At 49.9% G+C, this 131,624-nt stretch overlaps 1 protein-coding gene, 3 long non-coding RNA genes and 1 pseudogene across 6 annotated transcripts in view; 4 read left to right on the top strand and 1 right to left on the bottom strand.

Annotated features, from left to right (window-relative positions):
- The window catches only part of AQP6 (aquaporin 6), a 6,193-nt gene extending 782 nt beyond the window's left edge, over window positions 1–5,411 (bottom strand). The window contains exons 1-3 of the mRNA XM_073318656.1: window positions 5,049–5,411; window positions 3,669–3,827; window positions 3,174–3,254 (exon numbers count right to left, since the gene is read on the bottom strand). Of these exons, the coding sequence (XP_073174757.1) occupies window positions 3,174–3,254; window positions 3,669–3,827; window positions 5,049–5,411 (603 nt within the window). The remainder of the gene's footprint in view (window positions 1–3,173; window positions 3,255–3,668; window positions 3,828–5,048) is intronic.
- Window positions 5,412–34,052: 28,641 nt separating this feature from the next.
- Window positions 34,053–42,026, top strand: LOC140901008 (uncharacterized). The gene is made up of 4 exons (XR_012155759.1): window positions 34,053–34,420; window positions 35,335–35,476; window positions 35,776–36,444; window positions 40,172–42,026. It is a non-coding gene; the product is annotated as an uncharacterized lncRNA (long non-coding RNA).
- A 1,927-nt stretch (window positions 42,027–43,953) lies between these two features.
- LOC140901007 (uncharacterized) lies at window positions 43,954–82,135 on the top strand (annotated as a pseudogene).
- Window positions 66,858–78,871, top strand: LOC140901010 (uncharacterized). The gene is made up of 6 exons (XR_012155763.1): window positions 66,858–67,456; window positions 67,659–67,846; window positions 68,396–68,531; window positions 68,817–68,992; window positions 69,293–69,653; window positions 69,943–78,871. It is a non-coding gene; the product is annotated as an uncharacterized lncRNA (long non-coding RNA).
- Window positions 82,136–85,690: 3,555 nt separating the features above from the next.
- On the top strand, window positions 85,691–98,258 carry LOC140901009 (uncharacterized). Of its 3 annotated transcripts, none has more exons than XR_012155761.1 (4): window positions 85,691–86,559; window positions 87,166–88,730; window positions 92,458–96,707; window positions 97,955–98,258. It is a non-coding gene; the product is annotated as an uncharacterized lncRNA (long non-coding RNA). The 3 variants fall into 3 exon arrangements; XR_012155762.1 differs by lacking the exon at window positions 85,691–86,559 and adding an exon at window positions 86,572–86,672; XR_012155760.1 differs by lacking the exon at window positions 85,691–86,559 and having other exon boundaries at window positions 86,700–88,730.
- Window positions 98,259–131,624: the final 33,366 nt, after the last annotated feature.

Below are 131,624 nucleotides of genomic sequence, written 5' to 3'. Positions count from 1 at the left end.
CCATCTCTTCAGTTTTAGTTTGAGCCCCCAACCCAATATTCTAGGCATCTGTAATCACTCTGGGTGTCTTTGCCAGGCAAGTCTGTACTCACAAGCACAAAGGTTTAAACCAATGACCTTTATGTGGGGGAGTGATTGGAGAAAAGGGAAAGGCAGGTTGGGATAAATATTTACACTTTTAACACCTACTCTGACACACAGGGTTGGTGCGAGTTCCTCTGCTCTCAGCCTGGTGCATGCAACTGCTCTCACTTTGCTGTTATTCTGCTACAAACTGTACCCTGTGGGGTGAATCCAAGGGTTGCTTTACTCTGCCTGTTGCTCAGGTAACTAGAGCTGCTGCTCGGCTCTGTTTTCTATTTCCATGTGAAATCACTGTCTAGAATCACACCCCTTACCTCCCCATAGCCTTTTTGGCTAGAATTAAACTTATGATCCCCTCAGCTGCCTTATCACAAAAAAGCCCCACAATAACACAGCAACATATAATAGCTCTGCTTCTGCTCCTCAGTTTTTGTGAGGGCCTCTTACCCCACCTCAGTAAATATGCATTGTCAGAGTGACCCTCCCACACTTTCATTGTCTCTGGTCTGCCCAGGTGGGTTCCCAACAGGCAAATCTCAAAAATATGGACCTCAAGTACAATATTTAGTGACTGTATACCCCACTGTCCTCAAAGTACCTGCATTTAGTACACAACTGAGGTCCTGACAGCAAGAACCCAGCCTGTATATGACAGGTTTCAGAGTAGCAGCTGTGTTAGTCTGTATTCACAAAAAGAAAAAAGGAGTACTTGTGGCACCTTAGAGACTAACCAATTTATTTGAGCATAAGCTTTCGTGAGCTACAGCTCACTTCATCAGATGCATTCAGCTCACGAAAGCTTATGCTCAAATTTGTTAGTCTCTAAGTTGCCACAAGTACTCCTTTTCTTTCAGCTTGTATATAGTATCAGCAGGGTAACCATGTTAGTCTGGATCTGTAAAAGTGGCAGAGTCCTGTGGCACCACCTTACAGACTATACAGCCTGTATATGAAAACCTGGGAGACCCAAGCTGCAAAGCAAAGGCAGTTTGTGCCTTAAGAATCTGACAGCCTGTTTATCACTCACAGTGAGAATTTGCTAATTCATATCCTACTTATCTAGTATGTTAAACAGAACCACAAACTGAGTTTATTTACTAGGTAATCACTTATAAACACTTAAACTTATTTTATGTTTTAATATAAACCAGTGTGCGTTTGACTAAGGAGTCTGGGGAAAAAAAATCTCATCTTGGATACCACAAGCATGCATGGTCCTCTTCACATTGAGGGAGAGGCAGACCAGCTGTTAAACCCATATACTGGACACAGTTTGACCAGGGCAGGATGGTACTGCTCTGGGGTCCTAGGCTGGTGGTTAGAGAGCCTGCATGTAACTGCAGCTGGGTGTGTCCCTACCTGTGTAAATGCTGGTGAAAGTGCAAGCTGGGAGGGCTTTGCAGCTTGTCACAGCAGCACAGTGTGAGAAGAAGCCCAGGCTGGTGGGTCAGAGGGCTCAGTGGTACCCCAGTTCCAGGTGGCACCCCATGGGGAATCAGTCACACTGACCATGTCAACCTCAGTACTGAAAACCTTGTTGCAAAGACTCCTGGCTCCATCCCCTTTTCCTTCCCAGTCAAAATGGAGAAGTGCCCCCCCATACTGAGAACATTCAATAGGAAGCACTCTAGTTGGAGGAAGAAGCCCTTGACACAAACTAAAGATGGTGCCAAGACACTGGCAGCTATAGCTGGGGGTGAGGGAGGCTAGCTAACTGGTGCCAAGAACTGTGGAGGCAGTGGAACTGGAGCCCTTTCCAGTATCACTATTTACCTTTGACTACTGGGGGGATATGATAGAGGCCTATAAAATCATGATGTGTTTACATTTGCCACACAAGAACTAGGCATCAAATGACATTAATAGGCTTCAGGTTTAAAAAAAAACAAACAAAAGTAAGTATTTCTTACTTACAATGCACAGTTAATCTGTGGAACTCTTTGCCAGAGGATATTGTGAAGGCTGAGACTATAACAGCGTTCAAAAAAAGAACTAGATACATTTATGGAGGATAGGTCCATCAATGACTACTACACAGGATGGGCAGGGATGGTGTCCCTAGCCTGTTTGCCCGAAGCTGGGAATGGGCAACAGGGGATGGATTACTGGATGATTACTTGTTCTGTTCATTCCATCTGGAGCACCTGGCATTGGACATTGTCAGATACAGGATACTGGGCTAGATGGACCATAGGTCTGACCCAGTATGGCTGTTCTTATGTTTCTTCCAACTGCTACATAAAAAAACAACTTTGTTTTAAGAGGCCTGTTGGTCAATGTCACTGATCATGGGTTCCTGAAGGGAGGCACAAGCAGGTGATTAAACTGAACTAGCCCTATGTGGCAACAAGCAGTTGGTATACAAGGGACCCTGAGCTAAGAGTAGAAGAATCACAAGCTTTCACCCCAAGAGAAGTGAGAGCAAGAGGCCTAACACCCAACGTGGTGCACTCACAGACCAGATAGTGGGAGGGGGAAAAGGTGTGGCTAGCCCCTTAACAGTGAAATACTGACTGATTACAAGAAGATGAAGACAACTTGGTCCCTGCCTGCAAAGTGGTACACCCAGCTAACTCAGACTTCTGGGGACCTTCCCTTCCAGGTCTTTGGAACATCTAAAGAAGAGAAAGAAAAAAGGAGTACTTGTGGCACCTTAGAGGCCAACAAATTTATTTGAGCATAAGCTTTTGTGAGCTACAGTTCACTTCATCCGATGAAGTGAGCTGTAGCTCACGAAAGCTTATGTCACAAGTACTCCTTTTCATTTTGCGGATACTGACCAACACAGCTGCTACTCTGAAACCTAAAGAGGAGGCTGACTCCTATGTGTCCTTCCCAGACTTTACACTGAGCCCAGTGCCTGATGGGGAAGGAGTTGGGGATTTAGTAAGTGCTGGATTGATCACATTCAGTGCAGACATAATTGATAATGTTCAACCCATGTTACTCAGTGTTGGTCTCAGTACATTGATATAAGGAGCTCCTAGAAACCTGGGGTGCAATAAGGCCAAATTTCAACATCTCACCCAAGGTATTTTGGAGATGGTAGAGACCCCTGGGACAGAAAGGGAAAGGACAAATGATATTACCCAGTGAACAGTAAACTTATTGACTATGACAGCAGGGCCAAAGGATCTTGCAGGATTCATGGAGCAGCCAGTGAAGTAGATCTAGTAAACAGAAATGGGGAAGAAAGTATAAGGAAAATGACATGGTCTAAAGATGAATGAAGTCCAAATGAACCTCATGTTTGATTTGTCATATCTTTCTGGTTGTAGTTTAGGCAGTTAGACATTTACAAATCTCTCTCTACTAATTTATAGTTTAGTCATTATTGCTGTATGATGGGAGAAGCCTGGAATTGGCCTAGTTGGGAGTTCCTCCCACAGCAAGCATCTTGTACTGGGAGATACTGGGCCTGGCATAACAATAAGCTTTCCCCACAGCCAGCACTCCTGCCCTCCTCCTGCCTCCCAAAAGCGCTGCTTGGGTGTTTAGAATTGGTTGATTAGAAACAAATAAAAAGCATGCGCTCCATTAGGTATAAACCTCTCCATGGTTTATGCAGTGCCTAACAAGCTTACCCCAATCAGGTGTCCCAGAGCAACGGATAGGCCAATGAACGTGGCTGGGGAGTTGGCATTTCTGTGTCTGTCGGTGGAAGCAAAATAACAAAGAACCAGCTGAAAGGTGAGAATGAGCTCAACAGCAACTGCTTGTCCAGAAGTGATGTTGCTCCGCACCTGGGGAAAGGGATGGCAAAGGGACTTCTTAGGAGACCACAGCAGCCCATTGACTTCTGCCCACCAGCCACACTAGGTAATGCTGCTGCCTCACACAATCCACCTCAAAAGCAGGCATCTGCAGTAACACAAGCTCCTGGGAGACTTAAGTATAACAGTGGGGGTAAGGGGATCTTTCATGGTTTGTTTCCTTAATTTTGGAGCCATGCAGTACCAACTGACCGAGTGTAGGAATGATAAGCACAGAATGTACAGATCAGGCATCGACAGCAGATTTTGGAACAGTAGTAACCAGTTTTCATAGGCTATTGAGGACAGATTTTCAGAATGGCTCAGCATCTAGCAGCTCTCATTGAGAACAATGGAGAATTCTACACATGCACATCAATTGAGAACCATGGGGGCTCTAGGGTGCAGAGCTCTTTTGAAAATCTGTTCCTTATGGTTTAGGTACTATATTGCTGGGAGCATGAAAAAGCAGAGAGGAAGGCAAGTACTCATGCAACTAAAATCCACTTAGCTGGGAATGCGTGGAAATTATTTGAAACATATGTAAACAGCAGGAATGCTCAGCTGTAGGTCCTATCTGTGGAGTCCATTAAGTTGTTCTGATATCTTGGGTGACTCTTCCTTGTTCTGAGCCTCACTTCTCATCTGTAAAAGTGTGAGAGTCACAGTAATAAATGCTTAGTACATGCACAAGCCTTTACTAAGGGTAAGCACTTCCACTAGCCACTTCTTTGGCTTGACTTAAATAGACATAGATTCATGAGGTATCTAGTATAGTTTTGTTTGACCTGTATCTAAAAACCTGCCTGTACTGAGCATTCATTTCTAGCTGGTCACTTGGCAGGTTTCACTGTAAAGATCAGCCCATTTGTGTTTCCATCTTGAGCAGATGGCAGTGATTTTTATCACAAATCCCCCTCAATTCATACCTACCACAGCACTGGCCTCCTAATTTAGGAATTACAACATAATTCAGCATGGTTGGCTGTTTCTCCTCCTGCAGCGGGGTTCAGGTCAGGATTGAGGGGCATTGACATTGCTATCAGTCACTACATATTAACCCAAGCCTGGACTAGCAGGGGGGCCACATAGGTAAAGAGTGAGGGGACCGGAAGAGGTGTGGTTGGGAAGCTTGCACATGTCTGGCTCATAGCAATGTTAATGGTCATTCACTTTCATCAGCACTACCAAAAAGAGAGGTGAAGAACTCACTGTGTTAATGGCTAAGCTTCCTCGGACCTCTGCAGGTGTCACTCCATACAGCGTGGCTGCTCCAGCGATCCCTCCGGCCAGCTGGGCAACCATATAGCAAGCAGCTCTTGCCAGAGAGATACGAGAGCCAAGCAGGAAGGCCATAGTCACAGCTGGGTTGATATGAGCACCACTGACATGCCAGGCAATCTGGACCACAGTAGCTGCAGCCAAGTTGAAGGTAATAGAGATCTGTAAGATGGTGGGGAGGGCTGAGGGCCAGTGGAGGGCTGAGCCCAGGCCAAAGAAGACGTAGATGGAGGTGGCTAGGAACTCTGAGAAAACAGCCCGATAAAAGGTCACAGACAGCACCTCCTTCCACATCCTCTCATGAGGCCAACAGTGAGAGGGACAGAGGGAGTTTCTAATGCTGGAGCTCCTTTTTACTGGAGAATATTTGAGGAAACACTATGTAAATAAGTAAGTTTGTAAACTTGGGCAGGACCAGGAAATCCAGAACCTGGAAATTCTTCAGTGAAGGAATGTGTTAGACCTACCCAGTTCAGTACACATCAATGCTCCTTCGTCACCCCACTCCCCACTGTCCCAGGGTCTTAGCTCCCAGTACTAGACTTAACCCAGTTTCTGAACCTCAGAAATGTGTGTTTCATTGCTGGGTTGTCATCTTAGTGTAATATAGGCAGGGCAGACAAACTCCTGTGGGGACCCTGGAATTTCACACACAGACCAAGACCAGTGCACACCCTCCCCCAAACCCCACCACAGGGTTTGTGGGGTTTTGGAATGGACAGTCAGAGGAGAAGATAATGGGGACTGGGGTGAGGGAGTGGAGGAGCTGGGGTGGGAGGGACCATATGGATGGGGGAGCCTTGTGGATATTGGGGAGGGCTTGAAATGGGTTGCTTGGGAATGGGGGGCTCAAGTAGGTGGGAGATTTTATAAGTGGAGTTCATGGTGGGGCAGGAGGCTGGATGGGTTTGGTGGTTGGGGGAACCCTGAGGGAAATATGGTGGGGGGGTGCCTGGGTGGGGCATTAAGAAGCAGGCTGACCAGGAAGGTATGGGGCAGTGAGGTGGGATGATGTGGTTGAGGATGGACTCAGGCAAGTTGGAGTGGTGGAGCAGTGAGGGGCATAAGAATAGCTGGAGAGAGGGAGATGGAGGGGCCTGGGGATGTTCAGGATGGGGTGATAGGGAGGGTGGAGTTCCCTTGGGCTGGGTGGGTATTTCTGGGCTGGGGGAGCAAGGAGGACTGGGAGAGGCTGGGCTGGGACTCAGGAGGGGGTGCGCCGTTGGTTGGGAGGCACTGGGAAACCCAGGAGAATTTGGGGGACTGGGGGGTTGTGGGGTGACCAAGGGAATGGGAGGGAGCAGGATGAGGTAGCTGCAGGAGGTTGGGGGAGGGGAAGATTGCAAGCTGGAGATTGCAACTCCCACAATGCTTGGGAACTGGTGGGGAGCAGCATTCTGGAGGTACAGAACACAGATTGCAACTCCCATGATGCCTTTGATGGAATCTGGCGCTAGTGATCAGTAGGGCCCTACCAATTTCACAGCCATGAAAATCATGTCACAGACTGTGAAATCAACCCTGCCCCCTGAAATCTGATCTCCCCTGCTGCTGGGAGTCCAGGAATCCTAACTACTAGTCCAGCCATGCTGGGGAGGGACAGGAATTGTCCTTCTCCTGCATGGCTACTCTTGGTGGGGAGATCAGACCCACCTCCAGAAGCAGCACAGAAATGAAGGTGGTATCCCCTCACTTCTTTGCTGCAGCAGCCCAGGAGCTGGGCTCCGGCCTTCCATTTAACCCCACGACTCCTGCCACAGCTCCAGGTCCAGGTGTGGCTTCCTCCTGCAGCTGGGGCAGCCTGGGCTCTGGCCTTTGCAGCTCCTCCCCCCGCTCTGCCTTTGCGGCTCCTACCACTGCTCCGGCACCAAACCCAGGGCTTCCTCCTGGTGGCTGCACCCGGAGCAGGGGCAGCTTGGGCTTGGGGCTTCTTCCCTTGCAGCTCCTGCCAGGTCTCAGGATGACCCGGTAGGAGCTTCTGCCCTGCGGCTTCTCTGGGGCTGGGGCACCCTTTTTTTCTGGGGGCCCCCCAAATTGGGCAGGGGCCCCTGCCTTAATCTGTCCCTGGCCTGGACTAATAGCTAGAAGCCCCTGGTTGGGACACTCCCTGAAGCATGGGGGAGATCCTACCCACCTCCAGGAAGCTCCTCTAACTGCATGAAGCTGGGAGGGTGCTACCTTCAGAGCCCAGCTCTAAAGGTAGCACAGAAGTGAGGGTGGCAACTTTGCAACCCCCCTCATGATCCCATTTGGGGTCAGGACCTCCACAGTTACAGCAGGGTGAAATTTCAGATATAAACATCAGACATCATGAAATTGACCAACTGAAAAATCCTCTGGCTGTGAAATTGACAAGAATGCATGTGAATTTGGTAGGGCTGTAGTGATCAGGAAAGACAGGATGAGAAACTTTGGAAAAAAACAAAAAAACAAAAAACACAAACAAAAAAACCCTTCTGTTTGGTTTTAAGTAATAACATAATAAAGTTTGTAAGACATTTGCCTTCAACGTCACCTAACCAGACTAATCCATTACATCCTCAAACTTGGCATTTCTATTTTCTGAGTCATATCACCCGCCCTCAAGAATTGGCATGGTTATTTCTCAGAATCACTGGTGTAATAAGGCCCCAAAGTGCACTGATGCAAGAATAGGTTAGGGACCCCATCGCAATTTCAGGTCATAGTCCTCAAAAGCCCCCAGGCACCCCAACATCCCAGCCCCCAGCCTACCCCCTGTCCCAACATCCTCTGTTTTCCCACAACTCATTCATGCCCCCCCCCATAACACCCTCTCCCCCAAACCCTCACTCCCCAAAGCACAGCCAGAACTCATTCCACCAGCTCCGGGATTTTCCTGTCCACTCATCCCCCACTCAGCACTTTGCTCTCATCCTGAACTTGGGCAGTTCCTCCTGCTCCTAGCTATCCTGAGGTTCTGCACATGCCCATGGCCAGCCCCCAGATTTGAGCAATGAATGGCATTGTCACCTAATACATGGGCTTGCAGTGCCACTCAAGTTTGGCCTGGACACTTCATCATAATTAAGGGCAGCTGGGCCAAATTTGAGTGGCACTGTGACTCCATGCCCCAACTTGCAAATCCACTCAGGCAAATTTAGCCCTACTGCCCCCTACCATAGTAGAGGTGGTGGGGCCAAATTTGAGTGAGTAGCATTGTGACACCAGGCAAAGTGCTGCTCCAGTTGGTTGGGTTCCCATAATCTTGTGGGTCCTGGCACTACCGCACCACTGGCATCATTGTGGCTACAATGCTGCAACCTTTTCTGCATATATAAAGCAGAATCAAAACTTAGGATCCAAACCTGCCTGAACTTTGGGAAATATCTATAAGTAGAAGTGGTGGGTGGTAGTGGTAAGGAGAAATGAAACCATTTGAAGGGTGAAAAAATGTAAGCACAACTTTCATCACAAGATAACAAGGAAGTAAACCAAACCCTGAAACTAGTTTGGTCAGTTTTGCTTCCTGGTCCTCCTGTGCTAAACCTAGTGCTGCTGTCTTTGGGTTTCCCCCCTCCAGCATTCCCATTTTTCACTGCTCTATCTACTCAAGTGAGATATTTTTAAGGGGGGAGGGGAGGGAGCTAATCCTTCTGCTAACATCCCAAGAGTAACAAAGGTCAGTCCGTCTTCTACGAGATTCTCTATAATTTTGGCTTGAGCCCCCTACTCACTAATATGGGAACTTGCTCTGGGTGCCTTTGCCAAGCAAGTCTAATCACTCATAGGCAGAGGTTTAAACAAATGACCTTTATGGGTGGGGGAAGAGTTGGAGAAAAGGGAAAGGCAGGTGGAACTGGGATAAATATTTATACTTTTACACCTTATGCTGCCATTTCCCCACAGTCCTAAACAATTTGATACTAAATGGCTGATGCAATTAGTTTTGTCTTCCAGCCTCACACTTGCCGTTCATTGGTTGACAACTTCCCTGTGACATACCCATGTATGCAAATCCTACACCCTAGTCTAATAACCATTGCATAAAATATGCATTCTGAGGTTTCAGGTGCAATTTCAGGTTGAGGGAAAGGGTCAGGATAGGGATTAAGATTGGGGATCTGGTTAGGTTAGGGTTAGGATGAGGTGAGGGGTAGGCAGGGCTGTCTTTAGGCATAGGCAGCTACATAGGGCACCTGAAAATTTGGGGCACCACTGGGTCTTAGTGTCCACCCATCTCACTTTCTATCCTTTCCTGCAGGCTCCCTCAGCTGGCTGCTGCAACCTGGTGAGTCTTCCTCAGGAGGGAATCTAGTAGTTAAAAGTGAAAAGAAAAGAGTACTTGTGGCAGCCTGCCAGACTTATTAGCACAACACTGAAACTGTTAAAGAGCCATTCAAGGGGTAATGAAGCCATTTAACAGGCATTTGCCAAACCCCAGGTATATACTGTCAGTTTCTGAATTTGAGAAAAACAGTTGTGCATTACTTTAATAAAATATTTTTAAAGCAAATTTTAAACTAAAGTCCTGTAGACTGACATGTTCTGAATAAATTATTAGTGTGTTGAAGATTATAAATTCACATCTCTAAAAAAAATCCTTGTATAGATTTTTAGATTCACAATCCTCTTTAGCCTTAAATGCTTGCCTTTTCAGACTTTTTTTTTTTTTTAAACACACACAAATCCTTCAAAAGACCACCCTTATCTAAAAGACACATTCTAATGACTGGTTTCAGAGTAACAGCCCTCTTAGTCTGTATTCACAAAAAGAAAAAGGAGTACTTGTGGCACCTTAGAAACTAACCAATTTATTTGAGCATAAGCTTTCGTGAGCTACAGCTCACTTCATCAGATGCATACTGTGGAAGGTGTAGAAGATCTTTTTATACACATAAAGCATGAAAAAATACCTCCTCCCACCCCACTCTCCTGCTGGTAATAGCTTATCTAAAGTGATCACTCCCCTTACAATGTGTATGATAATCAAGGTGGGCCATTTCCAGCACAAATCCAGGGTTGAACAAGAACATTGGGGGGTGGGGGGAAGGGGTAGGAAAAAACAAGGGGAAATAGATTGCCTTGCATAATGACTTAGCCACTCCCAGTCTCTATTCAAGTTAATTGTATCCAATTTGCAAATGAATTCCAATTCAACAGTCTTTCGCTGGAGTCTGGATTTGAAGTTTTTTGTTGTAATATAGCAACTTTCATGTCTGTAATTGCGTGACCAGAGATTCAAGTGTTCTCCGACTGGTTTATGTTGTTGTCATCATGACTAGGTCGGAATATGAACAAGAGGCTGCTCGGCAGCTCTCCAACACCACTTTCTACAAGCCATTACCCTCTGATCCCACTGAGAGTTACCAAAAGAAGCTACAGCATTTGCTCAAGAAACCCCCTGAAAAAGCACAAGATCAAATCTGCACAGACACACCCCTGGAACCCTGACCTGGGGTAATCTACTCCCCAAGACCCATAAACCTGGAAATCCTGGGCGCCCCATCATCTCAGGCGTTGGCACCCTGACAGCAGGATTGTCTGGCTATGTAGACTCCCTCCTCAGGCCCTACACTACCAGCACTCCCAGCTACCTTCAAGACACCACTGATTTCCTGAGGAAACTACAAGCCATTGGTGATCTTCCTGATAACACCATCCTGGCCACTATGGATGTAGAAGCCCTCTACACCAACATTCCACACAAAAATGGACTACAAGCCGTCAAGAACACTATCCCCGATAATGTCAAGGCTAACCTGGTGGCTGAACTTTGTCCTTACCCATAACTATTTTACATTTGGGGACAATGTATACCTTCAGATCAGCGGCACTGCTATGGGTACCCGCATGGCCCCACAGTATGCCAACATTTTTATGGCTGACTTAGAACAACGCTTCCTCAGCTCTCGTCCCCTAACGCCCCTACTCTACTTGCGCTATATTGATGACATCTTCATCATCTGGACCCATGGAAAAGAAGCCCTTGAGGAATTCCACCATTATTTCAAAAATTTCCATCCCACCATCAACCTCAGCCTGGTCCAGTCCACACAAGAGATCCACTTCCTGGACACTACAGTGCTAATAAACGATGGTCACATAACCACCACCCTATACCAGAAACCTACTGACAGCTATTCTTACCTACATGCCTCCAGCTTTCATCCTGACCATACCACACGATCCATTGTCTACAGCCAAGCTCTGTGATACAACCGCATTTGCTCCAACCCCTCAGACAGAGACAAACACCTACAAGATCTCTATCAAGCATTCTTACAACTACAATACCCACCTGCGGAAGTGAAGAAACCGATTGATAGAGCCAGAAGAGTTCCCAGAAGTCACCTTCTACAGGACAGGCCTAACAAAGAAAATAGCAGAACGCCACTAGCAGTCACCTTCAGCCCCCAACTAAAACCCCTCCAACGCATTATTAAGGATCTACAACCTATCCTGAAGGATGACCCAACACTCACAAATCCTGGGAGACAGGCCAGTCCTTGCCTACAGACAGCCCCCGAACCTGAAGCAAATACTCACCAGCAACCACATACCACACAACAGAACCACTAACCCAGGAACCTATCCTTGCAACAAAGCCCGTTGCCAACTGTGCCCACATATCTATTCAGGGGACACCATCTCAGGGCCTAATAACATCAGCCACACTGTCAGAGGCTCGTTCACCTGCACATCCACCAATGTGATATATGCCATCATGTGCCAGCAATGCCCCTCTGCCATGTACATTGGTCAAACTGGACAGTCTCTGCGTAAAAGAATAAATGGACACAAATCAGATATCAAGAATTATAACATTCATAAACCAGTCAGAGACCACTTCAATCTCTCTGGTCACACGATTACAGACATGAAAGTTGCTATATTACAACAAAAAAAAAAAACTTCAAATCCAGACTCCAGTGAGAAACTGTTGAATTGGAATTCATTTGCAAATTGGATACAATTAACTTTAGGCTTGAATAGAGACTGGGAGTGGCTAAGTCATTATGCAAGGTAACCTATTTCCCCTTGTTTTTTCCTACCCCCCCCCCCCCCAGAGGTTCTTGTTAAACCCTGGATTTGTGCTGGAAATGGCCCACCTTGATCATCACACACATTGTAAGGGGAGTGATCACTTTAGCTAAGCTATTACCAGCAGGAGAGTGGGGTGGGAGGTGGTATTTTTTCATGCTTTATGTGTATAAAAAGATCTTCTACACTTTTCACAGTGTGCATCCGATGAAGTGAGCTGTAGCTCGAATAAATTGGTTAGTCTCTAAGGTGCTACAAGTACTCCTTTTCTTATTCTAATTACTATAGTAAAAAAAAAAAAAAAAAAAACTTGCTTCCAAAGTCTTCCTGTCCACCTCTTTCTCCCTTCACCCCCCCCCCCACCCCATTGAAGAGGTTCCTTTAAGGAACAACCACCCTTTTCTTCCAGATAGCAAGACAAAGAGTTACTTCTGACTATCTGATGAACTAATTTTAAGAGAACCCTCCAGCAAAATCAGTACCTTAGTAGGATATAAAATCCTTTGTTATACCTAAAATCTTTGGAAACATTTTTTAAAGTTGGTGAAATTTCATATAACCCTTCTGCCTGTCAGAGTTGGCAGCAACAAGGGCTGGGTTCTGTATCTAGGGGTTCCATTCCAATAACAGAATGCAAAACTGGCTCGAGCCCCCACCCAGTGACCTGGGACAAATATATACCACCCCTGCTGGGCGCCTCCAAGAGGCAATACTTCCCCTCTCGCAAGCACATATTCTGAGTGTAACAAAAAGCCTTTTAATAACAGAGAGAACAATGTGGCATTATGTTGGGGAAACACCACCAACAGGATTCATAACAACCCATGAGCAAAAACCCACCCCAAGCAAATTGGGGCATGTCCTTTCCCTTTAGTTCTTGAGTCCAGCAACCCAAAAATCACCCAAAGTCCCAAAAGTCCAACAACCCAAAATGGGGCTGCCCTGACCGGGGACAGACGAGTTCAAAAGTTTATCTGCAGAGTTTTACCTCCCGACCTGGGTGGAAATCAGACCTGGGGGGCAGTTAAGGGGCACCTTATATGGTCAAAGCTGATGACCCCACCTCTCCATGGGGCTCTGCCAGCTACCCCATGGGCTGCTCTAGGCATCCCGTAAACTGCTCTGCTCCGTCAGCCACTCCGCTCACCATCCCGCCCTCAACAGCAAAGTAACAGATTCTGATGGGGAGTGTTTTATAACACTACAGTAGTGGGGGGGAGGCTCTTACTATGAGCCAGGTATGATGTTCTAGGGTGTAATCTTGACTTGTGTGGGGCTGTGTCACCTGACCTGCAATGGGGGTGCCTCACCATGCTTCGCTGTTGTAGCCCAACTTGGGTAGCTCATGAACAGCCTGTCAGCGTGCAGCTCCCCCACTCTCCCCCAAGTGTCTGTGTTGGGAACACTGTGTGTATGGCTACGACTCTGATCCCAGCAACTTGTCAGTCATGCTTTGGCTTCCATCAGACGTGGGCTACCACATACAGGGTGACCCTAACACTCCCTGTCCTGACCTTTACCCCCAAACGTGCTGTGCACTGTCCAGCCCTCTCCAGGACAGGACAGATAGATTAGGTCTGTTTTACCTCTAGGAGGTCAATACACACAAATCTGTCACTTTGTGGATTTACAATCCACAACCCTGGATTAATTTTGGTTCAAGAATAAAACAAGTTTACTGAACTACAAAGAGAGGTTTTAAGTGAATAAAAGTAATGAGGCATTAAAATACATGACAAAGTTCCTCCTCTGCTTTGGTGGGTCCTGCGCTTTTTGGCACATTTGCTCACCTCAGAGGTTCACGGCAGCCCTCAGTTTGGCCTCTTCTGCTACAGGCTCAAACCTGCCATTCACTCAGCCAACCTCATCACTGGCCAGCAGGAGGAAACTGAGAACTAGCTCTGCAGTCTCTGTTGTCCCACCTACGGGGGTCAGGGACCACACCAGATCCCTTTCCAAATTAGGCCTTCCCTTCTGGTGTTGCTCACAGATCAGGTCAACGCCTCCTGTGTCCGATCAGGAGTTGGGGGGAACCTAGGCCCACCCTCTACACCGGGTTCCAGCCCAGGACCCTGCAGATAGCAGCTGTCTACAATGTCTCCTGTATCAGCTGTGACAGCTACAAGTCCCCAGGCTACCTCCCCATGGCCTCCCTCCACCACCATCTTTATCCTCACCACAGGATCTTCCTCCTAAAGCCTGATCACACTGGTACTCCTCAGTCCTCCAGCAGTATGCCTTCTCACTCCCTGCTCCTTGCATACCCTCTGCTAACTAATGGGAGGTCCTTTTTAAACCAGGTGTCCTGATTAGTCTGCCTGCCATAACTGATTCTAGTATGTTCTTAATTGGCTCCAGGTGTATTAATTAGCTTGCCTGTCTTAATTGGTTCTAGCAGGTTCCTGATTGCTCTAGTACAGCCTCTTCTCTGGTCACTCAGGGAACAGAAAGCTATTCATCCAGTGGCCAGCATATTTGCTTTCTATCAGACTTCTGTACCCCACTGGTCTGGGTCTGTCACAAATAAGAAATGGTTAGAAGAAAAATAAAGATAAAATCATTTCTAAACTTAGCAAACTAGGCTTGTGAAGTCACTTTCCACAGGTTCCAGTAATATTGCTGCCCAAACTCTCAGGTCAGGATCTGCTTCCAGGGTCCAACAGCTGTTTCTCTGACCATCTTAGGTGAAAGGGAGATCGGTAGGGAGAGACAACTTGTGTGTTTTTGCCATTCACTTTTATAGCTTGGTCACCCTTTGAAAAGTATTTTTCCCGAGTGTTCACCTAAGGTAAAGTTCTTTCTTGCTGAAAGCAAGGAGACATGGAGTTAGGTGGAGGAAGGAGGCTTTGTGCTGTTTCTTTTCACCTGTGTATACTGCTTCAGTCTTCTCCCTCTTGTCCTCTGTGGAATCTGTTTACAGCTGATATGCAAATTGAGGCAAACACAGACCCCTTTCTTTAGGACAGGCCTGCTTGACCAGTTCCACCTAATCAGGCTACTTGGAACTTGTGCCTTTAACACCCGGGGGTGGGGGTGGGGGGGTAGTTCATAACATTACACAGACTGTTGCTACAGCCATTTCACCATGATAGTATTGATCACTGAGTTTCAAATGCTACCTCATAAGGCATATTTTTTTCCAAAGATTGTTACCACAATGTGTAGGGTGCGAATACAGGGGTGCATTTGGTCACAGTGGGCTGGGGTGTTCATGCAGGGCTCACTAACCTTGCCCTTCCCTGGAAATTGCCAGACAATGAACAGGAGGGGGAGAATTCTTGCTCCAATCCTGAATTTCTGGAAATCCCAGGCTCGCTGGAGCTGGTTTGATTTCCCAGTGGAGTACTAGTGTCACCTTAGAGACTAACAAATTTATTTGGGCATAAGCTTTTGTGGGCTAAAACCCACCTCATCATATGCATGGAGTGGAAAATACAGTAGGAAGATATATATACATAGTACATGAAAAGATGGGGGTTGCCTTACTAATTCTAACGAGACAATTCAATTAAAGTGGGCTATTATCAACAGGAGGAAAAAAATCACTTTTGAAGTGGTAATTAGGGTGGCCCATTTCAAACAGTTGACAAGAAGGTGTGAGTAACAGCAGGGAGAAAAATTAGGCATGAGGAAATTAGTTTTTAGTTTGTGTAATGACCCATCCACTCCCAGTCTTTATTCAGGCCTAATTTGATTGTGTCTAGTTTGCAAATTAATTCCAGTTCTGCGGTTTCTCAATGGAGTCTGTTTTTGAAGTTTTTTTGTTGAAGAATTGCCACTTTTAAGTCTGTTATTGAGTGGCCAGGGAGGTTGAAGTGTTCTCCAACTGTTTTTTGAATGTTATAATTCTTGCCATCTGATTTGTGTCCATTTGTTCTTCTGCGTAGCGACTGTCCAGTTTGGCCAATGTACATGGCACAGGGGAATTGCTAGCACATGATGGCATATATCACATTGGTATATATCACTCCAGTGGAGTCAGTTTTTCACCCTGGTGGATTATGATTTTCCCCATTGTAGTTAGTTGCACTTTATCTGCTTCCCTACAGCCCCTCACTACGTTCTTCAGGCAGCATCTCATTGCTTCACATTAAAACTGCTTCCCTTTGGGTCTGTATGTTCTGGGGTGTTTTCTGTCATCAGTGACTGCACCAGCTTGGGCAGATGCTTGGCAAGGCAAGGGTTCTACATTGCTAATGAAAAATGCTCTATGTTAAATAAAATTACTCTGTGACAGTGGCATTTGACTTTTTTTTGAAAGTGTGAAATAGCCACCAGGGATCACTGACCAAATGGGGGAGGGGGCGGGAATGGACGGACACACACACGGCACTGTCTCACCTGACGGCACCACACATGCGCACAAACACACACACACAAACTGCATGGGGTGGTCTAAGTGAAGCTGTGCCCTCCATTTAGTCCCTCACCCACCCATATTGAGGCAGTGACCCCTGCTGGCCAGTTGGGGGACTACCCTGTGTGTTGCTCCACCAATTGGAGTGGTGACGATCATCTCCCGACCCTCACACACCTCTTGGTGTGTGTGTGTTTTGGTAAAGCCCAGTGTGTCTCCTGCCAAAATGGGTAATGCACAGAGCAGGTTTCCTTCGAGCAGCAGTGACACCCAGTGGCCAGTCGGGGTCTTGCACAGAGTGTGCTTCCCTTCCAGCAACAGAGCGTGTTCCCCTTGGAGCAGCAGTGACACCCAGTGGCAAGGCAGGACAATGCACAGAGCATGTTTCCCTTGGAGCAGCAGTGACACCCAGTGGCAAGGCAGGACAATGCACAGAGCATGTTCCCCTTGGAGCAGCAGTGACACCCAGTGGCAAGGCAGGGCAATGCACAGAGCATGTTTCCCTTGGAGCAGCAGTGACACCCAGTGGCAAGGCAGGGCAATGCACAGAGCGTGTTCCCCTTGGAGCAGCAGTGACACCCAGTGGCAAGGCAGGGCAATGCACAGAGCGTGTTCCCCTTGGAGCAGTAGTGACACCTGGTGTCCAGGTTAGGTAATGCACAGCGTGTTCCCCTTGGAGCAGCAGTGACACCCAGTGGCAAGGCAGGGCAATGCACAGAGCGTGTTCCCCTTGGAGCAGCAGTGACACCCAGTGGCAAGGCAGGGCAATGCACAGAGCGTGTTCCCCTTGGAGCAGCAGTGACACCCAGTGGCAAGGCAGGGCAATGCACAGAGCGTGTTCCCCTTGGAGCAGCAGTGACACCCAGTGGCAAGGCAGGACAATGCACAGAGCGTGTTCCCCTTGGAGCAGTACTGACACCTGGTGTCCAGGTTAGGTAATGCACAGAGCGTGTCTCCGGTGGAGCAGCAGTGACACCAGGTAGCCACTTGTGGTAATGCACGGAGCGTATTTTCCATGGAGAAGTAGTGACACCCAGTGGCCAGTCAGGGTATTACACCGCGTGTCTCCTTTTGAGCAGCAGTGGCGTTGAGTGGCCAGTCAGCACCTAAGATGCCACAAGTACATCCACACGCCCCACTATTGCCCTGTGCCCAGCTAAGGCCCACTCGGGATGGGAAGGGGGCGGAGGGAAGGAGTCGTGCCGCAGTGACTTCTGGGAGATGTAGTGTGCACCGGCCTACGCCTCCCATCAGCCACCGCAGGGCCAGCGGAACCGTGGGAGAGGCAGTGTCCGGTGCCCGCTTCCCCCAGCGGCCAGGGCAGGGCCTGGCGCCTTCTCTTCCGGCGGGAGGCGCTTTTGGCGTTACAGCTTCCGTTTGCAAACTGGCGCCGGAAACGGAACTTGTTGGAAGAGGAAGTCACATCAGCGGTCAGGACGCCAACCGCGGTACACCAGGGGATTCGGCTTCGCTCTGCGCGAGTCGTTTCCGCCATGAGCGACGCATCCTGGGAGTTGTAGTTTTGGGGTATGTTTGGCCCTGGCACATCTCAGCCAGTGCCCCCATCCCGCCCCAACCTTCCCCAACCCGAACCCCGGCCCGCCCCAGCCCCTATCCCGCCCCCCAACCTTCCCCAACACGAACCCCGCCCCCTCCAGCCCCCAGCCCGCCCCAACCTTCCCCAACCCCGGACCCCATCCCGCCCCCCCAACCTTCCCCAACACGAACCCCACCCCCTCCAGCCCCCATCCCGCCCCAACCTTCCCCAACCCGAACCCCGCCCCCTCCAGCCCCCATCCCGCCCCAACCTTCCCCAACCCGAACCCCGGCCCGCCCCAGCCCCTATCCCGCCCCCCAACCTTCCCCAACCCGAACCCCGCCCCCTCCAGCCCCCAGCCCGCCCCAACCTTCCCCAACCCGAACCCCACCCCCTCCAGCCCCCATCCCGCCCCAACCTTCCCCAACCCGAACCCCGGCCCGCCCCAGCCCCTATCCCGCCCCCCAACCTTCCCCAACACGAACCCCGCCCCCTCCAGCCCCCAGCCCGCCCCAACCTTCCCCAACCCGAACCCCGCCCCCTCCAGCCCCCAGCCCGCCCCAACCTTCCCCAACCCGAACCCCGCCCCCTCCAGCCCCCAGCCCGCCCCAACCTTCCCCAACCCGAACCCCACCCCCTCCAGCCCCCATCCCGCCCCAACCTTCCCCAACCCGAACCCCGGCCCGCCCCAGCCCCTATCCCGCCCCCCAACCTTCCCCAACACGAACCCCGCCCCCTCCAGCCCCCATCCCGCCCCAACCTTCCCCAACCCGAACCCCGCCCCCTCCAGCCCCCAGCCCGCCCCAACCTTCCCCAACCCGAACCCCGGACCCCATCCCGCCCCAACCTTCCCCAACCCGAACCCCGGCCCGCCCCAGCCCCTATCCCGCCCCCCAACCTTCCCCAACACGAACCCCGCCCCCTCCAGCCCCCAGCCCGCCCCAACCTTCCCCAACCCGAACCCCGGACCCCATCCCGCCCCCCCAACCTTCCCCAACACGAACCCCACCCCCTCCAGCCCCCATCCCGCCCCAATCTTCCCCAACCCGAACCCCGCCCCCTCCAGCCCCCAGCCCGCCCCAATCTTCCCCAACCCGAACCCCGGACCCCATCCCGCCCCAACCTTCCCCAACCCGAACCCCGGACCCCATCCCGCCCCAACCTTCCCCAACCCGAACCCCGGCCCGCCCCAGCCCCTATCCCGCCCCCCAACCTTCCCCAACACGAACCCCGCCCCCTCCAGCCCCCAGCCCGCCCCAACACGAACCCCGCTCCACCACGCCTCCCCCAGCCAGTCCCAACCCGAACCCCGCCCCCAAACCCACCCCCCCAACCTTCCCCAACCCGAACCCCGGCCCGCCCCGGCCCCTATCCCGCCCCCCAACCTTCCCCAACACGAACCCCGCCCCCTCCAGCCCCCAGCCCGCCCCAACCCGAACCCCGGACCCCATCCCGCTTCCCCAACACGAACCCCACCCCCTCCAGTCCCCATCCCGCCCCAACCTTCCCCAACCCGAACCCCGGCCCGCCCCGGCCCCTATCCCGCCCCCCAACCTTCCCCAACACGAACCCCGGCCCGCCCCGGCCCCTATCCCGCCCCCCAACCTTCCCCAACCCGAACCCCGGACCCCATCCCGCCCCCCCAACCTTCCCCAACACGAACCCCACCCCCTCCAGCCCCCATCCCGCCCCAACCTTCCCGAACCCGAACCCCGGACCCCATCCCGCCCCAACCTTCCCGAACCCCGGACCCCATCCCGCCCCAACCTTCCCCAACCCGAACCCCGGACCCCATCCCGCCCCAACCTTCCCCAACCCGAACCCCGGCCCGCCCCAGCCCCTATCCCGCCCCCCAACCTTCCCCAACACGAACCCCGACCCCTCCAGCCCCCAGCCCGCCCCAACACGAACCCCGCTCCACCACGCCTCCCCCAGCCAGTCCCAACCCGAACCCCGCCCCCAAACCCACCCCCCCAACCTTCCCCAACCCGAACCCCGGCCCGCCCCGGCCCCTATCCCGCCCCCCAACCTTCCCCAACACGAACCCCGCCCCCTCCAGCCCCCAGCCCGCCCCAACCTTCCCAACCCGAACCGCGGACCCCATCCCGCCCCCCCAACCTTCCCCAACACGAACCCCACCCCCTCCAGCCCCCATCCCGCCCCAACCTTCCCCAACCCGAACCCCGGCCCGCCCCGGCCCCTATCCCGCCCCCCAACCTTCCCCAACACGAACCCCGCCCCCTCCAGCCCCCAGCCCGCCCCAACACGAACCCCGCTCCACCACGCCTCCCCCAGCCAGTCCCAACCCGAACCCCGCCCCCAAACCCACCCCCCCAACCTTCCCCAACCCGAACCCCGGCCCGCCCCAGCCCCTATCGCGCCCCCCAACCTTCCCCAACACGAACCCCGACCCCTCCAGCCCCCAGCCCGCCCCAACACGAACCCCGCTCCACCACGCCTCCCCCAGCCAGTCCCAACCCGAACCCCGCCCCCAAACCCACCCCCCCAACCTTCCCCAACCCGAACCCCGGCCCGCCCCGGCCCCTATCCCGCCCCCCAACCTTCCCCAACACGAACCCCGCCCCCTCCAGCCCCCAGCCCGCCCCAACCTTCCCCAACCCGAACCCCGGACCCCATCCCGCCCCCCCAACCTTCCCCAACACGAACCCCACCCCCTCCAGCCCCCATCCCGCCCCAACCTTCCCGAACCCCGGACCCCATCCCGCCCCAACCTTCCCCAACCCGAACCCCGGCCCGCCCCAGCCCCTATCCTGCCCCCCAACCTTCCCCAACACGAACCCCACCCCCTCCAGTCCCCATCCCGCCCCAACCTTCCCCAACCCGAACCCCGGCCCGCCCCGGCCCCTATCCCGCCCCCCAACCTTCCCCAACACGAACCCCGCCCCCTCCAGCCCCCAGCCCGCCCCAACACGAACCCCGCTCCACCACGCCTCCCCCAGCCAGTCCCAACCCGAACCCCGCCCCCAAACCCACCCCCCCAACCTTCCCCAACCCGAACCCCGGCCCGCCCCAGCCCCTATCCCGCCCCCAACCTTCCCCAACACGAACCCCGCCCCCTCCAGCCCCCAGCCCACCCCAACACGAACCCCGCTCCACCACGCCTCCCCCAGCCAGTCCCAACCCGAACCCCGCCCCCAAACCCACCCCCCCAACCTTCCCCAACCCGAACCCCGGACCCCATCCCGCCCCCCCAACCTTCCCCAACACGAACCCCACCCCCTCCAGCCCCCATCTCGCCCCAACTTTCCCCAACCGAACCCCGGCCCGCCCCGGCCCCTATCCCGCCCCCCAACCTTCCCCAACACGAACCCCGCCCCCTCCAGCCCCCAGCCCGCCCCAACACGAACCCCGCTCCACCACGCCTCCCCCAGCCAGTCCCAACCCGAACCCCGCCCCCAAACCCACCCCCCCAACCTTCCCCAACCCGAACCCCGGCCCGCCCCAGCCCCTATCGCGCCCCCCAACCTTCCCCAACACGAACCCCGACCCCTCCAGCCCCCAGCCCGCCCCAACACGAACCCCGCTCCACCACGCCTCCCCCAGCCAGTCCCAACCCGAACCCCGCCCCCAAACCCACCCCCCCAACCTTCCCGAACCCGAACCCCGGCCCGCCCCAGCCCCTATCCCGCCCCCCAACCTTCTCCAACACGAACCCCGCCCCCTCCAGCCCCCAGCCCGCCCCAACCTTCCCCAACCCGAACCCCGGACCCCATCCCGCCCCCCCAACCTTCCCCAACACGAACCCCACCCCCTCCAGCCCCCATCCCGCCCCAACCTTCCCGAACCCGAACCCCCGGACCCCATCCCGCCCCAACCTTCCCCAACCCGAACCCCGGCCCGCCCCAGCCCCTATCCCGCCCCCCAACCTTCCCCAACACGAACCCCGACCCCTCCAGCCCCCAGCCCGCCCCAACACGAACCCCGCTCCACCACGCCTCCCCCAGCCAGTCCCAACCCGAACCCCGCCCCCAAACCCACCCCCCCAACCTTCCCCAACCCGAACCCCGGCCCGCCCCGGCCCCTATCCCGCCCCCCAACCTTCCCCAACACGAACCCCGCCCCCTCCAGCCCCCAGCCCACCCCAACCTTCCCCAATACGAACCCCGCCCCCTCCCACGCCTCCCCCAGCCCTCCCCAACCTGAACTCCAGCCCGCCCCCCCAACCTTCCTCAACCCGAACCCCATCCCGCCCCCCAACCTTCCTCAACCCGAACCCCGCCCCCTCCCACGCCTCCCCAGCCCTCCCCAACCTGAACTCCGGCCCCCAGCCCTCCCCCCCAACCTTTCCCAACCCGAACCCCGCTCCACCACGCCTCCCCCAGCCAGCCCCAACCCGAACCCCGCCCCCAAACCCCCCCCCCCAACGTTCCCCAAACCGAACCCCGGCCCCTCCAGCCCCCAGCCCACCCCAATCTTCCCCAACCCGAACCCCGGCCAGCCCCAGGCCCCATCCCGCCACCCCCAACCTTCCTCAACCAGAACCCTGGACCCCATCCCGCCCCCCCAACCTTCCCCAACACGAACCCCACCCCCTCCCGCGCCTCCCCCAGCCCTCCGCAACCTGAACTCCGGCCCCCAGCCCGCCCCCCCCAACCTTTCCCAACCCGAACCCCGCTCCACCACGCCTCCCCAGCCAGCCCCAACCCGAACCCCGCCCCCAAACCCACCCCCCCAACCTTCCCCAACCCGAACCCCGGCCCCTCCAGCCCCCAGCCCCCCCCAATCTTCCCCAACCCGAACCCCGGCCAGCCCCAGGCCCCATCCCACCACCCCCAACCTTCCCCAACACAAACCCCGGCCCGCCCCAGCCCCTATCCCGCCCCCCCAACCTTCCTCAACCCGAACCCCGGACCCCATCCCGCCCCCCAACCTTCCCCAACACGAACCCCGCCCCCTCCCACGCCTCCCCCAGCCCTCCCCAACCTGAACTCCGGCCCCCAGCCCCCCCCCCCCAACCTTTCCCAACCCGAACCCCACTCCACCACGCCTCCCCCAGCCAGCCCCAACCCGAACCCCGCCCCCAAACCCACCCCCCCAACCTTCCCCAACCCGAACCCCGGCCCGCCCCGGCCCCTATCCCGCCCCCCAACCTTCCCCAACACGAACCCCGCCCCCTCCAGCCCCCAGCCCGCCCCAACCTTCCCCAACCCGAACCCCGGACCCCATCCCGCCCCCCCAACCTTCCCCAACACGAACCCCGCCCCCTCCAGCCCCCAGCCCGCCCCAACACGAACCCCGCTCCACCACGCCTCCCCCAGCCAGTCCCAACCCGAACCCCGCCCCCAAACCCACCCCCCCAACCTTCCCCAACCCGAACCCCGGCCCGCCCCAGCCCCTATCGCGCCCCCCAACCTTCCCCAACACGAACCCCGACCCCTCCAGCCCCCAGCCCGCCCCAACACGAACCCCGCTCCACCACGCCTCCCCCAGCCAGTCCCAACCCGAACCCCGCCCCCAAACCCACCCCCCCAACCTTCCCCAACCCGAACCCCGGCCCGCCCCGGCCCCTATCCCGCCCCCCAACCTTCCCCAACACGAACCCCGCCCCCTCCAGCCCCCAGCCCGCCCCAACCTTCCCCAACCCGAACCCCGGACCCCATCCCGCCCCCCCAACCTTCCCCAACACGAACCCCACCCCCTCCAGTCCCCATCCCGCCCCAACCTTCCCCAACCCGAACCCCGGCCCGCCCCGGCCCCTATCCCGCCCCCCAACCTTCCCCAACACGAACCCCGCCCCCTCCAGCCCCAGCCCGCCCCAACACGAACCCCGCTCCACCACGCCTCCCCCAGCCAGTCCCAACCCGAACCCCGCCCCCAAACCCACCCCCCCAACCTTCCCCAACCCGAACCCGGCCCGCCCCAGCCCCTATCCCGCCCCCAACCTTCCCCAACACGAACCCCGCCCCCTCCAGCCCCCAGCCCACCCCAACACGAACCCCGCTCCACCACGCCTCCCCCAGCCAGTCCCAACCCGAACCCCGCCCCCAAACCCACCCCCCCAACCTTCCCCAACCCGAACCCCGGACCCCATCCCGCCCCCCCAACCTTCCCCAACACGAACCCCACCCCCTCCAGCCCCCATCTCGCCCCAACTTTCCCCAACCCGAACCCCGGCCCGCCCCGGCCCCTATCCCGCCCCCCAACCTTCCCCAACACGAACCCCGCCCCCTCCAGCCCCCAGCCCGCCCCAACACGAACCCCGCTCCACCACGCCTCCCCAGCCAGTCCCAACCCGAACCCCGCCCCCAAACCCACCCCCCCAACCTTCCCCAACCCGAACCCCGGCCCGCCCCAGCCCCTATCGCGCCCCCCAACCTTCCCCAACACGAACCCCGACCCCTCCAGCCCCCAGCCCGCCCCAACACGAACCCCGCTCCACCACGCCTCCCCCAGCCAGTCCCAACCCGAACCCCGCCCCCAAACCCACCCCCCCAACCTTCCCGAACCCGAACCCCGGCCCGCCCCAGCCCCTATCCCGCCCCCCAACCTTCTCCAACACGAACCCCGCCCCCTCCAGCCCCCAGCCCGCCCCAACCTTCCCCAACCCGAACCCCGGACCCCATCCCGCCCCCCCAACCTTCCCCAACACGAACCCCACCCCCTCCAGCCCCCATCCCGCCCCAACCTTCCCGAACCCGAACCCCGGACCCCATCCCGCCCCAACCTTCCCCAACCCGAACCCCGGCCCGCCCCAGCCCCTATCCCGCCCCCCAACCTTCCCCAACACGAACCCCGACCCCTCCAGCCCCCAGCCCGCCCCAACACGAACCCCGCTCCACCACGCCTCCCCCAGCCAGTCCCAACCCGAACCCCGCCCCCAAACCCACCCCCCCAACCTTCCCCAACCCGAACCCCGGCCCGCCCCGGCCCCTATCCCGCCCCCCAACCTTCCCCAACACGAACCCCGCCCCCTCCAGCCCCCAGCCCACCCCAACCTTCCCCAATACGAACCCCGCCCCCTCCCACGCCTCCCCCAGCCCTCCCCAACCTGAACTCCAGCCCGCCCCCCCAACCTTCCTCAACCCGAACCCCATCCCGCCCCCCAACCTTCCTCAACCCGAACCCCGCCCCCTCCCACGCCTCCCCAGCCCTCCCCAACCTGAACTCCGGCCCCCAGCCCTCCCCCCCAACCTTTCCCAACCCGAACCCCGCTCCACCACGCCTCCCCCAGCCAGCCCCAACCCGAACCCCGCCCCCAAACCCCCCCCCCCAACGTTCCCCAAACCGAACCCCGGCCCCTCCAGCCCCCAGCCCACCCCAATCTTCCCCAACCCGAACCCCGGCCAGCCCCAGGCCCCATCCCGCCACCCCCAACCTTCCTCAACCAGAACCCTGGACCCCATCCCGCCCCCCCAACCTTCCCCAACACGAACCCCACCCCCTCCCGCGCCTCCCCCAGCCCTCCGCAACCTGAACTCCGGCCCCCAGCCCGCCCCCCCAACCTTTCCCAACCCGAACCCCGCTCCACCACGCCTCCCCCAGCCAGCCCCAACCCGAACCCCGCCCCCAAACCCACCCCCCCAACCTTCCCCAACCCGAACCCCGGCCCCTCCAGCCCCCAGCCCCCCCCAATCTTCCCCAACCCGAACCCCGGCCAGCCCCAGGCCCCATCCCACCACCCCCAACCTTCCCCAACACAAACCCCGGCCCGCCCCAGCCCCTATCCCGCCCCCCCAACCTTCCTCAACCCGAACCCCGGACCCCATCCCGCCCCCCCAACCTTCCCCAACACGAACCCCGCCCCCTCCCACGCCTCCCCCAGCCCTCCCCAACCTGAACTCCGGCCCCCAGCCCCCCCCCCCAACCTTTCCCAACCCGAACCCCACTCCACCACGCCTCCCCCAGCCAGCCCCAACCCGAACCCCGCCCCCAAACCCACCCCCCTAACCTTCCCCAACCCGAACCCCGGCCCCTCCAGCCCCCAGCCCACCCCAATCTTCCCCAACCCGAACCCCGGCCAGCCCCAGGCCCCATCCTGCCACCCCCAACCTTCCTCAACCCGAACCCCATCCCGCCCCCCCAACCTTCCCCAACACGAACCCCGCCCCCTCCCACGCCTCCCCCAGCCCTCCCCAACCTGAACTCCGGCCCCCAGCCCGCCCCCCCAACCTTTCCCAACCCGAACCCCGCTCCACCACGCCTCCCCCAGCCAGCCCCAACCCGAACCCCGGCCCCTCCAGCCCCCAGCCCGCCCCAATCTTCCCCATCCCACCACCCCCAACCTTCCTCAACACGAACCCTGCCCCCTCCCACGCCTCCCCCAGCCCTCCCCAACCTGAACTCCGGCCCCCAGCCCGCCCCCCCAACCTTTCCCAACCCGAACCCCGCTCCACCACGCCTCCCCCAGCCAGCCCCAACCCGAACCCCGGCCCCTCCAGCCCCCAGCCCACCCCAATCTTCCCCAACCCGAACCCCGGCCAGCCCCAGGCCCCATCCCGCCACCCCCAACCTTCCTGAACCAGAACCCCGGACCCCATCCCGCCCCCCCAACCTTCCCCAACACGAACCCCGGCCCCTCCCACCCCTATCCCGCCCCAACCCGAACCCCGGCCTGCCCCAGCCCCTATCCCGTCCCCCCAACCTTCCTCAACACGAACCCTGCCCCCTCCCACGCCTCCCCCAGCCCTCCCCAACCTGAACTCCGGCCCCCAGCCCGCCCCCCCAACCTTTCCCAACCCGAACCCCGCTCCACCACGCCTCCCCCAGCCAGCCCCAACCCGAACCCCGGCCCCTCCAGCCCCCAGCCCACCCCAATCTTCCCCAACCCGAACCCCGGCCAGCCCCAGGCCCCATCCCGCCACCCCCAACCTTCCTGAACCAGAACCCCGGACCCCATCCCGCCCCCCCAACCTTCCCCAACACGAACCCCGGCCCCTCCAACCCCTATCCCGCCCCAACCCGAACCCCGGCCTGCCCCAGCCCCTATCCCGTCCCCCCAACCTTCCTCAACCCGAACCCCGCCTCCTCCCGCGCCTCCCCCAGCCCTCCCCAACCCGAACTCCAGCCCCCAGCCCGCCCCCCCCAACCTTTCCCAACCCGAACCCCGCTCCACCACGCCTCCCCCAGCCAGCCCCAACCCGAACCCTGCCCCCAAACCCACCCCTCCAACCTTCCCCAACCCGAACCCCGGCCCCTCCAGCCCCCAGCCCGCCCCAATCTTCCACAACCGGAACCCCGGCCAGGGCCAGCCCCAGCCCCCCCCCAACCTTCCTCAACCCAAACCCCGGACCCCATTCTGCCCCCCCAACCTTTCCCAACCCGAACCCCGGCCCCTCCCAGCCCCCATCCTGCCCCAACCTTCCCCAACCCGAACCCCGCCCCGTCCCGCACCTCCCCAACCCGAACCCCGGCCTGCCTCCGCCCCATCTCGCCCCAACCTTCCCCAACCAGAACTCTGGCCCCCCCCCCGGCACCCATCCCACCCCCAACCGGGACCCCGGCTCCCCCAACCCCCATCCTGCCCTAACCTTCCCCAACCCGAACCCCGGCCCCCCCAGCTCCCAGCCCGCCCCAACCTTCCCCAACCCGAATCCTGCCCCCTCAGCCCTCTCCAGCCCACTTCCCCAGCCCCGCCGTGCCTCCCCAGCCCTTCCCAACCTGAACCCCAGCCTGCCCCAGCCCCAGCCTGCCCCAACATTCCCCAACCAGAACCCCGGCCCCCCCCGCCCTCAGCCCTCCCAACCCAAACCCCGCCCCCCCCCCGCCCTCAGGCCTCCCCAATCCACTTCCCCGGCCCCCCAGCCCACCCCAACCTTCCCTAACCCACTTCCCCGGCCCCTCCGCACCTCCCCCAGCCTGCCCCAACCTTCCCCAACCCGAACCCCGGCCCCCATCCTGCCCCCCAGCCCTCCCCAACCCGCTTCCCTGGCCCCCCCGCCCTCCCAGCAACCTTCCCTAACCCAGTTCCCCTGCCCCCCCCACCTCCAGCCTGCCCCAACCTTCCCCAACCCACTTCCCCGGCCCCCCCTTGCCTCCCCCAACCCGCTTCCCTGCCCCCATCCTGCCCCAACCCGAGCCCCAGCCCCCTCAGCCCTCCCCAACCCACTTCCCCGCCCCCCCAGCAACCTTCCCCAACCCAGTTCCCTGGCTCCCACCCCGCCTCCAGCCCACCCCAACCTTCCCCGGCCCCCACCCCGCCTCTAGCCTGCCCCAACCTGCTTCCCCAGTGCCCCCAGCCTGCAGCAACCTTCCCCAACCCACTTCTCCAGCCCCCAACCTGCCGTAACCTTCCCCAACCCTCACCCCCCAGCCCATCACAACTTGCACCCCATGCCTAGTCCCCCCATCCCTACTCACCCCACCCTAACCACCCCCATCCATCCCCCCATCTGTTGGGCCTCTCAGTCCTCCTTTCTTCTCCCTCCAACACCCCCTAGGCCACCCCGACCTGCATCCTATCCTTCCCCTTCCCCCATCGATGCCTCCTCCTGTAGGGCCCCTCAGCCCCCTCCCTCCCCAACACCCCCCCAGCCCATCACAACCTTCCCCACCCTGCACCCCAGCTCCCTCAGTTCATCCCTCCACTCATGGCACCCCTCAGCCCCCAACTCTCTCCAACACCTTCCTAGCTCACCCCAACCTGCACCTCCATCCGTGCCTCCACCCGTACGGACTGCTCAGCCCCCCCTTCCTCCCCAACTGTCCCCCCAGTTAGGGTTTAGGGTTAGGTTAGGAAGAGAAGAATGAGGGGGGATTTGATAGCTGCTTTCAACTACCTGAAAGGGGGTTCCAAAGAGGATGGCTCTAGACTGTTCTCAATGGTAGCAGATGACAGAACGAGGAGTAATGGTCTCAAGTTGCAGTGGGGAAGGTTTAGATTGGATATTAGGAAAAACTTTTTCACTAAGAGGGTGGTGAAACACTGGAATGCGTTACCTAGGGAGGTGGTGGAATCTCCTTGCTTAGAGGGTTTTAAGGTCAGGCTTGACAAAGCCCTGGCTGGGATGATTTAACTGGGAATTGGTCCTGCTTTGAGCAGGGGGTTGGACTAGATGACCTTCTGGGGTCCCTTCCAACCCTGATATTCTATGATTCCAGCACGTGGGGCTGCAGGCTTGGAGAAAAAGAGATTCTGCTGTAAACAACTTAGCTTGTACTAATGTGTGGGAATACCCCTGCCATTAATTAATAAGCATAAGGAAAAACTAGCTCACGAAAGCTTATGCTCAAATAAATTGGTTAGTCTCTAAGGTGCCACAAGTACTCCTTTTCTTTATGAGGCAACTGCTGCTACCAGTTTGTTTTTCTGAGATTCCCTGTTTTTCCTCTACTCCTCAACTAACACCGTGGGAGAGCAGGCATTCAGGACACTTCCGTTATGTGTAAGTGTCCCTATTAGGGGACATTATTATCTGGACAAGAGGGATATCTGGTTTCTGAGGGGATACTACTGGCCAGACATGGGGTACTTTTTGTTTGGGGGGAGGGCACTAGAGACAGGTTGCAAAACACCTCCTCTCTGGGGGGGGAGAGTAACAGTGTGTATTGGCCAGTTGCTGGGGAAGGCATTTAAAAAAGTTTAATATTATTTACTCTTTTCATAAAATCAACAACATATCTAAGCTATTTCACATTTCTCTGGACCATACCTTCAGGCCTCAAGGCACATAGGGAGGAGCATATCCTGAGTAAACATCTGGAACCAGGAAGGTGACTACAGGTGCTGTTTGTTCTTCCTTCATTGCTTCTCTCTAGTGTGTTGGCCAACATGCTCTCTCTCCTTGCCTGTTGTTATACAGGCTGCCTTCATAGACATGTTCACCTGCATGTGTCCAGTGGTGATTGAGATATAAATGGCTATGCATATCTACTGTGTTGCGGGGGCGGGAGGGGGGGAAGGAGTACTAAAACCTTCCGCTGCTTCTCACATGCTTCTAGTGCAGTGTGCCTTGATGCAGCAGATGAATTGTAGTCTTCTCTTACCTTTGTTTTCAGAATGTGTTGCCCTATGCGCTACTTTGTGCAGCTGGAGGTATGAGCTGTGATTAAAAGTACATAGAAACATTGTATCAACAAGTTTGTAAGGACCCCCGTGGGCATTGAAAATGTATTCCCCAGAATGCCCCCCTTCCCCTGTTCCTGCTGCTGTCCCATCCCTACTGCAGTACATTGGTCTTCAGTAGGAAAAATTACACGAATAAATAATTGATTTAAACTTAATTCTGTTTATTGGTTAACTGGTGGGAGTGGTTTTGTGGCTGCAAATATGTGTAACAGTACATGAATATCGTTTAAGTGTTTTCAGGATCAGGGCCAACCCCTTTATGGACTCAGTTGCAGAAAGGACCGAGTTTTGCTCCAGAGTCAGACTATATATTGGAGCTTTTTGAAATTTACTTGAATACAATGTCTGCACCCTTGAGAGGGTGGGCAGCACATGCATTACCCCAGTGGGCATCATTATGTTAGCAGAATGAGGTCACATTAGCTGTTCTGAAGGGTTTTTCAGGCTGAGACTTAAAAGAAGATGTAATCCTTAACCTTCTACAGATGGGGAAACCAGCACAGGTGTGCCTGAACAGTCACACCGTGGAACAATATAGAAAGTCAGAAAAATTTAACTACATATAACTGGCAGATTACAGAGTAGCAGCTGTGTTAGTCTGTATTTGCAAAAAGAAAAGGAGTACTTGTCAACTGCTGGAAATGGCTCACCTTGATTATCACTACAAAAGGTCACCTCCTGCTGGTAATAGCTCACCTTAAGTGATCACTCTGGTTACAGTGTGTATGGTAACTCCCATTGTTTCATGTTTTCTATGTATATAAATCTCCCCACTGTATTTTCCACTGAATGCATCCAATGAAGTGAGCTGTAGCTCACGAAAGCTTATGCTCAAATAAATTTGTTAGTCTCTAAGGTGCCACTAGTACTCCTTTTCTTTTTACATGTAACTGAGTTCTTTAATATCTCAGTCATGCTTATCAAACTGGCAGCCTTTCTCTAAGGAGTAAGGATGTATTCTGATGTTTGATTGGTAGTTGTTTTTTGTTTTTGTTTTGTAAATGAAAATAATTTGTGGTGGTGGGCTGTGCATTCTAGCAACTCTAATTCCACCACAACTTTTTATAACAGTGCCATTTAATCTCTATAATAATGTAGTGGGAGCTCTCTTTCTACCTTTGTACCATCACAGCAGTTTTTCTTTTCTTTTCTTTTTTCTTACATCACAACTGACTGAACATGTAGGAAGAGGGGGCAGGTTATTCCCCTTTGCCTTCGCTCTGCACTGCATGTACTCTGCTGGCGGGGAGACATCCCAGGATCTCTGCAGGTGCCCCTTTTGCCCCATCTCTGAATTGAGATGATGTCACAGCAGGGGCAAAGCACTAAGGGCACTAAGCAGGTGGTTGGATTGAGGAGGAAAAGGTGTACAGTGGTGCACTGTGAGAGATGTAGAGTGTCCTGGCCTATGTTATTGGACTTTGGTGGTTGCATGGCAGCATGAGCGATGCAGTGTCGTGCTTTCTCCCACCATGGAGCGAGCAGACAGAAACTTCTACCTGCCAGGGAAGTGGTGGGAAGGACAAGCTGTCACGACAAGTGCCCTAATACGTGCAACACAAGTCACAGATGGAGCATCCCTGAGCTGTGCTGCCACTGGGAGCAGCCAACCTCACACTGAGGGGGATTGGTGACCCATTCCAAGAGTGGGGATAGTAGGTTACAGGGGGGTACCCTTAGCTATCCCCCCATCAACTCTGCTTCTCTTCTTTGGCCTACATGCCTCAGTTTTCTCCTCTCAAACCACTTCATCTCCTGCTTCCCCCACCCCCAGGCACTCACACCCTCCCCCAATCACCTAGATAAAGCCCCCTAATCCCTCTCATTCCTTCCCCCCAGGGCACCTGCTCGTCAACCAAAGTCCCTTAATCTCCCCTATCCCCCACATCCCTCCTGCCCATACCCCCCTTGTGGGTCCCAAAGCAGGCTGCCTCCACTTCAACCCCCATGGGTCTAGCCACAACCCCACTACCCAAAACTGCAGGCAGCTCCAATCCCTCTGCTCACCCCCAATCTCCCACCTGCCCCACCTTTTGCCCCTCAGCCTCACTCCTCTTCAGCCCCCCCGCACCGTAAGTCCCCCTATTGGGGGCGCCCTTCCACACCCATGGCCCCTCCACCACTGCCGTGTTCCCAGCTGAGCCCGCCTGGGCGGGGCGGAGGGAAGGAGTTGTGCCGCAGTGCCTTGCGGGGGATGTAGTATGTCCCGGCCTGCATCTCCCATCAGCCACCGCAGGGCCAGCGGCACCATGGGCGTGGCAGTGTCCGGTGCCTGCGTCTCCCAGCGGCCAGTGCCGGGCCCGGCGTTTCCTGTTTGGGCGAGAGGAAGGCGCTTTCGGTATCACAGCTTCCGTTTGCAGGGCAAGGCGGGAAGAGGAAGTGACTTAATTCGCCCGGACGCCAAAGCTCCTGCCAACCCCAGTACCTCGGGGGATTGTCTTGATTCTCCACGAGTCGCTGCGGTCGTGAGCGATGCATCATGGGAGTTGTAGTTGACAACGTGCTGCCTTCTCGGGAACGTTTGGTACCCCTCAGCCCGCGGGCCCCTAACCTTCCCAACACTACACCCCCCATCCTTCCACCAGTGGGGTCCTCAGCCCGCCCCTCCCCTCCCCTCCCTCCCCAACACCACCAGCCCCACACAACTTTTCCCAAGCGGCACCCCCATTCCCCCGAGTCAATTCCTCCACCTGGGGCCCCTCAGCTCCCCCTTTCGCCCCCCCAGCCCCATTCCCCCCAGATTCCATGCTTCCACCCGGGGCCCCTCAGCCCCCCTCTCTCCTCCCCCCCAAAATCCCCCAGCCCACCCCAACCTACACCCCAGTCCATGCCCCTCATCCGTGGGAACCTCAGCCCCCCATCCTCCCTCCCTCCCCAACACCCCCAAGCTCACCACAACCTGAACCCCCATTCCTACCCTTCCCACCAGTCCATCCCTCCACCCATGGGACCCCTCAGTCCCCCTCTCTCCTCCCTCCGCAACACCACCAGCCCACCACAATCTGCACTCCCATCCATTCCTCTCTCCCTTCCACACAGCACAACAACACACACAGCCCATCTCACACAGACACATTGAACACGACACACAACCCGTCTCACACAGAGACAAACAATACGACACACACAACAGGACACACACATCACAAACACGCTGGACAACACGACACACACACACTCCACACAACACTCGAGATGACACACAACACACACAGAACACGACACACACACAACACTACACATGACCAGTTTCACAAAGACACACACAACACAACATGTCAGACACACACAAGACAACACACACACGACACCGACACACACACACAGAACACGACATATAACACGTCACACACACACACATACAACACAGGACACCGACACACACACAGAGTACACGACACACAACACGTCACACAAAATGACACACAATAAGACACACAAACATCACACACAACACACCACACATACACACATACACAACGACACACAACACACACCATGTCCATGTCACACATACACATCACACACAACTCGTCACACGACACACAACATGTCACATACAACACGACACACAAAACATCACACACAACACCTTTCAGAGTAACAGCCGTGTTAGTCTGTATTCACAAAAAGAAAAGGAGTACTTATGGCACCTTAGAGACTAACCAATTTATTTGAGCATAAGCTTTCGTGAGCTACAGCTCACTTCATTGGATGCATACTGTGGAAAGTGTAGAAGATCTTTTTATATACACACAAAGCATGAAAAAATACCTCCTCCCACCCCACTCTCCTGCTGGTAATAGCTTATCTAAAGTGATCACTCTCCTTACAACGTGTATGATAATCAAGTTGGGCCACTTCCAGCACAAATCCAGGTTTTCTCACCCCCCCCCCCACACACACACACATACACAAACCCACTCTCCTGCTGGTAATAGCTTATCTAAAGTGATCACTCTCCTTACAATGTGTATGATAATCAAGGTGGGCCATTTCCAGCACAAATCCAGGGTTTAACAAGAACGTCTGGGGGGGGGGGGGTAGGAAAAAAACAAGGGGAAATAGGTTACCTTGCATAATGACTTAGCCACTCCCAGTCTCTATTCAAGTCTAAGTTAATTGTATCAAATTTGCAAATGAATTCCAATTCAACAGTTTCTCGCTGGAGTCTGGATTTGAAGTTTTTTTGTTGTAATATAGCAACTTTCATGTCTGTAATCGCGTGACCAGAGAGATTGAATTTATGAATGTTATAATTCTTGACATTTGATTTGTGTCCATTTATTCTTTTACGTAGAGACTGTCCAGTTTGACCAATGTACATGGCAGAGAGGCATTGCGGGCACATGATGGCATATATCACATTGGTGGATGTGCAGGTGAACGAGCCTCTGATAGTGTTGTTGGGAACACTGGGGCATGGCCACTAGGTAACTCGAGGGGATGGAAGACCACGAGTGTCGATGAAGCCCCCTCGCACTAGGCCCCTGTGTCCTTGGCCCCCCCCTCCTGCCTGGAGGCACTCACAGCAGCTCTGTGTGCTAGGCCCAAGTGTCCTTGGCCCCCCCGCCTGGAGGCACACACAGCAGTTATGCTGAGAATCTGCAACAGTATGTTGCAGAGTCAGACTGCCTGAAACTAAGCAAGGCCAAACAGGGAAGATATGAAAAAACAATGCTAAATAAAGCAGCTTTATGTATAGTTTAACAAATGATACAGAGAATCAGGGAACTAGCTGGGAACTGGATTGGCTGGCTATATGGATACTTGGAGCAGCTTGCTATTGGATAAGTATGCTGGAAAAAAGGATGTATAAAAGCCTGTGTAACTTCCTGCTCTGTTGTGCAGGATTTGAGATTTTATTCTCCCTGTACCTTTTTGCAGCTGCAAATAAACTTTTCTGCTTCTCCACCCCGTTGTAATTATTGGGTGTAGCACACCGGGTAACGAACCACTCAAGCTGTTGTTCAGCCTCTCGGCACTGGGTGCCGGCAACAGTGTGGCTGATGTTATTAGGTCCTGTGATGAGGTCCAGCAACCACATACCACACAACAGAACCACTAACCCAGGAACCTATCCTTGCAACAAAGCCCGTTGCCAACTGTGCCCACATATCTATTCAGGGGACACCATCACAGGGCCTAATCAGGGCAGTGCGTGTGAGCGTGGTCCAGTGACTGTCGGTGTTAACTCGATCTCTGTTCATCAAGTGGGGCCAATGCATGGATGAGGGCAAGATTTTCAGCACCAATGGAGCTTTGTATAATGATAGCTCGTGCTTGGCTTTTGCAGCTGCTCTCGCAGAGGAATTGTCCAGGAGCCCGAGCCAGAGGAGAAGTGGCCGAGGTGTACCTAAGCAGCTTGGACATCCTTCTAAGTGGACATGAAGAGTCGTCAGCTTTCTGTCTCCCGCATAACTGGCTCTGAGTAAGCGGTCAGTGCTTTGAATTCCTCATCTGTGCTTGCTGCAGTATTCTTCAGAGGCCGTGTGCTTCCTCTTTGGGTAAAGGGCTCTGTGAAATTATGGCTGATGAGGGGCCAGAGTCTGCTGTGCAGAGTGATTATTTCGGGTGCTGTTGCAAGGGGTGCTTTCTAGTTTTAGTACTAAAGGCCTGATGGTGGGGAGGGTTGGGACAGAATGCCGCCATGCAGGAGAAGAGAAAAGAATAGCCTATGCGATGTTGGCCACTGAGATGGTAACTTATTTGTTTTTCCTCCTCGGTCTGGGTTTAGTACAAACAGTCTACTCCCCTCATTGGATGGAAAGCGAGCGAGAGCAGTGAGCCTGCGAGCACTGTTGATGCAAGCCAGGAGTCGTCCAGTTGGCAGTGGAGCAGTCGCTAATGTCAGTGAGATAAGTGTCTGGTTTGTTTAAGGCTTTGTTCACGGCCCGCCTGGCTCCAGGTAGGGACTCCCCATTAGCTGGGGCTGGGTTTGTAAGAAATGGTTCCTGACCAGCTGTGGTTACGAGAGAGACAAGGTCCCCGTTTTCAGGGGCTGCTCATTTCTCTGGCCAGGAACGGTGTCTCCTTTGCAGGAGAAGGTTGCATCTAGGAGGAGGACTCCAGCTGGTGAGTTGCTTGCCTTCCTCCCATGTTCTTCTCTCTTCTCTTGTGTGTTGGCCAACTTTCTCAGTCTCTCTCTCCTCTGCTCTCCTGGTGCTGTCTCCCTTTGTAGGACAAAGGTAGGTGTGCATTCCCCCAGGTGAGGTCTCGGGAGCCATGGAGAAGTCGGAGCGGACGAAAATCATGCAGGGCAGTAGAAAGGTTGCTGAAAGTACCTGAAGAGACAAAGGAACTGAGAAGGGGGAAGTCCAGACTAAGACAGGAGTCTAGTCTGTAAAGGGAAACAATGGGAAGTCTAAGCTACAGAAACTCTTCAAGTTGCCGAAAGACATTTAGGGTGAGAAATTACTTCTTGAATCCAGTCTCTTCAAGATCTTAGGCTTAGTATGTGTGTGTATTTGTATTTGCTTAGTAATCTGCCATCTTCTGTTTGCTATCCCTTACAATAACTGAAAATCTAACTTTTATAGTGAAACTATTTTTTGTTTATTATTATTTATTATTAAACCCAGTTTGTGCAACTGGTGCGCCGTGAGGAAATGCTTTGTGTATTACTCCAAGGGGCTGCCCGGTGTCACTGTTGGTCCATGAGGGAAATGATTTGAGCACTACCTGAATTGGCCACGAAGTGTCACCATTGCTCCGTGAGGGAAATGCTTTCTGCGTTACTCCAAGTGGCTGCCCAAGTGTCACTCTTGCTCCATGAGGGAAATGGTTTGTGCATTGCCCTGACTGGCCACCCAGTATCACTGTTGTTCTGTGAGGGAAATTATTTCTTCATTACACTGAGTAGCCACCCAGTGTCATTGTTCCTGTATGAGGGAAATGATTTGTGCACGATCTGAATTTGCCACCCACTGTCACTGTTGCTCTGTGAGGAAATGCTTTGTGCAGTACCCTGAGTGGCCACCCGGTGTCACTGTTCGTCCATGAGGGAAATGGTTTGTGCATTATCTGGATTGGCCACCCAGTGTCATTGTTGCTCCGTGAGGGAAATTGTTTGTGCATTCCCCTGACTGGCCACCCAGTGTCACTGTTGCTCCATGAGGGAAATTGTTCATGCATTACCCTGACTGGCCACTGACTGTCACTGTTGCTCCGTGAGGGAAATTCTTGCATTCCCCTAACTGGCCACCCAGTGTCTATGTTTGTCCAGGAGGGAAATGGTTTGTGCATTATGTGGATTGGCCACCCAGTGTCACTTGTGGCACTTTAGACACTAACCAATTTATCTGAGCATAAGCTTTCGTGAGCTACAGCTCACTTCATCGGATGCATAGTGTGGAAAGTGTAGAAGATCTTTTTATATACACACTGTTAAGGAAAAGTTAGCACATGTGACTCCATTTTGGTTTGGGACCCACCATGGTTTAAATGCCAGCACATCATACACCAGGAGGAGTGATCCTTAGATACTGAATCCCTGTGAAAATCCTCCTCCTTGTCTCCAGCCTGCCTTGACTCCCAGTATCTGGTTTTTGTCAGTCTCTAACTCCCTGTCTCTTGGCCTTGATGTGAGGCCTCCCATCCTGATAATAAAGGTTACTGATGCATGGCTTTAGGACCATGCTGTGTAATTAACATACTGGTATAGCACGAGGAATGCACCAAGCAGGGATAGGTGGTAGATAAGACAAGGGTTTGTTTATTGGCTAAGGTTTCCGATGCACGAGGGCAACATGCTTTGCCAAAAAGTATATAACCTTTGTATAATCTGTATTCAGGGTCCCCTCCTGGCTAGCAGGGGGGCACCACGCTCGAGCATAATAAACTTAGTGTCTTTTGGGAACTCTGCAGTTGTGGACTTTGTTTATGTGCCTCAGCCTAGATTCGAACTGTGCGTGACCTATCTGGTGTAATTCGCAGCAGTTGTGTGCGTGTCCTACCAGGTGTAATTTGTAACAGTTTTGGCGACCACAAAGGGACTCTAGGCTCGCCCCAACAAGCGAGACTACACTCCTCCTCTTGGACAGTTCCAGCCGGCACAGGGTGAGTTCACCTTTGAGAATTCTAAGAAGGGGGGGTGTGAGCCGTCACTTAGGCAATAAGGTGGCACATTTGGTGTCCTTTTGGTAGCCCATTATGGGTTCTGGGCAGAGTGTAAGTAAGGGGACCTCTTTGGCTGAAATTCTCGAGAATTGGGGGAATATTTCTTGTACCCATGGGTTAGGTAAAAAAAAAAAAGCTGTAATCTTGTGCAAGGTTGAGTGGCCAGCACTAACAACTCAAACACCTTTTGACTGGCCACCGGATGGTTCCTTTGCTGGGGAAAAATTAACAGCGCTTAGGAAAAGGCTGGAAAACAAAGCTCCAGTCCAGATGGATTATTGGTATGTATGGGACAACTGGCCTTATGTGCATGCGAAAGGACGTCCTCTTTCCTCTTCCTTTTCTTATTCATCTCAGGGGTCTCCAGCCCCGCTCTGTGCTATGCCTGCTTCTGCCCCTCCTCCGGCTTACCCTCGGCTTTCTGACTTATGCCCGTCACCTCCTTGCTTGCCAATTAGCCATGCTTTCTGTCCAGGTGACAAGCCTCATGGGGGTAGAACTCGGGTAGCCCTTGTAAGTGAAAATATTTAAGAAAAGAGACCAGGAGGGCTGCGGGCTAGTTAAGAAGCCTACCCTCCTTGTTAATTTGGTAGTGAAACAAAGCTGGTGCTCATGAAAGGGACAGTTCAGAGAAAAAAAACAGGATCGGGCCCAAGTGGCAGGCAACAGATAGAGAGATTGGAAAACAGATTGGAAACTTGGAGGTCATAGTGAAAAAAGAGGAGTAAATAATTACAGAAATGGAAAACGTAAATCCCGGAATAATACTTGAAATGGTAAAATCTAAGTTAATTGGGTGTCGTTTTGGGAAATAAGCAAGTGATTTAAAAAAGGATAGTAAAAAGTTAACTCTGTAGTTGCTGGAAAGAATTAAGCAGTTGAACTTTGTAAAATACTGGAAAGAAAAAGAATTCTTGGTTTCTTTGCAGCCATTTTGGAAAAAAATGGGCCCTTTTCCAAAAAAAAAAAAAAAATGCAATTATACAGTGTTACTTAATTAATATCTTATTAGGCTCCAAGGGGCTACAATAGGTGGTGTCTTCCTTTTCAGGTCACTGTGTGTTTGACAGCAGGAGTTAAAAGTAAAAGGCAATCAAAAGTCTGGTAAAGTTTATTGTGCCCTTTTTAAAGTAAAAATCTTTAACCTGTGGATCCAAAAGCAAGCCAGAAAGCCTTTGTTTTAATGTAAATTACCTAACTAATAAGGTAGAGGCCACTGAAACCTGGGCTGCCTATAAAACAAATACAAGAAAATATGGGTAATTCCTCTGTTTTGCCTACAATTAACAAGGGCATTTGTATAAAAAAAAAATATTTTAAGCAATGACTGACTGCCCAAAAGGGGTAGATCTGTGGGGTTTTTTTGTCTTTCAAAAAATCAGAGAAAACTAATGCCAGCTGAAAAGCAATTCAACATCTCATAAATTTACTGGCACAATAGGAATTCTGTTCTGTGTTCTATGTCCTGTCTTGTGGTGTTTGTCTTGTGGCCAGAATTGCTGTGTTTAATTTTTCATAGGACAGTTTAGTTTAAAACTAAATAGAAGGGTTAAATCAAAATGCAGATACTCGTTTTATTCAACTTGGAATATATACTAAAGTTTAATATATTTGCTTAAGTAAAAAAAAAAAAATTCATTGGCCAGATCTTTTAATTAAAAAAAAATTGTTGTTAAAATTTGCACACCAACAGTCTTTGGAAGCAAGGACATGAAAGGTTAACCCACTCCCCATATTATACATAAAATCCTTCTGGCTACCTCACATTTCTAGCCAAAGGGCTGGGGAGGGAGGAAAGCTACTGGACACCAGAGGTTGTACCAAGTGGACTCCTCAAAAGTGGGTGTGCTTGTCCTGGCTTGTTGCTCCAAAGCTCTGTAATAAAGTCATTTTCGTAAAATGGTGTATGTGGCATACATTAAACAATATGACTAAAGTGCTGTATAATGGGCAATGTACATGTGTTCCTTTTTAAACAAAGATGAATAAGTAAAAAGTAAAAGTTTCCTTTGCAGGTTAATAAAAGCCAAGAAGGGGAAAAAAAAATAAAACGGAGGACAAGCTAATTCACAAATGAACACCACGACCAACCCATGGACTAAGCTTTCCAGCTACTGGGACCTTCACAGCCCACCAGGACTTTCTGTGTTCCTGTTTATTGGACTTACATTGGGGGTAGTGTTTTTTGTATAGTATAAAGGAGAATGCCGACATTGGTATGGTTTGCCTGGGGGGTTCCTTTCCCTATTCCCAAGTCCAGTACAAGGATGGAAGGGCAATAGCTTCTTAAATTTAACCCGTGCTATCAAACAGGGTGTAAATTGAACGCAGTGTTGAATTGGTATTCATACCCCCACATATTTAGGTCAGGGGGTCCCGTTGGTAGGAGTACCTATCCCCCTTAATCAAACACTCCAAACTAAGCTTTGGGCAAACACTACGTTTAACTGAAATGTTACAATCCAAATATGGTCTATTAATATGGTGGCCCAGGGTAATTATGCTTTATGTGTGTCACGACGTAAGGGCATAAAAAATACAGTTTTTGTAGGAAATTTTGTGGGGTGCAAGGACACCACCCAAATCAGCTCTGGTGCGGGCGGCCCCTCTACCTACTCCAGGACCCCGTGGCCAGTCCCCGAGGGGTCTGGCTGGTATTCGTTATGCAATCACACAGCCTATAAGGGTTCTCCCAGCAGGATGGTGTGGTACATGTACTTTAGGGGCTACAGTACCTGCCGTGACAGTACACCAAAACCTGACCCGGGGAGAGATCCGCAATCTAGTATGGAGGGACAGACAAAGTATTCCTTTAAACCCCCTTTCTCAACGGCCCAAAGGCTTTCACTCCTTTGTGCGTTGGTTTCTGCCATGGATGGGAGTAAGCGAGCTAAAAAAGCTATAGTTAACATTTCAGCTGCTTTGGAACTAATGGCAAATGCTACTGCAGATGCTCTATCTGCCCTTCAAATTGAAGTCACCCAGCTATCCCAAACGACATTGCAAAACAGCCTAGCCCTGGATTATCTCCTTGCAAATCAGGGCGGGGTTTGTGCTCTGGTCAATTCAAGCTGTTGTGTATTTGTAAATCAGCACCATAGGGTAAAAACTAACATCCACATCCTCAAGCAACAGGCAGCCCTATTCCACCACATCAGCCTCGACACTACCAGCGCCGGATTCCAGGAGGTCTGGGACTGGCTCACCTCATGGCTACCGGATGTGGGGACCTGGGGACGGCGTATTTTGTATTTACTTTTTTTGACTGTTGTTGTTTTTGCGTTATTTTTTGTATGCCTACAATGCTGCAGTATGTGCTGTCGGCAGTTGCTAACCCTGCAGCGCGGTTACTCAGCCCCAATATAGCTTACTGACGTACAAAAAGAAAGGGAGGACTGTTAAGAAAAAGATAGCACATGTGACTCCATTTTGGTTTGGGGCCCACCATTGTTTAAATGCCAGCACATCATACACCAGGAGGAGTGATCCTTAGATACTGAATCCCTGTGAAAATCCTCCTTCTTGTCTCCAGCCTGCCTTGACTCCCAGTATCTGGTTTTTGTCAGTCTCTAACTCCCTGTCTCTTGGCCTTGATGTGAGGCCTCCCATCCTGATAATAAATGTTACTGATGCATGGCTTTAGGACCATGCTGTGTAATTAACATACTGGTATAGCACGAGGAATGCACCAAGCAGGGATAGGTGGTAGATAAGACAAGGGTTTGTTTATTGGCTAAGGTTTCCGATGCACGAGGGCAACATGCTTTGCTAAAAAGTATATAACCTTTGTATAATCTGTATTCAGGGTCCCCTCCTGGCTAGCAGGGGGCCACCACGCTCGAGCGTAATAAACTTAGTGTCTTTTGGGAACTCTGCAGTTGTGGATTTTGTTTATGTGCCTCAGCCTAGATTTGAACTGTACATGACCTATCAGGTATAATTCGCAGCATTGGTGTGCGTGTCCTACCAGGTGTAATTTGCAGCAGTTGTGTGCGTGTCCTACCAGGTGTAATTCGTAGCATTTGTGTGCGTGTCCTACCAGGTGTAATTCGCAGCAGTTGGGTGCATGTCCTACCAGATATAATTCACAGCAGTTGTGTGCGTGTCCTCTCAGGTGTAATTCGTAACAACACAAAGCATGAAAAAATACCTCCACCCACCCCACTCTCCTGCTGGTAATAGCTTATTGGTGGCTGTGATTGCAGAGCCATTGGCCATTATCTTTGAAAACTCGTGGCGAACCAGGGAAGTCCCGGATGACTGGAAAAGGCTAATGTAGTGCCAATCTTTAAAAAAGGGAAGAAGGAGGATCCTGGGAACTACAGGCCAGTCAGCCTCACCTCAGTCCCTGGAAAAATCATGGAGCAGGTCCTCAAAGAATCAATCCTGATGCACTTGCATGAGAGGAAAGTGATCAGGAACAGCCAGCATGGATTCACCAAGGGAAGGTCATGCCTGACTAATCTAATCGCCTTTTATGATGAGATTACTGGTTCTGTGGATGAAGGGAAAGCAGTGGATGTATTGTTTCTTGACTTTAGCAAAGCTTTTGACACGGTCTCCCACAGTATTCTTGTCAGCAAGTTAAGGAAGTATGGGCTGGATGAATGCACTGTAAGGTGGGTAGAAAGCTGGCTAGATTGTCGGGCTCAATGGGTAGTGATCAATGGCTCCATGTCTAGTTGGCAGCCGGTATCAAGTGGAGTGCCCCAAGGGTCGGTCCTGGGGCCGGTTTTGTTCAATATCTTCATAAATGATCTGGAGGATGGTGTGGATTGCACTCTCAGCAAATTTGCGGATGACACTAAACTGCGAGGAGTGGTAGATACGCTGGAGGAGAGGGATAGGATACAGAAGGACCTAGACAAATTGGAGGATTGGGCCAAAAGAAATCTGATGAGGTTCAATAAGGATAAGTGCAGGGTCCTGCACTTAGGATGGAAGAATCCAATGCACAGCTACAGACTAGGGACCGAATGGCTAGGCAGCAGTTCTGCAGAAAAGGACCTAGGGGTGACAGTGGACGAGAAGCTGGATATGAGTCAGCAGTGTGCCCTTGTTGCCAAGAAGGCCAATGGCATTTTGGGATGTATAAGTAGGGGCATAGCGAGCAGATCGAGGGACGTGATCGTTCCCCTCTATTCAACATTGGTGAGGCCTCATCTGGAGTACTGTGTCCAGTTTTGGGCCCCACCTACAAGAAGGATGTGGATAAATTGGAGAGAGTCCAGCGAAGGGCAACAAAAATGATTAGGGGTCTGGAACACATGACTTATGAGGAGAGGCTGAGGGAGCTGGGATTGTTTAGCCTGCAGAAGAGAAGAATGAGGGGGGATTTGATAGCTGCTTTCAACTACCTGAAAGGGGATTCCAAAGAGGATGGCTCTAGACTGTTCTCAGTGGTAGCAGATGACAGAACGAGGAGTAATGGTCTCAAGTTGCAGTGGGGGAGGTTTAGATTGGATATTAGGAAAAACTTTTTCACTAAGAGGGTGGTGAAACACTGGAATGCGTTACCTAGGGAGGTGGTAGAATCTCCTTGCTTAGAGGGTTTTAAGGTCAGGCTTGACAAAGCCCTGGCTGGGATGATTTAACTGGGAATTGGTCCTGCTTCGAGCAGGGGGTTGGACTAGATGACCTTCAGGGGTCCCTTCCAACCCTGATATTCTATGATTCTATGATCTAAAGTTACCACTCTCCTTACAATGTGTATGATAATCAAGATGGGCCATTTCCAGCACAAATCCAGGGTTTAACAAGAACGTCTGACGGGGGGGGGGTAGGAAAAAACACGGGGAAATAGGTTATCTTGCATAATGACTTAGCCACTCCCAGTCTCTATTCAAGCCTAAGTTAATTGTATCAAATTTGCAAATGAATTCCAATTCAACAGTTTCTCGCTGGAGTCTGGATTTGAAGTTTTTTTGTTGTAATATAGCAACTTTCATGTCTGTAATCGCGTGACCAGAGAGATTGAAGTGTTCTCCGACTGGTTTATGAATGTTACAATTCTTGACTGTTGCTCCATGCCCCCCAAAATGGACCCAGCTGAGGGGTCCTATTCTCTGTACCTACAAGCTCTGTTTTAAACCATGTTCCTATCATCTAATAAACCTCTGTTTTGCTGGCTAGAGTCACGTCTGACTGCAAAGTTGGGGTGCAGGACCCTCTCGCTTCCCCAGGACCCCGCCTGGGCGGACTTGCTGTGGGAAGCGGACGGAGGGGCAGAGGATGCTGAATGCTCCGAGTTCAGACCCAGGAAGGTGGAAGCCGTGTGAGCTTCTCGCCCTGCAGACAGGCTGCTCACAGAGAGGAGACTTCACCCGAGTCCTGCCTGGCTTCGTAGGGAGCAGTTCCAGAGCATCGCCCCTGGACTCCGTGACAAGTATCCTCTGCAAACTTTGCCACCTCACTGTTTACCCCTTGCTCCAGATCATTTAAGAATAAGTTGAATAGGATTGGTCCTAGGACTGACCCTTGGGGAATACTGCTAGTTACCCCTCTCCATTCTGAAAATTTACCACTTATTCCTATCCGTTGTTCCCTGTCTTTTAGCCAGTTCTCAAACCATGAAAGGATCTTCCCTCTTATCCCCTGACAACTGAATTTACATAAGAGCCTTTGGTGAGAAACCTTGTCAAAGGCTTTCTGGAAATAGCCTAAGTACACTATGTCCACTGGATCCCCCTTGTCTACATGTTTGTTGAGCCTTCAAAGAACTCTAATAGATTAGTACAGGGGTGGCCAACCTGTGGCTCCACATGAAGCTCTTCAGAAGTTAATATGTGGCTCCTTGTATAGGCACCGATTCTGGGGCTGGAGCTATAGGTGCCAACTTTCCAATGTGCCCCCCACTTCACCCCTACCCATGAGCCTGCTATGCCCTCGCTCCTCTCCCTCCCCCTCCAAGCCTCCTGCATGCCACAAAACAGCTGATCGGGAGGGATGGGGAGGCGCTGATGGGCAGCCGGTGGGCACTGGGAGCAGGCAAGAGCTGATGGGGGGGGGCTGCTGACATATTACTGTGGCTCTTTGGCAATGTACATTAGTAAATTCTGTCTCCTCCTCAGGCTCAGGCTGACCCCTTCAAAGAACTCTAGTAGATTAGTTTCAGAGTAGCAGCCGTGTTAGTCTGTATTCACAAAAAGAAAAGGAGGACTTGTGGCACCTTAGAGACTAACAAATTTATTTGAGCATAAGCTTTTGTGATTTCCCTGTACAGAAACCGTGTTGACTTTTGCCCAACAATTTATGTCCTTCTGTGTGTCTTACAATTTTATTCTTTACTATTGTTTCAACTAATTTGCCCAGTACTGACATTAGACTTACTGGTCTGTAATTGCCGGGATCACCTCTAGGGCCCTTTTTAAATATTGGCATTATATTAGCTATATTCTCAATGTAGATATAACAGAGAAGGTGCAGGGATAGAGGGTGTCACGAAGTGGGGATTTTCCCTTGTTATGTTGTATGTGAGTTTTACTGTTGAGCCTATGTGAGTTTTACTGTTTTGCATGAATACTGCCTGTGCCCCAGTTTCCCTGTGTGCTGCACCAATACCTTGGTGGTGGGAATAGGGGTGTGTGACTTCGCTGAGACCTCTGGAGCAGGTGAGGCTGCTCCAGCTGCCTGCACCTGTGCTATGACCAGTGTGTGACGTTGCAGTCCGTAGGCTTTATGGAAATATGCTTACTAATACGCTTTACGATAAATACCCCTTGTATGGTGTCATTAGAAAGCTTGTAATCTACAAAGTGTGTTCATCCTATTTGTTTGCATGTAGTATTTCTATATCTGGAGCTAGGAGAATAAGCTATAAAATTGTATCACTGATGTAAACATATTAAGTAGAGGCCATTAAGGGTGTTCCAGAAACAATCAGTTGTAAATGGCCTTAGTTACTTGAAAGACTTCCTGTGTACATGTGGGCTAGCCCATGGGGAATGGAGACTAGGGGTTTTACAGTGACATGTGATGTGACCATGTCACCTGGTACTGAAATCCATCTTAAATCTGGTACTTTTCCATTTAGAAGGAGGGGTGGGGACCCAGAGAGACAAAAGATTCCCGCCTTGTGCCAAAGGTATAAAAGGGGGTGGAGCAGGACAAAGGGGGCCAATCATAAGAAATCCCCTGCTTACCACCTGAGATGTCTGCTGGAACTAACATTACCTGGGGAAAGGTTTCAGAGTAGCAGCCGTGTTAGTCTTTATCCGTAAAAAGAACGAGGAGTACTTCTGGCACCTTAGAGACGAACAAATTTATTAGAGCATAAGCTTTCGTGAGCTACAGCTCACTTCATCGGGGGGAGAATCTCCCCACTATATTTTCCACGGTATGCATCCGATGAAGTGAGCTGTAGCTCACGAAAGCTTATGCTCAGATAAATTGGTTAGTCTCTTAGGTGCCACAAGTCCTCCTTTTCTTTATACCTGGGGAAAGGATTGGGCCCAGACGAGGAAGGAGTCTAATCTGTGAAAGAAGCTTATTGGAACATCTCTGAGGGGGGGAGATTACCTGTCATCAGTTTCTTAGGCCAGGCCTACACTAAGGGGGGGATCGACCTGAGAATACGGGAATAGCGTAGCTGAAGTTGACGTAATTAGGTTGACTTACCTCGGCGTCTTCATGGTGGCGAGTCGACTGCTGTCGCTCCCCTGTCTACTCTGCTTGTGCCTCTTGCGGCGCTGAAGTACCAGAGTCGACGGGAGAGCACTTGGGGTTCAATTTATCATGTCTAGACTAGACGTGATAAATCGACCCCCGATCGATGGATCGCTACCCGCCCTTAATGTATTAGGCTTAGACTTGCAGTGTTTTTCTTTATTTTGCTGGGTGACTTACTTTGTTCTGTCCGTTATTACTTGAAACCACGACAATCCTACTTTTTATAACATCACTTGTTTTTGTTTTTTTTAATATATTTTTATAAGGAGATATACCTATCTCATAGAGCTGGAAGGGACCTTGAAAGGTCATTGAGTCCCATCCTCTGCCTTCACTAGCCGGACCAGGTACTGTCCCAGACAGATTTTTTGCCCCAGATCCCTAACTGACCCCTCAAGGATTGAACTCCTAACCCTGGGTTTAGTAGGCCAATGCTCAAACCACTGAGCTATCCCTCCCCCCTGTTTTCACTTAAAACCTGCAGCTCTGGGAGCGTGGTTCAGACCCTGGGTCTGTGTTGCAGCAGGCTAGTGTGTCTGGCTCAACAAGACAGGGTTCTGGAAGTCCCAAGCTAGCAGGGAAAACAGGCTCTGAGGTAATTTCAGCACGTCAGGTGACAGTCCCAAGGGGGCATCTGTGACTGAACGACTCCCCAAGATGGACTTGGCCGAAAGTCACTGATTTCTGTGCTAACAAGTTCTGTTTTACGCCGTGTTCCTGTCGAATAATAAACCTTCTGTTTTACCCGCTGGCTGAGAGTCACTGCGGAGCTGGGGTGCAAGGCCCTCTGGCTTCCCCAGGAGCCCCGTCCGGGCGGACTCGTTGCGGGAAGCACACGGTGTGGAAGGGGATGCTGAATACTTCGAAGTCAGAGCCAGGAAGGTTGAAGTTGTGTCAGCTTCTTGCCCTGGTGACAGTGTACTGAGAGAGAGGAGACATGCTCCCCCAGAGTCCTGACTAGCTTCATATGGAGTAGTTCCAGAGCATCTCCTGGTGACTCTGACTTGTGGGGAGGGGAGAGAGTGTGTATTTTCAACCTCTGTGACACCTGAAGTGGTGAGTCGGAGGGATTCCCACCTTCTGAATTACTCCAGCAGTGTTTCCTCTTTTTGAGCCATGTAGAATTGATCTCCACTTTCTACAGTTCCACCGCTCAATGTGTCCTATGATTCAAGGTTCTCAGCCTTCTGTTTGTGGATCACAATTTGTTTTCTTTGCCCCTAAAACAGTAATTTAGGGCCAGAGATGAAAGTATCACAGACCTGGATGGGGAATTTGAATGGATCTGAAATACAGTGAGATGATTTGGAGTTTAAATCCCAGTTTCCACCTGTTGGCAAAGCCTGTTGTAGGACTTCTCCTACTGAGATGGGATTGTTTGCAGATGGGGAGGCTGGCTGGTTTGCTTTTTGTTTTTTTCCATTATGACAATACTAGAACTTTTGTAAATAATATGACTTAAATTAATGAGTGAAGGAGGTTTGAATGGCTCACAGGAGAATGCAATGGGAGAATCTCTTGTCCTGATTCTGAGTCGTACAACCAATAGCACTAACCTGCTTGCTTGCATAGATGTATTTTTTTCGTATACATATTTGGTTTATTGTAATAGGTTTAGAGATTTAATATTAAAGTAAGCTTGGCTGTAACGCAAGAGACCTAAAGGCCATATCCTGTATGTTAAGCTAAGGAAAGTTAACACATCTATATTAAGACCATTTACCCAGAAAAGTAAAGTTAACCTATATCTTGTTACCTAAATAAATAAATATTCACACATATGTCTATAACCTTCTATCTAGACCAACAGATAATGAAGAATGGCGTAGGGTTTTTTAATGTGGTACCCACAGACTTAACAGGAACATCACAAGGAAACTTAATGTGCATATATACGTGTCATCAATACGCCCAATTGTGGGTGAGGAATAAAATTTGGGCATAGGAGGAAGGATTTCCGGCACTTGTGCCCTATAAAAGAGGTGACCCACCTCGCTAGAGCACTTCACTCCTCCCCACTCACTCAACATGCTAAAAAAACTCAAGGGCCCAGCTGGGGTAGGGGGGCAGCTCTGGGGTTATGCCCTGAGGAGTGGGGAGCATTGGGGCTGCGGGTTTTTGCCCCGCAGGAGGCGTGGGGGCTCTGTGCTTCAGCTGCGGGGTCCTGTAGACACCCTGAAATCAGCTCATAGACCTCTGGGGGTCATGCTGCCCTACACGCTATTGCAGTAATGTTTGTACAAGGTGTGACGCTGGCAGAGCAGCTTATGTCAGAGTGTATTCAGGCCAATTGATGTGTGTATTAGTATAGATCAAAGCGATTGTTAAATGTTCAAATGTATTGGGTGTTTAAACCTCCTGAAAACTAGTGGAATGTTGTTTGCACTGTTTTCACTTATCTGTATCCTGTTACAATGTAATAGCAAAGAGTTGCATTGTGTAGACCCCTGTAACTAAATAACCCATCAAACGAGAATGAAGGTTTGTGGAATGCAAATGAAGAAAAGGTTAATTTCAAAACAAGTGGTGATAAGAAGCGAGATTCCTGGGCCGGGGGTGGGGGAGCGGGAGGGTGTGGTTTGCACTGTTGTTGCACATGGTGGGAATGGGGAACTGGGCTCTGCCTTAAAGCGGTGTCAGGCTTAGGGGGGCTGGGTTCAGAGCTGGAGGTTAGGGTTGGGGTGAGGATTGGGCTACAGTTTTGGTTCAGGGGTTTAGAATTGGGGAGCAAGTTATAGGGTTAGGGTTCCAGTTGGGTTCCGGGTAGGGGGTGGGGTTTAGATTTTGCGGGGAGGGTTTGTCCAGCAGCAGCAGCAGCATAGAAGTGCGGGTGGCAATAGGGTGCCAGCCAATAGTGATAAGTCTGGGGTCTTTTAGGTCGTTTTAGTGTCAATAGTACCCTAGGGAAGGGATAGGGTCATGTTTACGACAGGGGGCTAAACTGTTGGGGAAGGGGGTGGCAAGTTGACCCATCCCATTTTGCACTTCCCACACGGACATGCGCAATACGTCACATGCGTGGACGCACACACATCACACACGATGACACAAAATGACACACAAAACGACACACAACACCTCACACGACACACAATGCGACATGGAAAGCATCACACACAAAACATCACACACATGACACCGACACACTCAACACAACACAACCCACAACCTGTCACACAACACGACCCACACACACTCAAGACGACACACAGCAAGTCGCATGTCACACACAGCACGTCGCACAATTTGTCACATGTCGCACGTATCACTTCACACACAACACGTCGCACTACACACATGCACACGCACAACACGTGCGCACACGCACAACACGACACATGACAAAAGGGCGCACAATACAACACAAAACGGCACACATGACACTGACACACACAGGACACTGACACATCGCACATGGCACGCATGTACGTCGCACACAGCACGTCGCACAATACGTCACACGTTGCATGTCACACGCACAACACGTAGCACACAGCACGTCGAGCGTTGCTCGCGCATCACACGTCGCAGGTTGTAGACTGCACGTCGTATATTTTCAGGGGCTGCTCATTTCTCTGGCCAGGAATGGTGTCTCCTTCACAGGAGAAGGTTGCATCTAGGAGGAGGACTCCAGCTGGTGAGTTGCTTGCCTTCCTCCCATGTTTTTCTCTCTTCTCTTGTGTGTTGGCCAACTTTCTCAGTGTCTCTCTCCTCTGCTCTCCTGGTGCCGTCTCCCTTTGTAGGACATGGGTAGGTGTGCATTCCCCCACGTGAGGTCTCGGGAACCATGGAGAAGTCGGAGCAGACGAATATCATGCAGGGCAGTAGAAACGTTGCTGAAAGTACCTGAAGAGACAGAGGAACTGAGAAGGGGGAAGTCCAGACCAAGACAGGAATCTAGTCTGTAAAGAGAAACAACGGGAAGTCTAAGCTACAGAAACTCTTCAAGTTGCCGAAAGACATTTAGAATGAGAAAATACTTCTTGAATCTAGTCTCCTGAAGATCTTAGGAGTAGTATGTGTGTGTATTTGTAGTTGCTTAGTAATCTGCCTTCTTCTGTTGGCTATCCCTTACAATCACTGAAAATCTAACTTTTATAGTGAAACTGTTTTTTGTTTATTATTATTATTATTATTTATTCTTAAACCCAGTTTGTGCAACTGGTGCTCTGTGAGGAAATGCTTTGTGTATTACTCCAAGGGGTTGCCCGGTGTCACTGTTGGTCCATGAGGGAAATGATTTGTGCACTACCTGAATTGACCACGCATTGGCCATTGCTCCGTGAGCGAAATACTTTCTGCATTACCCTGACTGGCCACCCAGTGTCACTGTTGCTCCGTGAGGGAAATGGTTTGTGCATTACCTGAATTCGCCATACAGTGTCACTGTTGCTCCGTGAGGGAAATTGTTCGTGCATTACCCTGACTGGCCACCCAGTGTCACTGTTGGTCCATCAGTGAAATTGTTGGTGCATTACCCAGAGTGGCAACTCAGTGTCACTGTTGCTCCGTGAGGGAAATTGTTTGTGCATTACCCTGAGTGGCCACGGAGTGTCACTGTTGCGCCATGAGGGAAATGCTATCTGCATTACCCCGAGTGGCCACCCAGTGTCACTGTGGCACCATGAGGGAAACTGTTGGTGCATTGCCCAAAGTAGCCACCCAGTGTCATAGAATCATAGAATATCAGGGTTGGAAGGGACCCCAGAAGGTCATCTAGTCCAACCCCCTGCTCGAAGCAGGACCAATTCCCAGTTAAATCATCCCAGCCAGGGCTTTGTCAAGCCTGACCTTAAAAACCTCTAAGGAAGGAGATTCTACCACCTCCCTAGGTAACGCATTCCAGTGTTTCACCACCCTCTTAGTGAAAAAGTTTTTCCTAATATCCAATCTAAACCTCCCCCACTGCAACTTGAGACCATTACTCCTCGTTCTGTCATCTGCTACCATTGAGAACAGTCTAGAGCCATCCTCTTTGGAACCCCCTTTCAGGTAGTTGAAAGCAGCTATCAAATCCCCCCTCATTCTTCTCTTCTGCAGGCTAAACAATCCCAGCTCCCTCAGCCTCTCCTCATAACTCATGTGTTCCAGTCCCCTAATCATTTTTGTTGCCCTTCGCTGGACTCTCTCCAATTTATCCACATCCTTCTTGAAGTGTGGGGCCCAAAACTGGACACAGTACTCCAGATGAGGCCTCACCAATGTCGAATAGAGGGGAACGATCACATCACGTCCCTCGATCTGCTCGCTATGCCCCTACTTATACATCCCAAAATGCCATTGGCCTTCTTGGCAACAAGGGCACACTGCTGACTCATATCCAGCTTCTCGTCCACTGTCACCCCTAGGTCCTTTTCCGCAGAACTGCTGCCTAGCCATTCGGTCCCTAGTCTGTAGCTGTGCATTGGGTTCTTCTGTCCTAAGTGCAGGACCCTGCACTTATCCTTATTGAACCTCATCAGATTCTTTTTGGCCCAATCCTCCAATTTGTCTAGGTCCTTCTGTATCCTATCCCTCCCCTCCAGCGTATCTACCACTCCTCCCAGTTTAGTATCATCCGCAAATTTGCTGAGAGTGCAATCCACACCATCCTCCAGATCATTTATGAAGATATTGAACAAAACCGGCCCCAGGACCGACCCTTGGGGCACTCCACTTGATACCGGCTGCCAACTAGACATGGAGCCATTGATCACTACCCGTTGAGCCCAACAATCTAGCCAGCTTTCTACCCACCTTATAGTGCATTCATCCAGCCCATACTTCCTTAACTTGCTGACAAGAATACTGTCACTGTTGCTCCGTGAGGGAAATTGTTGGTGCATTACCCAGAGTGGCCACCCAGTGTCACTGTTGCTTCGTGAGGGAAATTGTTGGTGCATTACCCAGAGTGGCCACCCAGTGTCACTGTTCCTCTGTGAGGGAAATTGTTGGTGCATTACCCAGAGTGGCCACCCAGTGTCACGGTTGATCCGTGAGGGAAACTGTTCGTGCATTACCCTGACTGGCCACCCAGTGTCACTGTTGCTTCGTGAGGGAAACTGTTCGTGCATTACCCTGACTGGCCACCCAGTTTCACTGTTGCTCCGTGAGGGAAATTGTTTGTGCATTACCCTGAGTGGCCAAGGAGTGTCACTGTTGATCCAAGGGAAATGCTTTGTGCATTACCCTGAGTGGCCACCCAGTGTCACTGTTCGTCCATGAGGGAAATGGTTTGTGCATTATCTGGATTGGCCACCCAGTGTCACTGTTGCTCCATGAGGGAAACTGTTGGTGCATTACCCTGGCTGGCCACCGAGTGTCACTGTTGCTCCGTGAGGGAAATGGTTTGTGCATTACCTGAATTCGCCATACAGTGTCACTGTTGCTCCTTGAGGGAAATTGTTTGTGCATTACCCTGACTGGGCACCCAGTGACACTGTTGCTCCGTGAGGGAAATTGTTGGTGCATTACCCAGAGTGGCAACTCAGTGTCACTGTTGCTCCGTGAGGGAAATTGTTGGTGCATTACCCAGAGTGGCAACTCAGTGTCACTGTTGCTCCGTGAGGGAAATTGTTTGTGCATTACCCTGAGTGGCCACCCAGTGTCACTGTTGCTCCATGAGGGAAATTGTTCATTATTCTGAGTGGCCACTGTGGAAGTATAACATTGTATAAGTATAACGTTGTATAAGGGGACACGCTGGATACATTGTATATGAGAGGGCATGCCAAAACATGTTACAAAGTATCTGAGGGAGCACACGTAGGGACAGATAGCTTTTGAATGGAGAAGCAATTAAGATAGAGCCAGCACATCTAAGAAGCAGGCATCAGAATGGAAGGTGTGATGGGCAATTAGTTAAGTTAACTGGAAGCTGTTAAAGGAGATTGTTAAGGGTGGCAGGTAATTGAAGATACGTGACTGGTCTCAGGGATCTCGAAGGGTGGTGACTAAAATCTTTTTCTTCTTTTGTCTGTAACTTCTCTGTAACTTGTTCTCCAAAAAAATGTATAAATTAAAAGACACAAGCCCCACTCGGGGGGCTCACTTCTAAATGTATTAGCAGAGCAGCTTTGCTAATAAAACAGAGTGGTCTGATAAATTGTGAGTCTGAGTCAAACTTGGACAATTTGGAGGTTCTACCGAGATGGCAAGCGGCTTCACTGAGGCTGTGTGATCCTTGACTGCGTTGCAGGACGATCGTGGCAGCCGGCGCCTGGATGCTTAGTCCAAGCGATCCTCCACAAGACAGAAAGGTACACAGCAGCAGCGCAGTCTACGCCATTTAACTTGTTGGTTCTCACTCTGTTCGGGTAGGGGTCTTTGGATCCAGCTTCTGGAATCAGACGTCTCAGGTAATTATTATTTTTGTGCTTTAACCGGTTTGAGGACTGTCTTGTCTTTGTGTCTATCCGTCTTCCCCGTGGTGTGTGTGTGAATTTGGGAGCCATTTCTGTCCGGAGACTGGCTGACCAAGGGGTCCCCGTTCCCACGGTCTGAATAAGTGGAATCTGCACAGCTGCAGCCGCACCACGCCTTGGGTATAACCCCTGGTGTGAAAGCAAGGGCAGTTGAGGCAGTAGCCTGTGGGCTCCTTTCTGTGTGTTGCACCGGGTACTGCTCTGCTGAGCCCGAATTTCCTTCTTGTGTGAGTGCTGTGTGAAGTCCTCCTGGATGGGTAATCAGAAGTCTAAGGTAGAACAGTTCCCTAAGGGAACTCCAGCTTATTTTATGTAGGGTCCGGACTCTTGTAGGTTTCTTGAAAAATGGTCCAAATTAGCTCTAGAGAACCCCAAATTACAGTGGCCACTGTTAGGTTCTTGGGACAAAGATCAAGTGGACACTTTAAAAAGCAAACTCGTCCTCCCAAAAACCAAATTGGAGAGAGGAGAAGTAGACTGCTTCATGCAGTGGTGGGAAGAGGCAAATCGTAGATGGACTGAGTCAAAACTCACCTCTCTTAAAAATTCTATCAAAAAACTAACGTTCAATTGGATGCAGTCTCTCCCACCACTAGTCTGAGCGCTCCCCTTTGCCCAGCCCTGTGTAATGATCCAGATCAAACCCGACCCCCACCATACTCCTGCGCAAATAAGAAATCAGAGAAGGAAAAATCTTCAGTGACTACAGATAATGAAAGTGAAGAAGATACCCTCATTGGCCTCGCAGCTCTGCAAAATATTATGAAGAAATCCAAAGCAGACTGCAAAGATTCTCTTGACATCTCTTCTTGGAAAAGAGAACCTGACGGGAGGTTAATGAGAGACTCTGATCAAACTGTTGTGGCACCCTTACGAGTCCTTAAGATGGGAGAAAGTGAGTCCATATGGGATTATAAGCCCTGGACTCGTACAGAACTTTTATCTATAGTTAAAAGTTTTCCCAAACCACAGGAAAACTCTGTCAAATTTGCTGAGGAGTTTCTGTTAATCTGTGAAACCTATGAACCCTCTGAGACAGATCTCCTCCAACTGTGTAAATTGTTAGCTCCTGCCAGTTATTATGAAAAATGGTTGGCTGCCACAAACTGGCCAGCTGAGGCACGCCACTCAACCATAAAAAGTACTGGCCCAGATTCGGCATACAGAGACCAGAGTATGGCTCTTTGGAAGCGCCTGCATCAAGCCATTCCCAAAGTGTGGTCTCCTAAAACAAACTGGACAGCAATACGTTGCTGTAAGCAAGGGCAAGGAGAAAGCCCAGGCGACTATAGGTCCCGGCTAACTGATATTTTCCTACAACATTCAGGAATACAAGAGCCCGATGTAAATGGGCAGGGGGCCTTGGCACATGCATTTGTTGATGGTCTTCTCCCTGCCACAGGCAGCATGTTAAAATGAATAAGTGTGGGATGGGAGACTGAAACCATGGACAAATTGCTGGCAGTAGCAGAGCATTGCCACCGCACTTTAAAAGGAAAGGAGGAACAGTCCTCCCAAAAGTTAATGGCTCTGCAGATACAGCATTATTCAGGACTAAGCAGACCACACCGGGGACAGGGACGGGTTTGCGGAAGGGGGCGGGGGGCTGGATTAACTGGGGTTTGTAACTACTGTAAACAGCCTGGACACTGGAAAAAAAGAGTGTCCAAGATGACCTAATAATTGTATGGGAAATCAAGTGAACCCCCCGCTGGTTCCTCCAGCTGATCCCCAACCCTATTTTTCACCCCAACAATGACGGGATGCTGGGGAACCTCACAAAGTTTTAGCTCCCTTATTACCTCTGTCCCGTACTGGAGAATGTGTCCTGACTGTAAATGATCTCTCTCTCCCTTTCCTTGTTGATACTGGAGCTTCTCTTTCTACAATCCGCACCACTGACTTGCCTGAGGTTCCCGATCTGGAAAATCTGTCTGCTGTTGGCATTACAGGGATGCCTGCCTCTTGTCCCCTCTCAAAACCTTTGTCTGTTCAGGTCGGTCCCCTCTCTGAGGAGCATGCATTCCTCCTCTCTGATTCCACCCCTGCAAACCTTCTGGGACGGGACTTGCTATGCAAACTTGGCTGTTCTATTTACTGCTCCCCAGATGGTGTCTATCTGCAAATCCCTCAGTCTTCCTTATGTGATTCTGTAGCCTCCCTGCTGTCTGAAACTTCCCTCTCCACTCCGGTCCCTTGCTGTCCCTTAACTCCGTCCCTGGAGCACCTAATCTCTCAGGTTCCTTCCTCCCTATGGCCATCTCACCCATCTGAAGTGGGCCGATTAAATACTGACCCAGTTGGGATTACTGTAGACAATTCCAAACCTCTGCCTCGCCTGTCTCAGTATCCTTTGAATCCTGAGGCAGAGGCTGGGATTGCTCCAGTTATATCTGCATTAAAAGAACAAGGAATTATTGTCCCTTGTTTCAGCCCCTGTAACACCCCTATCCTCCCAGTTCAAAAGGCTGACGGCAAATCGTGGCGATTAGTTCAAGACCTTCGAGCTATTAACCGTATTGTCATACCTTCTTTTCCAGTGGTTCCTAACCCTGCTACAATATTAGCGTCTCTTCCTCCAAATGCAACCCACTTTACTGTTGTAGGTTTGTGCTCCACTTTCTTCTCTGTCCCAGTTCACTCTGAATCCCAGTATCTCTTTGCCTTCTCCTACAAGGGTCAGCAATATACATGGACTACCCTTCCCCAGGGGTATACAGAGAATCCATCCTATTTTTCTCAAGCCCTAGCCAGGGATCTCGCTGATCTGGTTTTCCCATCAGGATCCACACTGATCCAATATGTGGACGACTTACTCCTGTGCTCCCCCTCTCTGTCTGCCTCAGAAACTGATTCACTAACACTTCTCACAGCTTTAGCAAACAAGGGTCATAAGGCTTCTCGCACAAAATTGCAGCTCTGCCAAACCTCTGTCACATACCTAGGCTTCCTTCTCTCCCAGGGCTCCCGTACACTCTATCCAGCCCGGGTACAAGCCATCCTTAGCTTTCCCCAGCCTTGCTGTCCACGCCAGGTGAGAAAATTCTTAGGCATGACAGGGTTCTGTAGGCAATGGATTCCCCAATATGCTTCTCTGGCTAAACCACTCCAAGAACTCACTCGATCCTCTGTACCTAACCCCATGCCATGGCCACTTGAAGCAAATGCTGCTTTCATCTCCCTTAAGCAGAATTTAGCCTCTGCCCCTGCCTTAGGGTTACCTAACTATGACAAGCCTTTTACCCTTTTCTGTCACGAACAATCTGCTTGTGCCCTCAGGGTTCTTACTCAGGAGCACGGTGACAGAAATCGCCCGGTGGCTTATTTTTCTACAACCATGGACCCTGTAGCCCAGGGTTTACCCCCTTGCTTACGCGCTGTAGCTGCTGCAGCGCGCCTGGTCGAGATGTCTGAGTCCCTTGTCCTCTGCTCTCCTCTCACTCTCCTGGTTCCCCATTCTGTGGAAACTCTCCTTCTGCAACGCAACACTGCTCACCTCTCCTCTGCTCGCCTCACTAGGTATGAACTTTTGCTGCTTTCAGCCTCACATATCACTATTAAGCGCTGCTCCCGGTTAAACCCTGATACCCTCCTTTCTTTACCTAGTGATGGTGAACCCCATGACTGCCTTGTAACTGTCTCCGCTATCACTGTCCCGCGCCCCGACCTTTCAGATGTACCTCTCCCTAACTCTGACCTGGTATTATTCACTGATGGGTCCTGTTATAGAAATGACCAAGGCCACCTTCTTGCAGGGTATGCTGTGGTCTCTGTCTCTGAGACCATAGAAGCTGCGCCCTTACCCTCTGTGACCTCTGCCCAGGTGGCTGAACTGATTGCTCTAACCCGTGCCTGCTTTCTAGCCGAGGGGCTCTCTGCCACTATTTTTACTGATTCTCGGTACACTTTTGGGGTTGTGCATGACTTTGGCACCCTCTGGCAGGCTCGAGGTATTCTTACCGCTACTGGTACCCCTATCAAGAATCGCCCCTACATTGCCGCCCTCCTGTATGCAGTTTTAATACCGTCTGCCTTGGCAATTGTTAAGTGTACTGGCCACTCAGCGGCAGACACCGAGGTGGCAATGTTGTACCAATAAAATAAAAACCAGCAGGATCTTATTAAAGGGAAAAAGGCAAAATACCACATTTATTGTGAATACAGAAAGAATCATAGTAAGCAGTTAGTTATAGTTATAACATTCCATTCAATCTCATATTTATTCTCACATTCATTCATACAAACACACACACACACACACACACACACAGGTTCTGCAAGGTTGTTATCATAGTTACCAGCCTTAGAGTTGCTCATGCCAAGTCACTGGCCAGGTGGCCTGGACATGAGGAGGGAGCAGGGCCTTGTCAGATGCTCATCTGATGCTCCTGGAAGTTGGTTTGCAGAATCAGACCCCCAAAGTTCTCACTTTTTAGAGTCTATTTTTATAGGAATTTCTTCCTATGCCAGTCTATGGGAATTGCTTCATCATGCTGTTGCTGAATCAATCAGCAGATAGCACATTCCTGACAGCTCCAAGATGTTATCTTGTTCTTTGGTTCTCCCATTCTTGAGGCTGTTGGGTGGATTCCAGTCTGCCCTCCGGGTGGGGTCCTCTGGTTATTTCCACTTGACGCCTTCTTCAGCCGATGGACACTGGATTCTTAGGCTGGCACCTCCCTGATCATTCAGTTATTATCCACACCAAGCATCCATCCACATACATCCTCTATCTCTATTTTAATGACAATTGTTAATACAACAAAAGGGTGGGGAGTCTCTGGGTGCTGTTTCTGTTGTTAGAGTATTGTTTTGAGTCTCTCTCTCTGTGAACTGCTTTGAGAACAGACTCTGTCTTAGAATGTACTAACACAGTTAGCAGCTTGCAAGTTTCACACATAGAGGGAGAGAAACAATACCAAAAACCAAGAGACCTCTTAATTAGTAATACCCTGGAATTTAAACTCTGGGGAATCAAACTCATTTGTGATTTTAATACAGAACTTCTTTAATATGATCCAACAGCAAAAGGTAATGCACTTGCTGATGCTGCTGCAAAACATGCCGCCACTATAAAACCTTCACCAGAAGCGTTTCTTGGTCCCCTCTCTGTCTCTGTAATGCCACCATCCCTGTCTCATCTCTCTCAGCTCCAGGATTCTGCCCCAGAAACAGAGAAAGACATCTGGAGTGCTTTGGGTTGCTCTTTGCATTCTGATTCCCTTTGGCGATCGCCCACCGGTACCTTTGTAGCCCCCCTCTCATTCTACCTGTCTCTAGCCGCCCTGCTACGTGGTGTTTTGCATGTTGGCAAGGAGGGGATGGTCTCTGCTATGAGTAAGGCGGGGTGGTGGGCTCCCCATTTCAGCTTCTTTGCAACCCGCCACTGTGCCGCTTGTGTTACTTGTCAAAGCCACAATGTAGGCAAATCTGTAAAAGTAACACAAGGGTTCTGGGGTTTGCCTCAAGCACCTTTCCTACACTGGCAACTTGATTTTGTACAAATGCCAAAGTGTCAGAAATATGAATTCATTTTAGTTATAATATGTCTGTTTTTGGGTTGGATTGAAGCCTTTCCCTGTCGCAAAGCTGATTGATTGTCCGTTGCAAAATGTCTGTTAAACCACATTATCCCTACCAAGGGAATTCCTGCCACTTTGTCTAGTGACCGGGGAACACATTTTACTGGAAAAATTGTTCAACATCTAAACCAGGTCACCCACCTGTTGCACTGCCCTTACCATCCACAGAGTGCAGGGGCAGTTGAAAGGCGAAATGGTGTGCTTAAAAATAAGCTGGCAAAAATATGTAGTTCCACAGGGTTAAACTGGCCAGCTGCTTTACCACTGGCCCTTATGGAAATTCGATCATCCCCATCCCAGAGACACAAATTGAGTCCATTTGAAATCATCATGGGACGCCCTATGCGAACAATGGCTACTATTACCCCAGCCCCAGACCTAAACCTAACTTACAGCATGCTCCTCCAGTACTGCAAAGGGTTAATGCAAGCTGTGAGCTCCTTCCATTCGCAGGTGCGAGCAGCTTGGCCGACGGAACCCACCTCTGCTGCCTGTCACACTCTTGAGCCTGGTGATTGGGTCTACCTGCGGCACCACCTTCGGAAGCACGCCTTGGAACCCCGGTGGAAGGGTCCATACCAGGTACTGCTCACCACCCAGACAGCAGTGAAATTATCCGGCATCGCTGCATGGATCCACGCCTCACAGCGCCACCTCAAGGGGACCAAGCACCTCTGCAAGACCACGCGGAACCAGCTTCAACCCCAGAAGACAAAGAGGAACAGCCTGCAATACCTTACAATCTGCGCTCTCATAAGGGTTGCCAGAAGCAGAGGGTAAGCAGACAGCAGGACCCAACAAACAAGAAGCAGTAGTGAGCCTATCGCCTGCTGCCTGGTGGACATAAAACCGTGACTGCGGTTCCCTCGAAAGGGGTTGTCGGAACCAGAAAGGGTCCTGCTTCCAACATGTGTCCTTTGAGAAGCTTAATCCTCAGCTACTGTGTCCTGAGGGTCTGGGGAATCCAGAGTGACAGTGACAATGCTTTCATCCAACAACAGGTGCAGATAGCCCAGATCCTGAATATTTCTAATTGCTGGGTCTGCAGCCACATCCCAGCTCACTCACAAGCTAGTATCCCCACCATGGCAATCCCTTTGAATTCCCCAGAGCTTGCTGGAGAACCCTATCCACTTAAAAGGACATGGAAGGAAAATGACACTTGGGGGCTGGGAAAAACATATGTTCCTAAACTTATAAGTGTGGTGAAAGGAAAGGGCCACTGGTGCTGGGTGTGTAATGGGACAGGGCTGAATCTAGGGAGGAGCAGCTGTCTCCAATACATCGTGTCCCATGGTGTATGGGACTATTGAAACAAGGTTGGAGAATGGTGAACCGGGTATGGAAAGATAAACTTCCTCTCAACCTGGGATCAAACCAAAGATTCAATCTCTTGCTCCCCCTACAGCCTCCCTGAGAAAAACAGCACCATCTACAAATGTCATGTGAATGCTACCTCTTCTCCCAGTGAAAATCATCCTGTGCCCTTTGGGGGATACTATTCCTCCTTTGTAAATTCTTACATGTCAAAGGGTTGCAGTCAACCCTTCCCAGCTTTAATGGGACATCATTGGGTTTGTGGGGAAAATGCTTACACTGTGTTACCAGCAAATTGGTCAGGTATCTGTTATCCTGCTCAGCTTTTCCCACAATTCCGGGTGCTTCAATCCCTCCCACAAAAACACCTCCGTAATTTCAGGCGAAAAAGGAGGGACTTGCCAGATGCTAAATGGTATGTGGATAACATAAGCCCCCTAACTTGGGAAGAAGCTGTTGGCATTTCTTTAGTCCCAGTAGGGGGGGTAATCCACCATGCAAAAAGGCTTTTAAGGTTACAAGCGGTGGTTGAGATCATGGCCAATGAAACAGGAGAGAGCTTAAAAGCTCTAGCCAAAGAAGCAGGAGCGGTCCGACAAGTGGCCCTCCAAAACCGTCGGGCATTAGATATAATACTGGCAGCCAAAGGTGGGACCTGTGCTCTAATTGGAACAGAATGCTGTGTATACATACCTGATAATACTAATGAGGTAATAAATCGTGCTAGCCATCTGGAGCAAATTGCATACCTTCCCCACGAAGAACCAAGTTCCTTGTGGAAATGGATAAGTAACTTATTCAGTTTCTCTAGTCTGGGAAACTGGTTGTTTCAAGGAATCCTGACTATCCTATTTGGAATTCTAATAATCTTTGTGAGTTTTCAATTGATTTCTTGTTGTATCCAAAACTGCACAAGACACACCATCCATCAGGTTACCCCTAACCAGAGTGCTAATCTAATGTTGTTAAATGTCACCAGTGAAAGTAATGAAAAAGAACGATTGATGTATGGAATCCAGTAAGTCATTGGTCATGGCCATAGCCTTGACCAAAAGGGGGGATGGTGGAAGTATAACATTGCATAAGTATAACATTGTATAAGGGGACATGCTGGATATATTGTATATGAGAGGGCATGCCAAAACATGTTACAAAATATCTGAGGGAGCACATGTAGGGACAGTTAGCTTTTGAATGGAGAAGCAATTAAGATAGAGCCAGCACATTTAAGAAGCAGGCATCAGAATGGAAGGTGTGAAGGGCAATTAGTTAAGTTAACTGGAAGCTGTTAAAGGAGATTGTTAAGGGTGGCAGGTAATTGATGATACGTGACTGGTCTCAGGGATCTCGAAGGGTGGTGACTAAAATCTTTTTCTTCTTTGGTCTGTAACTTCTCTGTAACTTGTTCTCGAAAAAACTGTATAAATTAAAAGACACAAGCCCCACTCGGGGGGCTCACTTCTAAATGAATTAGCAGAGCAGCTTTGCTAATAAAACAGAGTGGACTGATAAATTGTGAGTCTGAGTCAAACTTTGACACCACCCAGTGTCACTGTTGCTCCGAGGGAAATGCTTTGTGCATTACCCTGAGTGGCCACGGAGTGTCACTGTTGCTCCATGAGGGAAATGCTTTGTGCATTACCTGAATTCGCCATACAGTGTCACTGTTGCTCCATGAGGGAAATTGTGCATTACCCTGAGTGGCCACCGAGTGCCACTGTTGCTCCGTGATGGAAATTTTTTGTGCATTATCCTGAGTGGCCACCCAGTGTCACTATTGCTCCGTGAGGGAAATGCTTTGTGCATTCCCCCGAGTGGCCAGCCAGTGTCACTGTTCCTCCATGAGGGAAATGGTTTGTGCATTATGTGGATATGTGGATTGGCCACACAGTGTCAGTGTTCCTCCATGAAGGAAACGGTTGGTGCATTACCCAGAGTGGCCACCGAGTGTCACTGTTGCTCCGTATGGAAAATTTTTTGTGCATTACCCTGACTGGCCACCCAGTGTCACTGTTGCTCCGTGAGGGAAATTGTTCGTGCATTACCTAGAGTGGCCATCGAGTGTCACTGTTGATCCATGAGGGAAATGCTTTGTGCATTACCCTGAGTGGCCACCCAGTGTCAGTGTTGCTCCGTGAGGGAAATTGTTGATGTATTACCTAGAGTGGCCACCCAGTGTCACTCTTGCTCCATGTAGAAAATGTTTTGTGCGTTACCCTTTCTGGCCACGCAAGACAACACACATATTTCACACAAAACATCTCACACACACAACACGACACACCACACTGACAAACACACAGAACACGTCATTCATACACACACGTCTCTCACACACACAAAACACATGACACTGACACACACAGACAACATGACACACAAAAATCGACACACAAATGACACTGACACACACACAGACCACCAACAAGACAAATAAAACGGGTACACAACATGTCACACACTCAACACAACATTCAAGACAACACACAGCATCAATACACAACACTCAAGGAAAACACAAGACTGACAACACGTCAATACATACACACAACACAATATGCAACTCCTCACATGACACACAAGACGGCACACAACACGCAACACAAGACATCACAAACAAAACATGAGACAACACACTACACAGACACACACACACACAACACGTCACACACACTACACAACACTCAAGACAACACACAGCACACTCACAAAATTGCACACAAGTCTCACACACAGAGAACATGACACAGAACACGTCACACATACACAAACATGTCTCACACAAACACCAGACACCAACACACAACACAACACACATGTCACACACACAACACAACACACATGTCACACATGTCCTACGCCACACAAAACAGACAACATGACACAGAAATCATACATGACACCAACACACACACGCGCACGACACGCCGACACACGGACGTTGACACGTGCACGACACACGCCGACGCACCACACGCTCATGACAGGCTGACGCACCACACGCACCGATGCAGAACATGCGCACGACACGCGCTGACACGCGCACGACTCACGCCGACACATGCTGACACACATACGTGCACAACGCACGCTGACAAACGCGCATGACACACACCGACCGACGCGTACGACACACGCTGACACACACAAACATGCGCATGACACGCTGACCGACACGCCCACACATGCGTATGACACACGCTGACCGACACACACGCCCACACACACCCACACGCATGACACACACGTACACACACATGCACACGCACGATACGCTGACCGACATACGCCGACACACAAACACACACAGGACAGATGACGTCTCAGACACGCCAACACACGCTGACACATGACACACATCTAACACATGCTGATAAATGCCGACACCCACACACGACACACATCTCACATACGCCAATACAAGCTCACAAAACACACAGCGTTTCACACATGCGACACACACAACATGCACAGAACACCCGATGTCTCACACGCCGATACACACACAACACGCACAGAACACCCGACGTCTCACACACACACAACACGCACAGAACACCCGACGTCTCTCTCACACACAACACGCACAGAACACCCGACGTCTCTCTCACACACAACACGCACAGAACACCCGACGTCTCACACACACACAACACGCACAGAACACCCGACGTCTCTCTCACACACAACACGCACAGAACACCCGACGTCTCTCTCTCACGCGGCGACACACACAAGACGTCTCTCACTCGCGCGCCGTCTCTCTCTCACGCGGCGACACACACACGACGTCTCTCACTCGCGCGCCGTCTCTCTCTCACGCGGCGACACACACACGACGTCTCTCACTCGCGCGCCGACACACGCAGGACGTCTCTCACTCACCTGGGGAGTGGCCATCGAGTGTCACTGTTGCTCCGCGAGGGAAATTGTTGGTGCACTACCTAGAGTGGCCACCCGGTGTCGCTGTTGCTCCGTGAGGGACATGGTTGGTGCATTACCTAGAGTGGCCTCCCGGTGTCGCTGTTGCTCCGTTAGGGAAATTGTTGGTGCATTACCTAGAGTGGCCACCCGGTGTCGCTGTTGCTCCGTGAGGGAAATTGTTGGTGCATTACCTAGAGTGGCCACCCAGTGTCGCTAATGCTCCATGAGGGAAATTGTTGGTGCATTAAAGTGGCCACGCAGTGTCACTGTTGCTCCGTGAGGGAAATTGATTGTGCATTACCCTGACTTGCCACCCAGTGTCACTGTTGCTCCGTGAGGGAAATTGTTGGTGCATTACCTAGAGTGGCCACCCAGTGTCACTCTTGCTCCGAGAGGGAAATTGTTTGTGCATTACCTAGAGTGGCCACCCAGTGTCACTCTTGCTCCGAGAGGGAAATTGTGCATTACCTAGAGTGGCCAGCCAGTGTAACTTTTGCTCAGTGAGGGAAATTGTTTGTGCATTAACCTGAGTGGCCACCGAGTGTCACTGTTGCTCCGTGAGGGAAATTGTTGGTGCATTACCTAGAGTGGCCACCCAGTGTCACTCTTGCTCCGTGAGGGAAATTGTTGGTGCATTACCTAGAGTGGCCACGCAGTGTCACTGTTGCTCCGTGAGGGAAATTGTTGGTGCATTACCCTGACTGGCCACCCAATGTCACTGTTGCTCCGTGAGGGAAATTGTTGGTGCATTACCTAGAGTGGCCACCCAGTGTCACGGTTGCTCCGTGAGGGAAATTGTTGGTGCACTACTGTGAGTAACCACCCAGTGTCACTGTTCGTCCATGAGGAAATGGTTTGTGCATTATCTGGATTGGCCACCTAGTGTCACTATTGCTCCGTGAGGGAAATTGTTGGTGCATTACCCTGATTAGCCACCCAGTGTCACTGTTGCTCCGTGAAGGAAATTGTTTGTGCATTACCCTGACTGGCCACCCAGTCTCACTGTTGCTCCGTGAGGAAAATTGTTGGTGGATTACCTTGAGAGGCCACCCAGTGTCACTGTTGCTCCGTGAGCGAAATTGTTTGTGCATTACCTAGAGTGGCCACCCAGTGTCACTGTTGCTCCGTGAGGGAAATGGTTTGTGCATTACCTAGAGTGGCTACCCAGTGTCACAGTTGCTCAATGAGGGAAATTGTTGGTGCATTACCTAGAGTGGCCACCCAGTGTCACAGTTGCTCAATGAGGGAAATTGTTGGTGCGTTAGAGTGGCCACGCAGTGTCGCTGTTGCTCTGTGAGGGAAATTGTTGGTGCGTTAGAGTGGCCACGCAGTGTCGCTGTTGCTCTGTGAGGGAAATTGTTGGTGCATTACCCTGACTAGCCACCCAGTGTCACTGTTGCTCCGTGAGGGAAATTGTTTTTGCATTACCCTGACTTGCCACCCAGTGTCACTGTTGCTCCGTGAGGGAAATTGTTTGTGCATTACCCTGACTTGCCACCCAGTGTCACTGTTGCTCCGTGAGGGAAATTGTTTTTGCATTACCCTGACTTGCCACCCAGTGTCACTGTTGCTCCGTGAGGGAAATTGTTGGTGCATTACCCCAAGTGGCCACCCAGTGTCACCGTTGCTCTGAGGGAAATGCTTTGTGCATTACCGTGAGTGGCCACGCAGTGTCACTGTTCGTCCATGAGGGAAACTCACACGCCGACTCTCACACGCAGGACGTCTCTCACTCGCACGCCGACTCTCACACGCACGCCCACACACGCAGGACGTCTCTCACACGCACGCGCACACACGCAGGACGTCTCTCACTCGCATGCCGACTCTCACACGCACGCCCACACACGCAGGACGTCTCTCACTCGCACGCCGAGAGACGCAGGACGTCTCACACGCACGCCGATTCACACCCACGACGATGTCTCTCACACGCAGGCCGACTCACACCCACGCCGACACATGATGTCTCTCACACGCACGCCGACACACACGCACGACGTCTCACACGCAAAACACATGACGTCTCACCCACGATGACAGACATGATACAAGTCTGACCTCCGCCGACACACGTCGTCTCATACACACCAATAAAAGCTGATACACACGACACACACCGACAACACACAACGTCTCTCACACGCGGTCACACAGACACACATACGACACATGCCGACACACACACACAACTCACAACGTCTCTCACACGCCGACAAACACACACACAACTCACAACGTCTCTCACACGCCATCACAGACACACATACGACACACGCCGACACACACACACAGAACACACAACAGATGAGAATATGGCAGAAGTGGACCTGAGCAGCTTGGGCATCTATTCCAAAGAGATATAAACAGGGCTCAGCTTTCTGCCTTCTGCAGAACTGGCTGTGAGGTCAGTGCTTTCAGTTCCTCATCTGTATTCGTTGTAGCACTCTTCACAGACCGTGCGCTTCCTCGTTGGGTACGGGGCTCTGTGGTATTAAGGCTGGGGAGGGGCCAGAGTCTTCTGTGGGAGAGGCAAAAAGAAGAGCCTACGAGATGTTGCCGACCGAGATGGTAACTTACTTGTTTTTTTCACCTTTTGCTGTGTTTAGTACCAAGGAAAAAGAAAATAAGCCTCAGAATCTACTGTTCTCATTTGATGGTGAGTGAGAGAAGCGAGCCTGTGATCATTATCGATGCCAGGCAAGAGCCGTCCATCTGGGAGCCAAGCAACTGCCGCTGTCAGTGAGATAAGTGTCTGGTTTGGTGTGGGCTCTGCTCATGCCCCACCTGAGTCCAGGTAGGGAAGCCCCGTAAGATAGGATTGGGTTTGTAAGAAAAGGTTCCTGACTAGCTGTGGTTAAGAGGGAGAACTGGTCCCTATTTTCAGAGGCTGCTCATTTCTCTGATCAGGAATGGTGTCTCCTCCGCAGCAGAAGGTTGGATCCAGGAGGATGACTCCAGGAAACGAGTTCTTTGCCTTTCTCCCACGTTTTTCTCTTTGTCTCTCTCTCTTCTCCAGTGTGTTGGCCAATTCTCTTTCTCTCTCTCTCTCCTCCTCCTCACCTTACCTTTCCTTGTGCTGTCTCCCTTCATAAGATGCGGGCAGGCGTGCTAGGTGTGCATCCTCACAGGCTAGGTCTCGGGAGCCATGGAGAAGTAGGAGCGGAGAAAAATCCTGTGTGGCAGTGGGCACTAAAGTGAAGCAGTGACTGTCGGTGTGAACTTGGTCTCTGCTCATTGAGTGGGGCAAAGGGAGATGGGATTGGAGAGGGAGGCCAAGATGAGGGCCAGATTCCTAGCACCAATAGAACTTAGTGCGGGGATGGCTTATGCTTGGCTTTTGCAGCTGTTCTCGCATAGGAATTGCACAGGAGCCCTAGCCACAGGAGAAATGGAAGAGGTGGACCTGAGCAGCTTCGACATCCTTCTAAGGAGACATAAACAGTCCTCATGTTTCTGCCTTCTGCATAACTGGCTGTGAGGTCAGTGCTTTCAATTCCTCATCTAGACTCGTTGCAGTATTCTTCACAGCCTGTGTGCTTCCTTGTTGAGTACGAGACTCTGAGATTAAGGCTGAGGAAGGGACCAGAGTCTCCTGAGCAAAGTGACTATTTTGTTTGCCCTGACAATGGGCGCCTTCTAGTTGCAATTGTAAAGTAGGAATGGAAGATGGGTTGGGGGCAGGAGCCGTGGGATCTGGCAGATGTGAAATGAAAAGACTATGTGACACTGCAGATGGAAATGCTAATATTTTTGTCCCCCCCCAGCCCATCTGCTGGGTCTAGTACCAAGGAAAAAGAAGTCAAGCCTCAGAGTCCACTGCCCTCATGCGATGGAAAGTGAGTGAGAGCAGCGAGCCTGTGACCATTGTTGATGCCAGGCAAGAGCCCTCCATCTGGGAGCTGAGCAGCCGCCAGTCTCGTTGAGATAAGCGTCTGGTTTGGTGAGGACTCTGCTCACACCCCACCTGAGTCCTGGTAGGGAAGCCCCGTTAAGTTAGGGTTCGGTTTGTAAGAAAAGGTTCCTGATCAGCTGTGGTTATGAGGGAGAAAAGGTCCCCATTTTCAGAGGTGGCTCATTTCTCTGGTCAGGAGCGGTGTCTCCTCCGCAGCAGAAGGTTGGATCCAAGAGGGTGACTCCAGGTGTTGAGTTGCTTGCCGTGCTCTCATGTTTCTCTGTCTTCTCTAGTGTGTTTGCCAACTCTTTCTCTCTCCTTCTCTCCTTTTGCCGTCTCCCTTCACAGGATACGGGTAGTGTGCATTCCCAGAAGTGAGGTCTCGGGAGCCCTGGAGAAGTAGGAGCGGACGAAAATCATGCAGGGCAGCGGGTGCGAGCATGGAGCGGTGACTGTCGGTGTTAACTCTGTCTCTGTTCATCAAGAGGGGCCAATGCGTGGATGAGGGCAAGATTTCCAGCACCAATGGAGCTTTGTATCATGATAGCTCACGCTTGGCTTTTGCAGCTACTCTCGCAGAGGAATTGTCCAGGAGCCCGAGCCAGAGGAGAAGTGGCCGAGGTGTACCTAAGCAGCTTGGACATCCTTCTAAGCAGACATGAAGAGTCGTCAGCTTTCTGTCTCCCGCATGACTGGCTCTGAGTAAGCGGTCAGTGCTTTGAATTCCTCGTCTGTGCTCGCCGCAGTATTTCTTCAGAGGCCGTGTGCTTCTTCTTTGGGTATGGGAGTCTGTGAGATTACGGCTGATGAGGGGCCAGAGTCTGTTGTGCAGAGTGATTATATCAGGTGCCGTTTCAAGGGGTGCTTTCTAGTTGTAGTACTAAAGGCCTAATGGTGGGGAGGGTTGGGGCGGAATGCTGCTGTGCAGGAGAAGAAAAAAGAATAGCTTATGCGATGTTTACCACTGAGATGGTAACTTATTTGTTTTTCCTCCTCAGTCTGGGTTTAGTACAAACAGTTTACTCCCCTCATCGGATGGAAAGCAAGCGAGAGCAGTGAGCCCACGAGCACTGTTGATGCAAGCCAGGAGTCCTCCAGTTGGCAGTGGAGCAGTCGCTAATATCAGTGAGATAAGTGTCTGGTTTGGTTAAGGCTTTGTTCACGGCCCGCCTGGCTCCAGGTAGGGACTCCCCATTAGCTGGGGCTGGGTTTTTAAGAAATGGTTCCTGACCAGCTGTGGTTACGAGAGAGACAAGATCCCCATTTTCAGGGGCTGCTCATTTCTCTGGCCAGGAACGGTGTCTCCTTCGCAGGAGAAGGTTGCATCTAGGAGGAGGACTCCAGCTGCTGAGTTGCTTGCCTTCCTCCCATGTTTTTCTCTCTTCTCTTGTGTGTTGGCCAACTTTCTCAGTCTCTCTCTCCTCTGCTCTCCTGGTGCCGTCTCCCTTTGTAGGACATGGGTAGGTGTGCATTCCCCCACATGAGGTCTCGGGAACCATGGAGAAGTCGGAGCAGACAAATATCATGCAGGGCAGTAGAAACGTTGCTGAAAGTACCTGAAGAGACAGAGGAACTGAGAAGGGGGAAGTCCAGACCAAGACTGGAATCTAGTCTGTAAAGAGAAACAACGGGAAGTCTAAGCTACAGAAACTCTTCAAGTTGCCGAAAGACATTTAGAATGAGAAAAACTTCTTGAATCTAGTCTCCTGAAGATCTTAGGAGTAGTATGTGTGTGTATTTTTATTTGCTTAGTAATCTGCCTTCTTCTGTTGGCTACCCCTTACAATCACTGAAAATCTAACTTTTATAGTGAAACTATTTTTTGTTTATTATTATTATTATTTATTCTTAAACCCAGTTTGTGCAACTGGTGCTCCGTGAGGAAATGCTTTGTGTATTACTCCAAGGGGTTGCCCGGTGTCACTGTTAGTCCATGAGGGAAATGATTTGTGCACTACCTGAATTGACCACGCATTGGCCATTGCCCCGTGAGCGAAATACTTTCTGCATTACCCTGACTGGCCACCAAGTGTCACTGTTGCTCCGTGAGGGAAATGGTTGGTACATTACCCAGAGTGGTCACCCAGTGTCACTCTTGCTCCATGAGGGAAATTGTTTGTGCATTAACCTGAGTGGCCACCGAGTGTCACTGTTGCTCCGTGAGGGATATTCTTGGTGCATTACCTAGAGTCGCCACCCCGTGTCACTGTTGCTCCGTGAGGGAAGTTGTTGGTGCATTACCTAGAGTGGCCACCGAGTGTCACTGTTGCTCCGTGAGGGAAATTGTTTGTGCATTACCCTGATTAGCCACCTAGTGTCACTGTTGCTCTGAGGGAAATTGTTGGTGCATTAACCTGAGTGGCCACCGAGTGTCACTGTTGCTCCATGAGGGATATTCTTTGTGCATTACCTAGAGTCGCCACCCCGTGTCACTGTTGCTCCGTGAGGGAAATTCTTGGTGCATTACCCTGACTTGCCATCCAGTGTCACTGTTGCTCCGTGAGGGAAATAGTTTGTGCATTACCCTGAGTGGCCACCGAGTGTCACTGTTGCTACGTGAGGGAAAATGTTGTTGCATTACCTAGAGTGGCCACCCAGTGTCACTGTTCCTCAATGAGGGAAATTTTTGGTGCATTACCGAGAGTGGCCACCCAGTGACACTGTTGCTCTGTGAGGGAAATTGTTGGTGCATTACCTAGAGTGGCCACCCAGTGTCACTGTTGCTCTGTGAGGGAAATTGTTGGTGCATTACCTAGAGTGGCCACCCAGTGTCACTGTTGCTCTGTGAGGGAAATTGTTTGTGCATTACCCTGACTTGCCACCCAGTGTCACTGTTGCTCCGTGAGGGAAATTTTTGTGCATTACCTAGAGTGGCCACCCAGTGTCACTGTTGCTCCGTGAGGGAAATTGTTGGTACTTTACCTAGAGTGGGCACCCAGTGTCACTGTTGCTCTGTGAGGGGTATTCTTGGTGCATTAGCTAGAGTCGCCACCCAGTGTCACGGTTGCTCCGTGAGGGAAATTATTGGTGCATTACCTAGAGTGGCCACCCAGTGTCACTGTTGCTCTGTGAGGGAAATTGTTTGTGCATTACCCTGACTTGCCACCCAGTGTCACTGTTGCTCCGTGAGGGAAATTTTTGTGCATTACCTAGAGTGGCCACCCAGTGTCACTGTTGCTCCGTGAGGGAAATTGTTGGTACTTTACCTAGAGTGGGCACCCAGTGTCACTGTTGCTCCGTGAGGGATATTCTTGGTGCATTACCTAGAGTCGCCACCCAGTGTCACTGTTGCTCCGTGAGGGAAATTATTGGTGCATTACCTAGAGTGGCCACCCAGTGTCACTCTTGCTCCGTGAGGGAAATTGTTTGTGCCTTAACGTGAGTGGCCACCGAGTGTCACTGTTGCTCCGTGAGGGAAATTGTTGGTACTTTACCTAGAGTGGGCACCCAGTGTCACTGTTGCTCCGTGAGGGATATTCTTGGTGCATTACCTAGAGTCGCCACCCCGTGTCACTGTTGCTCCGTGAGGGAAATTGTTGGTGCATTACCTAGAGTGGCCACCCAGTGTCACAGTTGCTCGGTGAGGGAAATTGTTGGTGTATTACCCTGACTTGCCACCCAGTGTCACTGTTGCTCCGTGAGGGAAATTGTTTGTGCATTACCTAGAGTGGCCACCGAGTATCACTGTTGCTCCGTGAGGGAAATTGTTGGTGTATTACCTAGAGTGGCCACCCAGTGTCACTCTTGCTCCGTGAGGGAAATTCTTGGTGCATTACCTAGAGTGGCCACGCAGTGTCACTGTTGCTCCGTGAGGGAAATTGTTGGTGCATGACCTAGAGTGGCCACCCAGTGCCACTGTTGCTCCGTGAGGGAAATTGTTGGTGCATTACCTAGAGTGGCCACCCAGTGTCACTTTTGCTCCGTGAGGGAAATTGTTGGTGCATTACCTAGAGTGGCCACCCAGTGTCACTGTTGCTTAATGAGGGAAATTCTTGGTGCATTACCCTGACTTGCCATCCAGTGTCACTTGCTCCGTGAGGGAAATTGTTGCTGCGTTACCTAGAGTGGCCACCCAGTGTCACTGTTGCTCTGTGAGGGAAATTGTTGGTGCATTACCTAGAGTGGCCACCCAGTGTCACTCTTGCTTCGTGAGGGAAATTGTTTGTGCATTACCTAGAGTGGCCACCCAGTGTCACTCTTGCTCCGTGAGGGAGATTGTTTGTGCATTACCTAGAGTGGCCACCCAGTGTCACTGTTGCTCCGTGAGGGAAATTGTTGGTGTATTACCCTGATTAGCCACCTAGTGTCACTGTTGCTCCGTGAGGGAAATTGTTGGTGCATTACCTAGAGTGGCCACCCAGTGTCACTGTTGCTCCGTGAGGCAAATTGTTGTTGCATTACCTAGAGTGGCCACCGAGTGTCACTGGTGCTCTGTGAGGGAAATTGTTTGTGCATTAACCTGAGTGTCACGGTTGATCCGTGAGGGAAATTATTGGTGCGTTAGCTAGAGTGGCCACCCAGTGTCACTGTTGCTCCGTGAGGGAAATTGTTTGTGCATTAACCTGAGTGGCCACCGAGTGTCACTGTTGCTCCGTGAGGGAAATTGTTTGTGCATTACCTAGAGTGGCCACCCAGTGTCACTGTTGCTCCGTGAGGGAAATAGTTTGTGCATTACCCTGACTTGCCACCCAGTGTCACTGTTGCTCCGTGAGGGAAATTGTTTGTGCATTAACCTGAGTGGCCACCGAGTGTCACTGTTGCTCCGTGAGGGAAATTGTTGTTGCATTACCTAGAGTGGCCACCCAGTGTCACTGTTGCTCCGTGAGGGAAATTGTTGTTGCATTACCTAGAGTGGCCACCCAGTGTCACTGTTGCTCCGTGAGGGATATTATTGGTGCGTTACCTAGAGTGGCCACCCAGTGTCACTGTTGCTCAGTGAGGGAAATTCTTGGTGCATTACCTAGAGTGGCCACGCAGTGTCACTCTTGCTCCGTGAGGGAAATTGTTGGTGCATTACCTAGAGTGGCCACCCAGTGTCACTGTTGCTTAATGAGGGAAATTCTTGGTGCATTACCCTGACTTGCCATCCAGTGTCACTGTTGCTCCGTGAGGGAAATTGTTGCTGCGTTACCTAGAGTGGCCACCCAGTGTCACTGTTGCTCTGTGAGGGAAATTGTTGGTGCATTACCTAGAGTGGCCACCCAGTGTCACTCTTGCTTCGTGAGGGAAATTGTTTGTGCATTACCTAGAGTGGCCACCCAGTGTCACTCTTGCTCCGTGAGGGAGATTGTTTGTGCATTACCTAGAGTGGCCACCCAGTGTCACTGTTGCTCCGTGAGGGAAATTGTTGGTGTATTACCCTGATTAGCCACCTAGTGTCACTGTTGCTCCGTGAGGGAAATTGTTGGTGCATTACCTAGAGTGGCCACCCAGTGTCACTCTTGCTCCGTGAGGGAAATTTTTGGTGCATTACCTAGAGTGGCCACCCAGTGTCACTGTTGCTCCATGAGGGAAATTCTTGGTGCGTTACCTAGAGTGGCCACCCAGTGTCACTGTTGCACCGTGAGGGAAATTCTTGGTGCGTTACCTATAGTGGCCACCCAGTGTCACTCTTGCTCCGTGAGGGAAATTGTTTGTGCATTACCTAGAGTGGCCACCCAGTGTCACTGTTGCACCGTGAGGGAAATTCTTGGTGCATTAACCTGAGTGGCCACCGAGTGTCACTGTTGCTCCGTTAGGGAAATTCTTGGTGCATTACCCTGACTTGCCACCCAGTGTCACTGTTGCACCGTGAGGGAAATTGTTGGTGCATTACCTAGAGTGGCCACCCAGTGTCACTCTTGCTCCGTGACGGAAATTCTTGGTGCATTACCTAAAGTGGCCACCCAGTGTCACTGTTGCTCCATGAGGGAAAACGTTTTGTTCATTACCCTGAGTTGCCACCTGGTGTCACTGTTGCTCCATGAGGGAAATGCTTTGTGTGTTATCCTGTGTGGCCACCGAAGACAACACACACACACACACAGAACATCACACACACATCACACTGAGACAACACGACACATAACACCAACATACACAAACACGTCTCACAAACACACACGACACCGACACACAAACAATACGACACACAGCACTGAAGGAAACACACAACACACACACGACACTGCCACACACAAACAATACGACACACAGCACTGAAGGAAACACAACACACATACGACACCGCCACACACAAACGACACGACACACAGCACTGAAGGAAACACACAACACACACACGACACCGCCACACACAAACGACATGTCACACGACACTGACGCTCACACAACACAACACTCACACGACACTGATGCTCAGACATGTCACACGACACTGACGCTCACACAACACAACACTCACACGACACTGACAGACACACACACAACACGACACAGCACGTCTCTCTCACACACACTCAAGAGGACACGACACACGAGACCACACACACACACACACGCACCACACAGACTCACACACACCATGACACACAACACGTCACACATATATGCAAGACACGGACAACATGACACACACACTCCACACGACATTCAAGATGGCACACAACACATGGACAACACGACACACACACACTTGAGATGACACACAACACACGGACAACATGACACACACACACTCCACACGACACTCGAGATGACACACAACACGTCCCCCACACACAACACTGCACGCAACACGTCAGACACACACACAAAAGGCACACAAGACAATACACGACAACACACACAATACAACACACAAAACATCACACACACAACAGACAACTCCGACACGCACATAGAACACGACCAACCACACGTCATGCACACAAAATTACACTGTCACACACACACACAACACGCCACACACACACAAGATGACACACGACACCGATATGCACACACAACACATCACATACACACAACACTACACACAGAAGATTACACACAACACAACACACACATGACACAAATAACATCAGACACAAAACACACGACATCAACACACAGAAGATGACCCACACAACACGTCACACCCCCACACAACACGTCACACGATACACAAAATGGTACGTCACACAGACATAAGACAACACACAAAAGATCACACACACAACACCCCACACAGACACACACAGACAACACACAACACGTCACACAAACGCTAGACGACGCACAACACAAGCACAAGAGGATACACAACACATCACACACATGCTAGATGACACACAATAGACAACACGTCACACAAAACATAACACACAGAACACACTACACAGACACACACAGAATGACACACAACACATCACACACACGCTAGATGACACAGAACACACACACAGCACGACACTCAACACGGGGGCTGGGCTGTCGGTGCGGGGGGATAAAAAAAGACCCCCCCAGCCCCACTTAGCCTCCGCTTTCTGAGCCCGGATTTGGCCGCTCCCCTGTCCCCACTTCCAGCTGTTTGACCCCCCCACACCCCGCACAGTCAGACTACGACCCCCCTTTCCCCCCAGCCAGCGCAGGGGAGTTTCGGGCCAAGTCAGGACAGAGCGAGGGCGCAGCGGCTTCAGCAGCTACTACTGAGCATGCGCCATCCGTGCTCAAGGCGCATGCTCACTCCCAGCTAAACTAGCGCGCGCGGGGGCCCATCGCCGCCGAGCCCGCCTCTCGGGTCTGACCCGGTGTCACCGCGTTTGACAGGCCAGGCGGGGCGGTCTGTATGAACGGGGGGATCTGTACGGGCTGGGCCCGAGAATTCGGCAGTGCCCCAGGGCAGGCTGGGAGATGTAGTTCCTGACGCACCTCAGGCCGGAAATAACGTTGTCCCAATGACGGGCGGAGGCGGTTAACGGTTTGCGTGAGGGCGACCCGCTCGCTGATTGACGGAGAGACCCCCGGGGGCAGCCGCGCGGACAGAGACTCCCGGAGCCAGGGGTGGAGGAGGGGATGGGAAACTGTTGCTGTGCTGCCTTGGGGACAATGTCGGGGAATCCCGCAATGTCACTCCTTTTGTTCTGCTCTTCTCTCCCATTCGGTTCCCAGACTTTGTTACTGGGAGGGTTTCAAAATGTCTCGCTGGTTTAGTGCTAGTGGGAGGGGCCGGTCAGTGCTGTAATCAAGTGACCAAACATTTCCCCAGCGTAGAATCGTAGAACGGTAGGGCTGGAATGAGCCATGAGAGGGCATCTAGTCCAGCCCCCAGCACTGAGGAGTTTGTCCAACCTGTCTTTGAAAACCTCGAATGATGGGGAGTCCATCACCTCTCTTGCTAATCTATTCCAGTGCTTAATTACTTTTTTTTCACAATTGAGTCACGCGGTTGACTCAAATTCAATTTGTGATCCACTGTAACTCCTGATCGTTTTCAGTAGTACTACCTCGTAACCAGCTATTCCCCACTTGGTTGTTGTGCATTTGGTTTTCCTTACCTAAGTCTAGTACTTTGCACTCGTCTTTATTGAATTTCATCTCACTCATTCAGCTTACTTCTCCAATTTGTAAATGTTACCTTGAATTCTATGCCCAAATAAATCTGTTAGTCTTTAAGGTGCCACCGGACTCCTTGTTGTTTTTGTGGATACAGACTAAGACGGCTACCCCCTGATAGGTGACGCTTTGTTATTTTTATGTCTGATTTTATAAGCAAGTAGTTTTTAAATGGGGCGTAACTCAGAGGTACGCAAGACAAATCAGACTCCTGAAAGGGGCACAGTAGTGTGGAAAGCCACCAGTCTACACAGCTATTTTTAATGGCTAGCACCTACAGTGGAGCACCCATAGGGAGACACATCTCAAAGAACTGTTAGGGGGCTTATTCCTTCACCCACTTACTTCCCTGGTCCTTCTCACATGAACAGAGAGCAACAATGTCCAAAGGTGCTTTTGATGTTTTTTGGGGTGAACTTCCAGCAAGCATGATTCCAGTTTCCTTCCTTAGTGTCCCCCTTCCCAGCTCTGACACCACAGAGCCTTACACCTGTGTCCTTGTTCCCATTCCTGCCCTTAGCCAAACATGATTCCAATTTCCCCAGCCTCATTCCCTGTTCCCATTTCCCCCTTTAGCAAAACATGATTCCAATTTCCCCAGCCCCATTCCCTGTTCCCATTTCCCCTCCCCACACCCACCCACTCACTTCCTGATTGACTGCAGACTATATAGTAAAACTTGAGTTCTGCTTAGCTATACGTTAACCAATCATTTTCCTGAAATTTAACTAACCAATCCTAACATATTGTAACATGATTATGTAACCAATTATATCCCACCACCTTAATTAGTTTACACCCAGCAAAATTAAGTATACAGCAGACAGAAACAATCACAGAACCAGACAGAGATTATACAGACAAACAACAGCGAAGTGGGAACTATAATGACAAAACAATACAGAAGTCAGGATTTCACACCCCAGCTATTGATAAGTGAGTTCTTGCCAGACAGGATGCTATCAAACTAAGTTTCGTTTCACATCTTCTAGGCACTTCCCTTTCTCTGGAGATGATAGGCACTATCAGGACAGGAGTGTATTCCTAACAGCCCAATAGCACCTTATTTCAATGTGACTAGTTTGGAATGTGAGGATGTGACCGGTCACTTCCCAGCTTATGGCTGCCTCTGTTGCTTCGTCAAAGGTCTTAGCCTAAGAACAGGGACTCAGACTGTCACAGTAAGAGAAGGACCTTACACTGGCAGACAGTGATTTTAATTCTTTCTTTTATACCTCTAACTAGCCAAGTGATAAGAATACACCTAAATTCTTAAAGTACAGGCCTTTGCAGACAGGCCTGAATATCTATATCCTAACGAGAACCATCGTTAATACACAAGTTGTGTAATTTCTTCTTTTCTTGTTACCTGATCTCACTGGTCTTCTTTCCCCTAAACAGGGTTTCCAGTTTCCAAACCCGATGTCATCTCCCAGCTGGAACGAGGGGAAGAGCCGTGGGCCCCAGATCTCCAGGGCTCAGAGGAAAGAGAGATCCTGAGAGGCAGCTGCATGGGTGAGGGATCATTTAAGGAGACAGCTGGGATTCCCAGCAAAGACCTTGTGAGGTCTCTGGGTTCAGGATGGTCCCCAGCAGGTGTCATATCCTCTGGGCAAATACTGTTTATGGCTTCCTACCCATCCTGAAAAAAGAAAACGAGTACATGTGGCACCTTAGAGACTAACACGGCTGCTACTCTGGTACCCATCTTGACTAACTCCTGGCAGTAGTTCCCTCCCCAAACTGCCATCTCCCTGAGTGTTTGGATGGGAGCTGGATGCAGAATTGATCCCCTCCTCTCGCCCCTTTGGGGAAGAGTTGGGGGAAATTCAGTCTCTGATTTTTTTCCATCTTCAGCTATTCTCTTGGTTTCTTCTCCCCTTTTCCGTCTGGTTTCTAAGGTTTTTCTTTCTCTGTCCCAGGAAGTGATGGGATGGTGAGAGAGACCGTGGAGCAGAATCCTCAGCAGGAAGATGAGCAAGTGGAACCACATGGGGCGTTGTTGCAAGGATGCAAAGGGAGTGTGTCCAGGAGTTGTGAGCAGGGAAAAGGCTCTCGGGCAGCACAGGCCAGAGAAGCGGCAGGGAAACCAGACAGCGCAGAAAGTTGGAATATCTGTTAATTATCGGGGAACTCACAAAGGCCTCAAGGAAATCACAGCCCAGCAGAGAATCCTGACAGGAGAGAGAAATAACACGGGCTTTGAGTGTGGGAAAAAGTTCAGGAGGCGCTCACACCTCATTACCCACCAGAGAATCCACACCAGAGTGAGACCCTATGGATGCTGTGAGTGCGGGAAAACCTTCACTCAGCATTTGCTATCAGAGGATCCACACAGGGAAGAAACCCCATGAATGCTGTGAGTGTGGGAAACCTTTTGGCACTCAGCCCTTATAAAACATCAGAGGATCCACACAAGGGCAAAAGCCTATGAATGCTGTGAGTATGGGAAAATGTTCACTGAGTGCTCACACCTTATTCGCACTCAGAGGATCCACACGGGAGAAACCCTATGGATGCTGTGAGTGCGGGAAAACCTTCGCTGAGCGCTCACACCTTATTTGCCATCAGAGAATCCACAAAGGCCAGCGCCCCTATGAGTGCTGCGAGTGCGGTAAAACCTTCACTCAGCACTCACATCTTATTGCACATCAGAGGAGTCACACAGGGGAGAAACCCTGTAAATGCTTTGAGTGTGAGAAAACCTTCTCTTGGCATTTAGCCCTTATAAAACATCGGAGGATCCACACAGGAGAGAAACCCTATAAATGCTGTGAGTGTGGGAAAACTTTCACTGAGTGCTCAACCCTTATTCATCATCAGAGAATCCACACAGAGGAGAAACCCTATGAATGCTGTGAGTGTGGGAAAACCTTCACTCAGAGCTCAAACCTTATTACGCATCAGAGGAGCCACACAGGAGAGAAACCCTGTGAATGCGGGAAAACTTTCGCTCGGAGCTCAGGCCTTATTACACATCAGAGGAGCTGCACAGGAGAGAAACCCCATGAATGCTGTGAATGTGGAAAATTCTTCCATCACAACTCTTCTCTTATTTATCACCAGAGAAGCTGCAAGGGAGATAAACACCATGAAAATCTTTTCTCGGGTTCAGAAAACATTGTTTTTTCCTAATTCCCAAGTAGTGCACTTTAAGGCAGCATTTGTGGCATCTCAGCTCCTTTAGGTGAGTTGTCAGCTTTTCCCTTTTGCAGCTCACCCTTCCTTGGAGTGAAGCCCACAGTGTTTTTCATCAACTCCTTCGTCCTCTGTCATGGAAATGTGCGTCCCTCCAACAGGAATGCCCATCAGTCCCAGGTGGGGGAACCAGGAGTGATCTCTACTAGGTACATGGAGGTTAAATCTATCTGGGCCTTGACACCACTAGGGTTTTCCATGGAGTTCGCGATCCTGATATAAAAACACAACTATTTTTTCAAGAAAGAAAATAGCCCATATAGCGTCCAGGGTAACGTAGCAAATTTCCTTACCACTGGACACAAGCTCCGTCACTTTTTCTAGTCTAACCAAATTTGGAGCATCACATTTATAATTTTTTCTCCCTCTGCAAAGTGATTGTTAGTCACCAGGTTCCCCCACTAGGGACAGATTGCCTCATTCCCAGTTGTTGCCACGTTGCACTGGATTCTGCTGAATAGCAGTTGGGCTTTTTACCATTTTTTCCATGTAAATATAACAGAGAAGGAGCAGGGATAGAGGGTGTGAGAAAGTGGGGATTTTTCCTTGTTATGTTTTAAGTGAGTCTTACTGTTTTTCATGAGTACGGCGTGTGCCTCAGTTTCCCTGTGTGCTGCACCAATACCTCGGTGGTGGGAATAGGGATGTGTGACTTTGGCTGAGACCTCTGGGGCTGGTGAGGCTGCCTGCATGACCGGTGTGTGACGTTGCACTCCATATGCTTTATGGAAATATGCTTATGACATAACTGGAATATGCTTCACGCTAAATACCCCTTGTATCGTGTCATTAGAAAGCTTGTAATCTACTAAGTGTGTTCATCCTATTTGTTTGTATGTATTATTTCTATATCTGGAGTTAGGAGAATTAGCTATAAAATTGTTTCACTGATGTAAACATATGAAGTAGAGGCCATTAAGGGTGCTCCAGAAACAATCAGTTGTAAATGGCCTTAGTTTCTTGAAAGCCTTCTTGTGTACATGTGGGCCAGCCCATGGGGAATGGAGACTAGGGGTCTTACCGTGACATGAGACCATGTCACCTGATAATGAAATCCATCTTAAATCTGGTACTTTTCCATTTAGAAGGAAGGGTGGGGACCCAGAGAGACAAAAGATTCCTGCCTTGTGCCAAAGCTATAGAAGGGGGTGGAGCAGGACAAAGGGGGCCAGTCATGAGAAATCCCCTGCTTACCACCTGAGATGTCTGCTGGAACTAACACTACCTGGGGAAAGGATCGGGCCCAGACTAGGAAGGAGTCTAATCTGTGAAAGAAGCTTATTGGAACATCCCTGAGGGTGAGATATTACCTGTAATCCTTTTTTTTAATGTATTAGGTTTAGACTTGCGTGTTTTTGCTTTATTTTGCTGGGTGACTTACTTTGTTCTGTGTGTTATTACTTGAAACCACTTAAATCCTACTTTTTATACTTAATAAAATCACTTTTCTTTATTAATAAATCTAGAGTAAGTGATTAATACCAAAGGGAGCAAACAGCGGTGCATATCTCTTTATCAGTGTTACAGAGGGTGGACAATTTATGAATTTACTCTATATAAGCTTAATACAGAGTAAAACAGATTTATTTGGGTTTTGGATCCTATTGGGAACTTGGTATCTGGGTGCTGGAGACAAGTAAGCTGCTGAGCTGTTTTCACTTAAAGTCTGCAGCTTTGGGGGCGTGGTTCAGACCCTGAGTCTGTGTTGCAGCAGGTTAGTGTGTCTGGCTCAACAAGACAGGGTTCTGGAAGTCACAAGCTGGCAGGTAAAACAGGTTCAGAGGTATTTTCAGCACATCGGGTGACAGTCCCATGGGGGTCTCTGTGACTGAACCCGTCACACGGTGCCTTTCGTAACCGGAGACCCAGGAATGTGTTAAGGAAAAGTTAGCATATGTGTGTATGTGACTCCATTTTGGTTTGGGGCCCACCATTGTCTAAAAGTAAACACATCATGCACCAGGAGGAGTGTTCCTTAGATACTGCATTCCTTTGAAACCTGCCCCCTTGTTTCCAGCCCATCTCGAATCCCGGTTTCTGTTCTTTGTCTGTTCCTAACTCCCTGCCTCCTGGCCTTGATGCGAGCCTCCCATCCCGATAAGAAAGGCTACTGGTGCATTGCTTTAGGACCATGTTGTGTAGTTGAAGTAATGATCTAGCACGGGGAATGTACCTAGCATGTATGGGTGGTAGATAAGGGAAGGGTTTGTCTATTGGCTAAGGTTTCCGATGCACTAGGGCAACGTGCTTTGCTAAAAGGTATATAATCTCTGTATAACCTGCATTCGGGGTCCCCTCCTGATTAGCAGGGGGGCACCACGCTCGAGCATAATAAACTTAGTATCTTTGGGAACTCTGCAGTTGTGACAGATTTCAGAGTAACCGCCGTGTTGGTCTGTATTCGCAAAAAGAAAAGGAGTACTTGTGGCACCTTAGAGACTAACCAATTTATTTGAGCATGAGCTTTCGTGAATTACAGCTCACTTCATCGGATGCATACTGTGGAAACTGCAGAAGACATTATATACACAGAGACCATGAAACAATACCTCCTCCCACCCCACTCTCCTGCTGGTAATAGCTTATCTAAAGTGATCATCAAGTTGGGCCATTTCCAGCACAAATCCAGGTTTTCTCACCCTCTGCCCCCCCCCCCCCCCACAAACTCACTCTCCTGCTGGTAATAGCAGGAGGGTGAGAAAACCTGGATTTGTGCTGGAAATGGCCCAACTTGATGATCACTTTAGATAAGCTATTACCAGCAGGAGTGTGGGGTGGGAGGAGGTATTGTTTCATGGTCTCTGTGTATATAATGTCTTCTGCAGTTTCCACAGTATGCATCCGATGAAGTGAGCTGTAATTCACGAAAGCTCATGCTCAAATAAATTGGTTAGTCTCTAAGGTGCCACAAGTACTCCTTTTCTTTCTGCAGTTGTGGACTTTGTTCGTGTGCCTCAGCCTAGACTTGGAGTGTGCGTGACCAATCGGGTGTAATTTGTAACAAATGGGATGCAACCAGGTGACTCTTTGCCCAGGAAACGAGACAAAGACAAGGAGGAGGAGCAATGGAGGTGTCTGACTTTGGGTCGCTGGAAGCTGGCAGTCTGCTTGGGGGGACCCGAAGAGGGGGAGTTCAGGGCATCTGGCCCATGACTCCCTAAGGTGGACTTGGCCGAAAGTCACTGATTTCTGTGCTAATGAGTTCTGTTCTACACCGTGTTCCTGTCGAATAATAAACCTTTTGTTTTACTGGTTGGCTGAGAGTCATGCTGGCTGGGGGGCAGGGCCCTCTGGCTTCCCCAGAAGCCCCGTCCGGGCAGACTTGCTGCAGGAAGCCCACGGTGTGGAAGGGGATGCTGAATGCTTCGAAGTCAGACCCAAGAAGGTCAAAGTTGTGTGAGCTTCTTGCCCTGGTGGCAGTGTGTCATGGAGTGTGGCGAAGTCAGGGCCCTGCACCCCCACTTCCTGCGATTCACCGTGACTCTCAGCCAGCCAGTAAAACAGAAAGTTTATTGGACGACTGGAACACAGTCCCAAGCAGAGATGGGAGAGGGAGGCAGGGATGAGGGCAAGATTAAACACACCGAGAGAGCTCTGGGTAGTGATGGTTTCTTGCTTGGCTTTATTAGTTTGCAGAGGAATCGTTGAGAAGCCCTAGTCGGAGGAGACGCTGGCAGAAGTGGACCTGACCATCCTTCTAAGGAGACATGAATAGTCCTCATGTTTCTGCCTTCTGCTTAACTGGCTGTGAGTAAGAAGTCAGTGCTTTGAATTCGTCATCTGTACTCACTGTAGTTTTCCTCACAGGCCGTGTGCTTCCTCGTTGGCTACGAGTCTCTGGGATTAAGGCTGGGGAAGGGACAAGAGTCTCCTGAGCAAAGTGACTATTTTGGGTGCCGTTACAATGGGTATCTTCCAGTTGCAGTTGTAAAGTAGTAATGGGAGATGAGTTAAGGGCGGAGCCCTGGGATACGGGAGATATGAAATGAAGAGACAACGCGACATTGCAGATGGAGATGCTAATTTTTTTTTGTTCCCTCTTCTGCTGGGTTTAGTCCCAAAAGAAAAGAAGACAAGCGTCGGAGTCTACTGCCCTCATGCGACGGAAAGAGAGCGACAAGATCGTGAGCGTTGTTGATGTCACGGAAAAGTCGTCCAACTGGGAGCGGAAGAGCTGCCACCCTCAGTGAGGTAAGTGTCTATTTTGGTGATTGCTTTGCTCACGGCCCACCTCGCTCCTGGTAGGGACGCCCCTTTAGCTGGGGCTGGGTTTGTAAGAAGATGTTCTTGACTAGCTGTGGTTACGAGGGAGATAAGGTCCCCATTTTCAGGGGCTGGTCATTTCTCTGGCCAGTGTTACAAATTATACCTGACAGGTCATGCACACAAACTGCCGCGAATTATACCTGATAGGTCACGCACAGTTCGAGTATAGGCTGAGGCACACAAACAAAGTTCACAACTGCAGAATTCCCAAAAATACTAAGTTTATTACGCTCGAGCGCGGTGCCCCCCTGCTAATCAGCAGGGGACCCCGCATGCAGGTTATACAGAGATTATATACCTTTTTGCAAAGCACGTTGCCCTAGTGCATCGGAAACCTTAGCCAATAGACAAACCCTTCCCTTATCTACCACCTATCCCTGCTAGGTACATTCCCCGTGCTAGACCATTACTTCAACTACACAACATGGTCCTAAAGCAATGCAGCAGTAACTTTTCTTATCAGAATGGGAGGCCCACATCAAGGCCAGGAGGCAGGGAGTTAGGAACAGAGAAAGAACAGAAACCAGGAGTCGAGACAGGCTGGAGACAACGGGGGGAGGATTTTCACAGGAATGCAGTATCTAAGAAACACTCCTCCTGGTGCATGAAGTTTTTGCTTTTAGACAATGGTGGGCCCCAAACCAAAATGGAGTCACATATGCTAACTTTTCCTTAACACCAGGAGCGGTGTGTCCTCTGCAGCAGAAGGTTCGATCCAGGAGGATGACTCCAGGTGGTGAGTCACTTGCCTTCCTTCCATGTTTTTTCTCTCTGTCTCTCTCTCTTCTCTAGTATGTTGGCCAACACAAACACACACCCCACCTTTCTGTCCTTACCTTTCCTAGTGCCTTCTCCCTTCATAGGATACTGGGAGGCATGTTAGGTGTGCATCCCCACAGGCTGTGTCTCGGGAGCCATGAAGAAGTAGGAGTGGATGATAATCATGCAGGGCAGTGCGTGCGAGAGTGGAGCAGTGACTGTCGGTATTAACTTGGTCTCTGTTCATCAAGTGGGGCCAATGTAGATAGAATGGAAGAGGGAGGCAGAAATGAGGGGAAGATCTCAGGCACCAATAGAGCTTTGTGTAGCGATGGCTTCTGCTGCTGCTCTTGCAGAGGAATTGCTGAGGAGCCCTAGCCAGAGGAGAAAGTGGCAGAGATGGACCTGAGCAGCTTGGACATTGTTCTCAGCAGATGTGAACAGTCCTCCACTTTCTGCCTCCCGCTTAACTGGCTGTGAGTAAGTGGTCAGTGCTTTCAACTCCTCATCTGTACTCGCTGTAGTACTCTTCACAGGCTGTGCGCTTCCTTGTTGGGTATGGGGCTCTGTGGTATTAAGGCTGAGGAGGAGCCATGTCTGCTGTGCAGAGTGACCATGTGGGGTGCCATTGCAAGGGGTGCTTTTTGGTTGTAATGTTAAAGATGTAATGGGAAGAGGGTTGAGGGCAGAGCCCCGCCATGCAGGAGAGGGGAAAAGAAGGGCCAACGAGACGTTGCCGACTGAGATGGTAACTGATTTGTTTTTCTCCCTTGTGCTGGGTTTAGTACCAAGGGAAAAGAAGTCGCGTGCCAGGGTCTACTGCCCTCATGCGATGGAAAGCGAGTGACAGTGATAAGACCGTGAGTATTGTTGATGCCACGCAAAAGCTGTCCAACTGGGAGCAGAACTGCTGCCACTCTGAGATAAGTGACTGTTTTGGTGATTGCTCTGCTCGTGGCCCACCTGGCTCCAGGTATGGACGCTCCTTTAGCTAAGGCTGGGTTTGTAAGGAAAGGTTCCTGACTAGCTGCTGTTATGAGGGAGACAAGGTCCCCATTTTCAGGGGCTGCTCATTTCTCTGGCCAGGAGCAGTGTGTCCTCCGCAGCAGAAGGTTGCATCTAGGAGGATGACTTCATGTGTTGAGTTGCTTGCCTTCCTCCAAGGTTTTTCTCTTTCTTTCTCTCTACTCTAATGTGTTGGCCAGCTCTCTGTCTCCTCTCCTCTCCTTGTGCTGTCTCCCTTCTTAGGATGCAGGCAGGGGTACTAGGTTTGCATCCCGACAGGTGAGGTCTCGGGAGCCCTGGAGAAGTTGGAGCAGATGAAAATCATGCGTGGCAGTCGGTGTTGACTCGGTCATCGAGTGGGGCCAGTGTAGATGGGTTTGGAGAGGGAGGCAGGGATGAGGGCAAGATTTCAAGCACCGGTAGAGCTTTGTGTACTGATGGCTCATGCTTGGCTTTTGCAGCTGCTCTTGCAGAGGAATTGTCCAGGAGCCCAGCCAGAGGAGAAGGTGCAAAGGTGTAGCTGAGCAGCTTGGGCATCCTTCTACGGAGACATGAACAGTCCTCCCCTTTCTGCCTCCCGCATAACTGGCTGTATGTAAGCAGTCAGTGATTGGAATTCCTCCTCTGTAGTTGTTTTTGTCACAGGCAGTGTGCTTGCTTATTGAATATGGGGCTCTTTGGTATTTAAGGCTGGGGAAGGTATCACACTTACAGTTGCCATCTTTCACGGGGTAATAAGCACCCCGACTTTCACAATAAACCAAAAATCAAGCTAATCCCATTTCAGAACAAGGAATCTGTAAGAACCCGAACACTCTGTGACTAGATCCCCCCGGTGTGCAGTCTGGGAGTGTGGTGGGCCCACTGTGCACCCCTGATTCTCTCCCCCACTTTGCCTCTCCTTGCCCTGTGCCCTTGCTTGCCAGGAGCCAATTTAAAAAAAAGAAGTAACAAACTGCAAGGTAAACAAGCAACAAGCCAGCATCCAAAAACTCGCCAAGAAGCAACTCTCAAGCCAATTAAGTGAAAAACAAGCCCAATTTCTGCATTTTCCCCACAGGTTTGGTATTTTTTACCAGAGTCTGCTGTGCAGAGTGACTATTTCGGGTGTCATTGCTGGGGTGCTTCTACTTGTAGTCCTGAAGGTGTAATGGGAGGGGGGTTGAGGGCAGAGCCCTGGGGTGTGTTAGATGCAAGAAGAAGAGCTTACGCCACATTGCCGTCTGAGATGCTAACTTCTTTGTTTTTCTCCCTTGTGCTGGGTTTGGTACCAAGGGGAAAGAAGTCAAATGACAGAGTTTACTCCACTCGTATGATGGAAAGCAAGCGAGAGCAGGGAGACTGTGAGCCTTGTTGAAATGAGACAGGAGCCATACATTTGGGAGGGGAGCAGCCACCACTGTCAGTGAGATAAGTGATATATTTTATGCGAGATAGTCTTTTACGGTATCATTGGAAAGGTTATAATTTACTGCATGTGATTATCCAATTTGGATGCATGTATCATTTCTGTATCTAAAGTTGGAAATATTGACTATGTAACAATTATAACCGGGTGTATACTTGGGAAACACCCACCAGACAACACGCCATCAGCCTTGATGGGCCATTAGGAAGAAACAATAAGACTGTGAAGACACTAATCTCTCTCCTTCCTGAGACGCATCCTGGGATGTAGCTGTGACGCTACTAGGTCAGGTGGTCCTGTCACCTGGTACTAAATGCTATGTTGGACTTCTAGTAATTTTCCACTAAAAGGAGGGGGAGGTCAAGACTGGGAAACAAAAGATTCCCGCCTTATGTAAATCTTACTTAAGGCTGGGGAGTAATGCAAACAGGTCTCTTCTCCGTTGCCTTCCTGTCGAAGCAGAAAGACTGCTAAAAGTACCTGAAGGGACAAAGGAACCGAGCAGGGGGAAAGTCCAGGGCTGAGTCTGGACTAAGACAGCAGTCTGCTCTGTAAAGAGAAATAACTGGAAATCTCAGCTACAGAAACCCTGCAACTTGCCTAAAAACAACGTTTAGGGTGAGAAATCACTTCCTGAGTCCAGTCTCTTTAAGATCTTAGGCTTAGTATTGCATGTTTGTTTTATTTGCTTAGTAATCTGCCTTCTGTTTGCTATCCCTTACAATCACTTAAAATCTTCTTCCCTTATAGTTAATAATAAACAAGTTCATTAAACCCAGTTTGTGCAACTTCTAACGGGGTGGGGCAAAAGTTGTGCATATCTTCCCTGATCATATCTTCCTCCACATTGAGGGAGGTGAATTTATGAGCTTATGTTGTATAGATTTCTCTACGGCCCAAGACAATATTATTTTGGGTGTACTTTCCAGAGGGGAACTGCACTTGAGAGCTGGGAGATATCATAGCTGAGTCTTCTCGTAGAGAGCTGTTGACAGACTCTGTGCGATTCTACAGCTGGTGCGTCCCTACGTGTGTGTGTGTGTGTGTGCTGCCAGAGGCTGGAGAGCCTAAGTCAGCAAAACAAGGAGAGGGAGGCCAGGCTAGTGCAGCAGCAGGCTCAGAGAAATCCCAGTACATCAGGTGGCATCCCAGAATGGGGGTCAAACCCGTCACAGGGTGGGCCCCTGAGAAAAGACCTCTGCTTCTAACTGGGGCACGATAAGTGCGGGGGGAATCCTTTGTGCCCTCCAAGGAGTTGTCAGGTGCTACGGAATCTTCCTGAAGTCTGGTAACTTCGTGGAGAGCAACTTGACTGTAACAAGAGATGCTTAGTCCTCAGGTATCTTCCTTCTGTACACTGGGTGAGCTTCCCTGGTCATGCCAGTCTAGTCCTCCTCTCTGAAGCAGGCCACATTCAGTCGAGGATGTGAGCAGGGGTCTGAGAGTAGCCCTCGGCCTGTGTCTCCACTCACCAGGTTGCACCACCCAGGGCATGTGGAGGGTCCAGGGCTATGCACAGCACTCTGGACTGACTTGCTCCAGCTCAGGCTCCTGGGTTCTAACCCCTGCGCTTGCTGCTACTCAAGGGTTCTCCCTGTAAGTTACCCCAACTGGACAGTGGATGTCATTGTAACGCAGTGGGAAAAAGGCTTTGTGAATTACTCTGACAGGTCACCGTTGCTTTGAGGGAAATGCTTTGTGCGTGACTCAGAGTGGCCACCCATTATCACTGTCCCTTCATAAGGAAAATGGTTTGTGCATTACCCCAACTGGCCACCTGGTGTCACTGTTCCTCCATGAGGGAAATACTTTGTGTTACCAAATGGCCACTCGGGGTAATGCACACAGCATTTCCCTCGTGGAGGAACAGTGACATCGGGTGTCCAGTATCAGGGGGTAGCCGTGTTAGTCTGTATCCACAAAAACAATAAGGAGTCCAGTGGTACCTTAAAGACGAACAGATTTATCTGGGCATAAGCTTTTGTGGGTAAAAAACGACTTCTTCAGAAGCATGGAGTGAAAATTACAGATGCAGGCAATATATTGTGACACATGAAGAGAAGGGAGTTACCTCACAAGTGGAGAACCAGTGTTGACAGGGCCAATTCGATCAGGGTGGATATAGTCCACTCCCAATAATTGATGAGGAGGTGTCAATTCCAGGAGAGGCAAAGCTGCTTTTGTAGTGAGCCAGCCAGTCCCTACTCAAGCCCAAATTAATGGTGTTAAATTTGCAAATGAATTTTAGTTCTGCTGTTTCTCTTTGAAGTCTGTTTCTGAAGTTTTTTTGTTCGAGTAATGTACAGTTGCTCCATGAAGGAAATGCTCTGTGCGTTACCCCGAGTGTCCACACGGTGTCAGTCTTCTCAATGTGGGAAATGCTTTGAGCATCCCCCAAGTGGCCACCCAGTGTCACTCTTGCTCCATTAGGGAAATGCTGTGTGCATTCTCCCAAGAGGCCGCCCATTGGTGGGATAACTCACGTGACTGGAGTACTGTCATGGATGGATATAAAGTGTTCAGGAAGGACAGTCAGGGCAGAAAAGGTCGGGGAGTTGCATTGTATGTAAGAGAGCAGTATGACTGCTCAGAGCTCCAGTATGAAACTGTAGAAAAACGTGAGAGTCTCTGGATTAAGTTTAGAAGCGTGAGCAATGAGGGTGGTGTCGTGGTGCGAGTCTGCTATAGACCACTGGACCAGGGGGATGAGGTGGATGAGGCTTTCTTCCGGCCACTAATGGAAGTTACTAGATCGGAGGCCCTGGTTCTCATCGGAGACTTCAATCACCCTGATGTCTGCTGGGAGAGCAATACAGCGGTGCACAGACAATCCAGGAAGCGTAGGGGACAATTTCCTGATGCAAGTGCTGGAACAACCAACTAGGGGCAGAGCTCTTCTTGACCTGCTGCTCACAAACTGGGAAGAATTAGTAGGGGAAGCAAAAGTGGATGGGAACCTGGGAGGCAGTGACCATGAGATGATCGAGTTCAGGATCCTGACACAAGGAAGAAAGGAGAGCGGCAGAATGTGGACCCTAGACTTCAGAAAAGCAGACTTTGACAACCTCAGGGAACTCATGGGCAGGATCCCCTGGGAGAATAACATGAGGGGGAAAGGAGTCCAGGAGAGCTGGCTGTATTTTAAAGAATCCTTATTGAGGTTACAGGAACAAACCATCCCGATGTGTAGAAAGAATAGTCAATATGGCAGGCGACCAGCTTGGCTTGACAGTGAAATCCTTGCTGATCTTAAACACAAAAAAGAAGCTTACAAGAAGTGGAAGATTGGACAAATGACCAGGGAAGAGTATAAAAATATTGCTCGGGCATGCAGGAGTGAAATCAGGAAGGCCAAATCACACCTGGAGTTGCAGCTAGCAGGAGATATTAAGAGTAACAAGAAGGGTTTCTCCAGGTATGTTAGCAACAAGAAGAAAGTCAAGGAAAGTGTGGGCCCCTTACTGAATGAGGGAGGCAACCTGTGACAGAGGATGTGGAAAAAGCTAATGTACTCAATGCTTTTTTTGCCTCTGTCTTCATGAACAAGGTCAGCTCCCAGACTGGGCAGCAGTCTGGGGAGGAGGTGACCAGCCCTCTGTAGAGAAAGAACCGGTTCGGGACAATTAGAAAAGCTGGACGAGCACAAGTCCGTGGGGACGGATGCGCTGCATCCGAGAGCACCAAAGGAGATGGCGGATGTGATTGCAGAGCCATTGGCCGTTATCTTTGAAAACTCACGGCAATCGGGGGAGGTCCTGTTACGGATTGTAACTAATAGGTCACGCACAGGAACTGCTGCGAATTATACCCGATAGGTCACGCACAGGTCGAGTCTAGGCTGAGGCACACGAACAAAGTCCACAACTGCAGAGATCCCAAAGATACTAAGTTTATTACGCTCGAGCGTGGTGCCCCCCTGCTAGTCAGGAGGGGACCCCGAATGCAGGTTATACAGAGATTATATACCTTTTAGCAAAGCACATTGCCCTCGTGCATCAGAAACCTTAGCCAATAGACAAACCCTTCCCTTATCTACTACCTATCCCTGCTAGGTACATTGCCCATTGTAGACCATTACTTCAACTACACAACATGGTCCTAAAGCAATGCACCAGTAGCTTTTCTTATCGGGATGGGAGGCTCACATCAAGGCCAGGAGGCAGGGAGTTAGGAACAGACAAAGAACAGAAACCGGGAATCGAGACAGGCTGGAAAAAAGAGGGAGGGTTTTCACAGGAATGCAATATCTAAGGAGCACTCCTCCTAGTGCATGATGTGCTTGCTTTTAGACACTGATGGGCCCCAAACCAAAATGGAGTCACATATGTTAACTTTTCCTTAACAGGTCCCGGATGATTGGAAAAAGGTTAATGTAGCGCCCATCTTTAAAAAAGGGAAGAAGGAGCATCTGGGGAACTACAGGCCGGTCAGCCTCACCTCAGTCCCTGGAAAAATCATGGAGCAGGTCCTCAAGGAATCAATCCTGAAGCACTTAGAGGAGAGGAAAGCGATCCGGAACTGTCAGCATGGATTCACCAAGGGCAAGTCATGCCTGGCTAATCTAATTGCCTTCTATGACTAGATAACCGGCTCTGTGGATGAGGGGAAAGCGGCAGATGTGTTGTTCTTTGACTTTAGCAAAGCTTTTGATACGGTCCCCCCCAGTATTCTTCTTGCCAGCAAGTCAAAGACGTATGGGCTGGATGAATGGACTATAAGGTGGATAGAAAGCTGGCTAGATCGTCGGGCTCAAAGTCTCCATGTCTAGTTGGCAGCCGGTATCGAGTGGAGTGCCCCAAGGGTCGGTCCTGGGGCTGGTTTTGTTCAATATCTTCGTTAATGATCTGGAGGATGGCGTGGATTTCACCCTCAGCAAGTTTGCAGATGACACTAAACTGGAAGGAGAGGTAGATACGCTGGAGGGTAGGGATACAGAGGGCCCTAGACAAATTAGAGGATTGGGCCAAAAGAAATCTGATGAGGTTCAACAAGGACAAGTGCAGAGTTGTGCACTTAGGACGGAAGAATCCCACGCACCGCTACAGACTAGGGACTGAACGGCTAGGCAGCAGTTCTGCAGAAAAGGACCTAGGGGTTACAGTGGACGAAAAGCTGGATATGAGTCAACGGTGTGCCCTTGTTGCCAAGAAGACCAATGGCATTTTCGAATGTATAAGCAGGGGCATTGCCAGCAGATCGACGGACGTGATTGTTCCTCTCTATTCGACAGCGGTGAGGCCTCATCTGGAGTACCGAGTCCAGTTTTGGGCCCCACACTTCAAGAAGGATGTGGAAAAATTGGAGAGAGTCCAGCGGAGGGCAACAAAAATTATTAAGGGACTGGAACACATGACTTCTGAGGAGAGGCTGAGGGAACTGGGATTGTTTAGTTTACAGAAGAGATGAGTGAGGGGGGATTTGATAGCTGTTTTCAACTGCCTGAAAGGGGGTTCCAAAGAGCATGGATCTAGACTGTTTTCAGTGGTAGCAGATGACAGAACGAGGAGTAATGGTCTCAAGTTGCAGTGGGGGAGGTTTAGGTTGGATATTAGGAAAAACTTTTTCACTCGGAGGGTGGTGAAACACTGGAATGCGTTACCTAGGGAGGTGGTAGAATCTCCTTCCTTAGAAGTTTTTAAGGTCAGGCTTGACAAAGCCCTGGCTGGGATGATTCAATTGGGGATAGGTCCTGCTTTGAGCAGGGGGTTGGACTAGATGACTTCCCGAGGTCTCTTCCAACCCTGATATTCTATGATTGTCACTGTTGTTGCATAAGGGAAATGCTTTGTGCATTTGTGCAACTGGTCACCCAGTTTCCACGGTATGCATCCGATGAAGTGAGCTGTAGCTCACGAAAGCTTATGCTCAAATCAATTGGTTAGTCTCTAAGGTGCCACAAGTACTCCTTTTCTTTTTGCGAATACAGACTAACACGGCTGTTACTCTGAAAACTGGTCACCCAGTGTCACTGTTGCTTCATGAGGGAAATGGGTTGTGCATTAACCCAAGTGGCCCCTCGTTGCCTCTCTTCCTTGGTGAGGGAAATGGTTTGTGCATTACCTGGATTGGCCACCTGGTTTCACTCTTGCTCCATGTGGGAAATATTTTAGTGACGCCAGGTGGCCACTCTAGGTAATGCACACAGCATTTCCCTCATGGAGCAACAATGACAGTGGGTGGTCACTCAGGGTAATCCACAGTTGTTCCACGAAGGAAATGCTTTGTGCATTACCTGGATTAGCCACCCTGTGTCACTGTTGCTCCATGAGATAAATGCTGTGTGCATTAACCCGAGTGGCCATCCGGTGTCACTGTTTCTCCTTGAGGGAAATGTTTTGTGGATTACTCCGTGGTCACCCAGCGTCACTGTTGCTCTATGGGGAAAATCCTCTGTGCATAACCCCGCCCTTCCACATAGTGTTACTGTTGTTCCAGGGAAGCTGCAGGCTGAGTTGCCTGTAAGGGTATGTCTATGCTGGCATTGAAGGACAAAACTTTTTTCTTTCAGAAGTGTTAACCCCCTCCCCCATCCCTTGACCCCGAAAGTAAAAGTTTTGCCACTACAAGTACCAGTGTGAACCACGCATTGTTGGCAGGAGCGCTCTCCTGCTCGCAATACAAATGCCGATCGTTGGGAGTGGGAGTTTTTTGTTGGCAGGAGAGACGACAAACAGTGGCTACACTTCACGGCTTTTAGCAGCAGGGCTGAAGCCTAAGGGTATGTCTACACTACCCGCCGGATCAGCGGGTAGTGATGGATGTATCGGGGGTCAATTTTAGTCTAGACGTGATAAATCCATCGTGAGAGGTGCAAGCGGAGTCGACGGGGGAGCGGTGGCAGTCGACCCAGTGCTGTGAAGACGCCGAGGTAAGTTGACCTAAGATACGTCGACTTCAGCTACGCTATTCTCGTAGCTGAAGTTGCATATCTTAGGTCAATTCCCCCCCCCCCCCGCCCCGACCCAGTGTAGACCAGGGCTTAGATAAATGCATGGTAGAGCCTGAATACAGGCGGCTGCTTCCCTTTAAGTGAGACTTGATTTCTCATAAAAGTTTTCTTCCTTGTTCTGGGTGTGTGAATTTCCCTATTTTGTGAGTAGGTGTGGGTTTACGACCAGGGGAAGAGACAACAGTCTTCTCTGCACAGTGACTCTCTTGAATACAGGTGCAAAGGGCTGCTTAACATATGAACGTAAGAATGGCAATTTGGGGTCAGACCAAAGGTCCATCTAGCCCACTATCCTGTCTTCTGACTGGCTAATGCCAGGTGCTTCAGAGGGAATGAATAGAACAGGTAATCGAGAAGTGATCCATCCTGTGTCGCCCATTCCCAGCTTCTGGCAAACAGAGGATAAGGACACCATCCCTGCCCATCCTGACTAATAGCCATTGATGGACCTAATCTCCATGAATTTACCTAGTTCTTTTTTGAACCCTATTATAGTCTTGGCTTTCACAGTATTCTCTGGCCAGCAATTCCACAGGTTGAGTGTGTGTTGTGTGCTTTTTAATTGTATCTAATGGGAAGGTCTAATGGGAGAGGGAGAAGAACCACTGACACAACATTGCAGATTCTGACGATAACTTTTGTTTTTCCCTCTTGCGTTGTGCTTCGTGTCAAGGGTAAGAGCCCACCCCTGTTGTGAGATGGAAAGCGTACAAGAGCCATGAGACACTGAGCATTGTTGATGCCAGGCTACGGTGATGCCGTCTAGCTGGAAGCAGAGCAGCCATCGCTGTCAGTGAGATAAGTGTCTGGTTTGGTGAGGAGTCTGGTCACGGTGCACCTAGCTCCAGGCAGGGACGTGCCATTAGCTAGGTCTGTGTTTGTAAGAAAAGGTTCCTGACTAGCTGTGGCTACGAGGGAGACAAGGCCCCCATTATCAGGGGCTGCTCATCTGTCTGGCCAGGAGAGGTGTGTCCACTGCAGCAAAAGGTTGGATCCAGGAGGATGACTGTAGCTGGTGAGTTTCTTGCCTTCCTCCCCTGTTTCTCTCTCTCTCTTCTCTACTCTAGTGTATTGGCTGACACACTTTGTCTGTCTGTGCTTGTTTCTCTTTCTTTGGTCTCCCTTCATAGCACATGGGCAGGCGTGCATCCCCATTGGCTAGGTCTCGGGAGCCTTGAAGAAGTAGGAGGGGACAAAAATCACGCAGGGGAGCGCGCGCGAGAATGGAGCATCACTGTCAGTGTTGACTGAGTCTCTGTTCATCAAGTGGGGCCGATGTAGATGGGATGGGAGAGGGAGGCAGGGATGAGGGCAAGGTTTTGCGCACCAATTGAGTTTTGTGGAGTGATGGCTCCTGCTTGGCTTAATTGTGGTGCTTGCAGAGGAATCGTCGAGCAGCAGCTGCAGGAGAAGCTGGCAGAGGTTGACCTGACCAGCCTGGACATTCTTGTAAGCGAAGATTAACAGTCCTCCGCTTTCTGCCTTCCGCATAACTGACTGTGAGTAAGCGGTCAGTGCTTTGAATTCCTCATTCTGTACTCACTCTAGTTTTCTTCACAGGCTGTGAGCTTCCTCATTGGGCATGGGGCTCTATGGGATTAAGGCTGAGGAAGAAGCAAGTCTCCTCTGCAGAGTCACTATTTCAGGTGCTGTTGCTACAGGTGTTTTCTATTTGTAGTTATAAAGGCATAGTGCAACGGGGGTTGAGGGCAGAACCCTGGTGTGTGGGAGATGCGAGAAGAGCAGTGTTGCTGACTGAGATGCTAATTTTACTGTCTCCCCCCCACCCTCCCTTGTGTTGGGTTTAGTACCAAGGGAAAAGTGGCGGGTCAGAGTCCACTCCCCTCATGTGAGGGAAAGCGAAGGCAAGCTGTGAGGGCTCTACTCACAGTCCACCTGGCTCCAGGCTGGGACTTTTTGTTAGCTGGCGCTTAGTGTGTAGGAAAAAGTTTGTGACAAGCTCTGGTTAAGAGGGAGACAAGGCTCTTATTTTCAGGGGCTGCTTTTTTCTCTGACCAGGAGTGGAGTGTTCTCCCCAGCAGGAGGTCAGTCCAGCCACTGAGATGCTTTTCTTCCTTCCATGTTTCTCTCTCTCTCTCTCTCTCTCCCTGTCTTCTGTGGCCAACACAGACGTGCATGCTCCCTCTTCTTGCCTCTTCTGGTACTGTCTCCCTTCACAGAAATTGGGCATGGATGCTGTTTGTGTGTCCTCACAGTCTTGGATATAAGAGCCAGCAGGATGGGGGCAAGAAAGCCTGTTAGAGCTGGCAGAAGGGGGGGCGTAAAAGGCCATTTGACCCATCAAGTGTTTAGTCCGTGTCTTTTACTGCAATGGAGGTGATGTAGTACAGATGGGAGAGGGAGGCAGGTACTGGAAGATCTCATGCACCTATAGCCTTTCTGGCAGCGATGGCTCTTCCATAGGTGGTTTGCTGTTCTTGCAGAGGCATGCTCCAGGCCAGTGCAGCAGCCCCAGACAGAGGAGGAGCATGTGGAGGAAGTGGACCTGCACAATCTAGACATTTCACTTGCCAACGGAGCTGAGGAGGTCTCTTGTGATGTTGGAGGAGCAGGTGTTTGTTTGTGAAATATCTCTCTCCAGTATCTGCATAGTGAGGTGCTTCCTTGAGAACAGAGAGATGCTTCTCATTTCCATGGGATGTGTCCTGGGGAAGGTACAGCTCTGCCCATGGCTGGTAATTGTCTGGGATTGTCCCTTTCCTGGAGGGCTGTAGTTCCTTGGGAGTGATGAGCATTTTAGGCCCTGGGTGGGCTGGAGAGGAATAAAGAACGGGGCTCCAATGAGCAGAAGTTAGTTACACCTGTGTGTCTGTCTGTCTTCCATGCACCAGTGGTAGCCTAGCTTACAAGTGTTCTCTCTTTCTCTTTTCAGTTCCTCATGAGATTGGGTAGATGAGAGAATGGCCAACCTGTGGCAGAGACCTAAGAAGGAGCAGCCACCCTGAGCCCATCCCCAGGGATCGAAGCCAGACAGTGATCTGCAGAGTAAGAGCAAATAGAAATTTGCTTCAGTTAAGTATTGAGGGAGGGCTGCAAAGACTCCGGTCCTGGGGCCGGTTTTGTTCAATATCTTCATAAATGATCTGGAGGATGGTGTGGATTGCACTCTCAGCAAATTTGCGGATGATACTAAACTGGGAGGAGTGGTAGATATGCTGGAGGGGAGGAATAGGATACAGAAAGACATAGACAAATTGGAGGATTGGGCCAAAAGAAATCTGAGGTTCAATAAGGATAAGTGCAGGGTCCTGCACTTAGGACGGAAGAACCCAATGCACAGCTACAGACTAGGGACCGAATGGCTAGGCAGCAGTTCTGCGGAAAAGGACCTAGGGGTGACAGTGGACGAGAAGCTGGATGTGAGTCAGCAGTGTGCCCTTGTTGCCAAGAAGGCCAATGGCATTTTGGGATGTATAAGTAGGGGCATAGTGAGCAGATCGAGGGACGTGATCGTCCCCCTCTATTCGACATTGGTGAGGCCTCATCTGGAGTCCTGTGTCCAGTTTTGGGCCCCACACTACAAGAAGGATGTGGATAAATTGGAGAGAGTCCAGCGAAGGGCAACAAAAATGATTAGGGGACTGGAACACATGAGTTATGAGGAGAGGCTGAGGGAGCTGGGATTGTTTAGCCTGCAGAAGAGAAGAATGAGGGGGGATTTGATAGCTGCTTTCAACTACCTGAAAGGGGGTTCCAAAGAGGATGGCTCTAGACTGTTCTCAATGGTAGCAGATGACAGAACGAGGAGTAATGGTCTCAAGTTGCAGTGGGGGAGGTTTAGATTGGATATTAGGAAAAACTTTTTCACTAAGAGGGTGGTGAAACACTGGAATGCGTTACCTAGGGAGGTGGTAGAATCTCCTTCCTTAGAGGTTTTTAAGGTCAGGCTTGACAAAGCCCTGGCTGGGATGATTTAACTGGGAATTGGTCCTGCTTTGAGCAGGGGGTTGGACTAGATGACCTTCTGGGGTCCCTTCCAACCCTGATATTCTATAATTCTATGACTCTTGTTGGTGGAGAGAATTTGTTAGTATGGGGTTGGCCCCTGAGGAAAGGCCTCTGAATCTAGCTGGAGCGGGACCCGCACCCGAGCGGCTCTTAAGGTCTGTGAGTTGTCGAAGGGCAGCAGGGAACTGAGGAGCAGCCACAGCCCTGGAACCCCCAACCGGTACAAGGACAAGATGGGGGAACGTTTTGGCAGCCTGCATCATTGCACCACCTAGAGCGGCAGTTGCCACATCCTGCCTGGCTCTGACTTGAAGCTTCTGGCCTCTGACCTGGTGAATAATGTTCTCTGTAAAACATGAAACACTCTGCGTTCCGTCACTGCCTTGGTTCCAGGGATGGGTAGCCATGGTAAATCCCTCATCCCATTATTAGTGTCGCTCTCACAAAACCAGCAACATCTGTTCAATAGCATCCACTGCTTTCAAATCACGATGGCCACCATATTGTGTTACGACCATTTCTCCCAAACAAAGAAAGGTCCCCGTGCCTTGTCAATTCAGTTCACCTAAAATAGGCGGTCTCTCGTAGCCTCATTCCCATTTTTGAGAGACACACTGAGCCTGTGCTGCCACAGAATCAAGCCCCCGTCCTGTACTCAATATGAGTCACATCTTTGGATCTAGGACAGAGGTGGGCAAACTACGGCCCGTGGGACCGTCCTGCCCAGCCCCTGAGCTCCTGGCCTGGGACGCTCGCCCCCGGCCCCTCTCTCGCAGCCTCGGCTCACTGCTCCGCTGGCGCAACACTCTGGGCCGGGGGTCTGCGAGCTCCTGGGGCAGCGCAGCTGTAGAGCCCGGCCTGACCCGGTCTCTGTGCCGTGCAGCGCGGCTGCCTCTCCTGGTGCAGCCACGCCGCCAGCCACCGGCGCTCCAGGCAGCATGGTCGGGAGGCACGGAGCCAGGGGGTTGGATAGAGGGCAGGGGAGTTGAGGGTGGTGGTCAAGGGGCAGGGGTATAGATAGGGGTTGGAGGGATGGGGCAGTTAGGGGCAGGGGTTCAATCCAAATTTCGTGAAATAATTACTTGAAAAATACAAAAGAAACAAAATGCATCCAAACCAAAAAACACAGAAATTGAAACAGATAGTTGTTAAGTTTGTGTTGTGTAGCCACTCAAAGTCCCCTTTTCAAAAAGACAACATCGATTGCAGTTTTTAATGCTCTCAACCGCTTTTTTCTTGGTGTGGAAAAAAATTAGTTCTTTCATTTACTTGTGAATCGTGGCATGCTAAGACTACAATTGGAAAGCCAATTGTGAGAGTGCTTTTGCTTAAAAAAATTGAAGGGTTAACCATTTATAATTATTTTTTCATATGTTAAACGCTTGCTTGTTTTTCTTTTGTTTATATTACAGTGTGTCATTTTTATAACTGGTAAAACTTAGTAACCCTAAAGTGTTTTAAAATGTGATTAAGGTTTCTGCAAAAGCATTAAAAACCCAAACTTTACTTGCTTAACCACATGGCTTTCAACTTAGCTTAAATCAGAGCTGCTATCACACTACTGTTTTGTTAGCTACCTATAATTTGTCACATGACCTACAAGGATAGTTACAGAACCACACTTCTGTGTGTTGGTTTCACAATGATACTTTTCTTTCATGCACTGTTGTTTAAGCATTGGGCTGTTGTTATTATTTTTTCCACTTTTTTCCCTGTTAACTGCTTTTGGGTGTAGGAAATGGCTCATAACTACAAAAAGAGGTCCCAAAAACATCAGCTGACTGCTGATGGTTAAAAAAACCAAAACTCAAATTCCACAAGGATAAATTATGATGCCAAATAAGCAAGTTTAGCCATTGGTGCATAACATGTTAACAGTCTAGAGCCATCCTCTTTGGAACCCCCTTTCAGGTAGTTGAAAGCAGCTATCAAATCCCCCCCTCATTCATCTCTTCCGTAGACTAAACATCCCCAGTTCCTTCAGCCTCTCCTCATAAGTCATGCGTTCCAGTCCCCAAATCATTTTTGTTGCCCTCCGCTGGACTCTTTCCAATTTTTCCACATCCTTCTCACAGTGCGGGGCCCAAAATTGGACACAGTACTCCAGATGAGGCCTTACCAATGTGGAATAGAGGGGAACGATCACGTCCCTCGATCTGCTGGCAATGCCCCTACTTATATATCCCAAATGCCATTGGCCTTCTTGGCAACAAGGGCACACCTTTGACTCATATCCAGCTTCTCGTCCACTGTCACCCCTAGGTCCTTTTCTGCAGAATTGCTGCCTAGCCGTTCGGTCCCTAGTCTGTAGCGGTGCATTGGATTCTTCCGTCCTAAGTGCAGGACTTTGCACTTGTCCTTATTGAACTTCGTCAGATTTCTTTTGGCCCAATCCTCCAATTTGTCTAGGGCCCTCTGTATCCTATCCCTACCCTCCAGTGTATCTACCTCTCCTCCCCGTTTAGTGTCATCTGCAAACTTGCTGAGGGTGCAATCCACACCATCCTCCAGATCATTTATGAAGATATTGAACAAAACCGGCCCCAGGACCGGCCCTTTGGGCACTCCGCTCGATACCGGCTGCCAACTAGACATGGAGTCAATGATCACTACCCATTGAGCCCGACAATCTAGCCAGCTTTCTATCCGCCTTATCGTCCATTCATCCAGCCCGTACTTCTTTAACTTGCTGGCAAGACTACTGTGGGAGACAGTGTCAAAAGCTTTGCTAAAGTCAAGGAAAAACACGTCCACTGCTTTCCCTTCATCCGCAGAACCAGTTATCTCGTCATAGAAGGCAATTAGATTAGTCAGGCATGACTTGCCCTTGGTGAATCCGTGCTGACTGTTCCTGATCGCTTTCCTCTCCTCTAAGTTCTTCAGAATTGATTCCTTGAGGACCTGCTCCATGATTTTTCCAGGGACCGAGGTGAGACTGACCGGCCTGTAGTTCCCAGGATCCTCCTTCTTTCCTTTTTTAAAGATGGGCACTACATTAGCCTTTTTCCAGTCGTGCGGGACTTCCCCCGATCGCCATGAGTTTTCAAAGATAAAGGCCAATGGCTCTGCAATCACATCCGCCAACTCCTTTAGCGCTCTCGGATGCAACGCAGCTGGCCCCATGGACTTGTGCACGTCCAGCTTCTCTAAATAGTCCCAAACCGCTTGTTTCTCCACAGAGGGCTGGTCACCTCTTCCCCATGCTGTGCTGCCCAGCACAGCAGTCTGGGAGCTGACCTTGTTCGTGAAGACAGAGGCAAAAAAAGCATTGAGTACATTAGCTTTTTCCACATCCTCTGTCACTAGGTTGCCTCCCTCATTCAGTAAGGGGCCCACACTTTCCTTGACTTTCTTCTTGTTGCTAACATACGTGAAGAAACCCTTCTTGTTACTCTTAACATCTCTTGCTGGCTGCAACTCCAGGTGTGATTTGGCCTTCCTGATTTCACTCCTGCATGCCTGAGCAATATTTTTGTACTCATCCCTGGTCATTTGTCCAATCTTCCACTTCTTGTAAGCTTCTTTTTTGTATTTAAGATCAGCAAGAATTTATTGCAGTTTGCTCAAGATCACAGGTCCTTGTACTATTTAAAGCAGTCTTAGTTTTACTAACTAGTACTCATTTCAATTATGCCCGTGATGGTTCATCTGCACCCCAGTCGGGGATATTTGTGAAAGAGAGAAGGAGGACCCAAAAGTAAGAGACAGTGACCTCATCGTTAGCTGTCCTCCTCTGTCTGTACTCACGGCAACAAGATCGCTTGACGGACAATTGGAGCATCACTGAACTGTGGGGAGGGCGGTTGTGGCTGGAAGTCTTTCCAGTTAGTATGAACTGTTGTAAGCTGTTGGGTGAGAAATCTTTTGGCTTTGAAATGGTATTTAGCTTGGTGATGTTTAGGAATTGGTTACAAAAGAAATAAAATGTGTAAGGCCATAAAATTCAGAATTGGTTTGTGATTTTATCCTTGTAAGTGATATTTTCCTAGTTAATAGACTTGTTGCGTCGAAGCAGCGTGTTGCAGTCGATGTATTTGGGGAATCTCTAGTTAGGTTAACAAAGGCTCGGGCATAATTGTTTCCTTGGAGGACGTGATGGACTAATAATGAGCTTGTTCTGTGCAGTAGTGTGCTGGACAGTTAAAGATGCACATTTCTGGGGTCCAAGGCCAGGACTGAAAATGTGTGTATGTCATCCTGTACATGGTTCGTGAGCGGCTGGGAGCGACTGTACATGTTCATGTATGTGTTTGAGCAGAGTGTGGAGAAGCTGCTTTTCACTAGCCAAGCACAGTTCAAGGGAGACAGGAGTTGAGCGGTTCAGGTTCTACCCTGGGGAATGTCACCGGGGGTCACTTTGATTGGTATGTGGGCTATTTCTTGTTTCTGTGGGGGACGGTATACAGTGGATTTGGGATGTTGCTTGTTTTTCACGGAACACACCATTGACGGGACTTGGGGCATTTTATGTTCAGACAGTTTACTCTTGATTGAATGTATGCCACTTAAAGGCTGGGGATAAATTTAGTTATGGAAGGAGGGCTACTTCCTGTTTATATGGAAGAGAGACCATTTTCATTGGGTGGGTAGGGAACACTAGCGATGGAATGAGGAACATTTTCTAGTCAAAGGAGACAGTTTTTGGGGACATGAGTTTTTCACACAAGCTCATGATGGGGAGGAGGGTTTTTTTTCCTGTAACTGCTCGTTCAAAGGCTTTGGGAGTTGGGGAAAGAGGAGCGCTCACAGCTGGCCCCCCTCCTGCTCCTTTGGAATGAGTTTGGGTTAGGGAAAGTGAGAGAGCTAGCGCTACGGTAGATCTGAGAGGTTGCCGTAGTCCAGGAGGGGCACGTATGGGAGGCAATCAGAGAGCACTTTTCTCCATGCAGGATTCAAATGTGCACAAGGGCTGCAGCTATTAGAAACTTTGTGCTTTGGGGTGCAGCTCCAGCCATCTTGTTTCTGAAGTAAATATTAACACTCAAATATTTAAATAGTATCCTGCTGTCCTCTTGGAAACCAATAATGATCTACGGTTAGTCAGTAACATTTTATGTATAATAAAAAATATGTCGTGTTTTGTTAGTCTTCTTCAGAAACAGGAAGTAGTTTAATGCCCCGCTGTAGCAGTCTGCTTTGCAGATGGTGCAATTCTAATTTTCCCCAATATCATCGTTCCCGTGACAAGATGCGTTCAATGTCTTCTTGGCCACATTCCCTCAGCGAAAACATGTCCTGTGCAGGGTCGATTCCGTGCTCGGGAACCCCAGGGATCTGTTGTCAATAGCATTCCACCTGGAAAGAAGGGGGTGAGTCAGGAATACTGTTCCCTCCAAAAAGAAGGGGTGCATCGTCAATAGTACTTCTCCTGGAAAGAAGAGGTGTGACACAACGACTGTCCCCTCGGGGAACAAGGGGTGTGTCACGAATCCTGTGCCCTCCAGAAAGAAGGATGTGGATAAATTGGAGAGAGTCCAGCGAGGGGCAACAAAAATGATTAGGGGTCTAGAACACATGACTTACGAGGAGAGGCTGAGGGAGCTGGGATTGTTTAGCCTGCAGAAGAGAAGAATGAGGGGGGATTTGATAGCTGCTTTCAACTACCTGAAAGGGGGTTCTAAAGAGGATGGCTCTAGACTGTTCTCAATGGTAGCAGATGACAGAACAAGGAGTAATGGTCTGAAGTTGCAGTGGGGGAGGTTTAGATTGGATATTAGGAAAAACTTTTTCACTAGGAGGGTGGTGAAACACTGGAATGCGTTACCTAGGGAGGTGGTAGAATCTCCTTCCTTAGAGGTTTTTAACGTCAGGCTTGACAAAGCCCTGGCTGGGATGATTTACCTGGGAATTGGTCCTGCTTCGAGCAGGGGGTTGGACTAGATGACCTTCAGGGGTCCCTTCCAACCCTGATATTCTATGATTCTATGATAAGGGGTGTGTTACCAATAGTACTCCTGGAAATGAGGTGTGGTACACATGCTGTCCTCTCTGGAACCAAGAGGTGTGACGTGAATACTGGCCCCCTCTCCCATTAAACAAGGGGTGTGTCATGTATACTGACCCTGCAGAAACCAGAAGCGTGACACAAATACTGGCCCCCCGAGGTGTGTTCTGAATACAGTCCCCTCTGGGAACAAGAAAGGGTGTATCATTAATAATGACAGGTTTCAGAGTAGCAGCTGTGTAAGCCTGTGTCTGTAAAAAGAAAAGGAGCTTCATCTGCCGTAGCTCACGAAAGCTTACACTCCAATACATTTGTTAGGCTCTAAGGTGCCGCAAGTACTCCTTATCTTTTTATCATTAATAGTATTGCTCCTGGAAACTATAGGTGTCATTAATAGTACACCTTGTGAGAACAAGAGGTGTGTCCTGAATAGTGTCTTTTCTAGGAATAAGAGATGTGCTACGAGTACCCTGCCCTCTGGACAGGAGGGGTGTGTCATGAATACCGTCTGCTCTGGGAACAAGGTGTGACCGGTGACTACCGTTCCCACCGAAACAAGGGGTGTGTCATGAATTGTAGTCCCCCTGGAAACAAAGGCATGTCGTGAATTGTAGTCCCCCCCAGAAACAAACGGTGTGTCCTGAATACTATCCCCCCGAAACAAGAGGGGTGTCATCAATAGTACTCCTCCTGGGAACGAGAAGTGAGTTCCGAATAACATCCCCCCGGAAACACGAGCGCTCTCATCAATAGTACTCGTGGGAACGAGAGGTGAGTCACAATTACTGTCCTCAGTGGGAACAAGCTGTGTGTCCCGAATATTGTGCCCCCCAGAAACAAGAAGTATGTCATCAATAGTGCTCCCTCTGGGAACAAGAGGTGGGTCCTGAATACTGTCCTCTCTGGAAGGGAGAAGTGTGTTACAAATACTGTCCCCCCGCCCCCAGAAAGAAGAGATGTTTTATCAATACTACTCGTCATAAAAACAAGTGGTGTGTCACGAATACTGTCCCCACGGGGACCAAGTATGTTCCGAAGACTGTTCCCTCCAGAGAGGAGAGGTGTGTTTTGAAAACAGTCCCCTCTGGGCACAAGGGGTGTATCCCAAACAGTGTCCCCTCCAGAAAGAAGGGGTGAGTCTCGAATAGCATCCCCTGTAGAAAGAAGCGGGTGAGTCATTAATAGTTCTCCTGAGAACAAGAGCTATGTGCGACATACTGTCCTTTCTGGCAACAAGAGATACGTTAGGAGTACAGTGTCCTCCAGAAACAAGAAGCGTGCCGTGAATACTGTCTCCTCCGGAAACAAGAGGTGTGTCATCAATAGTACTCTTCCCAGGAACGAGGGGTGTGTCATCATTGGTGGTACTCCTGGAAATAAGGGGTGTGTCATCATTCGTACTCCTAGTGGGAACAAGAGGTGTGTCCTCAATATCTTCCCCTCCGGAAAGGAGAGGTGTGTCCCGAATACCGTCCCCTCTAGAAACAAGTTTCAGAGTAACATCCGTGTTAGTCTGTCTTTGCAAAAAGAAAAGGAGTACTTGTGGGTTAGTCTCTAAGGTGCCACAAGTACTCCTTTTCTTTCTAGAAACAAGGGGTGTGTCCTGAGTACCGTCCCCTCTGGAAACAAGAGTTGTGCCATCAATAGTACTCCCCCTGGGAACAAGAGGTCTGTCCTGAACACCGTTCCTTCTGGGAAGAAGACATGTATTAATTATGAGTACAATGTTCTCTAGAAACAAGGAGTGAGTCTTGAATATTGTGTCCTCTGGAAATAAGAGGTGTCTCCTGAATACTACCCCATCCAGAAACAAGGAATGTGTCATGAATTGTAGTCCTGTTGGAAACAAGGGTGTGTACTGAATACTGCCCCCCGAAAACAAGAGGTGTGTCATCAATAGCACTCCTCCTGGGAACAAGGCGTGTGTCCTGAATACTGTCCCCTCTGGAAACAAGAGGTGTGTCATCAATAGCACTCCTCCTGGGAACAAGGGGTGTGTGCTGAAAAGTGCCCCCTCTGGAAACAACAGGTGTGATATGAATACCGCCCCCCCCCACCAGAAACAAGAGGTGCGTCATCAATAGCACTCCTCCTGGGAACAAGGAGTATGTCCTGAATACTGTCCCCTCCAGAAACAAGAGGTGTGTCATCGATAGTATTCCTCATGGGAACATGAGGTGTGCCCTGAATACTGTCCCGTCGAGAAACACAAGTACTTGTAGAACGTAATGTTAAAAATAATGGGTCATGGTTCCCTGGTGCCCTCTGTTTCAGTGCCCCTGTTCTCGCCCCCTCCCTACACTTGGAGCAATCCCCGGCCGAGCTGGTCCCAGGAACCTCTTGTCTGCTGTGTAGAGGCTGATGCTGGGGTGTCACAATCCCCCGTCTTTGTACCTGGTCTCTGCTGAGCTTGGGTAGGGGGGGTGAGGAGTCTGTGATGTTGCCTCTGTGTCCTGAGTGCTGCTGCTGGACTGAACAAGCCTTCTGATGAGTGAGGTCTCCATTTAAAATAAGAGTGTGCTGTCTCTCTCACTCTCCAGATACACACAGCCTCTCTCTCACATACACACTTGCACTGTTGTTGTTGTTGTTATAGTCTCTGCAATTTTATTCTTTCAAAGGAAGTAATATGTGCATGATGCATTTCAAAGTTTAAGGGTTACAATGCTGTTTGTTCATTTTTTTAATGTGGTGTGTGCATTTCATAAGTTTACTACTCAAATAATGAAATTGAAGGTAGAACTGAGTTCTAAAATGCCTAACCTGTCCGGGCCAGTAATTGTAATTGCTCAATTGACATTCATTATTTAAAATAACAACTATGAAGCACAATATGATAAAAGTCAGACAATCAAATAATAGTATCCTGCTAGAACATAAATTCTGCTTCTACTCACAACTGTAGACACCGCAGCTGAAGGTCGCTTATTTTCAAATCATATTTTTAGTGATATCTGTAAAATAACTTAATGTTTGTATGAAAATAAATGTGGTTCCATGTATGATACTAATAACCACGATGGACTCAAATGTTAGTAAAAAGAAAAGGAGTACTCATGGCACCTTAGAGACTAACAAATTTATTTGAGCGTAAGCTGTAGCTCATGAAAGCTTACGCTCAAAGAAATTTGTTAGTCTCTAAGATGCCACGAGTACTCCTTTTCTTTCTACGGATACAGACTAACATCTGCTACTCTGAAACCTGTCAAACGTTAGTGAGTCACATACATGATTTTGATCTATTGGTAAACATAAATGCAAAAATATTTAGAGAAATGAATTTCCTTTCTTAGTAAAAGGGAAAACACTACATCAATCATGTATGTTTATTTTAATGAATGGTTTTTTTCACTGCACTAAAAAGCATTTACTTAATTTTGGCTAGATAATGGTGGTAATGCAGTGTGTGTGTGTTAAATCAACTCTGCTTAAAATCTGCTTATTTGCTGACTTTGTATATATCTGTACTAAAGATAATGTACAAAATAGCAAACGTGTGTTTCTGATATCTGTGTTAAAGCTCCAGAACTGACACCTTCAGGCTTGGGAGTGGGAACAATCTCCTGATTGTTCTGAACTTACATATATATATAAAGAAAGAAAAAAATATAAACTGAAAATGTGGCTTTCGTTGGAGTTTGTATATATGTAAGAATTAGGATGTAGCTGACAGGAGTACTATATCTAAGTTATCATGTGCAAGAAACCTGGAGTTTTCAGGTGCTCAAATAGCCCCTGGAATCATGATTAAAATCACCTTCCCCCCCAAAAATATGAAAAGTCGCCTCCAGTGAGCCGGGAGTGGGCTCCAGCAAGATGCAGCCCCCTGCGTGACAGCACGAAGTCCACCTTGAGCCATGTGCCCAGTGCCAGGCACCACAAGCTGCAGCAGCAACGGAGGTGTCAGGGTGGCAATACACTATGCGACCCTTATGTCTGCGATTCTGCTGGGGGTGGTGGTGTCGCCTTAAGAACTGGACACCTACGCAGCAGCCAGTGCTCTCTAGCTGCCCATACAGTGCTCTGTGACCTTTGTCCATGTAAATTAAGCACTCGGAGGAAGCAGTGGGGTGTGCAGGGGATGCAGCCCAGGGCAAAGTACAAGTTTGCACAGGTTGCCATTTTCCCTAAAGTCGGTCATGGGGATGGTACGGTTTCTCTGGCCCATGGCAGCTGCCTGGGTGGCGTGTCAGGGATCGACACCATCCTCCATTTTGAACTCGAGGCCGTGGTATGCCCTCAAGCGTCAGCCAAGTAATCTTTCCATTACCCCCTAAATACCCTCTCACAGTACAAACCCCCTGCCCCAGCACCGTTGAGGTACCTCTTTTGGCAGCCCCCAACTGGACCTACCGTGGAGTCCCCTCTTCCCTCTAGGTAGCATTTTCTTTTAACGAACCTGAAACATGGTAATTATAGTGTTACTCGGTGATAGAGTTTGAGTCTTCTGCAAATTTGTATTGTAAGAAGGAAGGCCGATTAATACATCAAGACGAACAGCACTTACCACCGCTAAGCTAGGAATGAACTAAAGGGTTTCTGTGTCGCCTGAGTCTGTATTTATAGCTGCCTTTGGCTTCTAAAGCATGCTGGGAAACGGAGGGGTGGAGCTTAGGCAGTATATAAGCTGGGGTCTTGTCACAATAAGTCATTCGGCTTTGAGTTGGTTGAAAGAAATGCGCATAGGCGCTTATAGGGGTGTTTATAGTCAGGGTGAGTATCGATGCGAGGTAACGATTATATGTATTTGTGATTAATGTGCTATTTTTCTGTGCTTATTTTTGTGTAATGTGGTTTTCTTTCATTTCAGGTTGCTCATAGCGTGTTTGATTACCCTATTATCATTTGTATTTTCATTAGGAGGAAAGACATTAGGGGTTGTTTCCGACAGAGCTTCTGTTAAACAGACATCTGGTATCGGTAGAGCGTCCATGGTGTCAGACTGTTGTAGAAGCAAAGAAGTTTTCTGTCTGGGTTAGGTGGGGACCGGTCTGAGGAGACCGTAATATTTAGTACGAGTTTCTTCTCTTAATCTCAGCTGCTTGCCCCTCCTGTATTTTCTTCTACTTGGTTGCCTGAAACCATGCGAGTAGAGTTTATAAACCACGTTTGTAGTCAAGCTTTCTTTGTATTCGCAGCTGCATCCAGATCCGGTAACGAGTCGCATCGAGAAGTGAAGGGTTGTGCATATTTTTCTCTTCGTCCGTCGCAGGGCTGCTGTATTTTGTAAGCAATTTCAACATATGGGAGCGAAGGCCTGTCTACCGAGGCGAAGGAAATCTCGAGAGGGAGAGCACCTGTCCAATCTCCAAAGATAAAGTATACGCCAAAGCGTTCGATGGTCAGAAGCGTTTCTGATGTTGAGGCTGTTTCTTTAGTTACGGAAGTTCTCTAAACTCTGCTCATTCTTAATGGACCCTGAGGGGTGGGCGGGAGCTCACTGTACGGAGGGAGCGTGCGTTTCCCCCAAGCGTGCTGGCACAGTGACCTGTCTGTAACTAAAGATGCTCCCTTCTCAGTTCTTCTCTCTTACGCAGCACTGGTTTGGGATGACAGGTCCTCTACACGGTGGTGGTTTTCCGAGGAGGATGTGAGCATCCTAGTTAGTGATGGGTCCCTGCAGTGTAGGGAAAGGGGGAGAGCCGCCACTATCTAGAAGCGTAGCCATTTTCCGTGTGGATGAGAGTGTCCAATGTGGCGGGTATAGTAGCTGTTCCCTCTCAAGGAAACGGTATGCAGGTGAGGTCATCTTTCATATTGTGGTGTCGGGAGCTTTGTGAGTAGAGTTTATAACTGAGGTTTGCAGTCAAGCTTTGTTTTTATTTTCAAAAGTGTCCAGATCCGGTACCGTGTCGTTCCGTGGAAGGTCGTGACTAGTTCTCTGTGACCGTGTCACGACATCGCCATACGGCTGTCAACGTACGGGAGCGAAGGCCCGTGTAAAAAAGGACAAGACGATCTTGAGAGCTGGAGCTGCTGTCAAAATTAAGTCGGTGCCCAAGGATTCGATAGTCAGAACTATTTGTGCCTTTGAGGCTCCCTGTTTAGGGGCGGGGGTCCTGTAAACTCTCTCCCCAGTCTGAATGGGCACGTGAGGGGTGGGCGGGAGATGGTTGTACGGCGGGAGCGTGCATTTCTCCGAGGGAAGGTCGATCGCTGGCAGAGTGACCTGTCTGTAACTAGAGATGCTCAGTTCTCCGTTCTTCTCTCGTACGTGGCACTGGGTTCGCATCACCGGTCACCGTTTCCACCTTGCGTTCTCCTCTTCGTGGTGGTGGTTTCCGAGGAGGATGTGAGCATCCTAGTTAGCGATGGGTCCCAATTGTGGTGGGACACGTGGGGGGCCACCAGTATGTGGATGAGCATGTTTGGGGTGGGTGGGCGCTTCTCTGAGGGGGGTGTAATGTGTGGTAGGCGTTCCTTCCGTTCGGAAAGCAGTATGCAGGGGAGGTCATGTTTCAGATCGCGTCGTTGGGCGCTTTGCCAGTCGGTTTGCAGTCAAGCTTTGTTCGTCTCTGCAGGCACGTCCAGATCCTGTACCGTGTGGTGTCATTCCGCGGAGGGTCGTGACTACTTCTGTCTGACCGTCACGTCAGCGTATGGGAGCGAAGGGCCGTGTACAAAGGACGAGACGATCTTGAGAGCGGGAGCGGCTGTCAAAGTTAAGTCTGTGCCGAAGGGTTCGATAGTCAGAAGTATATGTGCCGTTGAGGCTCCCTGTTTAGGGGCGGGAGTCCTGTAAACTCTCTCCTCAGTCTGAATGGGCACGTGAGGGGTGGGCGGGAGATGGTTGTACGGCGGGAGCGTGCGTTTCCTCCGAGGGAAGGTCGATCGCTGGCAGAGTGACCTGTCTGTAACTAGAGATGCTCAGTTCTCCGTTCTTCTCTCTCACACAGCACTGGGTTCGCATCTCTGGTCACCACTACCTTGTTTCCTCAGGAGGATGTGAGCATCTCAGTTAGCGATGGGCCCCAGTCAGGGTGGGAAAAGGCCATGAGTATCGTGTAAATTTTGAGTATGTTGCTTGTTCATTGTAACTGAATAGAAGTAGTTGGTTGCTCCTTCTTTGTGGGTAGGAATGTGTCAGGGCTCTTTTGGCTTGTCGAATATGTCAGTTTAGCAATGTGAGTTTGGCGTTATGGCATTTAGCAATAACGTGGCATTTATTGTTTGCGTGCCACAGGGGGATCCGAGTCCAGAACCGAGGGAACGGGCTGTGGCAAGCTGCAGAAGTACTTGTTTCCCAAAATGGAAGTGGATTTGACGTCAGGTTCGCAAGTTAAGTATGGTTATCGATCATGGTAGTCTTGTCGGTCCATTCTATGTTGAAGATGGGAAATACGTTTCACTGGGTGCACGTCAACGGGAATTTTGTTGTGTTTGTTTTAGAAACTGAGATGTTTGGCACGTTCAATGGCTGTAGAACAAATGCTAATCTTTTTTTGATTTCTCATAGGAAGCTATTTCTGTCCCTGCGGTCCGAAGATATCGGTGTCACTGGAGAAGACTGGTGTGCTTTGTTTGGAAGAATCGGGGTTAGATCATATATTTTTTGGGTTGTGATCAGAAGGGTCCTCTGTTTGATGGCTAGAATGTAGTAGAGCAGCGGTGTGGCAGTTCAGTGATGAGACAGAACACAGCTTTATGCAAGCAAACAGGCTGGTCAGCGGAGATGGGCTGTTCTGCCCCCCCGCCTTCCACCTTCTCCTTTTATTATATTTCTCCCCCTAAGCATTACACACTGCTACACAAAGGAATGTATGACATTGATTCATATGCTTAGTTACCATCCTCTATCTACTACAATCCTGGTTCTCAGGCCTTGAGCCCAGGCTAAAAAAGCCTCCCACAGTTGCTGTCCAAACAATCAAGTTCTCAGGGTTCATATCTAGCCCTTGTCCTTGGATAGAGCAATGTGTGCATTGCTTCTAGGAAACAGTCAGGGTGTGCCCCGCCTGCTTCCAGGTGGAATAGCTAGACATTAACCCTTCACAGCGGGGCTGGTGTCACTGTGTTCCGGTACCTAGCAGAACTACCAATATCATGAAATGGCATTATTGTCACTTTTGCAATCCCAATCGGAGAGATTGGGTTTATTTGTTCAGTCACTCATGTGAAGCAGTTCCTGTAATTACTTGCACAAGAAGTAACTTTCTTTTGAAAGGAGTCGGTCGTTTGCCACTTGAAACGTTCTAGCCATGAAAGTCACAAGAGAACAGCATTAGGGGTTGTATCATTGTTTTGGGCATTCGGAAGCGTTTGTCAATTGTTTCTGTATCGTTGTGCACGCTTTATTTGTAGAACCATAACGTAGAGCTTGGGTTGCGGTTAGATGACTCATTTAGTCATCCATGTCATAGCGTTTTAAATCACTGCAGTGATTTCGAAACCATGGTGCAGTGCAGTCAAACAGCCAGAAGGCTGACATCGTTACCAATTTGTCAGCCTTTTGGCTGACAAACACCTACAAGATCTCTTATCAAGCATTCTTACAACTACAATACCCACCTGCTGAAGTGAAGAAACAGATGGACAGAGCCAGAAGAGTACCCAGAAGTCACCTACGACAGGACAGGCCCAACAAAGAAAACAACAGAACGCCACTAGCTATCACCTTCAGCCCCCAACTAAAACCTCTCCAACGCATCATCAAGGATCTACAACCTATCCTGAAGGATGACCCATCACTCTCACAAATCTTGGGAGACAGGCCAGTCCTTGCCTACAGACACCGCCTCCCAACCTGAAGCAAATACTCACCAGCAACCACACAACAGAACCACTAACCCAGGAACCTATCCTTGCAACAAAGCCCGTTGCCAACTGTGTCCACATATCTATTCAGGGGACACCATCATAGGGCCTAATCACATCAGCCACACTATCAGAGGCTCATTCACCTGCACATCTACCAATGTGATATATGCCATCATGTGCCAGCAATGCCCCTCTGCCATGTACATTGGCCAAACTGGACAGTCTCTACGTAAAAGAATAAATGGACACAAATCAGACGTCAAGAATTATAACATTCAAAAACCAGTCGGAGAATACTTCAATCTCTCTGGTCACTCAATTATAGACCTAAAAGTCGCAATATTACAAAAAAAAGACTTCAAAAACAGACTCCAACGAGAGACTGCTGAATTGGAATTAATTTGCAAACTGGATACAATTAACTTAGGCTTGACTAGAGACTGGGAGTGGATGGGTCATTACACAAAGTAAAACTATTTCCCCATGTTTAGTTCCCCCCCCCAACCCCCCACTGTTCCTCAGACGTTCCTGTTAACTGCTGGAAATGGCCCACCTTGATTATCACTACAAAAGATTTTCTTCCCCGCCCCCCCCCCCACTCTCCTGCTGATATTAGCTCATCTTAAGTGATCACTCTCCTTACAGTGTGTATAACACCCATTTTTTCGTGTTCTGTGTGTATATAACTCTCGCTGTATTTTCCACTGAATGCATCCGATGAAGTGAGCTGTAGCTCACGAAAGCTTATGCTCAAATAAATTGGTTAGTCTCTAGGGTGCCACAAGTACTCCTTTTCTTTTTCCGAATACAGACTAACATGGCTGCTACTCTGAAACCTAGATCTGAGAGGTTGCCCTAGTCCAGGAGGGGCACGTATGGGAGGCAATCAGTTAGAGAGTGTGTTTCTCCATGCAGGATTCAAATGTGTGCGAGGGCTGCAGCTATTAGAAACTTTGTGCATTGCGGTGCAGCCCCAGCCATCTTGTTTCTGGAGTAAATATTAATAGCAACACTCAAATAGTATCCTGCTGTCCTCTCAGAAACCAATAATAATCTACGGTTACTCAGTAACATTTTATGTATAATACAAAATATGGTGTGTTTTGTTAGTCTTCTTCAGAAACAGGAAGTAGTTTAATTCCCTGCTGTAGCAGTCTGCTTTGCAGATGGTGTGATTTTAATTTTCCCCAATATAATTCTTCCTGTGAGAAGATACGTTCAATGTCTTCTCGGTCACATTCCCTCAGTGAAAAAATGTCTCATGCAGGCTTGGGAACCCCAGGGATATGTTGTCAATAGCATTCCACCTGGAAAGAAGGGGGTGAGTCAGGAATACTGTCCCCTCCAAAAACAAGGGGTGCGTCGTCAATAGTACTTCTCCTGGAAACAAGAAGTGTGACACAAAGTCTGTCTCCTCTAGGAACAAGGGGTGTGTCACAAATACTGTGCCCTCCAGAAAGAAGATGTGTGTGACAAATACTCTCCCTTCCAGAAACAAAGGGTGTGTTACCAATAGTACTCCTCCTGGAAATGAGGTGTGATATGCATGCTGTCCTCTGTGGAACCAAGAGGTGTGACGTGAATACTGTCCCCCTCTCCCATTAAACAAGGGGTGTGTCATGTATACTGACCCTGCAGAAACCAGAAATGTGACACACAGACTGTCCCCACTGGGACCTTGAGGTGTGTGCTGAACACAGTCCCCTCTGGGAACAAGAGATGTGTCTAGAATTGGAATTCATTTGCAAATTGGATACAATTAACTTAGGCTTGAATAGAGACTGGGAGTGGCTTAGTCATTATGCAAGGTAGCCTATTTCCCCTTGTTTTTTCCTACCCGCCCCCCCGACGTTCTTGTTAAATCCTGGATTTGTGCTGGAAATGGCCCACCTTGATTATCATACACAATGTAAGGAGAGTGGTCACTTTGGATAAGCTATTACCAGCAGGAGAGTGAGTTGGTGTGTGTGTGTGGGGGTGTGTGTGTGTGAGAAAACCTAGATTTGTGTTGGAAATGGCCCAACTTGATTATCATACACATTGTAAGGAGAGTGGTCACTTTAGATAAGCTATTACCAGCAGGAGAGTGAGTTTGTGTGTATGGGGGAGACGGGGGGGGGGGGGGGAGAACCTGGATTTGTGCTGGAAATGGCCCAACTTGATTATCATACACATTGTAAGGAGAGTGATCACTTTAGATAAGCTATTACCAGCAGGAGAGTGGGGTGGGAGGAGGTATTTTTTCATGCTTTGTGTGTATATAATAAGATCTTCTAAACTTTCCATAGTATGCATCCGATGAAGTGAGCTGTAGCTCACGTAAGCTTATGCTCAAGTAAATTGGTTAGTCTCTAAGGTGCCACAAGTCCTTCTGTTCTTTTTGCGACTACAGACTAACATGGCTGTTACTCTGAAACGTGTCTAGAATAGTGTCCCTTCCCGAAAGAAGGGGTGTATCATTAATAATGACAGGTTTCAGAGCTCACTTCATTGGCCGCAGCTCACGAAAGCTTATGCTCTAATACATTTGTTAGTCTCTAAGGTGCCACAAGTCCTCCTGTTCTTTTTATCATTAACAGTATTACTCATGGAAACTACAGGTGTGATTAATAGTACAGCTCTTGAGAACAAGAGGTGTGTCCTGAATAGTGTCCTTTCTAGGAATAAGAGATGTGCTATGGGTAGCCTGCCCTCCGGACACGAGGGGTGTGTCATGAATACTGTCTGCTCTGGGAACGAGGTGTGATCAGTGAATACTGTTCCCACCTGAAACAAGGGGTGTGTCATGAATTGTAGTCCCCCAGGAAACAAAGGGCATGTCGTGAATTGTAGTCGCTGCAGAAACAAGCAGTGTGTTCTGAATAGTGTCCCCCCTGAAACAAGAGGGGTGTCATCAATAGTACTCCTGGGAAAAAGAGGTGTGTCACAATTACAGTCCCCAGTGGGACCGAGAGGTGTGTTCTGAATACTGTCTCCTCTGGGAACAAGGGGTGTGTCCTGAATATTGTGACCCCCAGAAACAAGAAGTGTGTCATCAATAGTGCTCACTCTGGGAACAAGAGGTGAGTCCTGAATACAGTCCTCTCTGGAAAGGAGAGGTGTGTAACAAATACTGTCCTCTCACAGAAAGAAGGGGTGTTTTATCAATAATACTTCTCGTAAAAACAAGTGGTGTGTCACGAATCCTGTCCCCACCGGGACCAAGAAGTATGTTCCGAAGACTGTTCCCTCTAGAGAGGTGTGTTCTGAATACAGTCTCCTCTGGGAATAAGGGGTTTATCCTGAATAGTGTCCCCTCCAGAAAGAAGGGGTGAGTTTCGAATAGAGTCCCCTGTAGAAAGAAGGGGTAAGTCATTAATAGTTCTTCTGAGAACGAGAGCTATGTCCAGCATACTGTCCTTTCTAGCAGCAAGAGATGTGTTATGAGTACAGTGTCCTCCAGAAATAAGAAGTGTGCCATGAATACTGTCTCCTCTGGAAACAAGAGGTGTGTCATCAATAGCGTTGGGGACACTGGGGCATGGCCACTAGGTAAGTTGAGCGGATGGAAGACCACGAGTGTCGATGAAGCCCCCTCGCATTAGGCCCCGGTGTTCTTGGCCCCCCCTCCTGCCTGGAGGCACTCGCAGCAGCTCTGCGTACTAGGCCCAAGTGTCCTTGGCCCCCCCGCCTGGAGGCACACACAGCAGTTATGCTGAGGATCTGCAACTATAGGCTGTGAAGTCAGATTGCCTGAAACTAAGCAAGGCCACACAGGGCAAATATGGAAAAACAATGCTAAATAAAGCAGCTTTATGTATAGTTTAACAAATAATACAAAGAATTAGGGAACTAGCTGGGAACTGAATTGGCTGGCTATATAAATACTTGGAGCAGCTTGCTATTAAATAAGTATGCTAAAAAAAAAGGATGTATAAAAGCCTGTGTAACTTCCTGCTCTGTGTACAGGATTTGAGATTCAAATCTCCCTGTGCCTTTTTGAAGCTTTAAATAAACTTTTTTGCTTTTTTACCCCGTTGTAATTATTGGGTGTAGCACACCGGGTAACGAACCAACTCAAGCTGTTGTTCAGCCTCTCGGCACTGGGTGCCGGCAACAGCTTTTGGCGTCCCTGGGTGGGCGACGAGGCTGCAATTTAGCCTTGCCCGGACCCTTCCTGGAGGTCGAGGATTGCGGCGAGAACCGACGCCCAGCGCGCACTGGTGAGTTCATCGGGGCCTCGAAGGAGACGCAATTTGATCGACCCCAGAGGGCACAACGGTGCAAGGCACTCATATAGTGGAGAAGCAGTTGTCTACGGCGGTGAAGAACCGGTCCCTTAGACATGGGGGAGAAGCAGCTGCAGGCCACGGTGAAGAACCGGTCCCTTGGATAAGGTAGGAACCTTTTAAAATCCGGATTGTATGCTCTGTTGGAACCTGGGGACGCCCAGAGTTACCCTGTAGGTATGGGACAGGGACAGAGCTCAGGGGTTAGGGCACAGTGTACGCCCCTAGAGTGCATTCTAGCAAACTAGAAGGTATTTGGTGCGAATCCAATGACTAAGAGCCAATTAAAACAATTCTGTACAGTTGACTGGCCTCAATATCAACTAGAGGACCAGGAGTGGTGGCCACCAGGAGGGTCAATTAATTACAACACGATCCTCCAATTAGTTTTGTTTTGTCAGTGAATGGGTAAATGGAATGAATATTTGTATGCATAAGCGTTTATGGTTTTAAGGAATAGAACAGAGCTGTAATTCTGCAAAGTTGTAATTTGACTCCGACTGGTTCGGTAGTAGCTAATGTTAGTCCCCAGACCCCCACCCCCACTGTAATGGCAGAGCCGGTGTCCCCTTCGGCCCCCACACCCCCACCGTATAAGGGTAGGATGCCTCGGGGTTACAGAGATTGCCCCCTCGATGGTACTCTATCCTTTGCTTACCGAGACTGTTGTGGCTTGCCCAGGGGCAGACAGACATCAGGCAAGTTTACACCCATGTGCCATTCAATCCAATAGACTTAGCAGCTTTTAAAACACAGGCTGGGGAATTCTCAACGAATGCAAGCAGGTTTATTTCAGTCTTTGAGGGGTGCCTCAGTAGTCACAAGCCGATTGAGACGACTGTAATATCCTCCTGAGAACCCTGTTGTCTGAGGTGGAGAGGGATCAGGTTATAGCTAAGGCAAGAACGCGTCAGCGTCAGCGTTCAAGCAAAAAAAAAAAGAAGAAGAAGAAGAAGAAAGGAATCTATCTGTCAAGTTCCTCTCCAAATAATTGTAAGCGGCTCAGGGCATTTCCGGGTATGGCAGGCTTTTGCAGGATATGGATCCCAGAGTTTGGACTGTGGGCTAAACCCCTGTACGACTGTGTAAAAGGAGTACATCATGACCCCTTCTATTGGACCCCAGAGGCTGATAGGGCATTTAAAATCCTGAAAAGAAAATTGATGGACGCCCCAGCTCTGGACCTGCCGGATCTCTCTAAGACGTTTCAGTTGTATGTACGTGAACGAAGGGGGGTGGCCCTAGGAGTGCTTACACAGCTGTTAGGAGCATGGAGACGTCCCGTGGCTTATTTTTCTAAGCAATTGGATCAGGTTGCAAAGGGTTGGCCGGCATGTTTACGGGCGGTCGCAGCTACTGCCCTATTGCTTGAGGAAGCTGAGAAGCTAACATTGGAAGGGGTTATGCAAATCTATACTCCCCATATGGTCCAAGCCTTATTGGATGCAAAGGGAGGGCTTTGGCTCACCCAGGCTCGGATTGCTCGGTACCAGGCTAAGCTGTTAGGGAACTCTGAAGTCACCTTACAGCCTTGCCCCTCCCTTAACCCAGCCACCCTCTTGCCAGAAACAGAGGAACAGAAACATGACTGTTTAGAGATCATAGATGTCCAGTACTCCAGCCGTCCGGATTTAAAGGATGTACCCCTCCCAAATGCAGATTATGAGTGGTACACTGATGGTAGCAGTACTGTAATAGATGGGCAAAGGAGGGCGGGTTACTCTGTTGTGACCCTCCATGACACCGTGGAAGCTGAAGGTTTGCCTGCTGGGACCTCTGCCCAGCTTGCTGAACTAATAGCCCTGACCCGTGCACTTGAACTGTCAAAAGGAAAGCGGGTCAACATTTTTACTAATTCAAAGTATGCTTTTAGTGTGCTGCATGCTCATGCTGGCCTATGGAAGCAAAGGGGAATGCTGACAGCCCAAGGCTCCCCAGTCAAGTACGGGCCCCAAATCCTCCGGCTCCTAGAAGCCATACAACTCCCCTCGGAAGTGGCAGTGGTACATTGTAAAGCCAATCAAAGGAAGAATCAAGATATGGCCAAAGGTAACGCCCGGGCAGATAGAGAGGCAAAGCATGCTGCCACCCTGCCATCCCCTCAGACTGAGAACGCCCATATGCATGCCCTTATCCCATCAGTAGGGGAGCTTCCAACCCCTCAGTACTCTGGGGAGGAGAGACAGCTAACTGACAAACTCAATCTCCGGGAAAAGGAGAGATGGCTCCATTCCCCAGAAGGGAAGGTCCTCTTACCAAAGGGCCTAATCCGGCCAGTGCTGCAGAAACTACATCAAACCACTCATGCTGGCAGGGAAGCACTTATCCAACTAATGGGAAAATATTTTATCACTTCCGGACTCCGACCCCTGGCTGCCCAGGTACAAGCGGACTGCTTAGTCTGCCAAAAGAATAACCCCCGACCGGGACATCCTGTGCCATCAGCTGCCCTAGAACCCACTCCGGGCCCTGGACAAGTGTGGCAAATAGACTTTACTGAGTTTCCCCGGACCCAAGGGTTCAAATATCTCCTAGTTATAGTGGATCGGTTCAGCGGATGGCCAGAAGCCTTCCCATGCCGTAATTGCACTGCCAAAACAGTGGCCCTCAAGTTTGTTAAGAAGATCATTCCTCGCTTTGGACTCCCCCTGTGGATGAAATTTGACAACGGGACACACTTCACATCAGAAATCATTCAAAGCATCTCACATGCCTTACAGATCCCCTGGAAACTCCATACGCCCTGGAAACCGCAAGCCAGTGGGGTAGTGGAGCGTACCAATCAGACCCTTAAATGGCATCTCTCAGAAGTGTGCCAAGAAGCCTCACTGCGATGGCCTGATGCTTTGCCCCTCGTCCTACTCCGTATCCCCATTCTCCCAAAGGGTAGATTAGGGTTCAGTCCCTTTAAAATGATGTTTAAAAGGGCATGGCCTGTGAATGGCACCCCGGTTCTGTCAGGGGAATGGGAGTTGGGTAATGTTTTTTTGTCACAGTATATGTGTTCCCTGTCTGCTGTTCTCTTGTCTCTTCACAGGTATACCAAGGATTCCCAGCCTCTCCCCTTGGACTCTCCCATTCACTCCTTACAGCCTGGTGACCCTGTGCTTGTTCGCACCTGGAAAAACGAGCCTCTCCAGGAAAAGTGGAAAGGACCCTATACCGTCCTGCTGATCTCCCATACAGTGGCAAAAATCGAGGGACACAAGAACCGGATCCATCACTCTCGTCTGAAGGCAGTACCCACCCCCTCGTCAGCAGAACATTGGACCGTCCAACCTGCTGACTCCTCATCTAGTGACGATCTCGGGCTAAAGCTACTGTTTAAAAAACACAAATAGCGGGCACCTTAATGCTAAAATGGGCCCACCCAGGTACTGGAGACCCTGGGTTGGGAAGACTCTGGTAATAATTAATTGGGTAACATTGTTATGCTCCCGATATGCACACTTTGGAAATACCAATACAGAGAATAACTCCTTTGTTTCGCTTGTGCACCATGTTGCTAATTTAACAAACCAGACTGATTGCTGGGTATGTGCTCCAACTCCACTGTCCCCCAAAAACAGGAATGCCCCTTGACATGCTGCCCTTGACCCTAGCAGAATTAGCCACCACCAAAAAGCAGAAAAGAACGGACTCGCCATTCTGGAATAAGACCTCTTTACAGCAAGCCACCTATCAGGACCAGAAGTATTCAGTTGCAGTACTCACTAAGGAAGTGTTATGTTTTACCTAAAACCAATCTAATCACTATGAGCGTCCTGTGGGAAAAAGCTCCTGTGTTATTACACAGTGGGCTGATGGGTATTAAATAAAAACCAAAAGGGGAGGCCAACAGTGTGGGTGTAATGGTTCCTCCCCTTTTAAAGAAACTCTTACAAATACTCTTACCACAAAAAAAAAGGTTTGGAAATATAACTTGCAGTCCAGTTAATATCTCCAATGTAGCAAGCCAATGGTGGGTTTGTAATGGTCCCTGTGGCAAGTATAATTTAAACGGCACAATTAAAAACGCCCCCACTTGTCCCCAATCAAAAAAAATAAGATGCCCCCTTAGGGGCATATAAATTGTTTAAAAAAAGCAGCCAAAGCAGCCTTAAATATCCCAGAAATCCTCTTAAAAATAGTCCTTACTGGGCCCTACAGGGTCACTATATTATATGTGGCCAAAAGGCTTACAAGGTGCTGCCAGCCAACTGGACAGGTAGCTGTTATATAGCTCATGGAGTTCCTCATCTGTCAATAACTGCCACACTGCCCAAGAAAAAAATTAAAAATGCCCAAGACACCTCTGTTAAGTCACAAAAAAAAAACCTGTGGCAACTGACTACGGCATTGAAGGGCAATATAAAAAATCCCCTCACAACCAAGAAGCTTGTAGGGTGCTCTGTACTGGGAATAGCGCCACTGTTTACCGGGCCAGCCATGGCATGCATAGGCCGCTATAGTATAAGGCTGCAAATGGTACTTAAAAAGGTGGCCTTAAAGTTAAAAAACTCGGTTAGTAATTTAGGGTCAGCAATAAAAACATTAAATAAAAAGGTACAGCAGCTCAAAACGTTTTCCCTCCAAAACAGGCTGGCTTTGGACTATCTCTTGGCATCCCAAAAAGGGGTATGTGCCCTCGTCGGGCCCCAATATTATGTATATGTAAATAATAGCAGTTATAAAATCTATAAAAAGGTGGTACAGGCTGAGGCCCATGCCCGAACCAGAGCACAGGTTGCCTATACTGCCCCAGAGAACAATTGGTTGCAAACCTTGTTTTCAGGCTGGGGTTTGTCGTCTTGGCTTGGTGGTTTATTTAGCCTGCTATTGAAAATTCTCTTTCCTGTATTGCTTGTATTACCGGTATTATGCTGTGCAGTATTGTGTTAAGGCCCTTTTGCAAAAGTTAATAAGTCGTTCTCTTCAGGGCTATCACAAAATGCTTATGCAAAGTCCTATTGTAAAAAAATAAGTAGCCCAAATAAAAAAACGCAGAGCCAAGGTTGTTGAGTGTTCTCAAAGGGGGGAGTTGTTGAGGACACTGGGGCATGGCCACTAGGTAACTCGAGGGGATGGAAGACCATGAGTGTCGATGAAGCCCCCTTGCACTAGGCCCCGGTGTCCTTGGCCCCCCCCCCCCCCCCCCCCCGCCTGGAGGCACTCGCAGCAGCTCTGCGTACTAGGCCCAAGTGTCCTTGGCCCCCCCGCCTGGAGGCACACACAGCAGTTATGCTGAGGATCTGCAACAATAGGCTGTGAAGTCAGATTGCCTGAAACTAAGCAAGGCCACACAGGGCAAATATGGAAAAACAATGCTAAATAAAGCAGCTTTATGTATAGTTTAACAAATAATACAAAGAATCAGGGAACTACCTGGGAACTGAATTGGCTGGCTATATAAATACTTGGGGCAGCTTGCTATTAAATAAGTATGCTAAAAAAAAGGATGTATAAAGCCTGTGTAACTTCCTGCTCTGTGTACAGGATTTGAGATTCAAATCTCCCTGTACGTTTTTGAAGCTTCAAATAAACTTTTCTGCTTCTCCACCCCATTGTAATTATTGGGTGTAGCACACCGGGTAACAAGCCAACTTCAGCTGTTGTTTAGCCTCTTGGCACTGGGTACCGGCATCAATAGTACTCCTGGGAACAAGGGGTGTGTCCTCATTAGTACTCCTAGTGGAAACAAGAGGTGTGTCCTCAATACCGTCCCCTCTGGAAACAAGAGTTGTGTCATCAATAGTACTCCCCCGGGAACAAGAGGTGTGTCCTGAACACCGTTCCTTCTGGGAAGGAGAGATATATTATGAGTACAATGTCCCCTGGAAACAAGGAGTGTGTCTTGAATACTATGTTCTCTGGAAGTAAGAGGTGTCTCCTAAATACTGCCCCATCCAGAAACAAGGAGTGTGTCATGAATCGTAGTCCTGCTGGAAACAAGGGTGTGTACTGAATACTGCCCCCCCCGAAACAAGAGGTGTGTCATCAATAGCACTCCTCCTGGGAACAAGGGGTGTGTGCTGAAAAGCGTCCCCTCTGGAAACAACAGGTGTGACGTGAATACTGCCCCTCCCCCGACCAGAAACAAGAGGTGTGTCATCAATAGCACTCCTCCTGGGAACAAGGAGTGTGTCCTGAATACTGTCCCCTCCAGAAACAAGAGGTGTGTCATCGATAGTATTCCTCATGGGAACATGAGGTGTGCCCTGAATACTGTCCCGTCGAGAAACACAAGTACTTGTAGAACGTAATGTTAAAAATAATGGGTCATGGTTCCCTGGTGCCCTCTGTTTCAGTGCCCCTGCTCTTGCCCCCTACCCACACTTGGAGCAACCCTTGGCCAAGCTGGTCCTGGGAACCTCTTGTCTGCTCTGCAGAGGCTGATGCTGGGGTGTCACAATCCCCCTGTCTTTGTATCTGGTCTCTGCTGAGCTTGGGTAGGGGGGTGAGGAGTTTGTGCTGTTGCCTCTGGGTCCTGAATGGGAGATGCTGAGTGCTGCTGCTGGACTGAACAAGCCTTTTGATGAGCGAGGTCTCCGCTTAAAGTAAGAGTGTGCCGTCTCTCACTCTCCAAATACACACAGCCTCTCTCTCACATACACACTTGTACTGTTGTTGTTATTACTGCCTTTGAAAGAATAAAATTGCAGAGACTATATGTGCATGGTGCATTTTGAAGTTTAAGGGTTACAGTGCTGGTTGTTTATTTTTTTCTGCGGTCTGTGCATTTCATAATTTTACTACTCAAATAATTAAATCTAAGGTAGAAATGAGTTCTAAAATGCCTAACCTGTCCTGGCTGGTAATTGTAATTGCTTAATTGTCATTAATTATTTAAAATAACAATGATAAAGCACAATATGATAAAAGTCAGACAATCAAATAATAGGATCCTGCTAGAACATAAATTCTGCATCTACTCACAACTGTAGACAGTGCAGCTGAAGGTCGCTTATTTTCAAATCATACTTTTAGTGATATCTGTAAAATAACTTAATATTTGTATGAAAATAAATGTGGTTACATGTACAATACTAATAACCATGATGTACTCAAATGTTAGTAAAAAGAAAAGGAGTACCTGTGGCACCTTAGAGACTAACAAATTTATTTGAGCATAAGCTGTAGCTCACGAAAGCTTATGCTCAAATAAATTTGTTAGTCTCTAAGGTGCCACAAGTCCTCCTGTTCTTTTTGCGAATACAGACTAACAAGTCTGCTACTCTGAAATCTGTCAAACGTTAGTGAGTCATGTACATGATTTTGATCGATCGGTAAACATAAATGCAAAAATATTTAGAGAAACGAATTTCCTTTCTTAATAAAAGAGAAAACACCACATCAATCATGTATGTTTATTTTAGTGAATGGTTTTTCACTGCACTAAAAAGCATTTACTTAATTTTGAGTAGATAACGGTAGTAACGCAGACTCTGTGTTAAATAAACTCTGCTTAAAATCTGCTTATTTGCTCACTTTGTATATATCTGTACTAAAGATAATGTACAAAATAGCAAATGTGTGTTTCTGATATCTGTGTTAAAGCTCCAAAACTGACACCGTCAGGCTTGAGAGTGGGACTGTCTTGCTGTATTGTCTCCTGATTGTTCTAAACGTACACAGATACAAACTCCAACTAAATCCACATTTTCAGTTTATATTTTTTCCTTCATATATATATATGTGTGTGTGTGTGTGTGTATAGACACACACACACACACACACACACATATATATGAAATAGGATTTAGCTGACAGGAGTTCTATATCTAAGTTATCATGTGCAAGAAACCTGGAGTTTTCAGGTGCTCAAATAGCCCCTGGAATCATGATTAAAATTGCCTTACCCCCCAAAATATGAAACGTTGCCTCTGGTGAGCTGGGAGCGGCCAGAGGGCTGTGGGCTCTGGCAAGATGCAGCCCCCTGTGTGACAGCACAAAGTCCACCTTGAGCCGCATGCTGAGTGCCAGGCACCACAAGCTGCAGCAGCAACGGCGGCGTCAGGGTGGCATTGTGCTACGCGACCCTTACGTCTGCAATTCTGCCGGGGGTGGTGGCATCACCTGGCAGCCAGTGCTCTCTAGCTGCCCATACAGTGCTTAATTTGTGCCGGGCCTGAGCTCTGTGACCTTTGTCTACGTAAATTAAGCACTTGGAGGAGGCAGTGGGGTGTGCAGGGGATGTGGGGGAGGTAGCTCAGGGCAAAGTACAAGTTTGCACAGGTTGCCATTTTCCCTAAAGTCAGTCATGGGGATGGTGCAGTTTCTCTGGCTTGTGGCAGCTCCCCGGGCAGCATGTCAGGGAGTGACACTGCCCTCCATTTTGAGCTTGAGGCCGCGGTATGCCCTCAAGCATCAGCTAAGTAATCTTTCCATTACCCCCTAAATACCCTCTCACAGTACAAACGCACCCCTCCAGCACTGTTGAGGTACCTCTTTCAGCAGCCCCCAACTGGACCTACCGTGGAGTCCCCTCTTCCCTCTAGGTAGCGTTTTCTTTTTACGAACCTGAAACATGGTAATTATAGTGTTACTCGGTGATAGAGTTTGAGTCTTCTGCAAATTTGTATTGTAAGAAGGAAGGCTGATTAATACATCAAGATGAACAGTGCTTGCCACTGCTAAGCTAGGAATGAACTAAAGGGTTTCTGTGTCGCCTGAGTCTGTATTTATAGCTGCCTTTGGCTTCTAAAGCATGCTGGGAAACGGAGGGGTGGAGCTTAGGCAGTATATAAGCTGGGGTCTTGTCACAGTAAGTCATTTGGCTTTGTGTTGGTTCAAAGAGATGTGCATAGGTATCCGTAGGGGTGTTTATAGTCATAGTGAGCATTAATATGAGGTAATGATGACATGTATTTGCATTAGTGTACTATTTTTCTGTGCTTATTTTTGTGTAATGTGGTTTTCTTTCATTTCAGGTTATTCATAGTGTGTTTGATTCACATGTTATCATTTGTATTTTCATTAGGGGGAAGACATTGAGGGTTGTTTCCGACAGAGCTTCTGTTAAACACACATCTGGTATTGGTAGCGTGTCCATGGTGTTGGACTGTTGTAGAAGTATAGAAGTTTTCTGTCTGGGTTAGGAGGGGAGTGGTCTGAGGAGACTGTAATATTTAGTAAGAGTTTCTTCTCTTAACCTCAACTGCATTCTCCTCCTGTATTTTCTCCTACTCACTTGTCTGGAATCCTGTGAGTAGAGTTTATAAACCATGTTTGCAGTCAAGCTTTCTTTGTATTCGCAGCTGCATCAAGAAACGGTACCGAGTCGCATTGTGACGTGAAGGGTTGTGAATATTTTTCTCTTTGTCCGTCACACAAGTGCTGTATTTTGTAAGCAATTTCAACATACGGCAGCGAAGGCCTGTCTACCGAGGCGAAGGAGATCTCAAGAGGTAGAGCACCTGTCCAATTTCCAAAGATAAGTATATGCCAAAGCGTTTGATGGTCAGAAGCGTTTCTGATGTTGAGGCTCTTTCTTTAGTTATGGGAGTCCTCTAAACTCTGCTCATTCTTACAGGGCCTGTGAGGGGTGGATGGGAGTTCATTGTATGGAGGGAGCAGTGTGTTTCCCCTGAGCGTGCTGGCAGAGTGCCCTGTCTGTAACTAGAGATGCTCCGTTCTCAGTTCTTCTCTCTTATGCAGCACTGGGTTGGCATGACAGGTCACCGCTTCCACCTTGCGTTTTCCTCTACACGGTGGTGGTTTTCCGAGGAGGATGCGAGCATCCTAGTTAGCGATGGGTCCCTGTGGTGTAGGGAAAGGGGGAGAGCCACCACTATGTAGAAGCGTAGCCATTTTCCATGTGGATGAGAGTGTTCTATGTGGGGGGTGTAATGTGTAGTAGCTGTTCCCTCTCAAGGAATCGGTATGTAGCTGAGGTCATCTTTCATATTGTGGTGTCGGGAGCTTTGTGAGTAGAGTTTATAACTGAGGTTTGCAGTCAAGCTTTGTTTTTACTTTCAAATGCGTCCAGATCCAGTACCGAGTAGTCTCATTCCGTGGAGGGTCGTGATTACTTCTCTTTGACCGTCACGACATCGCTGTACGGTTGTCAACGTAGGGGAGGAAAGGCCCACGTACAAAGGACAAGAAGATCTTGAGAGCGGCAGCGGCTGTCAAAGTTAAGTCTCTGCCGAAGGGTTCGATAGCTAGAAGTATTTGAGCCATTGAGGCTCCTCGTTTAGGGGCGGGAGTCCTCTAAACTTTCCCCATTCTGAATGGGCACGTGAGGGGTGGGCGGGAGCTCGTTGCACGGAGAGAGCGTGCGTTTCCCCCGAGGGAAGGTCGATCGCTGGCAGAGTGACCTGTCCGTAACTAGAGATGCTCCGTTCTCAGTTCTTCTTCTTCTCTCGTACGCAGCACTAGTTTTGCATCACAGGTCGCCGCTTCCAACTTGTGTTCTCTTCTACGTGGTGGTGGTTTTCCGAGGAGGATGTGAGCATCCTAGTTAGCGATGGGCCCCCGTTTTGGTGGGACACGGGGAGGGCCACTGATATGTGGATGAGCGTGTTTGGGGTGGGTGGGTGCTTCTCTCGGGGGGCGGGGGTGGGTAATGTTTAGTAGGTATTCCTTCTCTTTAGGAAGCAGTATGTAAGTGAGGTCATCTTTTGTATCGTGTATCTGGGAGCTTTGCGAGTAGGTTTTCGGTCAAGCTTTGTTTGTATTTGCAGATGCTTCCACATCCAGTACCATGTCATGTTAGCATATGGGAGCGAAGGTCCGTGTACAAAGGACAAGAAGATCTTGAGAGCAGGAGCGGCTGTCAAAGTTAAGTCTCTGCCGAAAGGTTTGGTAGCCAGAAGTATTTGAGCCATTGAGGCTCCTCATTTAGGGGCGGGAGTCCTCTAAACTCTCCCCATTCTGAATGGGCACGTGAGGGGTGGGCGGGAGCTTGTTGCACGGAGAGAGCGTGCGTTTCCCCCGAGGGAAGGTCGATCGCTGGCAGAGTGACCTGTCCGTAACTAGAGATGCTCCGTTCTCAGTTCTTCTTCTTCTCTCGTACGCAGCACTAGTTTTGCATCACAGGTCACCGCTTCCAACTTGTGTTCTCCTCTACGTGGTGGTGGTTTTCTGAGGAGGATGTGAGCATCCTAGTTAGCGATGGGCCCCCGTTTTGGTGGGACACGGGGAGGGCCACCGATATGTGGATGAGCGTGTTTGGGGTGGGTGGGTGCTTCTCTTGGGGGGGTGGGGGGGTGGGTAATGTTTAGTAGGTGTTCCTTCTCTTTAGGAAGCAGTATGTAGGTGAGGTCATCTTTTGTATCATGTATCTGGGAGCTTTGCGAGTAGGTTTTCGGTCAAGCTTTGTTTGTATTTGCAGATGCTTCCACATCCAGTACCATGTCATGTTAGCATATGGGAGCGAAGGTCCGTGTACAAAGGACAAGAAGATCTTGAGAGCAGGAGCGGCTGTCAAAGTTAAGTCTCTGCCGAAAGGTTTGGTAGCCAGAAGTATTTGAGCCATTGAGGCTCCTCATTTAGGGGCGGGAGTCCTCTAAACTCTCCCCATTCTGAATGGGCACGTGAGGGGTGGGCGGGAGCTCGTTGCACGGAGAGAGCGTGCGTTTCCCCCGAGGGAAGGTCGATCGCTGGCAGAGTGACCTGTCCGTAACTAGAGATGCTCCGTTCTCAGTTCTTCTTCTTCTCTCGTACGCAGCACTGGGTTTGCATCACAGGTCACCGCTTCCACCTTGGGTTCTCCTCTATGCGGTGGTGGTTTTCTGAGGAGGATGTGAGCATCCTAGTTAGTGATGGGTCACAATGTGGTGGGACATGTGGAGGGCCACCAGTATGTGGATGAGACTGTTTATGGTGGGTGGGTGCTTCTCTGAGGGGGCTGTAATGTTTAGTAGGTGTTCCTTCTCTTAAGGAAGCAGTATGCAGGTGAAGTCATGTTTCATGTTGTGTAGTTGGGTGCTTTGTGAGTCTGTTTGCAGTCCAGTTTTGTTCGTCTTTGCAGACGTGTCCAGATCCGGCACCGTGTCGTTCCGTGGAGGGTCGTGACTACTTCTCTGTGACCGTATCATGACATCGCTGTACGGCTGTCAACTTATGGGAGCGAAGGCCTGTGTACAAAGGACAAGAAGATATTGAGAGCGGGAGCAGCTGTCAAAGTTAAGTCTCTGCCGAAGGGTTTGATAGTCAGAAGTATTTGTGCCGTTAAGGCTTCTTGTTTAGGGACAGAAGTCCTGTAAACTCTGCTAGTTCTTAACCGGCGTGGGAGGGAGCTCATTGTACGGAGGGAGTGTGCGTTCTCCTTGGAGGAAGGTTGAGTGCTGGTAGAGTGACCTGTCTGTAACTAGAGATGCTCCATTCTCTGTTCTTCTCTCTTATGCAGCACTGGGTTTGCATCACTGGTCACCACTACCTTGTTTGTCTGTCCTCTACTGGGTGTTGGTTTCCTCAGGAGGATGTGAGCATTGTAGTTAGCGATGGGCCCCAGTCAGGGTGGGAAAAGGCTGTGAGTATTGTGTAATTTTTCAGAATGTTGCGTCTTCATTTAACTATATAGAAGTAGTTGGTTGCTCCTTCATTGTGGGTATGAATGCGTCAGGGCTCTTTTGGTGTGTTGAATAGGTCAGTTTAGCAAAGGGAATGTAGTATTGCGCCGTTGTGGATTTAGCAATAATGTGGCATTTATCGTTTGCGTGCCACAGGGGGATCGGAGTCCAGAACCGAGGGAATTGGCTGGGGCAAGCGCAGCCCGTTTGGTCTACGTGGTGCCAGCGGGAGCAGAGGAGCCGGTTGCATCCATGAGGTAAGTGTTAAGTTAGAGCTTTTGGTGCACTTCTCTCAATGGGAGTGTGGTCTTTGCTGTGTTAGGTGAGGTGGGCTTATTATGCACGGGTTCTCCACCAGTTTTGTATGTGTGAGACAACAGATGGAGAAGACAACATTTGGGTTAAGGTGTTGCTTCTTATCTAGAAGAAGGTTGGATTTAGGTGGACGGTTAGTGAGCGTGTTGTCACGTGTGCCCTAAAACGTTGAGTATTGTTTTTCCTCGAACATATTGTGGATGTGTGGTGCAGGTGTGGAGATGTATTTGATATCTTTTGGGGCAGGGGTAGCAGTGGGGAGGGGAGCGTGGAAAATATGTAGGGGGACTGAGAGTTGCAATACTAGGGAGGGGTGAGGGATCTCATGACCTGTGATTCCAGGGTTTGTTACCGTAGATAGTTTCTTGCAGAAATAGGGTGGGATGTGTTGCATCATCCTTGGGTTTGACGGTCAGTACTCATTTATTTTGCGTTTGCAGGTACTTAAGAGGCTTCAGGAGGTGTGGTTTGGAAAAGAATGTCTGGCAAGGTGTGTGTGAGTACTCTTACAGTCCTTTGTGGGGATGACAGTGGTGGAGGGAAAATAGAGAGCCGACCTCATGTGCTTCCAAGCTGTGTCTTGTCACATATCACTGGCGCGTGCTGCTTTTTGTCACGTACGTAGCTAATTTTGGTATTGGTTGGGCAGCGGTTCGGTGGGAGGAGAGGGAGCGGAGCGTCACCCGATCGGCCATAACTTGTAGCAATGGTTACCATTGGGCGGGGACGAATGAAGGGTCACAGGAAGGCGCTGTGAGGTTTTCTCAGTGTGTGTGTGTCTGAATCGCAGATGTTAGTGCTGGATACTTTATAGGC

Source organism: Lepidochelys kempii, chromosome 20 (assembly GCF_965140265.1).
Source record: "Lepidochelys kempii isolate rLepKem1 chromosome 20, rLepKem1.hap2, whole genome shotgun sequence".
In the NCBI taxonomy this organism is placed as follows: domain Eukaryota; kingdom Metazoa; phylum Chordata; order Testudines; family Cheloniidae; genus Lepidochelys; species Lepidochelys kempii.
Note: the sequence above shows the minus strand (reverse complement) of the source record. Positions and strands in the feature narration are given on the sequence as shown.